This window comes from Tasmannia lanceolata, unplaced genomic scaffold (assembly GCF_043159265.1).
Source record: "Tasmannia lanceolata isolate RefF3 unplaced genomic scaffold, GAP_Taslan_0.1 ptg000015l, whole genome shotgun sequence".
In the NCBI taxonomy this organism is placed as follows: domain Eukaryota; kingdom Viridiplantae; phylum Streptophyta; class Magnoliopsida; order Canellales; family Winteraceae; genus Tasmannia; species Tasmannia lanceolata.
In genome coordinates, this window is record NW_027518692.1 from 14,487,223 (window position 1) to 14,613,628 (window position 126,406).

The following is a 126,406-nucleotide window of genomic DNA, read 5'->3' on the forward strand; positions in this document are numbered from 1 at the left end:
TTCTATGGACAGAAGAATAAGTCTTCCAAAAATGCCATAAATGAAACCACTTTTGAGAAGAGAGAGCAACATCCAATCAAACCCTTTTGCTGTTTTGAATAGGCTAAGGTAATGATACCTATTCCATCTTCAATGTAGAGAATAATGTAGAAGCGGCAACGATGGGAATGAATACCAACTATAAAGATCTAAGATGGGAATGAATGAAAAGAACACAGAGAAATAAGAGAGAAAAATGGCTCGGCGGATGGCTAGATTGGCCGCCCACCAAGGACAAAAGCTTCTTGTGTTGTGCTCAGGCTAGGTCCAATCGACCTGCTCTGATACCATGTCAAAATGAGACTTTCTATTATTCTTGGATGAATTACAATGAGACTAAAGAGTGTTCAAATAAAACACTCAAATGATAAACATGGAAAGTTTAAGATAATAAAGGAAAGAGATATTCTCAATCTAACTAGTTGCCTAATCAAGTGTACCTATCTCAATTTACCCCCAAATCAAATCAAATCTAATTTCTTGATTTATGTAGATTGTCCCATCTAATCTAATTACCTAATCCATCACAGAGGATGATCCAGTGGTACACCCAATCCAACGGTTGTATCTCTCATATTCTAACATCCACGTGAAAGCAAAGTTCCCACGTCGGAAAAGTGAATGGATGCAGAAGGATTATGAGGACATGGGCACTCTCCCCATAATGGCTAGTTTTGAAGGGTGAGTTCTACCTGAATCCCTACAGTTTTGACGAGATGTTTTCTCCAATTATGAAAATGACCTCGATTTGAGTGGTTTTGGTTTTGAGTGCCAGCTTAGCATTGAGCTATGTATAGACATGGCCAGTGTGGACTCCGAGTGAGGGGTCAATGCTGGTGTTCCCTCATGGGCTTGAAGGGGTTCCCTAAACCTCCACCAAGATTGTTGGGGGTTCTACGCGAAAGCAAATATTCCACATTGGAAAAGTGAATGGATGTGGAAGTGCTTATAAGGACTTGGGCACCCTCCCCTTAACGACCAGCTTTCAAGGGTGAGCTCTACTGGGTCCCAACAAGTGGTATCCCTAGTGTACCCTCGAGGACGTGAAAAAAATCCCTCAAGGAAGATCTTGGTAACCTTTGGTGTACCTTCGAGGTCCAAAAGAATCCCTCGGGGAATATCTCGTACTTCCCACGTTGCTCCTGCGTGGAGGGGGAGATTTTTGGGGGTTCCGCATGAAAACATAGATCCCACATTGGAAAAGTGAATGGATATGGAAGTGTTTATAAGGACTTGGGCAACCTCCAATTAACGGCTAGTTAGGGGTGAGTTCTACTTGGGTCCCAATAAGTTTTATCAGAGCGGCGCGTAGTAACCCCGTGTACCCTCGGGGACGGAGAAAAACCCTCGGGGAAGATCTCGTTAACCCTTGTGTACCCTCGAGGATGGAGAAAATTCCTCAGGGATGGTCTCGTAGTTCCAAGTTCCAACATTGCTTCTGCGTGGAGGAGGAAACTTGTTGGGGGTTCCACCCGAAAGCAAAGATCCCATATTGGAAAAGTGAAAGAGACGTGGATGGGCTTATGTGGGCTTGGGAACTCTCCCCTTAACATCAGCTTTTAAGGGTGAATTCTACCTGGGTCCCAACATTGTGGCCCACCATTTTTCAACCATGCCTAGCATGGGTCCGGGATATTGGTATTAAAACATGTTAAAAACAACGATGGTAATTCTCCTTTTGAGTTTCTTCTCGTTTTCCTCCCTTAATGCATGGTTATCTCTGGTAGAGTAGTAGGGAGAGCAGTCAGCACAGAGGAGACAGGAATTGGGAACCCCTAGAACTTACTCGAGGTTTCCCCTATTTAGTTAAAATGTAAATAGGGGATGAGATGAATTAAAAAAAACAAGAAAAAACATAAGGTTTCCAATCAAGAATTGGGCCGGATTTCCCAATCACTAACCAAGATGCTTTTCTCTCATACCTTTCCTCATTGATGGTTCGATATTCTAGTGTCGTGGGCATGACCGGAAGGGACAACAAAGGCCTCTGCCCTTCCATCACTTGGATACATAGAGAGGGATGGCAGAGCTTTTGGTTTTCATGCTGTCAACGAGTTCAACAATTGAAATACAAAGAAAATTTTAATGACATCCTTGTACACTTATCTTCCTTATGATATGCTACGGTAGCCCTTCACATACTCTCTCTCTCTCTCTCTCTCTCTCTCTCTCTCTCTGTGTCTCTGGGTTGGGGGCGGGCGGGGGGGTTGTCCTGCAATGCAAGGAGTTTCGACAATGTAAAAAAATCCGGCAATGATGCAAGGGTTTTCGACGATGATGCAAGGGCTAGAGCATAACTCGGACTTCAGCGTACGAGTCCATTAGGAGAATCACCTCCCCAAGTGCATGCATCATCTGAGAGAGAGAGAGAGAGAGAGAGAGAGAGAGAGAGAGAGAGAGAGAGAGAGAGAGAGAGAGAGAGAGAGAGAGAGAGAGATGCCAGCTGGGCTGACAAAGCCCCGACATCACCAGTAGTCTCTCTGGTGCCCATCAAAGGAAAAAAAAAGTGGTCTCTCTGGCTTTGTATCTGTAAATGGCAACCAAACATAGCAATCTGATGGTGTGGCGCTCCCAAACCAAACAAAATCACGGAAAAAGCCAGGATTTGTGGCAACCAAATAGATCCAATGAGTCCCATGGATTTTAATGCTATATTGGCAGCTAAACAAAGAATTTGGTGATGTAGCAACCCAAATGCCAAGCAAAACACCTAAGCCGTCCTGGCTTTTGTGCAACCAAAGACTTCATTTGCCAACTTACAAAGTGCTACACTTTGAAGGAAGGAGTTTTTATATGATGAAAAGCCTTATAGTCCAAAAATCTAGAGGGACCGCACATTAGAGGGTTGATCTAACCCTTCGGATGGTTAGGATCAACCTATGGAAATGATTTTTGGGTCCCATCTTATGGACGGTTTGGATCATCGTACGGTGTAGGCCGTACAGTACTTTTTTTTAAAAAATAATGGACTATAAAGCCTTTCATTATATATATATATATATATATATTTTAGGGCGTTGATATCCCCCCACCACCTTGACGGCTGGCTAACGTTAAACGTTAGGATTTAACCTATATGTCACTTTCCCACCATTTGACCGGTCTCTCTCTCTCTCCACACACACACACAACATGAACAGTTGGTGGGCCCAACAGAGAAACCGTTGGTGGAATGGTGGGCCCATCTTTGAACAACATAGGCCCCGCCAATACCACACCATAGGATAATCCAAACCGTCCATTTGATGGGCCATAAACGTAAATAGGTTGCGTCCCAAAATATCATTTCCAGAGGCTGATCCTAGCCCTCCGATCTAAATAGAAACTACATCTTATGCAACCTCTATAGATTGTAGGGTTGTGATCATCCTATGGAAAAGATTTTTGGGGCACAACCTATTTACATTATGGCCCATCAAATGAATGGTTTGGATCATTCTATGGAGTTGGTCGTAAAGTAACATTAAGGCCCGTCCACAACATAGGACGATCCAAGCCGTCCATGGTTTGGATAATCCTATGGAGTTGGTCGTACAGTAACATTAGGGCCCAATCGTAGGCCCCACCGATATTTTTTTCAAATTGAAGAGTATCGTCCACAACATAGGATGCTCCAAGCCGTCCATGGTTTGGATCATCTTATGGTGTGGTTCGTACAGTAACATTAAGGCCCAATTTAGGCCCCACCCATATTTTTGAAAATGAAGTGTACCGTCCAGACCATAGGATGATCCGAGCCGTCCATTTGATGGGCCATAACGTAAATGGGTTGTGCCCCCCAGAAGGGTTGGCCCATCAAATGAATGGTTTGGATCATCCTGTGGTCGCACAGTAACATTAAAGCCCGTCCACAACATAGGATGATCCAAGCCGTCCATGGTTTGGATAATCCTATGGAGTTGGTCGTACACTAACATTAAGGCCCAACTGTAGGCCCCACCGATATTTTTCAAATTGAAGCGTACCGTCCACAACATAGGATGATCGAAGCCGTCCATTTGATGGGCCACAATGTAAATAGGTTGTGCCCCAAAAATCATTTCCGTAGGATGATCACAACCCTACAATCTATAGAGGTTGCATAAGATGTAGTTTCTATTAAGATCGGAGGGCTAGGATCAGCCTATGAAAATAATATTTTGGGACGCAACCTATTTACGTTTATGGCCCATCAAATGGACGGTTTGGATTATCCTATGGTGTGGTATGGGCGGGGCCTACGTTGTTCAAAGATGGGCCCACCATTCCACCAACGGTTTCTGTTGGGCCCAGCAACTGTTCCTGCTTCGGCTGCTACCACTTCATTTAACGTGGATCATGTGATGGCCTTGGAATCTCTAGTCCTTAGAATCTCACATGCCACGAGGCCAAATAATACGTTGACACGTGGCACTAAATATAACCTTGCTGGAAAAAGACAAGAAAGAATCCAAAATGAAGCGGAGTTCGAGCCGAGGGTTTGGGAGGTGAGATTTGGACCGCAGAAATTGTTTGGCAAGGGTTGAAACAATCAAACCCTCTTCCATACCAACCCTAGAAAAGTGGAAAATAAACCCTCCCCTTTTTTGCGTCTATGTTCAAACCCTCTATTCATGAATCTTGGATTTTAACCATCGATCCTTGATTCCCTCTCAAACCCACCATTTTCTCCCCTTTTCATTGGTGGGTTTCTCTTCTTTGGGTCTGAATTTCTGTGTGAAGGGAGAAATCTAGGGTTTTGAAAGGTTTTCTTCTGCTGAGTGAGGATGGTTGGAGCTGTTTCAATAGTGGCATCTGTGGTAGATTCACACATATCTCCCTGCCTATGTGTGGATGCTCTTTCATTCTCTAATCTCAATTTCAGGAGTAGTGGTGATTTGGGGTTGTGTAGAAATTTAGCAGGTAGAAAGCAATTTAGGCGGCCCGCCGCATTGGAATTGAGCAGTTCATTCATTGATGCCTGGTATGAATGGCGTCTGTCCACCAAAGTCCTTTCGGGGATTGTTCGCGGTTACAGAAAGAAGAACAAGTTCCAGAAACATGTGATCTTCAATGAACTTGCGGGCCAGTACGAGGACACTTTCGATGATGTTAAAGGGGTAATCTAATTGCTCTGGTTTAATTATAATCTTTGTTGTTCTCTTTAACTATATTTGAGTTATGTCAATGTTCATATTTGAATCAACTTATCATTTTCTATTGTTTTGGATTCATGAATCTGTACTATTGAACTGAAGCATCTTTTATGGAATAGCGATTGTTCTTGGTCCTAACAGAAGAAAAATGTTTGTTCATGGTAGGAATAGGGTGTGAAACTACCAATTGCTCAAAAAGCTTAAGCTTTTAGAGGTGGTGTTATTTAATCATTCATATTTTAACACTCCCCCTCACATGTGGCCCCTCTTTTTTGGGTTGGCCATACACGTGGATTTTTAATATCAAGGAGTTGTTGGGTTTTGAACCCAAGACCTGCCGTGAGGCACTAGCTCTGATACCATGAGAAACTACCAGTTACTTCAACTTTGGGTGCTAGAGTGGAACAGGAAAATAAAATGAAATGCATCTTCAAACAAAACCTACATAATAAAACTGGTTCATGCATCAATGAATTAATCAGTACACTATGTGTGATGTGAATTGCGAACCAATCCTCAAACCATGCACCGATTTTGTAGATGGGTCATTGCCTGACTTTCTTAAATTTGTGCTCATATTTATCGGATAACAGTAAAGTGGGTTGGGAGAAGGCATGTTCTCTTCTTCTTAGAGGTTTTTCTTTTAGTTGGTAAGCTGGGATTGAACCTATGACCTCAATGTTTACAGATCCATCTTCTTAAATCTTGTCAACTATGATTTTTGTAATTTTTCTTTATGGATTACATTTTAAACCAATTGATGTAATTTGTTGTTATTGGTTCAAGACTTGCCATTTCTTGAATCTCATCCATGATTCAAAATTATGTCTTGTAAGTTTGCATAAATACATTTAATGAAGAATCCGTAATTCTTCTAAGACTAGTAATAAGTGTAAATCTCAAATTACTATTATCATGCTGAAAGTTTTGAGACTAGTACTGTAAGTCAACCGTATCATCCCACTCTTGAATAGATTCCAGTTCAGGTGTCTTTCTCAGGAATCAGCCACTTGATTGGAGAGGAAATTTGAAGAAGACAGGTTAGGGTTGTCATTTTCGCAATGGGCAAGTTAAGGCATGGGTCCGGATGGTTTTACCACGCCTTATTTAGGAAAACTGGAAGGTCATTAAGAAAGATTTTATGGGGGTGATGAAAGAGTTAGGTGAGAGAGGTCTTATTAATAAAGAAGGTAAGGAGACTTTTGTTGCCCTCATACCCAAAAAGAACAGCGAGGATTAGGGAATATAGATCTTTTAGTCTTATTGGAAGTTTGTATAAGGTTATATCGAAGACCTTGGCTTTAGATTAAGAAAGGTGATGGGAAAGATTATATCCTATATTTCAAGGAGTTTTTGTAGTGGGCTTGCAAAATTTAGACGGTGTGCTAATTGCTAATGAATGCATGGACACATGGAAAAAGGAGGAAGAGGCGGGTGGGGGTCTCTTTTGTAAAATTGACATTGAGAAAGCATATGGTCATGTAGATTAAGACTCTCCTATATATTTTTTTTGGTAAGGATGAACTTTGACGAAAGGTGGAGGAGATGGATGTTAGGATAAACCCTAATTGGTGGTGGCCTAAGAGATCTGTGGATGGGATCAAACCAAGTGGGGCCCATTTACGTGAGAAAAGTGGCGTCAAATAAGTTGACGTTTTATTGTGGACAGTTTTGGTTGAAGAAACCTATTAGAGTGCAAACTCTAAAAAGAAGGGATAGATTGGGATGGAGAGAGGTGTGATAGGGACTCTCTCAACCCTCTCCCAAGTCTATAAATAATTGACCCTGGATCCCTGCTCACGCACGTAATAACACAGAAAGTTTAGAGTTCGTCTCTCATCCACGAAGAGAAGAATTCACGGTTCCCATCGCCGGATTGTGTTGGTGAAGTGAGGAGATACGAATCAAAGATTCTTGCGCAGCGCAAGCGTTCAACGGCATCAGACAGATCAGATTCAATGGCTTCGGGTACGGTTGTTAATTTTTAATTCAAATAAATATAATCTATGATTTTCTCAATGTTGGATCGTCAAAGATCCATTAATGAGTGTTCAGAAGGTTATAGAACACTCACAATGGATTCGTAACTGTATCCCAGAGCCGTCTTTCTCCTTTTTGGTCAATGCGAAGCCGGTTGGGTTCTTCTCATGTTTGAGGCAATTTAGACAAGGGCACCCTCTCTCCCCCGTTATGTTCTCCATAGTGGGAGAAGCATTCAGTAGGTTTTTGGGCAAGGCGGAAGAAAATGATTTGATTGAGGGAATTGGAGTGGAATTAGGAAAATGACATTAGGGTGCCTCTATTTCCCACCTCCAATTCGGCAATGATACTATTATATTTTGTAAGAATTCAGAGGATCAGATTCACACTTTGAAACACATTATAAAATGGTTCTTGGCGATATTGGGTTTAAGGATAAACATCAGAAAGAGTTTGTTAGCATGGTTTAATTTGCCCATGTAGTGGGCTGTGAACCTTGCGGGCATTATTTGTTCCAAAGCCTGGCATTGGGATCGAGTGTTCTGCTATATCCCCCTTGGCATTGGGACCCCGTCAAAATATTTGTGTGCACCAGCAGTGGAAAGGATGGAGAAAGAAACTTGCAGGGTGGAAGAAAAACTGTTTATTGCCTAGAGGTAGAATTACCGTTACTAAGGTTGCTCTGTCCAGCTTGCTGACATTTTTATGTCCCTATTCCGGATTCCTAAGTAGGTGGCTAAAAAATTGGAGAAGTTACAAAGGGACTTTTTATGGTTAACGAAGGAAGGAAGACCAAATATTTGGCTAACTCGACGATCGTTTGTAATCGAAAGGAGGAAGGGTGCTTAAAGTCAAGAAACGCAACTCTTAAAAAAGGGTAGTATTGGGGAAGTGGTTGTGGACAATGGGGGGTGATTATAGTTAGGTGGTATTCTATTGTGCCGTGCTTTCCCAGATCTTTTTAATCTTGTTAGGATGAGTGATCAAGAGGTAGAGGTATCCAACTGTTATAACCGGGTGGGAGGAACGGTAGTTTAGGGGTGGGTTCTTCGTAGATGCCCAAAATAGGATGTCTTCCAGTGTGCTCCATTTTGTGTAGATTTTTGCGGCCTTTCCTGGTTTAGAAGATGATGATAGTCGGATATGGGTTGTAGGGCCTAGGGGTGTCTTCTAGGTGAAATCTTTCATCTCATCCCTCGGGAATGCAAAGCAAAGATCCGCCCTGGAGGAGGATGTGGAAGTCTGACGTTCCCTTTAGAGTTCAGTGCTTCGCTTGGACTGCTATAGTTAAAGAAATATAGACGTCAAATGTGCTTAAGTCTAAAAGATTCGGTTGGTGAATAGATGCATTTTTTGCAATAATGATGAGGACTCTTTTGATCATATTTTTCTGCATTGTCCATTACCTTCACAGGTTTAGTTCCCCATCCTTCACTGGTTTGGAGTGCAATGGGTCTTCCCACAGTCCTTGAAAAGGAGCTTTTTCCAAGTTGTTGTTGGTCTTTGCTCGCTGAGGGAGGAGCTTTTCTCTCATCTGTGACCCGTGCACTTTGATTTGGAAATTGTGGGAAGAGAGAAATGAAAGAAATTTTGACGATAATCACTTATCGCTTAGCTAAATCTAGTGGGATGTAAAATTTTTGCTTGTGAACTGGGTGGTTGGCATGGCTGAATTCTTGGGAGTTTACATTCTCCATTTTTTAGTGTTAGGGGTCTTTGCAGGTCGGATGGTAAAAAACCGAGAACTGCTTCCTATACCTAACCCCCCCGCCCCCTGACCCCCCACGCACCCACCCACCCACCCACACACACACACACACACACATCCCACCAGATGAAATTTATACTAAACCTATGAATTGAAGAGTTGATGGGTAGCTCTTAAATTATATATCTATAGTCTAATTCCAATCTGCACTCAAATATAAGGAATAAATCACTGCAGAAAAATTCACAGACTGACCTTTGGTAGAAAAAAAATACCAAAAGATGAAACTTGCAGAAAAAACAAACCTGATCTAGATTGACTACAACTGTAGATCAAAATCCTTGAAGAAATCTCCAAAAAGTTTACAGCAGAAATCCCTAAGGTTGGGATTTTCTTAATCAAGAAAGTCCACAAACAGAAAAACCCACAGAAAAAATCCTGTGCGAATATTCTTTCTTCTCTTATTCCAAAAGTCCCAGCCACAATTACTTATACATAACCCACTGTAGTGTCATCCACTTAAGAGTTCATATAGGATTTGAAGTTGCAAAAAAAAAAAAAAAATCCCACAACTTTTAGAACTAAAGTCCTGCTAAAAATAAAACATAAAACTTAACAGCAAAGAGCTAAAAAGAAAACTAAAAATAAACGAAAGCCACAGAACTTGAAAGTGGGTCCCAATTGTGTCAAATAACCATCTAACTCATTGCAGATTCGAAGTGGGCCCCATCAACATGAGAATCCTTCTCACAGAATGCTGCTTCTGTTCTCTTCCTTGGCTCATGTATGGGCCCCAATTCTGGTTCAGGATTCCGGAACAGTCCCTTCAGTTCTTCTTGTGGATGTTTTAATAAATTTTTAGTGTTCTAACTATTGCACATACTGCTCTGATTCCTCCTCAATCCCAATTAAGGTTGTACTTCATTACTCCCATCTCCTCTTACCACGGGCACCATGAAGCTAACTTTTACAGGTGCTCACTCAGTAACCCAGGGCCAGCTAGAATTGGTATTGTCTGTGGGAACAGCAATGGTGAAACCTTTTGTGATATTTCTAGGCCAGTTGGTAATACAGATGCCAATGAAGCTGAAGCTATGTCTCTTCTAACCGGGGTGCGTCTGTTTGTCGCTAAATTTAGTGGTACCTTACAGATTGAAGGGGATTCAAAGAATCACGATCAGTTGGGGATCTGGAAAATGAAGAGGACCATGGCGATTGGATGCATTATTAATGAGATCCATAATTTATCAAGAGGGAGAGATTTTATTTTCAGCCACACATTTAGAGAGGCTTATGAGAGGGCCGATTGTCTAGCCAAAGGTGGGGCTTTGTGATGCAGGACAATACCTAATTTAGGGAAAATCCTATACTCCTAGTGGGATTAAGACTTTAGGATAATTTAGGGCTTACGCGGAAAGCTAAAAGAACACTTAACAACTTACCTAGGGCCGAATTAACGCCTAATTAATCTATGGGCAGTAGCAATAATGAGACTTCAATAGCATAAATAATTGTAAAGATTGTAATTAAGCATAAACTAAACCGTATACAAATCAATCAAAACGATAAGGATTAGTTAGATGAATTGATAATAGAAAGATTAGTCCGGAACTAGACCTACGAATGTGCAACCAATTAAAAGAACTAAAAGCTAATGCAAGTACCAATGAAATAGATGTCACACAAGCATGAAAATAATAATATCCAATGAAGAAAAACAAAAAAAATGTCCAGCAGCAGTAAAAGGCTCAAAATGGTCCAATTTTGGGTTGTAGGGGTATGTTAGTAATTTGGCAGATTTGGGATTTTGGTTTAATACTGCTGTCCAAATCTTAGCTTAAGGTTTAGAAGGTAAAAGAAAGGTTAATCTAGGGTTTAGACGCTTATTTGATGGTAGGTTTAGGCTGGGGATTTTTAAAAAGGGTTTCCGGGCTTGAAAAGGGTGCGAATTTTCAATTGGCTGCAAAATGGGTTTAAAGTTAGGGTTCTTGGGTATTTAGGCTGAGGTTTAATCATAAAAACAATCCCTCAAAATCTCATAACAAGATCTTAGAGAAAAATGAAGATCTATGGATTTTGGGTTTTCTAGTTTTAGGGTTCAAGAACAAAGAAAATAGAAAATCTGATTTACTAACCTTGTTTGTGTTGATTTGATTGAAGAAATAGAAGATAATAGATGAGAGGAGATGAGAGGAGAATGGCTCCAAGCCACCAAGAGGAGAAGAGAAAGAGAAGTCCAAGCCACAATAGCTCTTACAAAAATTCTCAATTTTATTCAATATTCCAAAATCTTTTTACATTGCTTTCATAAGATGTATTTATAAGAAAATAAACCCTAGAAGATAACCTAAAGTTAAAAACTAATCTCAACCATTCATCTAATCCAAAGCAAAGCTAAATAAAGATAAAAACTTACCTAAAATAGTAATCCCGTAATAGACCTATATTACTTTCTAAAACACTCATAACTTGCTTAAAACACATCCAAATCATGTGATCTTGGGCCCGTTAGATGAGTAATTGAAAAACCTTTCTAATAATACCAAAAAACACGACAAACAGATGAGATTTGATGTATAAAAAGTAGGCTACAAATAAAATGACGAAAATAGAAAGTAAATAATAAAAAAAAGACGCCAATGTCTGTGATCCATGGTAGACTCCATGGTAGACTCCCTGCCATCAGTCTCGTCCACGTCTACGCTTGTAAACCTTGAATCCACGCCCATTGTTGATATCATCATCAGTTTGTAGGCATTATTTTAGTGAGGGGCAGAGCAAGGTTTTAAATTTCGGTTTCGGTACCGATTTCGGACCCCACCGAAATCCGAAATTTCGGTCCGAAATTTGGTAAAATTTAGGAAAAATCATTTAAATGAGGCTGAAATTTTGAACCGAAACTATCACTGCCACATGTATAAAGCTACACCAAAGATGGTTTCCCAATTAATTATCTGTCAGTCACTTCCAAAAAAACAAGGTAAGTGATATATGCAGCCCTTGTTTTACTTGGAATAGCCCCCTCTAGTGTATTTATGGCTACTCGTATACACTATATGGAGCTGTCCCAGGTAAAAACAGGGGCACATATATTCCAATTTTCAGGGCAATTTCGTGCTATCACTCATGTCTTGAATCATAAAGTGAATTCTAAACATAAAGTAAAGAAATACAATGTAACAGAGCATAATGTAAACACAGTAGAATCGGCAACCACCCATCTAAGGAGTCCAACTCGATGTCAATACCACATTGAGTTACGAGGCGGTTCGAATCCATCATCCCTTTCTCGAACTTGGTCATGATGGGCACGATGCATCTGCTGGCGAATCTGGTTTTCAATGAATAAGTAGTACTCTTGCCAGGACATGTGAAGGACGTATGACTGTTGGTATTGCTGGACATAATACTGATAGACATATGGCTCAACTTGCATCAACAATCCCACACGTGGGTACGCCATAGTAGGGACAAGCGCTATCGGTGCTGCTTCGAACGAAGATGATGCCTCGCCATGTGCATGTGCATGTGAATCATATGACATCCCATACCCATACTCATGGCCATAGTCATACCCATAAGAAGCAGTCGAACCCCATCCACTCTCGAAAGATGCATCGATCGGTCCATAACCATAACTCTGTGGAATCCCACCTTCAACGCTCAAACTCTCGAATGTGTCTGTCAAACTATCAACTCCATAACAAGAATGCGCATGTAAGGAGTCATCTTCTTCATCAGTGGGATGATACTTCCGTCGTCGTTGGAATACTTGTCTTTGCCTTGGTTGGGGTCGTGCACCGTGATCCTCATCTTGTGTAACGTGGTCAAACCTCAGCTCCGCTGTGAATGGGCTAAGTGGCCTATAAGCCTCATCACCTCCCACACTACCCCCACCACCAGAAGTTCTAGCACCTCCCACACTGCCCCCACCACCAGCGGCATTACCACCTGTATCATCATCCGATGGAGAGTCTATGGACAAATCATCGTCACTAGTACCCTGTATTGGAACGGCAATGGGTTGAGCGAGGCCCTCTGTATCCGGCGGCAATGTATCATCATCGTCTTGCATCTGTTCAGCGATTATAGGATTCGGTCTACCACCCGGTGCATCCAGCACTGGCTCTCCAACCTCCTTCACCCACTCATAGAGAGGGTCATCCTCATCATTTTCACAGAAGATGTCTGTGAGATCAATTGGATCGGTGTAGTCCTCCAGGTTTTCTTTTATAGAAGTGTGTTTCATCCTCAATCGTGTGTTATAGTGGACATATACGAGCTTCTGCAAGTTTTCATGTCCAAGCCTGTTCCTCCTTTTAGAGTGGATGAGGTTGAAAGTGCTCCAATTTCTCTCACAACCTGAAGAAGACGCTGTCTGAGATAACACTTTTATGGCTATCTTTCTCAGATTCGGAGCATCTCCCCCATATAACACCCACCACTCAGCTGCAAAATAACAACAGATTAATTAATTGGTTGCTCAATCAACAACTAATAACTTAACTAGCTTTAGCTTATACCTGGTAGTGTCTTATGTCGTCCAGCTATGCCAGCTGGACGTCCAAAGGATCCAAGTGCATCCCTAAACATCTTGATCTACAATAGAATTAACAATAATAGCTATTAGTTAAAAATTACAATATATACTCATCTATTTATAGTGAAATAATGCAATGTTTACCTCTCCTAAAGCAGTGGCTTCTGCACTCGCATCCGGTTCCAACTTGGCGACTACAATCTGTAAATCTTCAATGAGATCGGCGCGAGTAGCAAGTTGCTGGGTGTATTGGTACTTTGGATTGAGATAATATGCTAATAAGAAATAATTCATTACTATATCATAAATCACGACATAAGAGATAATAAGACTATGTTGGTGTTGTCTGTTTTGATCATACCAGCCGAATGAAGTGGATGGAGGAGCATATTTGTCCATCTATTATCGATGATGGTATGATAGCCTTGATAGGATCGAGGAGCAACTGCTTTTATTGCCTCCTTCATCAATCTAATGGCGTGATACAAAGAACCCATAGTAGGTTTTTTGTCCCCATCAACCATCCTCAATACCTTTACAATGGGCTCCAATATACCAACTACAGTTCTGCACTGATCCCAAAAGCTTGGTTTACCGACGATCTCCTCAGCCCTCTTTCCAGCTACACTCCTGCTCTCCTTGTACTCATTCCACTCATTGGATGAGAATAACTGCTTTAACCCAACCTTCTTATCTAGCATACTCTGGAGAGCAATGTAGTTTGTGGCAAACCTAGTAAGCCCAGGGCGTACCAAATCTCCTCCACACATGTTCCTCATGATGGACAATATATACCCGTGGTTGTATAAGAAATTAGTCACTGATCTAGCCTCATCAACTACCTTCTTCACCGTCTTCTTTTTTCCAATGTCTTTCAACATAAGGTCTATACAGTGCGCTACACACGGAGTCCAGAATATTTTATACTTCGACATAATCTTCTGTCCAGCTTTCTTGTAGTTGCTCCCATTGTCAGTGACAATTTGAACAACATTCTCCTTCCCAACCACTTTTATTACATCGGCCATATGCTTGTAGATGAACTTATAATCTTTCACAACGTCAGATGCCTCAATACTCTTTAGGAAGACGGTCTTACCGTCACAGTATACCATAAAATTGATGATCGACTATCTCGTGGGACCAGTCCAACCATCAGACATTATTGTTACTCCATATTCGGGCCACTGGTTCTTCAACCCATTGATGTACTCCTTCAGTTCTTTAACCTCCATGGGCAAATATTTGTTCATAATTTCATATGAGGTGGGGGCTTTCACACCTGTCCCATACTGACCAGCTACGTCTACAAAGTGCTGCAAATATGGGCTATTGCAGAATTTGCTGGGATGGCGTTGTGGAAGGCGAATTTTGCATATGCCCGCCCTACAACTTCCTTTGCATTCCCCCACATGTTTTTAATACTTCTCTGTTTTCCTTTTCTATATAGAGCCGGGTCCATGCTTGCTGGATCCCTTAAGCTAACCCCACGTGTCAAGGTCGTCTGCTTCGGCCTTTCTCCCTTTGAACTACCGCCACCCCCCTCATGTATGGATGGGCCAAATTTCGGCCTGGTAGAGGCAAGATGGCTCATCTGCCTCCTCTCGTCCTCATCATTCCTGGACTCTCTCAATGCACGCTTATACTGCATCTTTTGTATGTCTGTCTCTATATCAGATGGGTATGCAATATCGTCGTCGTCGCTGTCATTTCCACCGTAGTCTCCCGCCACAGCATCAATGAACTCTGCTCTTCTCTTCTCTCTGTTTTGTTTATCCATTTTGGACTCCTGTACGGACTTTGAAATGATCTCCTTGGCCTCTCTAGGGCAAGATAGGCATGCTGTCACATCTCCCCCTTTACATATCAAGTGATGTTTCAATCTTGTGATACCTCTACCGCTATTTTCTTCCCACAAAAATTGCATATAACCTTTTGTGTGCTGCCGCCATCAAGCCGCCCATATTGCCAACCAATGTCTGCAACTTCATCCTCATCTTGACCATGACGTGGCATGGTGAATTAGTTACAGGCTTACAGCTTGAAAAAATCTGCCAAAGAGTATGTTGTTTAGAATGTTCCTACTTTTTTACACGTGAAAGATGCTAACTTGATATTATCGTTTTAAATTTTTAAAAAAAAAACTAACTTTGACAGCACTTTACATACTAAAATACAAGATGGGTTAGTGAAATTATCAACATATGGTTGTGGGATATGTTAACAGCATAACCATGCTTTGATATTTGCACAAACTCATCTGTCCTTTTATCATTAATTGGACAACATTTTGGCTGTGACCCATGTAATGAACGGTTTGGATCACCATACCGTACTTTTAAGTTTTAATTAAGTGAGGAGTCCCCTCATCAAAATACAGTAGTGCTGATAACATTTCCCAAACAAAGGGTTTTCATTTCCTGGTCCTCTTTTTTACTTGGCACAGCCTCCTCTAGTGTAAAAGATAAGTGAAAAATACACGCCAACAGTGGTGCTAATGTGTACCGCAGGGGGGGTGAACATATCATTTCCTGCAAAATATTTATTTTGACTTTTTTTCCCGTAATTATCATATGTTAGAACAGCCTTTAGGTATTTTTTTCATAATTTTCCTACTTTCCTTCCTTTTTTTCGTAATTTTCCATTTAAAACTTACTACTTCTGTCAAATCTTTGCAAAAATCGGTAATGATTACTATTTCTTTTCATATTATTTTTTTGCTAGCCACCTTTGCACAAATCTACTTCTGCCAAATCTTTGCACAAAAGGATGTGCTACAAGCGGAAAAGTGGCCTAGAGAAGGTGGCTAGCAAATTCCTAAACAAAAACAAAATCTTAAAAAAATAAGGGGTTACAGAAAGCCTCCGATCTACAGGGGTTAGGGAAACCCTCTAACATTCAGATCGGAGGGTCAGGATCAACCAATGGAAATGATTTTTGGGACGCAACCTATTTTGGCTGTGACCCATGTAATGAACGGTTTGGATCACCATACCGTACTTTTAAGTGTTAATTAAGTGAGGAGTCCCCTCATCAAAATACAGTAGTGCTGATAACATTTCCCAAACAAAAATGGGTTTTCATTTCCTGGTCCTCTTTTTTACTTGGCACAGCCCCCTCTAGTGTAAAAGATAAGTGAAAAATACACGTTAGGGTCCTCTTTTTTACTTGGCACAGCCCCCTCTAGTGTAAAATATAAGTGATAATTACAGGTTAGGGGACTGTCCCATGTAAAAATGAGGCCACTTTATAAATTTTAACTTCTCATCAAAAGTCAATACAGAGAATCTGTCTTCCTTTTTTTTAACTTGCAATGGTTTGAAACCAGAGAGAAGAAAAAAAACCCTAAAAACTTACCTTTCTTGAAAGTTGAAATCGGAAGAGGAGAGGAAGCAAGCGGCTACAAATTGAAGAAATTTTGCATGATGGAAAAGAAGATGACAACCTTGTTTCTTATAGGGAAGATTATTCCTGTAAGATTCCATTCAATCTCATTTTTTGAGCTTTTTTTGGCTTTGCACATGGCTTTGCACATGGCTTTGCACATGGGCTTCAAACCCCTTTTTCTGCCTTTCTCAGAGAAACCATGTGGGTGCACTGCACGGAATTTGCAGGAAATTTCCCCAAATTTCGATGCAATTCCAATTTCCCACCAAAATTTCGGAAATTTCGGCAATTTCGGAAATTTCGGTAATTTCGGCCGAAATTTCGGCGACATAAAGTATTTTTCCGATTCAATGTTCTTTCGGTTTCGGTGTCCACCGAAACCGAAACATTTCGGCCGAAATTTCGGATTTCGGCCGAAATTTAAAACCATGGGGCAGAGAGCCCCTTGCTTAATTGTTATATGCTTTGTTTCTTGTTTTTTATTATAAAGTTATCATTCTAAAAAAAGTGTCAGATGCTGTATTTTATAGTATCGTATTACAATTATGAAATAAGCAATATATAATTATTTAACCTTAAATGGTCTTATCACAATATTTATAGGAAAGAACACAACAGCTCTTACAAAAATTCTCAATTCTATTCAATATTCCAAAATCTTTTTACATTGCTTTCATAAGATGTATTTATAAGAAAATAAACCCTAGAAGATAACCTAAAGTTAAAAACTAATCTCAATCATTCATCTAATCCAAAGCAAAGCTAAATAAAGATAAAAACTTACCTAAAATAGTAATCCCGTAATAGACCTATATTACTTTCTAAAACACTCATAACTTGCTCAAAGCACATCCAAATCATGTGATCTTGGGCCCGTTAGATGGGTAATTGAAAAACCTTTCTAATAATACCAAAAACACGACAAACGGATGAGATTTGATGCATAAAAAGTAGGCTACAAATAAAATGACGAAAATAGAAAGTAAATAATAAAAAAAAGACGCCAATGTCTGTGATCCATGGTAGACTCCCTGCCGTCAGTCTCGTCCACGTCTACGTAGTAAACCTTGAATCCACGCCCATTGTTGATGTCCCCATCAGTTTGTAGGCATTATTTTAGTGAGGGGCAGAGAGCCCCTTGCTTAATTGTTATATGCTTTGTTTTTTTTTTTTTTTTTTATAAAGTTATCATTCTAAAAAAAGTGTCAAATGCTGTATTTTATAGTATCGTATTACAATTATGAAATAAGCAATATATAATTGTTTAACCTTAAATGGTCTTGTCACAATATTTATAGGAAAGAATACAATTTTAGCTAAAAACAGAATTATCTGCTACAGTTTTCTTATTTTTTTTGAAAAGTTTAACAATGACTAATTATCATATTCTTCTTATTATTATATACCAACATTCAGATCAAGAACAACTGAACAATTATGTATTTACATGAAGTATGGTCTATAAAACATTGTTTTCCAGTTAAAAATACATATTATATAAAATAGCGATATTGGCCCGTGGAGGTGGTAATTGCCTTCTTAGCAAATGTCCACCCCGTTAAATTCACCTGAGCCAGTGTTGCCGCCTAGACTAATGTCATTGTTGAGATCATTGGAGTGGTGTCTCTGTCTCTGTACTGCTGTCTGCTGTTAAAGTATAAAAGATAAATAACGCCTTTCTCCAACAGCTTAAGCTTTTGGAGAAGTTGGTAAGTTAACATGGTATCAGAGCCAAAGGTCTCGAGTTCAAACCTCTCGGATAGTAAAAAATCCACATGCGATGGTCGGCCCAAAGTGGGACCACATGTGCCACATGTTTGCCAAGTGGGCCACACGTTAGAGGGAGTGGTATAAAAGATAAATAACGCCTTTCTCCAACAGCTTAAGCTTTTGGAGAAGTTGGTAAGTTAACAACTGCTATTATCTATGTTTCTAGTACACTCAGCTTACTTCAACCTGTCCTGTGTGGGTTCTTCATACAGAATTTCATCAGCCAAAGGTCTAGCTTTTCTGATAATCATAAACATTGTACTATATCCTGAAGTCTAGACAAATTTGTGAGAATATTTCATGCTGTTGTTACAATTTATTCCTAGACAATCTTACACTGTCTCGTGTATCATTAAGATCATTTTGTTGACACTGCATGTCATCTGTTTTTTCACTATTCCTATACAATCTTAGTCTGGCTCTTGTATCATTAAGATTGTTTTGTATATGCTCCATGTCATCTTTATTTTCACTATCCAAAGAATGTAAATCCCTTTAATACAATGACTCCAACTTTGGGTTGATGTTGATTCATATTGCTACTGTTTCTGAGTAAATTTGGAATTATTGTAATCTTGTAGCACCCCATGTGGGCTTCAGATGGTTGATGTATCTGCGGGCTTGGGGACAGCTTGTCCCCAGACTGCTCTCTATTTTTATTAATAAAGTCATCTTTCAGGAAAAAAAAAAAAAAATTTTGGGCTGATGTCATTTTATTGTTTATTTCTTTTTTTTATACGTCTCTTGATTTCCTCCTCTTTTTCCAAACCAGGCTAAAATACTCACCTTTAAAAATACGGGGATGTTTAATCCCACTTCATTCCCCTTTAGCCAACTTTAGGCAGTTCATCAGTCCAGGATTTGGAGGGCAAAGGGTAGAGACGGGTGGTTTTGAAGTCATGTTACAACCTAAGCCTTGGCCACTCAAACCCTATGTCCTTGAAAAACTCCAACTTGAGCCAAACAATGATTTTCTGTTCTGTTTGCAATAATTCAACATGTGCTTTACCATCTTGTGATTTTTTTCCTCCCCAAGAACTCTCATTTTTCTGGGTTTTGAGAATACCAAGTTTTACGAATTACGAAGTAATTAACTTGATTCTCTAATAAGCTATTTTTACTTGGCGGTGTTTTGGGTTGATTCCTTGAGTTCTTAAACAGTTAAACCTTAAAGCTTCTGTGCTTAATTATTATTTTGTATGTATGCAATCATTATTACATGTAAACATGAAGGGCTGTATTAACCATAATTGAGTGCCAATGGACAAAAGTTTCAATCATTGCTCTTCTTTGTCTCCATAGCCGTGTGTTTTTCATGTTTGTTTGTATGAATCTCAAAAAGTGGTTTCATCACTCAAACCTGCTCCCTAGGACCTTAAGGATCTATTGTTGTACTTTCCTCTACCTTAAGTAGTTCTAAACTTCTAATTCTGAAGACCTTTGTCATAAAACTCATCTCCATGTACAGAATCACATATGAACGAAAACAAATGCGAGAGCAACTGAGCCATCGTTTGAGTCTATGATCTCAGCACTGGTACATATTTGTGTACACACAATTTTTATAAGGGACTGATAAATCGGCCCCCATATATCTAAAATCGGCCCCTTTTAACGTAAAACGTTAGGGCGTGTGAGTTGTACACTTGTACGGTGTTTAACGGCAGGGGGGCAACTTTATTCAATGCCCTAACGTTTTACGTTAAAAAAGGGGTCGATTTAAGATATATGGGGGTCGATTTATGACTGCCCTTTTTATATCATTGTATGGATATGCTTTTTTCTAAAAGCTTTCTGGTTTCAAATAGCCTGTCTTGAATAATCACATAGAAGGATTTGTTGCCTTCTTCCATACCGACGCTTCGTGAACTAATCTTTCATATAAGAACATTAATAGCCAGGTCTAGCATCACGTCCCTACATTTGTCTGATATTCTGTGATTCTCACTTTCCTGTGAGTTTCTCATCCTAGATTGACCAGGGTTCAAATCACACCGATTAGATGATCCTAACCTCGTTAACTCCCAGGAATGTCCCATTAATATGATTTTTGGACCAGATACAAGCTCTTTTGAACGTTTAATGTTCACTATTATTTTTATTCTCACTGAGAACCTCTTGGATTGCAGCAACTAGTCAACTATTTTACATACAAAGCTGTAAGGACTGTTCTTAATCAGCTCTATGAGATGAATCCAACACAATACAGGTGGTTTTACAAGTAAGTTAATCAACATCTTTGATAACTCTCTTGAGAAGGCTATGCTGGATAATAGTTTTTCTCCTACTCGTATTTATCCCCTAAACATGTGGATTACAGTAACTTTTCTACTAAGTTCTGGTTGATTCACCGTATATGACAGTTTCATAGTAACAAACCCGCCTGGAGATGGGAAACGTTTCCTTCGTACTCTTGGGAAGGTAGTGTTTAGAAGCTCAATTAAATGAATTGTGTAAGCATAGTACATGGCTGGGAACAATGTAACTAATTTATGACTGCCTTGTTATTCCAGGAGAAGCATGAGCTGGCTGAAAGAGTGATGATAACACGCCTTCATCTGTATGGTAAATGGATTAAGGTACGTTGTAGACTTGTAGAATGCTATTTTGTCATTAATTTTGACCTTTCATGGTGCAACTAGCATCATATGCACAGAATTAGCTTGAAACATAACCTACCTTTTTCTATTCAGAAATGTGATCATGCAAAAATATATCAAGAAATCTCTGATCAGAACTTGCTGTTGATGAGGGAACGGCTTATGGAAACCGTCATATGGCCATCTGATGATTCGAACACAGAGAAGATCGGTTAATGAATCACACTTCCAAGTTTAGTAACGGTGCGATAAGCTCTCTGTTCATGTCATTGACTTGCTGTATGTATGCTGGCGGGCATCAGGTCAATCTGTTATTTAATTTAAAGATATTTAGCTTATATTATTTTCCTCAGTCTTACAAGAAAATGTCGCATGTTGCATATTACACGATTTTGTGTGTGCCTAATGCATATTCTCGTACACCTCTATCATTCCAGAATCTGTTTAAGATCATGGCATACCAACAATCAATCTTGGATGGATTTAATTCAATGAATTGCTTTGCTGTACGATTTAGTCATGGTGTGAGTCACTATTTACTTTACTAATTTGGCAGATACAATTTCTAAATGCTACCATCCTTGCAGAGTACAGACACTTGCACTTCAAGTTTCCCAACAAGAGTGGCCAGGCTGCCTTGGCTTTATATTCTCTTGGGATATTGACATAGCATATTGGCATTGAAGCTATGAGATGCAAGGGCTTGTTAGTCATGCATACTATATCCCTGTATGATTAATCCAATTTAGAAAATCTTGAATTGGGGTCACTTGAACAGAAAAAAGTCACTCTTCCTAGCATATATACTGAATCAATAGAGAAATTAAGGTGCAACTCGGGTCGGGTTGAGGCCAACCCGAACCCGAGGAACCATTTACTGAACCCAAAGCCTACCCAACCTGAGTTCCAACCGGATGAAGTTCAACCCGACCCAGCCCGAGGAACGCTTTTTTCCAACCTGAACCCAACCCTAACCGAATTTTTAAGCTTTAAATGTACAAACTAAAAACTAAAAAAAAATGATAAAAAATGTCGGGTTTTACTCGGGTTGCCCAAGCCCTCAACCCGACCCTGACCTGATCACGACCCGAACTCAACCCAGGTTAAGAAAACTCAACCGGTCCGAAAGATTCCCAACCCGGCCCGTCTTTTTTTTTTTTTTTTCCCGGGTTGAGTCCAACTCAAGTTGACACCTAAGAAATTTTGATTTCACACCATAATTGTTCAGGCCCGAAAGATTCCCAACCAGACCTGTCTTCTTTTCTTTTCTTTTTTTTTTTCCCGGGTAGAATCCTTCCCAAGTTGACCCCTAAGAAATTTTGATTTCACACAATAATTTAGTGGCATCTGCTGAGACAGTCATACTCTCTATCATAGTTGGAGTTTTACAGTAAAAAAAAAACGGAGTTTTGAGGAAAACGTTGTAGCGAAATAAAAGACAAGTTTTTTCATTTAGGATTTTTTTTTTTCAAATGTGTTTTAATGTATTATACACATTGTTTTGCCAACTTTTCAACTTTACCCCACTATATTTTTTAAATGACAAAATTTTAAACACATTTTTCTGTATTTACATTTTTTACTATGTTTTTTTTTACCAATAGCATAATAAACTCGAATTTTTCCGATACCGTTTTTTTTTTTTTTATTTGCTTTTATAAAATCACATTTTGCTAACTATGATCTCTAGTTCCTTGAACTAATTTCAGCTAGCTCTTATTTGGCCCCAATTGCGTCTTTTGATGATGCGGATGTTAATGACTATGGCGAACCTTCATGGCTCAGTATCCTCATTATCCTTGGTTTTTGAAGCTTAACTTTGATGGCTTGAGCTTGAGTAATCCTGACTCCCCTACAATTAAATGTCTTCTTATGGATTTGGATAATGACGTACTCTGGGCTTTCTTTGGTCCAATTGGGGGGATTCTAACGAAGCAGAGGTGCATCCTTTTCTCATAGTGGGGGTTTTTTCAAACATAATGTTAAAGTATAAAAAGATAAATAACGCCTTTCTCCAATAGCTTTTGGAGAAGTTAGTAGCCAAAGCTCTCGAGTTCAAACTTCCCGGATAGCAACAATCCACAAGCGATTGTTGGCCCAAAGTGAGACCACAGGTGCCACGTGTTTGCCAAGTGGGCCACACGTGCGGGGGAGTGTTAAAATATAAAAGATAAGTAACACCTTTCTCCAACAGCTTAAGCTTTTGGAGAAGTTGGTAAGTTAACATATTAGAGGCGAGGCAGAGGCAGTTACTCCATATTATTATTGAAGGGGATTTATTTTGCCTAGTTTGGATTGGATTGCAAGAAAAAAATTTCTGATAGGAAATTTTTTCCTGAGATTTTGTTTCCTTTTCACAATTTAGAGGGAAATGATATAAATATGGTTAGTTTGGAGGGATATCATCATAAACTGAAGGTAACTCTAAGTAAAAATTGACTAGGGGTAAGGTTAGTTGATGTTATCTTTCTTTTTTTTTCCTTTTTTTTTTTTTTTTTTAGCGTGTAAAATAAGTAAGAAAATTTAGAAATATTTTTCCATTCCAAACTATTACAAAAAATCCCTACAATCAAAACAAGGTGATAAGATGAACACAAGATGGGCTCCATCTTACTTTCCTTCCAATTCATTTAACTTTCCTTCTACTTCCAAACTATTCCAAACTATGTGCATCCAAACGGCCCTAGGTAAGTTGAGACTTGAAAAGGCTAAAAAGAAAGTTACCTTTAACTCTTTAAGCTCCTTCCTAAAAGGCGCCTCATTTGAGTGATTAGATCCAAATGATCCTAGCTAGGCTCTTGATCCATAAAGCCTCGTTGATGGGTTCCACCAAGAAAGCCTAACCGTGGATCTTTGAGCCCTTAATCTTATGCATGGGGTGTCTGTTCCGGATGGGATCTAAACCATGCGGGTCACCACATGATGTTAGATCAACGGTCTCGATTTCATGTACATTTTATCATGATAACAAACTTGACTCTGTGTAGTTGGATGATTACTAATCACAATTAACCACAATCAACCCATTGTGATTAATTACTAATCACCTTATACACAATTAACCTGTGGTAAGTGATTAGAATTTAGAAATAAAAGTGGTCAAGCATCCATACTGAGTAGGCAAAAGGCTATTATCTTGACGGCTAGGATTCTCCAACTACTACAAATTTTGAATAAGCTTACCCAAAGTTGGCCCCACCTGAATAGGATTGTCCAATGATAAGCCATGAGTAGTGATTAACTTAATATTAGAAAAGGGTGGGCCCCATATCTGATGAATACAAACAGCCCATCTACATGGGCCCACATTAGATCAGGTAGTTGAGATTGTAATCCCAATGAGATTTTAAAGCCATGTGAGATCCAAATTGGGCCCATTAGGCCCTGTTTGGATTGCCGGAATTTCGTAGAAAAGTTTTAAAATGGAAATGTTTCTAAAATTTCTCTTTTTAGAAACAATGAGAAAAAATCGGACTTTGATCAGATATCGACTAGGATTGGACTCGGAGAAAGTTAACTTTCAAAGTACGTAAAACCCACTTTAAAATTTTGAGTGCAAAAAAATAGGGAGAAAACCTTATGATAGTCAAACTCAAAAAGCTAAAAGCTTATATACATGCAATAAAATTACAAGAGAGCCATGTGAAAGCAATCTCTAATCAAAACAAGGATTTAGAGTTCTCTTCTCTCTCGTTTCATCAATCCCAAGTTTGTAGCCATGGAAAGTGGAGACTTCTTACCTGTTGTTCAAGGAGACATTACAAACGTTCCTCTTCTGTTAACTAATCATCTTACAAGTATGTACTTCCTCTTCTTTGCAACTTAAAAAAAAAAAAATAGAACATAGTTTTTTGATTCAATACAATTTTTCCCAGTCTTCTTTATTGATTCAATACAATTTTTGTTGATTAACAGAGGAGGACAGTCCAAGCGAAGGTGGCGACGAAGATGTACACATTCCTCCTTGTTATAGGTTTTGTCCTGAAGATCATGAACTATTATCAGAATATCTTATAAACAAGATTCTTGAACGCCCTCTTCCTTACAATAAGATCAACAATGTAAATCTTTACGATCACAACCCTGATGAACTTACACGTATGTACTTCCCTTTCTCTCTTCTTTGTTTTTTTTTTCTTTAGTATATACTTTTGATTGTTTTTTTCTTTTAAAAAAAAAGGGATTAAGATTATTCATGATATTTTTTTCTTCATTAGAGTACGAGGCTTGGGAAGAGAATGAATGGTATTTCTTCACGCCGAGAGATCGGAAGTATCCGAATGGGAGACGTCCAGATCGAGCAGCGAAAGATGGGTTCTGGCGAGCTAGTACAGGAAGAGAAGTTATACATAAGAGGGAGAAACTTGGGGATAGGATGACACTGGAATTCCATCAAGGAGAGCAACGCAATCGAAAAAAGACAAAGACAAAGACGAAGACAGATTGGCGTATGCACGAGTATGTTGTAGATGAGACTATTTTAAAAAATCATCCAAGGACTGAGAATCCTCTTAGAAATGAAGGCAGCAAGAGGGTAAGTGAAATTTTTTTTTTAAAGAATAAGAATATATTTATGTGTAATTATCTTATACATGAGATTTTCTTTATTTTATTTTTCTACTGACTATAAAAAAATTTTCTCTTTTCTAGCTGGACGATTTCGTTTTATGTAGGGTTTATATGAATGGAGGAGGTAGAGATAAATCGGCAAAAACCCTCAAAGATAAATCTACCAAAAAAGGAAAGAGAGATAAATCTTCAAGAACTAAAACAAGTGAAGTTGTGGAGCATGTATCTGTCAATGATAATCTCGAGCAGGTGGGATTCACAAGTGGGACTACAAGGATTGCAGAGACACCCGTAGCAAGTGAACCGAGACATTCACCAAGTGAACAGAGAGATGAACCAATTATGGGTTTAAACAACACATCAAGTGATCATACAACTGATGCTCTCCATTATAATTTTGAAGAGGAGTTTTCCCTGAATTCTAATTTCTACATGGACTATGATGAATATATGAAAATCTTAAATGAAGAAATGATTTCTTCCCGGTCGCCAAGCGGAACATTCAACCAAGGAGACAATGTTGTGGCCATCCAAGAAAATTACAACGGAACGTGCATCAAGGAAGACTATCTTGAAGAGATATCAAGTGATTATACAGGTGCCTCAATAACATTTGCACCGAGTACACCATCACTTGAACCAATTGTGGGTTTCAGTATCACACCAAGTGATTATACAAAACTCTTAAATGAGGAACCCCATTATACATTTGATGCTCTTCTGAATGCCAACCCAATTTCTTTCCAGCCACCAAACAGAATATGCATGCAGCAAGATTATACTATGTGGCCACAGGAAAATTACAACAGAATGTGCATCCAAGAAGACTATACTATGGCGAACGAAGGAGATGGCACTCTGCTTGATATTCTCAATTGGATTGAAAAGATAAAAGCCCAGCAAGCCGTTCAAGGTGAATTAAATGGCAATGCAGATAACAGCGATCTGGTTCTTGAAACTAGTATTGGCCATAACCCTCTAGCTGAAGTCCATCCGGCGCCACAACTTCACTCGGTGCCAACCAAACGTCAACGTATGAATTGAGTTACATAGATCCAAGGGTGTTGTTGGTGTACAGCCAGTAGAACATCTAGAAAGCTTTGTTTTGGTTTCTTGCTTTAGGATTGGTTTATAGGGAGTTGTAGTTTTTCTTCTTGATGCCCATGATCTTGTTTTTTTAGTAACTCTTGATTGTATTGGGCTTCTTTGAAGAAGCAGTTTCTTTTATGCAGTTCATTTGAATGAGAAGTTGGTAATTGCATCCCTTTTTATCTTGTTTGTAATTAGTTCTCTGTAATATAAATTTTATGGAAGTGATGTTTCATATCATTGCTTTGATGAGTTGGGTTTTCTTGTTTGATCAGTTTCCTTATTTGAATTTTTTTATCTTTGATAGTTTGTTTATGATATGGTGAAATCTAATTAAGGTTTATAAAGAAAAGAGTTAAAAAAATATGAAGATGCATGCAGATATCAATATCCTATAATAGATAGAGAAACATTGAGAAATATACGTTGCTTCAAGTTGGAGTTTCTTTTTGGCTAATGATATTGGCATTAGCATGTAATAATAATTGCAAAAACTCTGCTTGTCTTTTCTTTTTAATGGACTTTGGAGACCTAACATTTGACAGCTATTTAAATCATAAAAAGACAAGACGAGTTTGTGCAGTTATAGAAAACATTGTAGTGCCAATATCATCATCCTTCCTTTTTCTTGTTTTCCTAGGGCTTTTTATGCTCCCTTCACTCCCACCCTCTAAAGTCCTCTCCGCCCATTTCTCAGTAATATTCCTTGGAATACTTATTTCATGCTTGCCAAACATGCCTTTAATTTATAAGGGGGGCGCATGCCTACTGCAGGGGGGGTTGAAAAAAATGCTTCTTTAGATGATATAATTAAGGGCTTTCAAAGTGATCCTAATTTTCTACTGGCAAATATGATTAACTTAAAATTAGGGGGGTGATAAATCGACTCCTCATATGTCTTTCTCTCTCCTCTAGGTTAGAGAGAGAGAGAGAGATAGACAGATGGGGAGTCGATTTATCCATTTGGGGAGTCAATTTATCACTGCCCTAAAATTATTATTATTATTGTTTTGCAAATATGACTATTTTGGAGCTGTCCGAAGAGACCCACTGGCAAATATGCAATATCAAATGCTACATTCATTCTTTAGAAGTAACGATTTGCAAGGATTTTCTCATGTTTTTTAGTTGGAACATCATGACAAAACAGGGATTGAAACAGAGGAAAATAGTCTGAAATAATGATAATGAAGGATTTTGAAATTGAAAGGAACACTTTTCTGTACTCACTTTTGGTTAGGTAGCTTATCCCGTGGGGCCCATTTTAGATGGCCAATAGCTAAGGGCACTAACTGCATGATCCTAACCATTCAATCGTAGGACTGACAGTAGATCAATGGTCATTATTTATTTGATTTTCAACGTGTCAAGTTTCAACATCTATTCGTCATCTCATTAAATAATGATTTTCTAAAACCTCTCAAAAGAAGAAAGCAACATTGATACAAGTCTACTACTCTCAATGGACTAAGACGGTCCAATGGATTCAAAGGATCCTAACATGAATGGACAAGAGTTTGAGCACAACAATTGAATCCGATGGATTCAAAGGATCTGATTATCAATAAACGAGTGTTTGAGCACAACATTTGAATCCGACGGTCCGATGGATTCAAAGGATCCAAATGTAAATAGACAGAATTCTAGCACAACAATTGAATCCACAACTGTGTCCCCTAAATCCACATCCTATGGTCTGAAATTATTTCGGATACTGACCCAGACCCAATAGTAACCACAAAATCCAATGGAGCGCATCAGACCCAGTAGTAGCCACAAAACCCTAATGAAAATCCGATATCCTCAGAGAAAGACATGCATAAAGAGGGATATATGAATGAATCGGAGAGGGGGTGCCCTAGCAAAGCAGGTTTTGGGGTGGCTGAATCTGAGGCATCAAAAACTCCAGTGGAGATGCCCAAAGGAGATGAGGATGCTGCGACGGTTCCCGCTCGTCTACCACTGTTAACTTAACCAACTTCTCCAAAAGCTTAAGCTGTTCTGCTGGAGAAAGGCGTTACTTATCTTTTATACTTTAACACTTCCCCGCACGTGTGGCCCACTTGGCAAACACGTGGGACATGTGGTCTCAGTTTGGGCCGACCATCGTATGTGAATTTTTTTGCTATCCGGGAGGTTTGAACTCAAAACCTTTCGCTCTTATACCATGTTAACTTGCCAACTTCTCCAAAAGCTTAAGCTGTTGGAGAATGGCGTTATTTATCTTTTATACTTTAACAACCACCATCTTCAACGGAAGAAATGGACAGGGAAGTCTCTCCAGACGAGGGAAAGGTGATGTATCCTGATTGTCTACCATCAAGTCCTACGGAAATTGTGGGCGAGGAGAACTCTGTAGAAAACATCGTGGGTGATCGTGGTGGGGAGTTGAAGGTTAACAAGCTTGGGGACGATATGGATCTCCGCCTCCAATCCGAGAAACTTAGCAACAATGCGGGTGCAGTTTTGATTCCGCATGAATCATTACTGGGTGTGGATTCATTGGAAATTGAGCTACAGAACAAAATCAAAGCGTGTTTAAATGATGAAGAGGACAGGGTCTCATCCGAGTCAGCAAGCCATATGACTAACTCTGATGCTCTTATGGACAAGGGCCGTGATTTCGGAATTCAATTTGAGGAGAATTTGTCTATGACGAAGGAGATGGCAGAGGAAATTGATAACAGGGGTGGGAAGCACAAAGCCTAGGCCATGAAAGGAGGTCGGGGATCAAGGGAACTAAGGCGTCTTCAATGAGGCCTTATGGGGTAAAGGAGCTTGGGATTACAAGTCGTTACAGAAGAAGGTTATTTTCTGGAACATAAAGGGGCTGGGGTCGGATAGGGAGAAAATGGTTGTAAAAGATCTCTCTGTCTTGTACGAAAGCCAGACATTGTGGCTATTGTGGAATCCAAAATTGAGGGGGTAACAGAGGGGCTGATCGATGATATTTGGGGAAGATCTAATCGTAGGTGGGAGGCGAAGGATGCTAGGGGGACTTCGGGAGGAATAATTATAATCTGGCGGGATAACATCCTTGAAAGAATGGACTGTGTTACCAATGACCACTCTATTTCGATCAGATTTAGGTGTCGAGTAAGGGGATGCCAATGGCTGATGACCGCGGTGTATGAGCCATCTAGAGCTCGAAAGAGGAGGCTATTGTGGCCGGAAATAAATAGCATCCGAGAACAGTGGCAGGGGGCATGGCTCATTGGAGGGGATTTTAACACTGTCAGATACCAACAGGGGTAGCTCCATTACTACTAGCATGCGCATTTTTCCAACTTTATACAACCGAGCGAGTTGGTTGATATTCCTCTCGAAGGAGCCAAGTTTTCATGGACAAACAAATAGGAATCGCCGGTATTAAGCAGATTGGACCGCATTCTAATATCAAAGGAATGGGAAGAGGTTTTCCAACGAATCTGCCAATCTGCTCTTCCAAGGCCAATCTCAGATCACAACCCTGTGATGATTCAACTGTCGGATTTTAATGGTGGACCAAAACCCTTCCGTTTTGATATGGGCTTATGTGATGTGGAGGCGGTGAATTCCAAAATTCCTGAATGGTGGAACTCCTTTCAGGAGAGGGGTTGGAAAGTGTATGTTGTCTGTCAAAGGTTGAAAGTTATTAAGGCAAAAATCAAAGAGTGGGTGAAACACGCAAGCGAGGTGAAAGCCTTTAGGAAGGAAGAGGTTCTGTCAAAATTGGGCCTGCTTGAGAACAAGGAGTCAGAATCTACATTTGGCGATGAGGATAGACAACTACGGGTGGAGCTGATGGCAGAATACGAGGAAATCATTCGTAGGGAGGAGATCAGTTGGAGGCAGAAATCCAAAATTTCCTTGCGAATGGAAGGGGACAAAAATACCAAGTTTTTCCACCGGATGGCGTCTGTGTGTAGAAAGGTCAATGCGATAAATTGTTTATCGGTGAATGGACTCTTCTGGAGGAGAAGGAGGTTATTCGAAATCACATTGTGAGTTACCACCAGAATCTATACTCCTCTCAAGTTTGGCGTCCGAAGTTCACGAGCCTTCATTTTCAAAGGTTATCAGAGGATAGGGGAAGATGGATGGAGAGACCTTTTCCTCTCAAGGAGATTGCATCGGCTATGAAATCCTTGAGGAAAGATAAAGCTCCGGGCCCGGACGGTTTCCCCATGGCCTTCTATGATCAACAATGGGAGACCTTCAAATTGGACATTCTGGCTTTCTTCACTGAGTTTCATGATAGAGGGATTCTGAACCGAGCCATGAACGCAACTTTCATCTCATTAATCCCGAAAATTGATGGAGCCGTGGAGATCAATGATTTCCGACCAATCAGCTTGGTCCATGGGATCAACAAGATCCTTGCAAAAGTCCTAGCTGGTAGGCTTAAAATGGTGATGGGTGAGGTCATCTCAAAATTCCAAAGGGCTTTTGTGAACAAGAGGCAGATCCTGGATGGGGTACTTATAGCAAATGAAATCCTTGATTCAACAAAAGAGCGAAGGGGTTAGTGGGTTTATCTTCAAGGTGGATATTGAAAAGGCGTATGATCATGTGGATTGGGGCGTTCTTGACTACATCATGAATCGCATGGGGTTTGGTGTAAAACGGAGGAAATGGATGACTGCTTGTCTGTCTTCAGCCACGTTCTCTTTACTTATCAACGGAACGCCGGAAGGCTTTTTCAGCTCGTTCATCATAATAGCAGAAGCGTTGAATAGCCTGTTTGCCAAGGCGGTCAAAAAGTGGGATACCTGCAGGTCAAAAAGATATGGTGGGATTGGGATTGGGAAGCTGAGGCTAAGGAATAAATCATTGGTGGGAAAGTGGCTATGGCGTTTTGGTTCAGAAAAAGATGCACTGTGGCGGAAGGTAATAGGGAACAAGTACGGTAGGGGATGGGGTGATTGGGTATGTAGGGATCCACCGCGGGGCAAAGGATCGGGAGCCTGGAAATCAATTATTTCTGTGAAAGATCAATTCTTGCCTCTGATCCGTTTTAAAGTGGGTCAGGGGGCGAACGTGCAATTCTGGCAAGATCTATGGATCGGGAATCAAGCCCTCATGAATAGATTTCCGGACTTATTCACGGTCGCTAGTAACTACCAAGCTTCTGTGGCAGATAACCTGGACTCTAGGGGTGGGACCGAAAGTTTGGTGTGGGATATAAAGCTAAGAAGGAACTTAAAAGAAGACGAGATTAATAACTTCACTTCTCTTCTGCAATTGTTGGAGGACTGTTATTTTTCAAGGTATTTTGAGGACTCGATTTTGTGGCAGCCGGAGTCGGAGGGCGAATTCACAGTTCGCTCGTTCTTCCATCAGTTGAATAATGATGACGGGTCTGAACCTCAATACCAAACCTTTTGGCGTCAATCAATTCGGCCGAGGATCTTGGCTTTTGCTTGGACAAAAACCCATAGGTGTATCAACACCTCTGATCAATTGAAACGGCGTGGTTTTCACCTTGCCAGTGGATGTGCTTTATGTGGCATTGAGGAGGAGGATATCGATCACATATTCATTCACTGCTCTTTCTCGACTCGAATATGGAATGCTTTTTTCCCGGGCCTTCGGAATTCAATGGGTTGCGCAGGGGCAAATATCAGAAGTGGTCCTAAATTGGAGGGGGGCGTTTCATCATTGTATAGGTGAGGGATTATGGAAACCCCTTCCGTTTGCTATTACATGGTTCATCTGGAAGGAACGGAACAACCGCATATTCTATGACAAGGCATGGAACTGGAGATACATTGTACTGGAAATAAGACTTGCTCCTATTACCTGGGCAAAGGCGAACGGTACGATTCCATATTCTACCAGTCGGTTCTGAAATTCTGGCACGTGGTGGTGCGCGAAAGGACACCTCATAGGGATATAAGACCATTATGGGCTGCACCTAGAGAGGGATGGCTGAAACTTTACTTCGATGGAAGCTCACTAGGTAACCCCGGACCCGCAGGTTTTGGGGGTACTCGGGGAGAGTTATAATGTCATATTCTCGTCCTGCAGGTATTTGTGAAGCGAATGAAGCCGAAGCAAGGGGACTTCTGTTTGGCCTCCGGTGGTATGCCTCCCATAATATGGGGCCATTAGTGGTGGAAGAGGATTCCTCTAATGTTATAGCCCGGGCGTCTAATTATGGGCGAGGGCCATGGAGATTACATAACATCCTAGATGAAATCCGGGATCTTGTTGGGAACTTGGGACCATCCATCCTCTACTTACTCATTGGAGGAGAACTGCAAACTCCTCGGCAGACACCTTGGCAAAAGAGGGCGCTAATTTACTGTCAACTACTGTAATCTTCTCTGATTCTTCGGCCTCTTAGCAGGCATAACTTCGGTGTATAGCTTTTCTCTCACCTGTTAGGTGTATAGCTTTTCTCTCACCTGTTATGGGACATCTTGTCCCCCCTTTTATGATCAATAAAATTATTGTTAACTTTCAAAAAAAATACTACTATGCCATTTGAAGCTTTGTCCACATCTTACCTACGAGATCTTAGAATCATTTCCGGCAAGGTCATCTGTTTGGTTGGGTGATGGCCTTATCTGAAGTGATACAAAAGCCTTTTTGGAATTCAGGGAAAACATTTCTCACAGGAATTTTTTTTGTTCCCACGGTTTACAGGGAAATGATATGGATATGACTTATTTAGAGGGATTTAATTATATAGTGAAGGTTCCTCTAAATAAAACTTGAACTACGGTGGTTCAAATTACCTATTTTCATGTGCAATCAAACAATGAAAAAGCAGGAAATTCTGGAAAAGTTTTTCTTTTCTAAACTCTTTCAAAAAATAAAAATAAATTCCTGCAATCCAAACAGGGATGAAGTACATTTCAATGTGACATGTATTTTGTAGTTTGGTTGTCCATAAGAAAGTGTAGAAAAAAGAATGTGAACTTCGTAACATTTAAATCGAACTCCTTACTTTGGGCCATTAGCCAACAAGAGAAAGCATACCTTTAGCAGCCAAAAGTCCTTCCAAATCCAGAAAAACAGCTCTAAATTTCATTGATTCCACAAAAGAATAATAATTTATGGGACAATACACAAAAAACATTTTATATCTAGATATACTTCACAACGTGATATGAAGAAAGAGCCCAAAAGTCCAAAACATGTTTAATTTTAAAGCTCATACCTTCAAGTTGATGACCACAACCTAACCTTAGTCTCCAGACACCTCTTTCAGATTGTAGCTTTTCTTTCTAGCAGTTGATTCCACATTGTTGAACGTCCGGACCCGTCACTCGAGTCGTAAACGGATCGATCCGAACCCATAACAAGGAGAAGATGGAGGCAAGGAGAATTGACCAAACAACTACAATGGTGGGCGTCCTGTTCTGGCGTCCCATCAACCCCTTAAGGAAGGGGTAAAGGTGAACAATCACCCAAAAGGCAAAGAAGAGCTTCCCAAAGAGAGGACCCCATGATTGATACCCACTGTTAATAGCATAGGAGATTCCGGCAACGACCCCAACCAGGTTGATTATGAGTAGAGTGGTTGGGGCTATCAGAAGGGTTGTCCATTTGAACATGTAAAGCTCTGCAAAATCACCACCTTCATCTGATGCCTTGGAGGTGACTGTGAAGTTGGTGTCAATACCAGCAAGGACTTTCAGCAGGCCTTGGACCACAGCAAAGAGATGGGCCGACACGCCTCCAATAACCCAAAATTGTTCATTTCTCCACCACTCGTCAATCCCAACACCGCTCCATCTCATCTCCAATATGCCAGTGGCAAAGATGGAAAGGAAGAGAGAGATAAACCATATACTGGCAAAGTTACTAATCTGTAGCAGTAAGAAGCCAGGAAACAAAGTTCAGCCCCAAATCCATACATGTATGGTGTAAGTTGTGTAAAGAGGTAAAGCCAGAGAAAAGTAGCAAGTACAGAGGGGATGGATTATTTAGACATCACTAAAGCTACAAAGAATTTCAGGACAAAGGCATAGTTGAGTTGAGTAAAGCTGAAAAGAATTTCCATCAAATTTTAATCATGATATTTCCTAATCCTCTTTGTTTTTTGGATTTTGAGAACCGATTGTGAGTCCAAAGCTGCTTAATTTTTAGTCTTATCAGTTAAAAAAAAACTGGTTAATTTTTAATCCAATAATTAGTTTTGGACTCACTATCAGTTCTCAAAATCCAAAACAAACAATACCTAAATGAATAAAGTATTGGATTCGCAATCGGTTCTCAAAATCGAAAACAAAAAAGGGTCTAAATAAATCAAGATTTTGACGGATTTTTTTATAACGATATAGCATACAACCAAAAGTAGATTTTCAGGATGAGAGTATAAATACCTGTGGGATAATGAACTTTCCAGTGAGTAGACAGACAGCTGGTAGTGTACAATATGCAAGAAGAGGAATTGCTGTGATTGGGTAAATGGTGGTGTTAATGTAGGCAAATCTTTCCAGCCATTTCAACCGTCCGCCATAACCATACCATATAGGGCAATGCCGACTGAGGAGAATTTCAACAGAACCCAAAGCCCATCGAAGCACTTGGTTCAGACGATCTGACAGGTTAATAGGAGCAGATCCTTTGAATGCTGGACGCTGGGGCATGCAGTAGATTGACCGCCAACCACGAGCATGCATCTTGAATCCAGTAAGAATATCTTCTGTAACAGAGCCATAGATCCATCCTATCTGCAGAAAGGGAAATGCATTTGTTAGTCACCAAAAAAAAAGAGAGAGAAAAGAAATGCATTTGTTAAAAACATGAGATAAGAAAACCAACTAAAGATGCATTATAATTCCCGACCAACTAACCTAGTTATATTTAGGTAATAGTAGCATTCGTAGGAAACAAGGCAACACCCAACAGTAGGTAAGTATTACCAATAGTAAACAAGACTTTACTACTGATTAGAATTACAAGTTACAAGTTTTTGGGATTTATATTTTCACATATTTTATTCATATAGGTTTATGTTAAGTTGTTTAAAAAGATCCAGATAAGTTTCATTTGAAACTTAAGATTAGTTTTTAAGTTTTAACTATACTCTTTTTTAAATATGCTCGTTCCGCATTAGCAAAAGGGTAAACACTCTTTCAAGAAAATATAATCACTTTTACGATAGATGAGCATCATGTGACAAATACATGCAAAGTGGAACCACAGTTTCTTAATGATAGTGTGGAGGGACATTACCAAGCATTAGGACCCCTTTAATAAAGGAGTTCGATTCAGAACCTACAGGGACAGAATTCTGTTCTGGAGACATCCATGTTGTAGAGAAGTCCCGCTTAAAAATCTGTTTCCCAGCCTTTTTGCAGTAGCTTGCATTAAAGATGCTCTTATCCTTGACATCGTGGTTCTCTTTGAAGGGAAGGTTTCTTGGGACTTACTCTTCCGCCACAACCTTTTCAATTGGGAGATTGAAAGGGTAACCGAGTTATGGGAGATATTGGAGTCAACTTTCGTAAGTGTTAAGGAGGACAAAAGAATTTGGAAATAGAACTCTACTGGGTTTTCAGGGTGAATCTTTCTACCAAAATCTGCAATTGGCTTTGCCAGACGTTCCAATGAACAGGATAACGAGGATTCTAGCCCCATCTAAAGTTTACGCTTTTGGTTGGACTGCAATCTTCAACAGTATTCTGATAGGGGATCACCTTTGAAGCAAGGAAATTCTTATAGTTGATCATTGTGCCCTTTGCATAGAAGAGATGGAAATTATGGATCATATTTTTATTCATTCAGGATTTGCTAGAGAGATATGGAACCGCAGCCTCTCTCGCTTCACTCTTTAGTATCTCCTGAGTCTTCCCCGCCCATATAGATGCTTTTTCGAAGAGTGGTTGTTAGGAATAGATTTTCCTATTTAGATGCTTTCCTTATTTATGTTATTGCTGTCTTATATTAGCTTTCCTTATTTCCTGTTTTCTATTCTGCTGATTTCTATTTCCATATTTTGCTTTCCCTAATTTCTATATAATGTAGATGCCGTATGGCTTTTGAGGGAGGAATAATCAAATTAAGCGCAGTTTGCATCTTTGAGGTCGAGTTTCCTCGAATTAACTCATTGGAGGCTTGAGTTTCCTCGAATTAACTCATTATTTTCCCTTTCCCCATCATCTTCTTCCCTAATTTCTCTTCTGATAGAACGGTGTTCTATCAACTTGGTATCAGAGCACTTCCTGGTGGATGCCTCTGACGCGCCTTCAAAAGAACAAGCTCGGTATCAGAGATTTGAAGGCTTATTCCATTGCTGCCGGGAACAAGAATGGTTCGTCATCAGACGAACAAGCCTAGGAAGCGAAGTTGAAAGTTGAAATCATAAAAGAACACGATGCGGTTTATCAGGCACGATTCAACAACATTGAGACACAGTTACAAAAGATCACGAATCTTCTTCTCCAAACCCATCCGTCACCTGAGCCAACCATTACTCATGACAATTCGGGTGCAGGGCTTAGATCTGTCAACACACCGGATCGACGGGACGAGGATCATGTTCGTCAGGAAGGTGGCTCTGGCGTTGAACGAGAGCAATATTGTCCCCGTATGAAGATAGACTTCTCACGATGGGATGGTAGTGATCCAGAGGGATGGATGACACGAGCGGAACCTTTTTTCCGATTCTATCAAACTCTCATCGACCAACGGGTTACCATCGGCTCCATTAATTTAGAAGGTGATGCCATCCAATGGTTCAAGTGGTTTGAGGAGATCTATCACGGATCACCAAACTGGAGAGAGTTTGTAGATGGATTGTTAGTACGTTTTGGCCCCTCCCTGTATGAGAACGTTCACGGCGAGTTAGCAAAGATACGACAAAGTACGACAGTCTTAGAGTATCAAAGCCGTTTCGAACGACTCGCCAATCGTGCACAAGATTGGTTGAAACCTCAGTTAGTGGGAACATTTATTGAAGGACTTCGCTCGAAAATTCGGAGGGAAGTCAAGATGTATTGTCCTGGCACGATGACGGCAGCTATCTCTTATGCGCGATTGCAGGAGGAAAGACTACATGAAGATAGTCGACGTTCGTATGATGGCTTTACTGGCCGACCCCCTGATCTTCTTTGAGAAGGTCCCATAGAATCCACGGGTCGTAACATGCATGCGAAGCGATTGACGGAAGAGGAACTCAAGGACCGAACGACTAAGGGGCTATGTTGGCACTGTGATGAGAAATGGCATAACGGTCATCGTTGCAGACAAAAATGGTTGTTGATGATCGAGCCAGCTAGTTATTCTGACGACGATGATGAGGATAATCAACCTTGAGGACAAGGTTGAAATTAAGGGCGGGGGAATGTTAGGAATAGATTTTCCTATTTAGATGTTTTCCTTATATATGTTATTGCTATCTTATATTAGCTTTCCTTATTTCCTGTTTTCTATTCTGCTGATTTCTATTTCTATATTTTGCTTTCCCTAATTTCTATATAATGTAGATGTCGTATGGTTTTTGAGGGAGGAATAATCAAATTAAGTGCAGTTTGCATCTTTGAGGTCGAGTTTCCTCGAATTAACTCATTGGAGGCCTGAGTTTCCTCAAATTAACTCATTATTTTCCCTTTCCGTATCATCTTCTTCCCTCATTTCGTTTCTGACAGAACAGTGTTCTATCAGTGGTACTCCGACCCATGGCCTCAGAGAGGTCAAATTCTATGGACATTAGTGTTTTTGGCTAACATTAAAGGTATCTAGAAAGAAAGGAATAACCATATCTTTAATAGCAAGACCAAAGCGGCTCGATAGATTTTTACGTTGGATTGCAATCTTCAACAGTATTCTAACGGGCAATCACCTTCAAAGCAAGGAAGTCCTTATAGTTGACCATTGTGCCCTTTGCATAGAAGTGGGGGAAACTATGGATCATATTTTTATTCATTGCGGATTTGCTACAGAGATATAGAACTGCAACCTCTATTGCTTCAGTATCTCTTGAGTCTTCCTTGCTCATATAGATGCTTTTTCGAAGAGTGGAACTCCAACCTGTGGCCTCAGAGAAGTCAAATTCTATGGAGATTAGTCTTTGTGGCTAACATTCGAGCTATCTGTAAAGAAAGGAATAACCATATCTTTAATAGCAAGACCAAAGAGGCTCAATACATTTTTACCAAGGCTCTTCTAGCCTTGACGATATCCTGGGCGGGAGTGAATCCCCGCTTTAGGGGTGTTTCATCCCGTGCATTATGATAAGAGAGTTTCGTTATAGCCAGGAGGTGAAGGATTCTCCTGTTTCGCGTTGGAACACTCCCTCCTCCCCCCCCTAAAAGTTACCTTTGATGATTCTAGCTTAAGCTACCTGAGTCCAGTGGGAGTAGGAGGAATTCTTAGGAAAGATGCCAATGCTAACATTTGGGCTTTTTTAGGACTGTTAGAAGAGGAATCAAACGAAGGGTAGGTGGAGGCAATATTGTACAAAGACATCGTTGTAGAGGGGGATTATCAAAATTGTTATCAGATGGCTATCCAATCAATCATAGCCGTGGAGATTTGCTGATGCGATAGAAGAAGTTTTGGAACAGAAGGTCACACTGTGCGGTTATCACATGTTTGGAGATCGACCAATAGAGATGTTGATCAGCTAACACAATCAGGAGTGGCTATGCCGCATTTGGAGCTTTTTATTTCCTTCCTCCTTAAGTCCGAGTTTTATCTCTATAGTTGTACTTAGATTGGGTTCCTTATATTTGTTGCTTTTTTGTTGTTACTTCATGGTCATCTAGGTCTTGAGCTTTGTATTTTTCCTTCTGTTTTTTTCTAGCAAATTTTACTTGCCATTCGAAAATAAAAAATAATCGCCTAAATAGGAAGCAGTCTTAATTAAGAAGAAATGCAAAGGAAGCGTGTAAAAAGTGTGCTTCTCCTAAATTTGGGAAGAACCAACTAATCCTTTTCCTCATATATATATATATATATATATATATATATATATATATATATATATATATATATATATCTGTGTGTGTGTGTGTCTATCCCCTTGGTCACTTCTTGAATTTTGCATGGTGCCTTTGCATGTAGAAACCACCAAGTCACAATGACTGGTAGAGTTGCAAACCTTTCAGACAAAGGGGTGGTTTTCTACTTTTGTTCTATCCCCTTGCTCACTTCTTGAATTTTGCAGTAGAAACTACAGCATCACAATGACCACAAGAGTTGCAAACTTTTTACGCAATGGGGCGGTTTTCTTAGGAAAAGCACCCTCTGATGTCCCAGCAATAGAGATCTAAACTGAAATGTCCTTGAAAAAATGGAAACCAGAAAACTAGATATCGCATGGTTCTGGGTTGACAGACTCCAATTCCCTCGGCATCCCTACCCACAACCAGTTCTAAGAATTTGGATATCTGCCACAGAATCATTGAAATCAGAGAATTTAAAACCACCTCTAATGATTTGATCGATATAGCGTTTTCAGTTATCAGAGAATTTATTTCAAAAAATTTACTCAAGGTTTCAGTTACTAGCATAAATTAGCAATTTATTTGGTCCTATATAGTGGTGGAAAGGTTTATTTATATTGGTAAAAAAGGTTCCTCATAATCCAAAAATCTGTGTAAAACACAGAAAAAGCTAAACAAAGTTTCGGCTATTAACATATAACTAATTTTAATGTTTCAATGTAAAGGCATCTAACAAAACTTTATGATCGATGGACAGAGTCTTGTACTCATCATTAGTGTAAAATCACATTACATATCACAATCAAGTAAAAGCACTTCTCAATAGCATCCTCGAAATAGTTTACCACGTTGTTTTTCGCATGGCAATATGATTTACCCCTTCATAACTGACAACTTCTTACAAAATTTTATGATTTCTAGACAATCTTACACTCATCGTTAATGTCTGGAAAATTAGTACATTACCTATCACAATCATGTAAATGTACTTCTCATTAGCATCCTTGATATATTTTACCAGCTTTTTTGGTATAACTATGATTCACCCCTTACAATCAATAATTGAACAAAAAAAAATGTATCCACTACCATAACTTATTGTGTTCAATACGATCATACTAGTATTAGTACACTCGATATAGTTCATCTCTTCTTCATTATGGCAATATGATATACATTACTCGATTAAAAGTACTCAAAGTGACCTTTTATTTCACTTGTTTCTTGGTTCATATGTGCCTCTGAGAACTCACCCTGTCAACTAGTCCTGTAACAAGGGTCTTAGAAAATTATGCAGTGTACATATCCTGACAGCCCAGTAGTTCCATGAAATACCAGAGGTGTTTTGGTAGTTTATGATGTTATACTAGCAAAATAAACATGATACAACATAACCAAACCATGGAACAAGATCGATCACTACCTCATTTCCCCAGTCCGTCTTGTCCTCATATCCACAGCTGATAACATGGATGGCTTCTTTCAGAAGAGACTCCGGAGTTGCTGACTGAGGAACGCCGCCATGTTCCATAAGTGTAGAGTCAACAAAGATAGTTGACTGGCCAAACCTTTTCTCCAAGCTCATTTGTGACATGAGCAGTGACTTCTCATCATCAAATCCGGCAACTGCTTTTTGAAAGTGTAAAGTAAAATCAGTGACACAGATAGACAATAGTTACCTGAATCAATTGATATCACATAGATGCATGAACCAAGAGAATGATAGCTTTCCTAAAGATAAGATATGTCAGGTGAATCATTTAGGTAACTAGATGGACACACCAAAACAGAGAGGGTAGTCAGATAAACAAGAAATTTACTGAATCGATTGATATCAACTAGGCACAGAAGTGTGAACCTAAAGAAGCATAGCTTTTCTACAGACATATCATATGTGCAGAATCATATATGTAACCAGATGTGCACACCAAAACAGAAAGGGTAGACAGATAAGCAGAAGACTTCACATCATCAAATCTTGCACCTGATTTTTTTGAAGTATAATGTAAAATCAGTCCCACTGATTAACAAGAGTTTACTGAATCAATCGATATCACTTGGGCATAGAAGCGTGAATCCAGAGAAACATAGCTCCCACAGATGAGGTATATCATAAGTGAAATATATATGTATATATATATATATATATATATATATATATATATATATATATATATATATATGAGGAAAGTGTTGGTGAGCTTAAGCGCCCAATCACATTGGGGCCTACTTTGTTAGGATGATCCAAAGCATTCATTTGAAAGGCCCTTACATAGATGGGGTGTGTACCAAAAATCAGCTCCATAGGATCATCCTAACCCATCCATTTGTGGAGGTCAAAATGGACAGACATTATTTGTCCACAAATCTGCCCATTTTTGTCCTCCACAAATGGAGGGGTTAGGATGATCCTATGGAGCTGATTTTTGGTACACACCCTATCTATGATAGGGCCTTGCAAATGAATGGTTTGGATCACCACAGAAAATGTGGGACCCATGTGATTGAGGCGCTTAAGCTCACCATAAGTTTGGTGAGCTTAAGCTCACCAACACTTTCCTCTATATATATATATATATATATGAGAAAATGGTTTCTACACACAAGTGTAGATAAGTTATCTACACAGTAGCTTATAATACAGTGGAGGGCATATTGTTTGGGTGATCCAAATCATTCATTTGATTGGCCCTCACATAGATAGGGTGTCCACAAAAAATCAACTCCATAGGTTCATCTCAACCCTATGATTTGTGGAGGTAAAATGGACGTGTATAAACCTTCACAAATCTGTCCATTTTTTGCCTCCACGGTTCGAAGGGTTAGCATGATCCTATGAAGCTAATTTTTTGGGCACACCCTATCTATGCGAGGGCCCATCAAATGAATGGTTTGGATCACCCAAACAATGTGGGCCCCCACTATATTTTAAGCTACTGTGTAGATAACTTATCTACACTAGTGTGTAGAAACCGTTCTCTCTCTCTCTCTCTCTCTCTCTCTCTCTCTCTCTCTATATATATATATATATATATATATATATATGTGTGTGTGTGTGTAGATACCGTTCTCTCTCTCTCTCTCTCTCTCTCTCTCTCTCTCTCTCTCTATATATATATATATATATATATATATATATATATATATATATAGAGAGAGAGAGAGAGAGAGAGAACGGTTTCTACACACTAGTGTAGATAAGTTATCTACACACTAGCTTAAAATACAGTGGAGGGCATATTGTTTGGGTGATCCAAACCGTTCATTTGATTGGCCCTCACATAGATAGGGTGTCCACAAAAAATCAGCTCCATAGGATCATCCCAACCCTACGATTTGTGGAGGTAAAATGGACGTGTATAAACCTTCACAAATCTGTCCATTTTTTGCCTCCACGGTTCGAAGGGTTAGGATGATCCTATGGAGCTGATTTTTTGTGGACACCCTATCTATGTGAGGGCCAATCAAATGAATGGTTTGGATCACCCAAACAATGTGGGTCTCTACTGTATTTTAAGCTAGTGTGTAGATAACTTATCTACACTTGTGTGTAGAAACCGTTTTCTCATATATATATATATATATATATATATATATATATATATATGGGAAAGATGTGCGTACTCGGTCGAGTAGATAAGCTTATCTACTCGGTCAGGTTAAAAACAGTGGGGGCCCACATTTTTGGGGTGATCCAAACCATTCATTTGAAAGGCCCTTACCTAGATAGGGTGTCCACCAAAAATCAGCCCCATAGGATCATCCTAACCCATGCAACAGTGGAGGGAAAAATGGGAAAAAATGGACAAACACAGCTTGTCCACAAATCTGCCCATTTTTCCCTCCACTGTTGGATGGGTTAGGATGATCCTATGGGGCTGATTTTTCGTGGACACCTTATCTAGGTAAGGGCCTTTCAAATGAATGATTTGGATCACCCCAAAAATGTGGGCCCCCACTGTTTTTAACCCGACCGAGTAGATAAGCTTATCTACTCGACCGAGTACGCACACCTTTCCCTATATATATATATATATATATATATTTCACATATGATATACCTGCGCTCAAGAATAGAGTTCCTGCGCTCGAGCGCAGGAACTCTCTCTCTCTCTCTCTCTCTCTCTCTCTCTATATATATATATATATATATATATATATATATATATATATAGAGAGAGAGAGAGAGAGAGAGAGAAGACAGTTTCTACACACAAGTGTAGATAAGTTATCTACACACTAGCTTAAAATACAGTGGAGGGCATATTGTTTGGGTGATCCAAACCATTCATTTGATTTGCCCTCACATAGATAGGGTGTCCACAAAAAAGCAGCTCCATAGGATCATCCCAACCCTACGACTTGTGGAGGTAAAATGGACGTGTATAAACCTTCACAAATCTGTCCATTTTTTGCCTCCACGGTTCGAAGGGTTAGGATGATCCTCTGAAGCTGATTTTTTGGGCACACCCTATCTATGTGAGGGCCAGTCAAATGAATGCTTTCGATCACCAAAACAATGTATTTTAAGCTAGTGTGTAGATAACTTATCTACACTAGTGTGTAGAAACCGTTTTCTCATATACATATATATATATATATATAGAGAGAGAGAGAGAGAAAGAGAGAGAAAACGGTTCCTACACATATGTGTAGAGAGTTCTCTACACACTAGCTTAAAATACAGTGGGGGCCCACATTGTTTGGGTGATCCAAGCCATCCATTTTAAAGGCCCTCACATAGATAGGGTGTCTACAAAAAATCAGATCCATAGGATCATCCCAACCCTACGATTTGTAGAGGTAAAATGGATGTCTTTAAACCTTCACAAATTAGTCCATTTTTTGCCTCCACAGTTCGAATGGTTAGGATGATCCTATGGATCTGATTTTTTGTGGACGCCCTATCTATGTGAGGGCCTTAAAAATGAATGGTTTGGATCACCGGCCCCCACTGTATTTTAAGCTAGTGTGTAGATAACTTATCTACACATGTGTGTAGGAACCTTTTTCTCATATATATATATATATATATATATATATATATATATATATATATATATATAGAGAGAGAGAGAGAGAGAGAGAGAGAGACTAAAGGGTTCCTGCGCTCGGGCAAAGATAAGCTTATCTGCGCTGGAGTGCAGAAACAAGGGTGGGGCCACATTGTTGGGGGGATGCAAAGCATTCATTTGGAAGCCCTTTCATGGATAGGGTGTCCACCAAAATCCAGCTCCATTGGATCATCTTAGGGTGTCCATTTGTGGGGTGAAAAAGTGGGCAGATTAGTGGACAAACAGTATCTGTTCATTTTCACCCCCTCAAATGGACACCCTATGATGATCCAATGAAGTTGATTTTTGGTAAACGGGTACCCATCCATTATGGGGCCTTTCAAATGTATGCTTAGGCCTTGTTTTCTGCACTCGAGCACAGATAAGCTATCTGCGCTCGAACAAGATTAGAGTTGACTAGAGCGAGTCAATGATTGACACAGTCAACTTTTCATTAACTCGGATGCATCAAAAAGAGTTTTAACCATGGTTTTAAATTTCAGTTTCGGTACCGGTTTCAGACCTCACCGAAATTTCGAAATTTCGACCGAAATTGCAAAATTTCGGCCGAAATCCGGCGAAACAATGAAAACATTATTTTATTCAATAAGAAATTTCTGAAATTTTGGTCGAAATTTTAACTAGTTAAAAAAAATAGGTTTTTGTACAGAGAGAGACAAATAGAGAGAGAGAGAGAGAGAGAGAGAGGAGGGGCACGCCTCTTTGAGAGGGATGGGAAAAGGCACACGTATTAAATACAGATTTTAAGAAGAAAAGAAAAAAAATGCAAGGCTTTCTCTTCTCGACTTCGCTGGCTCAAGGAGACGACCAAACTGGATCTCTGAAAAGTGTACTACAGCTGCATAGAGAGGGTGGGGAAGAAAGATCTATTAGATAGAGATGAGTTCAAAAATATCTCTAACGTATTAGAGAGAGAGAGGACACGTACTAGAGAGAGTCCATGCAAGTGTCAGTGCTACAGATTAGAGGACGCTTTTACCCTTCATATATGCATAGATAGGGATAGCAACTATGGGGTAAATCGTAAAAAGAGAGGGAGAGAAAAAGAGACGTGTTAAATAAAAAATATACAGCTGGAGCGTAAGAGGAGGCTAGTACAAGGAAATTTTGGAAAAAACGAAATTCTGAAATTTCGGACGAAATAAAATACTGTTTCGGGTATGATACCATTCGGTGTCGGTCCCAACCGAAACCCGAAATTTCGGATTTCGGTCGAAATTTAAAACCATGGTTTTAACTTGAGAGGTCAAAACATGGACTCGGACGAGAACTAGGCCAAGGTAAAATGTAGTGGACTTGGGCGAGAGGTTTTAAACAGTTGTATATATGCAACCAAATGGACACTGCAAAACATAAAGGATACACAAGCAAGTTTGAGTACTAAGAAAATTAGAAAGTATTAGAATCGCAGTGCTGGTTAACCTTCAGTTTTCTTTGTGCATTTTTTCAAGCCCTGTTTCAGATACATAAATATACCTGGAAACAACGGAAACTATCTAATCCTTAAATATGCCTCTATGAGATTTTGCAAAACCAGCTTTTTCCTTCCTTTTTTTTCTGAAAGATTGACAGTAACCTGGATACAACCATGGGGACAAGGCATCCCCCCAGTCTATATTGATTACAGCAGACATATCCCAACAGAACAAAAAAAGGACCCCATTTGAGCCCTTCTCAAGACCTCTCAACAGAACTGCAGAAAAATACCAAAAACCCCAGCACTGGACTTGAAACCAGCTTATTCCTCAATAGAACAGGAAAATATTCTGGTATTGAAGAATCCAAGAACTGAGCAATCAACATGTGATAAAGTTGCAAGTAAACAACACTCCAAGACAATCACTGAATCATGCAGGAACTTAATTCTATGTAAAAAAAAAAAGAGTTTTATGGAGGAAAGCTCTTCTCACCCATTTCTCTTCAAACCTAAACAAACTCTATTGGTCGTAATGATTAAATCGGAGAACAAGAAAACCATTATATGTGATTGAAGTTGAACAACATAGAGCATGGACTGGAACATGAATCAATGAAATAGATTCTACATCAACAAACCATTTTTTAATATTTTTCTCTTGTGGCGGCACATGAATCAATGAAGTAGATTCTTCATCAGCAAAACATTTTTGAATATTTTCCTCTTGTGGTGTTTTTTCAGATGAATAAGTATACACCAAAAAATTGAGCTAGATTTCTGACAGTAGAGAAAGTCATGTATCTAATTCTGCCATTAAAAAAAGAGAATATTGTACTTAATGGTAGATTATTGACAGATTAGTAATAGCATAATAATTTCTTGATTTTTTTTGTGATGACATATAAGAATGTCATAGCACTGAGTTGGAACTTGGAACTAGATCCGTGCATCTATCATGAAGCTTTAGTAATATTTTATTTTATTTTTTAAACCTTTTTTTAGCTGCTAATTTTTAGATAATATTCAAGAACTTATAAGATGCATGGATTTGTACAATTTATCAATGACATTCATGAGTAATTTTTTTAATTATTCACTGTTTACTGTTTTTTATTAATATGTATAGCATTGTGGACACATGTATTTAGACACTAGATCCATGCCTTGGTGATGCTGAGTGTACACAGGGAATTCATGGCAGAGTGATCGACTAATAGTCTATTTTATTTTATTTTTGTATGGTATAGTCTACTAGTCAATGGAAGATTAGATTAAGAATATTAAATAGAATATTTTTCAAGTTTAAGTTTACATAACATAAACTACCTTTTTCTATTTCCTCTCTAATTTTGGTATTTTTTGCTTCTTTCGTTTTCAAACCCCCCCCCCCCCCCCCCCCCCCTCAAAAAAAAAAAAAAAAAAAACACTCACAAAAAGGTACGCCCCAAAACCAAGTTCTTCATCCATCGACTTAACATGAAAAGTTTTAGATGTAGCAGAAGCTCATACATGCCAACATTACACAATTACATGATATACTGGGTTGGTAATAAAGCTGACAGTCCAACAAAAGAAAGAGACAAATATCAATAATCATACCTTCGACCCCTTCTTCAATATCTTCTAGATTGAATATCAGCACCTTAGAGTCCATGTGCCTGCTTGATTTCTTCTTATCTGAGTTCTTTCCACTTGACTTTGAACTTTTCTTTCGCGATCCGCCACAAAATGTAGAGAGGAAGCCTGGTTTTTTATGCTTCTTCTTGAGAGGAGGTTCATAACCATATAAAGCAGTTCTGTTGAAGACACATCCTGTACCCACGTAAACAGGGCCCTGAATGCCATCAAGACCTCTTAAATTGATCTGCAAAACACAGGAAAAAAGTAGAAGATCAGAAAAGCTTGGCAGAAAAAGATAGTTCTTGGCCAATTTGGCAAAGCAACAAGCCGCAGGCCCGCAGCCAGTTCAGGTTTGAGTCTTTTCAGGCCAAGTGCCACCAGGTTGCAGTTGACTCAGCTATAAATTAATCTACAGGCTCATAAATGTGGCATCTGCGAGTATCATGCCTAAGGATTTTTCAACCATTAGTTTTATTATTTATCGTATTCCCTAGAAGAGGACTAAAATGACCATAAGGGAGAAAAGACAGAAATCATACCAAAACAAAAGGATAAGAAATATTGATTTCGAAAAAGATAAGGATGACTTACATCAAAGAACACAGTATTGCGGTTGGCATACCGATCATTCCTATCAATACCATCAAATCTCTGTGGAAACTGAACATAGCAAACTGATTTCCCGAGATTTGGGTCCATCAAAAAACACATTGCTTCCCGCAATGCCTTGCTGTTGTTTATGTAGTGATCACAGTCAAGATTTAACAAGTAGGGTCCATTGGTAAGGACTGCGGATACACGGACCTGCCAAACGAGGGATTATATCAATTACTAGAGTGGAGATATGTCTACACATGGAGTTACAAAATGTCATTTTTTTTAATTACTTACAAGTGCATTCATTGCACCAGCCTTCTTGTGATGTTGGAAGCCTGGACGTTTCTCACGAGATACGTAGACTAACCGTGGCAGCTCATTACCCTCACTGTCAAGCCCTCCACTATGGCCTAAGAAAACCTGTAATAAAAAAGAGAAAATATTCAATATTAATCAGAAAACGGTGCCGACAGAAGTGATGCACGGACAAACAGTCTATGCTCTGATATTACAGCAGTCGCAGTCAGAAAATTAAGCACTATCTTACAAAACAAGAAAGCACAAGCACCAATGGAAAAATAAACATGAAAAAACCAAATATCAAGTACTTTTAGCTTTTGCTTCTGGTGCAGGGCCATCTTTCCACAATATTAAGTAATTTTCAGTTTTCATATTAAGAGTATTATTTATCGAGAATTTATATGATGCCCGACCGTCAAAATCAGACGGTCTAGGTGGCAAACTACCTGGCCGTCTGATTTTGACGGTCGGGCACCATATAAAAACTCTTATTTATCATCAAAAGAAAAAAAAAATAAAGAAAAAAGATGGACCAACCTGGATCATTCCTGGATGATCTCTGGTGTTATTTCCAGGCCACGGTGTACCATCTTCCATGATCCATCCCTCATCAGAAACTTTCTGTGCTTTCGCAACAAGTCCGTTGATACGGACTTTAAACTCTTCATATTCCCTCTGTAGCATTAAAAATGGCACTCAGATAGTTGAACATCCATAAAAAATGGAACCCCGCCTAAGATGAAAATATGTAAATCCCAATTAATATGGCAAATAAGTAAACTCCAACCTTCATGGCTCTGCGGTCTTTGACAAATGAAGGACGGACTTTATCTTTCAAGTAGTCGATCTTCTGTGAGAAGTACCATTCAGGAGCTCGGGGTTCAATGTTGTACTTCTTGCTGAAAGGAACCCATTTCCTTGCAAATTCTGAAGTTTCGGACAGGGCTTCAAATGTCAACATAGAAGCTCCATCATCAGAGACATAGCAAGAAACCTTGTCAACTGGGTAATCCACAGAAAGAATTGATAGCACAGTATTGGCCGTGACAAGAGGAGGCTCCTTCAGAGGGTCCACAGTGCTGACAAAAATGTCAACAGCAGCCAGCTGAGATGGTTCTCCTTCTCGGTCATATCTGTCATTCAAAAGAAGTCACAATCAGAACTACTAAAATGATTAAGGGGCTCATTTGAGACTCTACATGGCATTTGGACTCTACATGGCATTTGGAGATCTATCAGAGGTAGAAATGTTAAACCATCCAGTGGAAGTGAGAAAAGCTAGAAGAAGGCTTCACCTCAGAGAAAGCCTGTCAAGATATGTCTCACGGTTTACTGGAAGCCATTTTGGGAACTGATCCAATATCCAAGATATCGCAAACCATATCTCACATATCACAGAAATCAACCACAGCACAAATGCATTGGGAACAGGGTTTGTTATACGATAGTGCAAAAAAATGCTGAGGATAACAAGCCGAAGAACAATGACCATCCTATATGGGTTTATCCTGGATGAAGGAACAGATACTTTTCTTGAAAGAGGCTGACGAGCCTCATCGTTCCTACATTACAAACAAAGCAGATTAATAGATGATGGAAGACAATCCATTGCACTAAATCGAAAAACATCTCAACGACTATGTTTTTAAGAGAACTCAGCATGGCAAAGAGACAGATCTTACAACAGCACCCATTTACCTGTAAGGCTGTAAGTACACAAGCAACCAGATCAAAGATACACAGAGCACTCCATTAATATAGTTATTCAATAACTAAAATCAAGAATCTAAACCTTTTGGTGAAGTTCAAATTATACTAGAGCTCACCTATCAACTTCCCCCAGGAAAGGTTCAGGGTTTTGAGACTTACCGCCATTTGAGAAAGACTATCCTACCATGGAAGGCTAAAAATTAGAATTTCCGTTGCAAGAAAAGAATTAAAGTCTAAAGACGAACCCATGTGTACTCTTCAAACCAGCCAAATCTTACAATAATACTAATGTACTTACGAAAGGCTAGTGTCACGGGGAAACCTAGCCGTCGCAGCATACTCCGCGTCACGGGTACGCAGTTGGCATTTCAGGCCATCAATGTCGTGGAAATTTCCAGGGGCACGTAGCTAACATCACTTTTAGTGGGCACTCCTGGTTGAGAGGTTTGGTTGGCCAAACACTATAGGAGAAGTTGACCTGTGACATGCTGACTCCTCCCCCCGTTAGGCCTAACAGGTGTAGGCCAGAACCTTGGTGGTTTGCTTATGGGTTGCAAGAGGATTTGCTTGTGCATGTGACGCACACATCAGGAAATCATACTACAACTCGTGGGCGTGCCCTAAGGGAGCTTTGGGTGCGGACTGCGAGTTATCCACAGGGATGCTCAAGTTTCTTTGGTCGAGGATGGGGGCCAAAGACAGTGCATGTTGGGTTGGGTTCCCAAATGCATTGCGCGTACGGACCGGTACAGGGGGCTTGCTATACTATTCACCTTCTGTATCGCGGTACGTCTTATGGGTTGGCCAATCTCTAGGTCTTTCATGAGTTCGTGCTGAGGCGACCTCGATTGCCCTCGCGAGGTACATACCTTGCGGATCAATCCATGGGGCATCTTGCTCCTTGGATGACCAAGTCCCAGTGCTTGGCGGATTGGTGCGTGGCACCGTCATGCCTCGTACTCGATGGAGTTTACATTGGGCTCCAAGGCCTGATGTTCGATGTACTCGTGATGCAGGCTGATCATGAGAGTGGGTATCTAGAAGTGCATGTCAAGATCTGAGCCAAGTAACCTATTGAACAGCTTAAAGATTGTGTGTACATGTTAAGCATCAAGGGGTGTTGGCATGTAGGACCTTCAGAGCCTTTCACAGTTGAAGGCTTGCCCTAGCATTCACGCATGTTGGGGCGCCGCACGGCTTATTCCACTGCTCAAACAATAGGCCCTTGACACTAGCCTGTATTATCTCAAAACAATCCAGAGAAGGAATCTGAATAGCATTTGGCTTTTTATCTTGAGAAACATGCAGGGACTTTAGTTGGACTGCTAAAGAATTTTATTACCAGTATTCATGTCATTTCTACATACAAGTTTGTAATTGGAGGAGTTTTTTTTTTTTTTTTTGAAAATTGACAGAGATATATTAAAATTCATACGACGATTACATGAGAAAGGGACCAGGAGTCACCCTATGAATTACATCGTATGGAGGCCTAGGAGATAACTCCCCGGCCTTAAAAAAGAAAAAAACCCAAAACTATTCCCCCTTTCCTTTCTCCTGTACGCCACCATTCCAAACCAAAAATCTCAATTTCTGAAACCTTCCTAGAAGGTCATTCGTCATCATTTTTCAAATTTTTACTCCTGTACGCCCACCCTTGTTAGATCTTTCTTGAAGATCTTGAAACAAACTACTACTATCACTTCTCAAAACTTCCCATCAACCAGTCTAGACAGACTCCCCTTCAAGATGTACACTTTCCCAATTCCCTCGAGAGAAACTCAATCTCAAATCTCAATACCAAACACTTCTTCATTCGACACGAGGACAGAGGGATCCTGAGGCTCCGGTTCCATGCCTTCAGAGAGACCTTTTTTGCAGCAATCATGTCTTCCAATTTTCTAATCCCCACCCCTTTGTCAGCCTCCCATCGAAGACACCTCAAACTCCTCTCATCAGTCAAAGATTTGTTGAAGAACAGGTGTTTGTACAAAGGCGCATGAGTTTCCTTTACATTGTAAGTTCCAGACTGAAAAAAAACCTCTGCTTTCCGGTTAGCCTCCTCCTTAAAGAACTTCCATTGCCTTTTGAGAAAATCCTTAATAATTTCCTTGGGGGTCAGCGCAAACCTAGAGGCCCTATCTTCATTGTAAGTCATGGCCTTCATCTTGTGGAGGGCCTCCTCCATTTCCAAGAGATCCATGGACCGCTTCCTTTTCAGGCTAATGGCTGGACTGTTCAAGGAAGAGGATGGGAGGGAGAAGTTATCATTCTGTTGTTCCATTTTTTAGCCTTTCAGGGAGAAAACGAAAGCTGCTCTTTCAAATCTCCTGAATAATCCCAAAAGACACCTTTTTAAGAGAGCAACCGCCTACGATGACCAATAACCGACCCCCACACCTCCCACGATAGCGTGTGAAAGAAGATTTCCCATACTTCGATAGTAAGACATTTATGGGGCCATATACAATCGATTGTTCCTGACAGATATCCAATATTTGTCAGGAACTCGATATAAAAAGATGAACTTCCTCATAAAATGTTAAGGATAAGATAATATAGCACAACAACTTAAGGATACCAAAGGTACATCACCATCTTGTCCTTAATATACAAGACAGCAGAAGAACATTATGGAATTGAGAAAGATTAAAATTGATACTAAGGCAGCATTTCGTTTTTTATTTTCCTTCTCTTTTCTTTTTCTTTTCGTAGAGGATATGAAGGAAGCATTTCTTAATAAAACACTATTGAGAAAATATATGTTGAAAAGGGCTCAAGGACTTCAAAGGTCCATCTCATACTCAATATGTGCATAATCCGAACAACACTATGCAGTGGAGATTGATAAAAATGATATAGAAGCCTCATTTCTTCATAAAATCTTTCCAAGAGAATATTACGCATTAAGAACTTAATGAAAAAACATATTTTTGAGAATCACATCAGGACACCCAATGCATCTCCAAGATGGACGGAATGGAGAAAATTTCAATATCTCAAATTATATTTGGAGTTGGGCTTGGGAGCAAAGAACCATCATTGACTATGTTCAGTCCAATGATTCTCACATTTTAAGGATATCACACAATGACCAGCAACTTCAATGATTCAAATCACAACTTAAACTCATGGAAATAAAAGACCAAGGGATGCAGAATGAATTGCATGCACACATATCCTAAAAATAACTCCTCACATGGTAAAAAACCAATCTGCTAGTCAACAGTTTATGCTGCCCTTATTTACATAAAAGGAAAGACAACTGACAGAATCATTCCATCAAGAGGGAACTCACAGTAACGAGTCATCCATATTCACATCAATACTACCATCGATATCTCCAGCTCCCCTCTCTTCTGAAGCGCCATTAGGCCCATGACCACCATTGCTCATGTGCACTACATTCTTATCCTGCTTCACCTTCCAGCCATCAACGCTCTCTTTCCAGGCAACATTGCCAAATCCTTGTGAACCAAATTCTCTCGCTGGATCAACAACCCTAATATTAGCTGCAGAAAAAAAAATGCATTCCCCGAATGTTGCAATCAATACTTAACCAAAATGCATGTCACAAATCAAAATGCCAAATGTGAAAGGTCTACTAAAGCCACATCTCGAGAGCATAAGAAACTTACGTGATTGACTGACATCCGTGTAAGGGAGTGGATGCACACGCTTCCCTCCACCAACACCTCCAGGAGATGGCATTGTAAGACGATCAGGAGAGGCATCAGGTAATTCTCTCGAAAACTGAAATCAAAGCACGGCCCAAAAAACTCATTCCACTGCAAAAATCCATAAAAATGAAACAAGAGAGAAAACCCCTGCAGAATAACGTACTGTCTGGCCACTTGTGAGCAAGGGAATGTGATTATGAGAAACCTCTTTATCATAGTTGGGAGCCCCGACATCTTCCCCTTGCCCATAGCTCATTTGCCAGCTCAGAATGCGCTCAGCAATCCTCTGCTTCTGATTTTGATTACCAGATGAATAATTGAAATTGCTGGGCACATCAACAGCATCACCACCACCCCCTTCATCACCACTGATAGGAGGACTTCCTGAAAGTATGAAAAAAGGCTATATATATAACACTTGATATTCATCCCCAGAAATGACCAATACAATACGGGTCAGATGCATCAAACCTTTATGCCTCTTGTATCTGGTTTTGCATTGAGGACACGACTGATTCCCATCTTTCCTTTCGTACTCGTAGCATGCTCTGCAGACGGGAAAAGAACAAACATCACAAGCAACAAATAGTTTACCTTCTGATGTAGTGCCAACATCGTCACTGCAGATCTGGCAATCCTGGTGCTTCAAAGGTTTCGGCTAGAGAAAAGAATAAACAAATAACTCAATTCAGAAGAAACAGAAAAAAAAAATGATTCTAAAGAACATGAAGTAAAGAAATCAAGTAAACAAAGAGAGCAATATAAGCTAGATGATGCATGCAGGATTCACCCTTGGATACCTCAAGTTTTTGCATTTGGATTTGGATTTGAGTTTTGGATACAAAATTAATCAATCGTCATCATGCTCATGTTGTATGGGAGGGAGAGAGGGAGAAAGGGAGCGAGGGAGAGACGTCTCGCTGCTGCTGCAGCAAGGGTGAAGGTAATTGCCACAAATATTGATTTCCAAATAATGTCTTGCAGAACAGATTTGAAAATCGTATTTATTTTCACTGTTGCTGCTGATTTGAAAATCTAAGGATCTTATCAGTTCCAAATCTCAACTGCAAACGTGAGAAATCCAAATCTAAATCTTGTGGGTATCCAAACGTGGCCTAAACGAAGATGAAGAAACAATTTATGTGTCTTCTAAAGACTCAATTCAGTTCAAATAAATACAAACTGAACAAATAAAAAGTATTACAGATGAAATTTGCTTCGTAAAGTACAGTGACAAACATCAAAATCTAAACTAAATAATCAGATTTTTGTACAAGCTAAATGATGAACGGAGAATTCACCCTAAATGAAGATGAAGGAACAATTTCTGTGTGTTCTAAAGTTTCCCTCATCATGGGAAGTCGAAAAGATTTCCTCGAGTTGGGATGGACGTCAATGAGTAAAACGGCGCCATTAGTGTACATTTATGGCAAGAAGAGTTTTTTGTACACAAAGAGGAGTATGTGTACGGACACCTGCCCCTTGGTCAGAGGTCCCTTCGTGGTGGTGATATACATAATAAGGAATTATCATCTTTTCGATTTCATTGAGAACAGAGGAAAAGAAAACACTCGAGACAATCAAATGGAAAACTTGAACGATACCGCCTTACCCCGGTCCTCTTCCTCCATGGCGGGCCGGAAGAGAAAGCGCATTATGGAGTTACCGGAGATAGAGGAAACATTAAGAAGGATAAAGGCAATGGTTTAAACAGAAGAGTTAGCTTCTAAAGTAGTGCCAACACCGAGAGAAGTCATCAGAGACTTCTTGAAAAGACAGTGGAATCTTTTCAAAGAGGAGGCTAATAGGAGGCCGGATTTATTCTTTATTGTATCTGGGTCACATAATGTTAAAGAAACCCACTCACCGATGCATAAGCATCCCTTCTTCATCAAGGTCTTGGAGGAGGAAAAGACCTTGAGGCAGTTAAGATAGGAAGAAGACAAGGAATCGGGAATTAAGAAACTGGAGGCTATGATTAAACAGAAAAGAGCACCTGAGGTAACGGACCCGAATGCCGAGGAAGCCCCGGCCACTAACCTTGACGAAGAGGTTTTTACATCTGAGATGGAAGGACTTCTGTCGGACTTAAAGAAATGCTCACCATAGGGAGAGCATTATGAAGTTCGATGGTAGGATGTCCAGGTCTAGGAAAGTACATACCAGGATGCTGGAAGATTTGTCTTAAGGAACCTGTACTGGAGGTTTTTTGTTAAAGGCACTAGGTAAGCCTACAGTTGAGAAGGGGGGCCATTTTGAGGATAGGAAAAGAAGAAGTTCCCTAAAGGAATAATGTCCCCAATGGTTTTCAAGATCTTCGGTGGAAGATGGCAACGGTTTTAGTAATATTTTTGAAAATTTTCAGGGGTGACTAGATTTCCTAATGCTTGGATATGGGAAGAATTTTTTGGAAGATGGCTGGGTCGTGATGAATTCAGAACTGTTTTTGGTGGACATGGAAGACGGTTGAGAGGGCCAATCGTTGGTTTTATATTTCTTCTTTTTTTGTTTTCTTCGACCTGGATTGATCCAGGTTTTCATACATTGTAATATTTGGGGGACTACTGGTCCCCCATGCATGTATTCTTCGTATGATCTTAATATATTTTCGTCATCTTTCAAAAAAAATTTATGTGTGCTCTAAAGATTCAATTCAGTTCAAATAAATACAAACTGAACAAATAAAAAATATTACAGATGGAATTTGCTTTGTAAAATATAGTGACAAACATCAAAATCTAGGCTAAAGATTCAAATTTTCACACAAATTCGAACAGAAATTCAATACTAACCCCAGCCTCTCCTTCCACCTCCATTGCAATCTATAAACCCCAGTCCGGCAGGCGAAATCCTTAAATCTGAGCCAGATCTACAGCCAATGCACTTGACAAAAAAATTTAAATCCTCATTTAGAGTGCCACCACATGCACAAAAGGTCTGGAATCTGCTTTTCTCTTTCCCTTTAAGACGGAATTCTCAGTAAATTTCTCAAATGACAATTAGATTGACATGGATTTTCTTCGCAAAGTGATCAACCCTCAGCTCAACCTACTTTTTCGAAAATGCACCTTCCTAGGGCTCCGATTTCAGTTAAATCTCCTCAATTCACAACAAAAACCCTAAAAAAAACAACCTTTCTGCCCAAAGTCCTTCAGATCTCTTCCAAATCGAACACGAAATCCTTAAATAAGATAACGAAACCAAACCGATTGCCTTTTGATCCAATTAAAAAAATCGAAGGACTGCAATCATATCGCTCTTTTTGTTTTTTTGTTTTTCACCAACACGATAAAATTCTAGATTCTAGAAGTACGCGATTTCTATCAGAAGAAAATCAAAATGCTTTTGAATTTGAACAGATTAGGAAATAGAGAGATCTTTTATCAGTTTTTCCTAGAGAAAGATTAGAAAATGGACAGATCTTTTATCAGTTTTAGGACTTACCAAACCCTAGCTAACTAGCTTACCTTTTGCAGTTATAACTGTGAAGAAGATAAAAGGCCAAAAGGGTGGGATTTTCCGGAACTACCCCTATACCAAAGTACAGCTGTTCGGCTACTGACACTAGTGAGGTGAGGTTAGAATGGTCTTTTATGTATTTTTAAAATGAACCGTCAAGTAACAGGGCCCATCATAATGGACAGTCCAGATCATCTGGCCATAACGGTCACGTGTTTTCTCTCTGTAAATCGATGATTAAAGTTGGATTTAATGCAATTTTAATCCTCCAATTTTCACTCCTCGTAATCAAAGAGACAGCCCACATTTCTCATCCATAATAACACTAATGCCACTACTGTGGTTTTTTTGGATGTCTAAGGTGTGGCCCAACTGATAGACGGTTGCGATCAACCAAAGTAGGGTCCATTATATAATAGTGAGCAGACTCATCATATTAAAATCTTAGCAGTAGACCTGGCAAACATGACCCGTGCCCGCGGGTCGACCCGACCCACCCGCAAATTTGCAGGCACGGGTTTGAGTTTTAGTGACCCGTCAAAACTGACCCGCGGGTGACCCAACCTGCAAAAAACGGGTCGGATCGGGTCAATCCGCGGGTCATTTGGCTTTTTTAAGGGTTTTGATTTTGTCATGCTAATCTAGTTAGATGGTTTTTTTTTCTAATACAAAGGATGGTGATTTTGTCATGCTAATCTATTTTTTAAGGGTTTGATGCCTGAATAGATTATGGCAAGCACCATAGAATATAAATTGGTTGTGGCTGGCACCATAGGTTGATCCCAACCCTCCGATCTGAATGTTAGAGGGTTGATCACTTGATCCTAACCCTCTATAGATCGGAGGGTTTGGATCAACCTATTGAAATGATTTTTGGGGCACAACCTATTTAGGCTGTGGGCCATCTAAAGGATGGTTTGGATCATCCCACGGTGTCGGCCATACCGCCCTCATCAAAATCCAGTGATAACATTTCCCAAAATAAACGACTGTTTGAATTTGCGGGTGACCTGCGGGTTGACCCGGCCCACCCGCGGGCCGCGCAGTCACCTGAAATGACCCGACCCGTGTGACCCGAACCCGCATCACCCGCAGGTTGACCCGGCCCAACCCACCCGTTTACCAGGTCTAGTTAGCAGTGATAAATCCACCTCATAATATCTTAGATCGACCCCATCTCTCTCTCTCTCTCTCACTCTCAGCTCTCTTTAAGCACTGCCCTGTATGGGGTCAATTTAAGATATAAGGGGTCGATTTATCACCGCACTAGAATGTGGCTAACCAATCTTCTTCTCTTTTTCACAACACTAAAAAACTTCATTTTCAAGAAAAATAAACAAAGGGGGTGGAAAAACCAAATAATGAGGGTAAAAATACCATTTCCAGGACAGGAAGAAACTGATAAAATTTTCTGCTGGTAATGATCTCTCCACCACCTCTTTCCACAGAGATTCCCATACAACCATAATCATTACGAAAACGAAGAAAGTCAACCAGAGTACACCCCCATAATTACAGGCCTAACCACTGATTTACCCATGGATATAATTAACAAGGGCAGAAATTCATTTCTTCGGGCGTTTGGAGGAACAAGTAGGTTTCTTTCTCGGAATGCATTTTCCCTTCAAACACTTGTCTTCCTCTCGCTTTTCCAATTCTTCCACAATTCCAGCTTTGGAACTCCTGATCAAATAAAAAACAAATCAAATGGGCCCACTTCTTATCATCGTCAGATCATTTGATAGAACATACAATACAGGTTGGATTTCAGATTCAGATTTAGATACATCCAACACAAAGGTCGAAGGTGGGGCCCACAATAGATTTTCATTATGAGTGTGTGAATCTTGTCACCTTTCAATTAAAGATTAGACGGTGATGGGAAATATGCCCCAAAAATGTCAATAAATGGGATTCACGATGATCATGATCAAGCTGCTGGTATGCTGTCCTGGCAGCTTTTCTTGAATTTTAAGTAAGAAAATCAGGTTTTAGAAATCTATCCCGCATGCTGCGATTTCTAAAACCTGGAAACATGGGACGATCGCCAGCTCTCTTGCTGTCAGAAAGAAGGGCTAGAAATCAGAAAACGACAGCTACTCTCTTTCTTCTCTTGTCTCCCATCTATAATTTTGAGGAAATCCAGGATTCTAAATATACGCGTATCCAAACGGCCCCTAACTCTTCTTTTCTATTCAATTTTTGTTTAATATATCAGTGTGAATAGTTGGGGATTAAAAAGAGAGTTGAGCTGTTAATGATTGTAATCTTTGCTTTTCCTTATTTTTTCAGGATTTGCTAGCGTCCATCCCAAAGGGCATTTCGCGTATGTGCTATTGCATGTGAGAGCAGACACTTAGGCTCACTTTTCAGCAGATTCTGTCTTCATTCATGAGGGGCTGCTCTCACATGCAGCAGCCCATCGGCGAAATGCCTTCAATGATGAACGCTAGCAATTCCTTTTTTTTTATCTATTCATTTTTGTTATAGTAAATTATTCAATACTTTCCAATTCTAATATATTAAATAATCCTCCTCTTAATTTTTTAATGGGGGTTATGAACTTTTAGTTGCCACCAGTCGAGGCATCAATCCGTACTTTTTTGTCTCTTCTCACCCTTTTTATTTTTCTTGGGGCATATGAAGGGGAAGAGAATGAGAGCATGTGCATGAAAGATTATTGTAAGAAAAAAAAACAGAAAATGAGATTATCATAACATGGATCACCTTATCATTGTTTAAGGAAAATAAGTTGTACATTATTAAAGGAATAAGGTAGAGGTGGGGACCACTTTCTCAATGACCCACATCACTTATGTGTTACTCCCACTGTTAGATAGGCCATGAGGCCAAAAACTTCTCTATTGGACAATCCTGACCATTTATTGAACGAATGGTTTTGGATGTAAATATATATTAGTACAAAAATCTCAAAAAAAGAAAAGAAAAAGGAGGGTAAGAATTTTTGTACAAAATATAAGGTTTCTTATTCATATCGGCAGAAAATACAACCGCCCTAATCCAATCGAATCACATGCAAAAACAACAAGAAAATAGCAAGCACAAATCTAGCTAACATGAGTATTTTACATGGTTTGGCAATGGTGCTTGTGGTCAATAATTGAGGAGAAGATGAGAGAGCACCTGCTTAAGATGGTTTGGGCATTTCCAAACCTTTGGATGCTCCAGTGAGAAGAAGTGACTTGTGCCATGTTGATGGAGTAACAAGAGGTAGGGGCAGACCGAAAACAACTTGGGTCGAAACAGTGAGGAAAGACTTGATGGCTAGGAACATAACAGAGAACATGACCTGATAGGAGAGAATAGAAGAAAATGATCCATGTAGACAAACCAAGCTAGTGTCAGGGTTAGACTCAGTCAATTTGAGCCGGGTAGATCCTTTCACCTTCTTCATGTAAATTTTCTAAGGGATTCATTAGCCAACCCCAACTAATTTGGGACAAAGGCTCAGTCAAGTTGAGTGTAACTTTATTGGGATATTCCACCCATAGTCACGGAAACTTCGTTTAAACGGCATTTTTTCCACAAAGTATTCAGCGTTTAATACTTTGTTTAAAACTTTTTTCAATGGCTTCGTTTAAAACTTTTTACGGCAACAAAAACTTTGGTTTTTTAGGAAAATGTTGAAACACATTTTTGGACCAACTTTCCAATTTTACCGCAACTTAATTTTATAAATCGCAAAATTTTAACCCTATTAAACATGTTTTTTTCGTGTTTTCATTTATCTGACCACTTTTTTACTACGTTTCTTGAGCCAATACCTAGTAACTCAAAATTTTCCCTTTTTTTTGTCGTATCACGTTTTGCAAACTATGGGTCATCCAAATTGCAATTTGAGTGTACGATCAAACTACACACTTGAGAAAGCTGTATATGACTTGAAACAATAGTCTAGTGCGAGATTTAAACAATTAGATGTATCTATCAATGGACTTGGATTCCAAAAGAGAAACACTAATGATAACTTATTTTATTGAAGATTAGTTGCAAGTGTCACTATTATGCTTATCTGTATTACATTACCAAGTACAAACTGTATAAAAGGGGTTAAATAATTGAAAGAACAAGATCTTGAAGAACTTCAAGTCTTTTCTAGACATTGAGATTAATTTTATAAATAAAGGGATCTACCATTCACCATCCACCTCTTTACTTTAAGCTGAATTAATAATAAAAGAAACAATGGCAAGAAAGCTGAAATAACACATTATCCTAAGTACAATACCTCCCCTTTCTAGATTTTGTTTCTAAACTCATCCATCCTCTCAGCGAAGATGAAGTTACCTGGCTTTTAGCCACGCATTATATATTTTTTCGAACATGTTAGCAAATATATATATATATATGAGAGAACGGTTTCTACACACATGTGTAGATAAGTTATCTACACACTAGTTTAAAATACAGTGGAGGCCCACATTGTTTGGGTGATCCAAACCATTCATTTGATTGGCCCTCACATAGATAGGGTGTCCACAAAAAATCAGCTCCATAGGATCATCCTAACCCTTCGAACCGTGGAGGCAAAAAATGGACAGATTTGTGAAGGTTTATACATGTCCATTTTACGTCCACAAATCGTAGGGTTGGGATGATCATATGGAGCTGATTTTTTATGGACACCCTATCTATGTGAGGGCCAATCAAATGAATGGTTTGGATCACCCAAATAATATGCCCTCCACTGTATTTTAAGCTAGTGTGTAGAGAACTCTCTACACATATGTGTAGGAACCGTTTTCTCTCTCTCTCTATCTCTCTCTCTCTCTCTCTATATATATATATATATATATATATATATATATATAGAGAGAGAGAGAGAGAGAGAACGGTTCCTACACATATGTGTAGAGAGTTCTCTACACACTAGCTTAAAATACAGTGGGGGCCCACATTGTTTAGGTGATCCAAGCCATCCATTTTAAAGGCCCTCACATAGATAAGCTGTCTACAAAAAATCAGATCCATAGGATCATCCCAACCCTACGATTTGTGGAGGTAAAATGGATGTCTTTAAACCTTCACAAATTAGTCCATTTTTTGCCTCCACAGTTTGAATGGTTAGGATGATCCTATGGATCTGATTTTTTGTGGACACCCTATCTATGTGAGGGCCTTAAAAATGAATGGTTTGGATCACCCAAATAATGTGGCCCCCACTGTATTTTAAGCTAGTGTGTAGATAACTTATCTACACATATGTGTAGGAACCGTTCTCTCTCATATATATATATATATATATATATATATATATATATATATATATATATAGTGGGGGCCCACATTGTTTGGGTGATCAAAGAAGACTGAGATGGTCAATAATGAAAGGGGGAAAATAAAGAAAAAACAACACTCAGAATATATAACTTACCCACCCATTAAGACACAATGATCTTCCAATAAGAATATTTCTTCATGAGATTACACAGACTATCACTCCAAGATGTCGGGGTTAAGTGGTCACGATTTTCTAGTCAAATCCAATTTTAGATATAATGGAAAGGAAAACACTTCTAAAATATGACTCTTTTTTGGGAAATAAAAACTATGATGGTTAATGACTTGAACACCCTTGTTTAAGATTTACATTCCCTTATAGCCCAGCCCCATCCCCATCACTTTTCCAATGTGGGACTATTTGCTTTTGCATGGAACCCCAACAATCTCCCCCTCCACGCGGAAGCAACGTGGACCATCTCGCCCCTCCACGCAGCGGCAGCGTGGGAACTACGAGATCTTCTCCGAGGGAATTCCACCGTCCTTGGAGGCACACACCGGGGTTACCGAGATCTTCCCGGGAGTTACCACGCCCCAGCTCTTTTACCATTTGTAGGGAAAACCGAGTAGAACTCACCCCTAAAAGCTAGCTATCAAAGGGAGGTTGCCCATTCCCTTATAACCAAGCCCCATCCCCATCACTTTTCCAATGTGGGACTATTTGCTTTTGCGTGGAACCCCAACAATTTAATATCTAGATTAGGGTGGGCCCAAAAAATCAGCTCCATCGGATCATCCTAACCCTTCAATCTATGGACGAACCTTCAGCTGAGGGGGCAAACCTTAAACAAATTGAAACTACAGGGGTGTATTTGTCACGTATTAAACTATAGGGGTGGAAGTGGATGTGTCAGAAACTAGAGGGGGTGTAAATGTAATTATCCCTTTTTATTTATGGCACAGAATTTTTAATTACCATATAATAATAAGTGTCTTAGTGACAACCCTTTAAGAATAAATTTCTAAAGAAAAACAAGAATTACAGGTTTGCCACGAGGAAAAATAAAGCTACATACAAACAACAACAACACCACCTACAATTATAGCTAAGACCCATGCAAAAAATGCAAGGCCTCACTTGTGACAAATACGAGCCGTGGGCATGGTCACACACACCGGGGCATACGCCTTCTTCGCCTCCAGAGTCCCGCGCTTCGCATCCAAATCCCCCGCAGTTGCAACACCATGACCCGACGCCACCGAGCATATGGCAGCCGTGGCCGCCGCAAATATCATATCCCTCCTGCCATTAATGTTAGTGTTCTTATTGCTAGTCTCTTTTGCTCCGGCTTCCACGGCCTTGGCCATGACGAGCCAGCGGCGACTGACCGGAGACCGGCCGGAAATGTTTACTCCACCGGAAAAAGGGGTTGTCATGGTAATGGAGGCCATTCTCACACAATGCTTAGCTCTCACGTACTCACACTAGAATGAAAAGAGGTGGGTGTAGGAATATGAAGTGAAAAAAATAATAAAAAGAGAGGTTCACAAGAATGACATTATCTTTCTTATCTCAATCTCAAGGCATTTTTCTAACCAATTGTGGCGTCCACGTGTCAGTCTATCTTTGGTGGGAACGAATGAGTGGTCATGTACGTTGCAAATGTTGCAAAAAGGGATAAAAGTATGTATAAATTTGATGGTTAGATGATGGATGGGTATAAAATATAAGTGGGTAGAATTACATGTGGGCCCACTTGTTCTATTGATCCAAACCATTCATCTTATTATGTCTTGCTATGGGATGGGCACTCCAACTGGACCATCTAGAGCAAGACCTAACAGATGAATGGTTTGGATCATTGAATACGTAGGCCCCACTTGTACATCGGCCCACTAATATTTTTCTCAGGAAAAAATTTGCATTCATAGTAGAAGAACCCAAATTTGGCTGCACAAGTGGCAGAGTGATGATCTCAACCCGCTCATCTTGTGGTCCACCGTCAGATCATCGTCCTACCTATAATGTCCCACACCAAACGGGTGATCTTAGCCCTTTGATGAAAAAGAAGGGATTTTAGCCATTTTCAATAGAATTTCAGCCATGGATCTTTGTAAGACTTGGCCGAGTGGATTCACATGGACCCACATAGGTGGGCCAATCTCATGGCCGAGTGGATTCACTTGGTTCAGGTTCGGGGTAGTGGCTCATGATTTACAGCATAAATATGAAGAGTGAGCCTCTTTTGTTCAATTTTATTTGCTAGTTTAGGAAATTCTTACATCATTGGTTATATGAAGAATTTGATTTCCACTAATGCAAGGGGGGGCCAGAGAAGGGCCCCTGAATAGATAAGTGCAACCGAATTCAGTTTCTCAACCGACTTTAAAAATGATGTGGATCTATTCAAGGGCCCTTCTCCGGCCCTTGCTTGCATAAAGAGGACCCCTGCATCTATCATTCCTCTTATATAGAACACTCAAAGAGATAAGTTGATTAGGATAAACATAGAAGGTGATTCCTAGTCCGACCTAACTACTCATTTAGCCCTAGTTTCAAGTAGGACAGATTGCCTCAGTGGGATTCTGCTGCTCAGGTCTGAATTTTCACTATTAATTCTCCAAGAGTAAGAGTGCAAATAATCGATTGATCTACTTGAGCACAAATGAAAGAAATTTACAAGAACTCACAGATCAATTGATTTGTAGTAAAAATGAAATGGAAAATGTGATAAATCTCACATTGAACTTGAGCAAGTGATGCAGGAAATCTCGGATTAGTCGATGATAGGGAAGTAATCTTACATTAAACAAGATGAAAAGATAGGTAGCAAATCACTACCTTGGATCATATATAGGAGAAAATCAGCATATGTTAGATTATAATGTAATTTCCCAATTAATATAATTACAATATGTAAATTTGATGCACACTGTAAAAAGATGAAGAGGAATGATGCTGAAGATGGTAACCTGTTGCACAAGAACGCGTCTCTTGGAAGATTAGCTGCAAAGTGGGCTTTCAAACCTCAACGAAAGATTGCCTCAATGGGATGGATGTGCATCGAACCATGGATTGTGAAGTCTTTGTGGATCGGTTTTAGATATTGATCCTCATGGAAATTAGTCACTATGGATCATTGACTCAGTGGGCAAATGTGGGCTTCATTTTGTTTTTTGAAAGATGACAAATTTATTGATGCACGAGGAAGACTATACAAGCACAGTAATCTGCATTATAAGGTTAAAGAAGCAGCAAAGATATTGATATAAAAGCACAAGTATCTAAGAAGCACTAAAGCCGCTGCATTGCACCAATCCCATGTAATTTTATCAGTGATGATAACTATAGAAAGTGATAAGAATAGAATAATCCAAATCTAACCTAACATAGTTACTTCTAATATTAGATGATCCAATGGCTAGATATCTGATCTGTATATTAAAACACAGTTGAAAATACGAAAATTAGGTGTCGAAGAGAATATCTTTCATACTGGTTCCTCCTTAGAGATAATAAGGGCGTGTCCTACAACGCTTCTCATTCTATGGTTCAATGAGCAGTCGAAATATGTGCAATGCAATTCTCATGTTTCATCAATATTCTTAAAATTTCTGCAATGAAAAATGTGCAAAGGTACAGCCAACAAGGGCAAGAAGAGTCAAATAACACAACCTAAATCACAATTGCATTGTTCTTTTGATGGACGTCCATCAATATCTGCCAATTTAAACATAAATTTGAGTCTAATAATTAGTTCTGGACTCAAAATCGATTCCCAAATCCAAAACAACAAGGCCTAAGTAGATCCTCCCAGTGATTGGTTCAGATTACTTGAACAAGAACTTACTCTGCTCTCAAAACCAATAGATATTTTAGCAAGAACAAACATCTATAATAAATTGGGCCACATAGAAAGCTTTTCTCATATACATCAGGGGAGATGGTAGAGAGACATGCTTAACGGCGCAGTGCCTTCTGATTTGCTCCTTTAGTCAATAAATAAATACATACAAAAAAGGAGATTTTATATGGTGAAAGGGCTTACAACAATACGGTAGGGGTACCACCCTTGATATTTGATCCAACAACAGCTCACATTTTGAGGAGCTGCTGCTGGATCAGATATCAAGGATGGTACTTCCACCGTACAAAGGCCTTATTGTTGTAAGCCCTTACACCATATAATTTCTCGCAAAAAAGAATACTTGCAATGGCTTCAGAATATCCGTCATCTTTACAAAGAGAAGCAACAAACTCCGAGACAAAAAGAAATACAAGCATAAAAATGGCACTTGTTAGAGTATTCACAGTTATAAGTTATAACAAGTTAACAAACCAAACCCATCCTCAAAAGCAAAACTCAAACCTGGCATTATAGGCAGCACCCCTCTGGACATGCCCTCTCCACAATTAGCTACATATTCATGTCCTCCGAAAAAACGACATACAAGCCCCAAAGACTAAGATATGCTTCTCATCTAAGGTGAGCTTTCAATGTTTTCCAACTCCAATTCTGAATGTATTTCCTCTGGTGGCCTCCGGCAAGTAAATGGGAATGGTGGTGGGTCCACAGGCAGTGTACCCTCCAACACTTTCACCACCTCCCCCATTGGAGGCCTTAGCCATTCGTCAACTTGCACACACCAAAATGCAAGTCTCAACATTCGCTCCAACTCTTCTGGATCCACACCCCCTTCAATCCGCACATCCAGCACTCTCTCGGACTGCCCCACAACCCACTCCTCATAAGCCCACCGACAAGCGTCCCCACCACCTTGGCATCCACTCACCACCAAAACTATCATCTCTCCAAACCTTGCAACATCCTCTTCGGCGTCCCCACCATTGTGGAGGGACCCAGAACCAATTCTCCCTAGCCCAAATTCAGTCACCTTGGTCTCCAAATCCTCGTCCAAAACCACATTCTCCCATTTCAAATTCCCATGGCTTACAAATTCCCTGCAACCCATATGTAAGTATGCCATTGCCCTTGCCACCCCTAGACACAACTCAATTCTCTTTCTCCATGTTAGCCTCTTGCTGAGTTTAGTTTCCTCTATCCATTTATCAACTGAGCCATTCTTTGCATACTCGTAGACCAAAAACCTGTGGTCTGACTCACAACAGTAGCCTTCCAGTTTCAGCAAATTTTTATGGTGAATACTACCTATGACTGAAATTTTACCCCTGAACTGCCTCTCCTCTATGGTGCGTACTCTCCTTTCTATACCCTTCAGGTCTTTGATTGCAACTGTACGGTCGTTTGGGAGCACACCTTTAAATACCTTTGGCCCAAGCTGGTGCTTGAAATTACTGGTCAGATCCTTTATTTCGGAGTAGGATAATGCAATCAAGTCTCTTGAATTAGGATCCATGGCAGCCAGAGATCCTCTTCTCGGAATGGCTTTTCTTCTTTTGAAGAGGCAGAGGCCAATTCCGATCTGAATTAGAATGAAGGCGATGAGTGTGCCTGTGGCTGCTCCAATGAGACAAGGTAAGCAGAACCCACGTGATCGCTTGTTTAGAGAAGGTGGTGGGGAGGAGGGGGAAGATGCAGGGAGTGTTTTGGGCAACACAGCAATTGGATCCAAACAAACTTTTATCAATGAGATCGAAGTAATGGAGGGATGTTCATAACCAGTGATGAAATGGGTTTGTTTTTTCCGACATTGGCCCGTACCATCGTTGGTTACAGTAACCGAGGTGCAGAGGGGGTCTTGCAGGCATGAATTCCTACACTGTTCTAGACTGCTTTGGGTGATTAAGTCATTCGGAGGATAAAGTCCATATAAGAACGTGTGCTCAAGTGCAACCATGGTGGAACCAGAACTACATTTCTGTGTATATGGTGCCAAGCATTTTGAATTTGAATCGGCAACAAAGCCATAAGGGCACTTACAAAGCGTGGACGCTGTTGGTGTGAAGACACAGACCCCACAACGACCACATGTGGCGAAGACATTGCATTGGTTCTCAACAGCTTGCCACACTGACTTCCACGATTTGGATGCTTCATCCCATGAATGCATCCGAAGATTCCCATCAACGTCTAGCCTGAGAAACCGGAACTTAACCGAAGAATCATTGTGATCTTCACCAAATTTTGACCAGATAGGTCTGAACCTTTGGTCTACAAGTTGCAGAGCTCCATCTTTTGTGAATGTAGCTCCCCTGATCTGGGAAGAAGACGATTCACTTTTCCAGTAACAGATATTGGTCTCCCAACAAAGTTTTAACTGGCCCAATGTATCCATGGCCAGACTGTAGTAACTAGAGACGTCGTTTCTACTTGCAGCTCGGAGGGTTTGAAAGACAGATAGATTCTGACCTGGAAGAAGGGTATCAGATGGAGTCCGAAAGCTTTCCCATACAACAGCTTGGTTTCGGTTTAGGAGGACAAGATTGCCATTATCGAGAAGAGCAGCTGAAGTGACGGAGAAATGGCTGGTGTTGCTGGTCCAGGCAGCAACTCCCTTCGACGAATCAAAGAGAACCATATCTCCAGACATGGTAAGATGAAGAAAGGAACCACAGCCAACCGAAACATCAGCACCTGCAACCCAAACCATAGCTTGTTTATCGAATGGGATTGCAATCGAATTGAAACGGATCCCCACACTGTAAAGGTTAGGCTGATCGGAGTGGTTGAAGAACCCAAAAGCAAAATTACCGTTCGAGGAGATCCAATAATTGTTTTCTTCAATGGAGAGCTTAGAACCTAAGGGAATCCGTGAAGTGGCAATAGATGTGATGGGGAAGAAGAGGAAGCCAAAAAACAGACAGAGAAGGAGAGCCGAATGAAGGAGAACAACCTTCTGTTCAAGCATCTCTGGAGATAATTCGATACAAAGAAACTAAACGTGAGGACAAATATCTTACTTCTAAGCTCCGTAGATCATTTAGGAGAGTCAAATTCCAAAAGCCCACTTCAATTGTTATGTATAGGTGAGCCGCCAAAGAGAACAGAGAAAGAAAATGATTGCAGGTCTCATGGCTTTTGAGATGAATTCAAAACAAATCTTCAACATAAGACGCAAGTGATTAGGCCAAATTGGGGGAATTCGGGTTTGTGCTTTTTACAGTAAAAAAGAAGGAAAAAAAATGCAGTCAAAGATGGAGAACTTCAATTAGCATCCAGAAATATTCTAAGTCATCTCAGGGCCCATATGAAAATTGGGTATTGAAGCAACAGATTTTCCATCAATCATTTGACAAATAACAATTGGAGAAAGAAATCTCCGCACCTAAACCAATCGATTGGTGGATAAGAACTTTCCAAGAAAACTTTTTAGATTCAAATAAAGAACAGAGGCAGAATGTAGATTTTGACTGCGTTAGTTTGCGAAAAGAAAACAACCAAACATGTATTGAAAATCTAGTTCAAATGCCACTCAATTTCCACGACCTAAAACAAAGACCTGGAAGGAGAAAGAAGCTTAATAACGAAATTTAAACTTCCATACACTAAAAGCAAGCCCTAGAAACCAGTCGGAAAAAAAAAAGAAAAAAGCAAGCCCTAGAAGGTGGTTTTTGAACAAGAAAAAGGTTAATTTTTCAGGACGAAAGAGATAAGCTGCACGAAACGGATAAATGTGGAAAGCTCAACCGTTCTACAGTCACAGGGATAAAAAAAGATAACCTTTAGATCGAATAAATACTATGGAAAATGCCACAAAAAGGGTTAAAGATCAGAATAACATCTCTTCTAGGGCTACAATAGCAAAACAATGGATATTTGGGAGATGAATACGAAACCCTAGGTAGAAGAAACACTGCCAAAAAGCACATTTTCGGAGCAAAATCGACTAAAAAAATATCTCAAATCCATGAATGAAAAGTTCTGCTGGTTCACAAACCAAATCAGTCCTTCGAACGCGATCAAAACCAGAAACCCTACGTAGAACAAACGCTGCCAGAAAGTCACATTTTCGGAGCAAAATCGACTAAAAAATATCTCAAATCCATGAATACACAGTTCTGCTGGTACACAAACGAAATCAGAGTCCTCCTCCAAATGCTATCAAAACCAGAAACCCTAGGTAGAACAAACATTAGCAAAAAGACACATTTTTCGGAGCAAAATCGAGTAAAATATATCTCAAATCCACGAATGAACAGTTCTGCAGGTACACAAACCTAATCAGAGTCTTCCAAATGTAATCAAAACAAGAGATCTGAATGCAGAACAGTAAAAAAAAAAAAGGAATTAGAAAAACATAACCTACAGATAAAAATCAGAGTACAAGACCCATTTCTCAGCCAGAAAACAAGTACTAGATGTGAAAAATCAAGTCGAAAAGCAGAGCTCTACGAAACGTACCTCGATTCTTTGAAAAATACGAGAAATTTTAGTAGCCGAAGTACGGAAAAATTTGCTATCCAACGGAGGAAGAAGGAAAATGTTCAAAGGAAAGAACTTGAGAAAGAAAATTGGAAGGATGTGTGAGAAAGAGTGAAGAAAAAGATGGATTTCTAGGGTTCCGGCGATCTTCGAGCTAAAAAAGGCAAAAATTTTGCCGGAGATCGGTGATTATGCCGCCGGCAAAACTGGGAGAAGAAAAAAGAGCTAAACGGAATACTCCCGGTTATGGTTTTTTTTTAGGTCGAGTGGGGTTCTAGAATTAGAATTCCCAAATATTCTCCTATGGACATATATACCCCTGTTTTTAGAAGATAATGACAGAAGTACCATTGTTATTGTATTAATGTCAGATGGGAAATGTTATCAGCATTACTGTATTTTCACTATTCTGACGATGGCACTCTTCACCTTATTAAAAGTACGGTATGGCCCGCACCATAGGATGATCCAAACTGTCCATTAGATGGGCCACATCCTAAATAGATTGTGCCCCAGAAGTCATTTCCATAGGTTGATCCTAACTCTCCGATCTGAATGTTAGAGGGTTGATCTTAACCCTCTATAGATCGGAGGGTGAGGAACAACCTATGCAAATGACTTTTGGGGCACAACCTATTTAGGATGTGGCCCATCTAATGGACAGTTTGGATCATCCTATGGTGCGGGCCATACCGTACTTTTAATAAAGTGAGGAGTGCCCTCATCAAAATACAGTAGTGCTGATAACATTTCCCATGTCAGATAAAGAAAGGGAAAATGATTTCAGCACTCAAATGTTTTGATAAACATGTGCTCACTTGTTTGTCGTGTAGTATTTAAAGGGTTGTAAGATAAAGTTGATGGTGCAGGTGAAGTGTAAAATGCGAAATTAATTTGAAAATATCTACCCAAGAAAAAGACATCTTGAAATAATTGTGTTAAATTTTTGGGGAACAACCTATTTAAGTTGTGTTACATCTTATGGACAGTTTGGATCATCTTATGACGTGATCCGTACAATACTTTCTAAAAAATAAGGGCTTACACCATATAAAATCTCCAGTTGGAGAAACGGAAATGATTTCAGGCGCTCGAATGTTTTGATAAACACGCGCTCACTTGTTTGTCGTGTAGTATTTAAAGGGTTTTAAGATACAGTTGATGGTGCCGGTGAGAATGTGAAATGCGAAATTAATTTGAAAATATCTATCCAAGAAAAAGACATCTTGAAATAATTGTGTTAAAATGTAAAGTTTCCCTTTGACCATTATCAAGCGAAAAGGCACACAATTTGCGAAATAATAAAGAGAAAAAATATCTAACAATGCGCAAAAGTTTAAAAAAGAAAATACAATACATATCAATCGCTCTTTTAGCGTTTCACTTTCTTATTAAATTTAATTTTATAATTTTGATTTTTCACTCCTTTCTATTTTGGAATGAGTTTTAAAGTAACATACACAAAAAGGTGAAAAACAGTCTCACCTTTTTTTACTTGGACTTATGACATTTTTCCAGGGCAGTGATAAATCGACCCCCAAATATCTTAAATCGACCCCGTATGTGTCTCTGAGATATTTGGGGTCGATTTATCACTCCCTTTTTTCTGTTGGCAGTAGAGAGAGACACATAGGAGGTCGATTTAAGATATTTGGGGGTCGATTTATCACTCCCTTTTTTCTATTGGCAGTAATGTTGGCACTACCATGTTTTAATTACACAAACTCACCCTGTCTTTTCTCATCTAAATGGTTGTCAAAGGTTATTATAGTCCCCAAAAAGCTCTCAGGAGCCAAGTAAAAATGTAAAGACAAGTTGAGTTTGTACAATTATTAAAACATACCGGTGCCATTGCCAATATCAATAGCCTTCCTGTTTTATTTGAATAAAATCTTAAAATCTAAAAAAATCACTTATTTTTAATTCCAATGTACATAACACACAAAAAGACAAAAAAAAAAAATTATTGGGATTTCCATGAGTTAGAAGTTTGTGCCCAATTTTAAAGAGAAAGAAGGGGTGTAAATCAAAAGGGTTTTTATTTTTACTTCGGCTTCAATTTATATATGGGATAAATAAATACCTTATAAATGTAAATTTCTTCACACCTATTAAATATCTTATTCATGTAAAGTTTCCAATAAAATTTGTATGGTTGGTAAGCAGGAGTTTGGCAGGACTCTACTTTACCTTGTAAAAATTTAGTACTATAAGTATGCAATTTTTTACAGGGAAATGACACATTCGCACCTTCTTTTGACTTGGAGCAGCAGCCTCCACGGTAGTCGTAAATACACGCCTAGAGGGGGATGTCTCAAGTAAACTGTCAAATTGAGGTTGGTGAGAACTTTTGAGAAATGTAATACCCTTTCACAGCTGGTTCAAACATATAAAACAAGGAAAGTTAAAAGAGGTAGAAAGGCTCTCCCATTAGTCTAATGGGAGAGCCCTTTTACCCTAATAGGAGAGCCCTTCTACTATTTTCTTGCAAGGGCTTCTATGAGTTTAGCATTCCTCAACTATTTCAAATATCTCCTAAATTTAAATCTCTTTATAAATATTAAATACTTGTAAATTTCTCTAACGACCCGTTTGGATGCCGAGAAGATTTTGATTTGGATTTCTCACATTTGCAGCCCTTTTTGCAATTTGGATCGGATCAAATTCTTGGATTTCTAATTCAACAGCTTAAAGTGAAAAAAAAAATCAGATTTCTAAATTTGCTGTGGAAATAAGAAATTAAAAATCCACAGATCTGGCAGTTTCCTTCACCATCTTTGCTCCTCAACCTCTCCCCTCCACTAGGAAATAACCCCTTCCCTCTCTGTCACCCTCAATTCCAAATCCAAATACAAAATGAGAGGTATCCAAATGGGCCCTAAAATAATTGAGTGCCTTAAATTTCTTTATAGCCATTGAGTACCTAACATTTTTCAGTTCAGTTCTATTTTTACCTCATAATATGTGTTATTATATGATACATGCAATTATTTTTTACAAGAAAAATAAGATCCGATGGGGCCCACTTTTTCAATGATCCAAGCCATTCATTAGTGGGCCATGATAAGGATGGACCATGCACCAAAATCCAGTTCACCAATCACGTGACCTCAAGGCATCTTCTTTACAACTTGGAACCCTAGTATCCCACTAACGAATGTGGGAAAAGGAGGAGACATATGAAATGATGATCAAATTTAAAAAGGGAATTGCAATAATAATACTAAAAAGTTAGTCACCAGCTTTAAAATAATTGTATTTTAGGGTATGTGACATTCATTCCGCCCATGTGACCGCAATACTAAAAAGTTAGTCACTTAGCTTTAAAATAAGAGTTTTGCTAACCCTTAGGGCGATTAACTGATGCTTAAGGGCACTAGTTAGCAAAACCCTTAAAATAATTACATTTTATAGAACCATGTGACCAACTCAACTCAATTCAACTCAGCTAAGCCTTTGTCACAAACTAGTTGGGGTCGGCTAATGAATCCTTTAGAAAATGTTCATGAAGTTGAAAGAATCTACTGGGCTCAAATTGACTAAGCCTAATCCTGACACTTATAGAGCCATATGACCGGAATACTCAGAAAGTTACTCACCAGCTTTAAAATAAGGTTTTTGCTAACCCTTAGGGCACTTAATTGATGATCAACAAGTGCCCTTATCGTTACATTTTTAGGGCTTGTAACATTCTGTAGAGAGCCATGTGACCTCAATGCTAAAAAGTTAGTGACTAGCTTAAAATAATTACATTTTTAGGGTATGTGACATTCTATAGAGCCATGTGACCTAACTGAGCCCACTTTTCTAGCTTTCTATCTATAAAATAATTAAAATAGAAGACAGGGTGTGTATAGAGATGGGAAAGAGAGAGAAGGAAGAAAAGGTTTCGCATGGTTAGGATTGCACACAACCAATTCATAAAATTTTAGAAAAAAAAAAACACACACACACATACACACTTAACGTCTAACCTAGTGTTTGACTATTTCAAAGCCTTCACGGGCATCAAATCTCCACCATACATCTAATGGGCCTACATTGATCCAACACATCTAGTGGGCCCTACCACAGATGGATCAAAGTCCATCCTAACAATCCAATCAACAGAGTTGTGTACGTTTTAAAAGCATAATTAGACAATAGTTCACATGGGGCCCAATTAAATCAACCCATCGTTTTCAAATTAGCTCTTATCCTATAAAAAAGTAGGAAATACCTTTTATTTTTGGAATTTGCTAGCGTCCATGGCAGAAGGAATTTCGCTGTTGCATCTGACAGCGGCCACCTCATGAATGAAGACAAAATCTGCACTGCAGTGAGCCTGTGTGGCTGCTGTTAGATGCAACAGACCATCCCCGAAATGCCTTACGCGATGGAAGCTAGCAAATCCCTTTATTTTTACGCACCATTACATAATAAACTGACGTTGATTAAACAGGGGGACAAGTTTCACCACACCCCACTCCGTTTCTAGAACTTTTATACCTAGTGTCATCAAATTTACGGCCGTTGATTTTTTGTAGTCCTATTGGATGACTGTTCTGCATGGGACCAGCAAGATCACATGACTCATGGTTAACAAGATCAATGGCATAGATTACACATACATTTTCCTGTGGGACCCAAAAACTGATTTTTAGCAGGAAATGTTATCAACACTACCGTATTTTGATGAGGGCACTCCTCACTTTATTAAAAGTACGGTATAGGATGATCCAAACCGTCCATTAGATGGGCCACAGCAAAAAATAGGTTGTTAAAGTATAAAAGATAAATAACGCCTTTCTCCAACAGCTTAAGCTTTTGGAGAAGTTGGTAAGTTAACATGGTATCAGAGCCAAAGGTCTCGAGTTCCAACCTCCCGGATAGCAAAAATCCACATGCGATGGTCGGCCCACCAAAGTGAGACCACATGTGTCACGTGTTTGCCAAGTGGGCCACACGTGCGGAGGAGTGTTAAAGTATAAAAGATAAATAACGCCTTTCTCCAACAGCTTAAGCTTTCGGAGAAGTTGGTAAGTTAACATAGGTTGTGCCTTGAAAATCATTTCAAGTAGGTTGATCCCAACCCTCCGATCTGAATGTTAGAGGGTTGACCCTAACCCTCTATCGATCGGAGGGTTAGGATCAACCTATGGAAATAATTTTTGGGGCACAGCCGCTTTAGGCTGTGGCCTATCTAATGGACGGTTTGTATCATCCTATGGTGAGGGCCATATTGTACTTTTAATAAGGTGAGAGTGCCCTCATACAAAATGCAGTAGTGCTGATAACATTTCCTTCAATTTATTTACTATTTTGCCTCGTTTGTGCATCGAAGTAAAAACAGCTGGCACCCGTATATAACACTGCAGAAAGGCAAATCTTCATGGGTGATGATATTTTCACCCCCTGCAGTACTTGCACACCCCCCTTATAACGTGATTGGACATAAAGACAAGATCTTTTGAAAAGTTAGCCTATGTGGCTACCACGAAATGCCTTCTACGATGGTCCCTAGCAAATCCCAGTTTTGGCTACTGTTAATTGGCACTACGATGGTTTAATAATGGGCCAAAATTACCTTGTCTTTAATGTTCATTTCAGATTATGACAACCGATTGTCAGCCCTTAACCTAATCATGGACCCAAATTTGAATGTAATTTTGAGTCCAATAATCGGTTTTGGACTTACAATCGGTTGTCATAATCTGAGATGAACGGGCCTTCATGGTTGCCAAATTGGCCTAAGGCTCCCTTTCTTTCCACGTGAAATGGGCGTAAAATAGATCTAAACCGTTAATCCACAACGTGGATTCCAAAACAACATTCCACATTCAGAATAAAATTGGAGGGTCATGATGGTTTGATAGGGAAGGTATTTTGGGGTGCAACTTGGTTCAGATTGAATCGGGTTGGGTTCAACCTGAAACTCCCATTTTTTGAAGTCTTTTTCCTCCAACTTAACCCAAAGCTAAAGTGGGAACTCCCATTTTTAGAAGTCTTTTAATTTCTCCACCAACTTAAACCACAGCTAAAGTGGGAACCGGTAAGGGTGATTTTTAGGCTCAATCGCCCCTAAAATCTGGTGGCTGTTGTAGCTGAAAAAAGAAAAGATGGAAGACTAGCTGAGAGTAGGTGAGTTTGAAAGGCAAGATCACTAAGACTATCTCAATAGAATAAAAAAATTTCTTGAGTCAATTAGTTAGAGATATGGATGCATCACTAGCAGACATACTTCAGAAATTGGAGGATCCCAACTGCTGGATTGGGTTTTTCTTTATTTTTGAATGTAGACCTGGCAAATGCGACCCTTGCCCGCGGGTCGACCCGACCCACCCGCAAATTTGCGGGCACGGGTCTGAGTTTTAGTGACCCGTCAAAACTAACCGGCGGGTGACCCAACCCTCAAAAACATGGGTCGGGTCAAGTCACCCCGCGGGCACCCGCGGGTCACTTGGCTTTTTTAAGCATGGTGATTTTGTTATGCTAATCTAGTTAGATGGCTTTTTTTTCTAGTGCAAAGGATGGTGATTTTGTCATGCTAATCTATTTTTTAAGGATTTGATGCCTGAATAGGTTATGGCTAGCACCATAGGTTGATCCCAACCCTCCGGTTTGAATGTTAGAGGGTTGATCACTTGATCCTAACCCTCTATAGATCGGAGGGTTAGGATCAACCTATTGAAATGATTTTTGGGGCAACACCTATTTAGCTTGTGGGCCATCTAATGGACGGTTTGGATCATCCCACGGTGTCGGCCATACCGCCCTCATCAAAATCCAGTCATAACATTTCCCAAAATAAACAACTGTTTGAATTTACGGGTGACCCGCGGGTTGACCCGGCCCACCTACAGGCGCGGGTCACCTAAATTCTGACCCGCAAAAATGCGGGTCATTTCCTGACCCGCACCCGCGGGTTGACCCGGCCCGACCCACCCGTTTGCCAGGTCTATTTGAATGTCAACTGTTGCTCATTTTTATTTTTTTTCAATTCAGGCCTTCTCCGTTTTAATTGATCTGGTGACTGTTGATGACCGTTGATTGAATGTGTTAAGATATTCCTGTTGAGAAAATCTACCGAGCAAATCCGATCTGATCGTGCACAAATTAACGGAAAAGTGAAAAAAAACAAGAAGCAACCCACAAGATGAACACCGAGATTTGGTGTGGTTCGGGCGAGAACATGATCTTCAACAAAATTACAACGATAACAATGGATTGATCCGAAACCCATAAATCCAAACCTTTTTCCTTGCCGTCTCAACCAAGACCGTACACAGAGTAACCCGAGAAGAAACCCGAGAAGAAAACTCTTTTTCTCTCCCTTCTCCCTTCATGTAGCCGCCACTAGAGAAATTAATTTCAGTTTCCCACAAGGAATGGGAAACAAGACAACTTTCCTATCAATTCCGATGAGAGATTTTTGGTAGGACAACCCATCTCAAAGGCACAGTTTGGAACTCAGGGTGGAAGAGATGAAAATAAGGTGATTTCATAACGAATCTAAGGCACATTCTGTCAAACATGGAGTCTACATACTTGTATTGGCAGTCAAGCGTCACACTAATTTAAGTTTCCAGTAAAAGCTAAATGAGTCTACATACATAGCAAATGAGCTACTAGATGTCAATATTTGAAACACTTAAGAGACAAAAGTACAAACAGCCCTGTACATTCTAATCACAGCCAACTAACAATGAACTCCATTAAAAAAAAAAAAAAAACAATGAACAGTGTGTCCATACATTCAATATAAGAAAGATGTATTAACCTTATTTGTAAATAGGACACATTAAGACCTCTTTGGAAGCGACTAACTGTATTATAACCATTATTTGCAAATAATCATTTTAACTTCAAAAGCATTTGCAATTTGTTTTTGAAGGTATACAATGAAGCCCTAAGTACCCTATTGGTGTTCCTATTAAAATGAAAAATTATCAACATTAAATGAAAATAGTATCCTGGAACCCATTTAACAGTAAACAACAGATGACAATGAAGAGGTGACTCATGTACAATGCTACCAACTAATTTCATTAGAACTTACACTTCGTAAAGCTTCGGGTAATTCTTTCATGGCATCTAAAGCACTATGTTACCTAATTGTCTAAGAAAGTTGAGAAAAGGCTACACTAACTAATCATGGAAAATGTCAACACCACCAGCCTGTTTAGGACCACAACTTATCACTTCGAGGAGCTCAAAGAAAAAAAATTTAAAAAGGATAGACATAATGCCTAATCAGAAATAGAAAGATATATGGTGAGATCCTAATGAGCACGCCAGGCGCCCACCCCTTTGAATGGCCTCATCACTATCCCTACTAGATCAACAGCCAAAATGTACAGCTAGCCTGAATAGTTTTTGAGACGAATGTGACCACATAAAACCCAGATTGGGTAAAAGAACCCAAAGAGCCACACCCATGAGTATTCTATTCCTTTTTTTTTTTAAAGTTGACATATTTCATTAATATTAAGATAGCAATCGGGACCAGTAGTCCATCCTGCATTACAAAATATTAAGGTGGACTAGGGCTACATGCCGGCACCAATCCAAGAAAAAGATAACATTGACATTGGATTAAAAAAGCTGTGATCTTTACAGTATCGTTCAACCGCAAAATATTTACCGACTAATCAAAAGTAGGTCACCCGACAAGCACACACTGCTTGGCCACACCTTGGAACCTAAAAACTTCATCTTACGAGAATGGGAATTAGGTGATTTTACCCCTTTGACCTCTTCATTTCGAAACTCCTTCATCTCCCAGGCAGGACCCAAATAAAAATGATCAGACAGAACGAAGCGAAAGAATGAATCTCTCAAGCTACTACTTTTAAGAGAATTCTGGCTATTTATCAACCAGCGAGTAGTCCACAATTCCTAGGTTTGAGCGTACGTCATATTCTTAAACCGGAATATCTAAACTTTGGCTCACATGTCCAACCCAGAGACCCTTAAAACCAACTTAGACTATCCTAATATCAAACTCCTTATCTCTTAGAACTGAACATATTGCTCCTATTGTCTTCTCCTAATCCTTTTATCCTTTTCTTACTTTCCTTTCTACTCCCTTACTCTAATCCTCCTTTATTTCACTGATTTTCTTTTTCCTCTCCTTTCTTCTTTTGTTTTGCTTCCTCGAACCGGAAGACATATCATTCAGGGTTAGTCCCCTCAGCCCTCTCAAACTCCTTCTCCCTACCAGCTTCTCTGTGCTCCTTCAAGGCCCTAATAGCCATATCACGAAACAGATTTTTTGTTGCTTCCAAATTGCTTCCAATAGCCATATTCTATTCCTGCCAATAGAGATAACAATACATGAGGCACATGCACCTTTACAAGTAGGTCCCCTTAATGCCAACTACAAATATGCCTTCAAGAAGACCACAGAAAGATCTTATGGAGGCAACACTACTAATGATTCCAGAGCCAAGACAACCATGTCATGTTCTACATGTCAAAAAACATAAAACTCACTTCCAACAAAGCAAGCCAGACTAGTGTATCTTCCAATTAAAGTAGACATGTAGGCATTGGACGAGAAGTCCAAACAGACCTATCAAAACAATTGCTAGACAATAGCATGCTTAGCAATAGTTTCACAATCTAGTAGAAAAACACATGCCTTCAATCCCTCAAACCCAGTCTTTAAAATACAGATGCGGGTCAAAATAAGGCCAAGAAAAATCCTTATCGACTCAATGCGGACGCGGCCAAGAATGCGGTTGAGGCAGTTGAGTACTTGATTAAAGCGGTCATGACTCGGGAGAGTCAAAGGAGTTTCTATTGACTTTGTAGGGCAAAATGAAGAACACGGCAGTAAAATGCGGAACGCAGCCCCGGGAAAAAAAGGGAATCGACTCGGGGGAGTCCACGATGAGACGGGGGAGTTTTGAAACTATGCTCACAACAGAATGATCACCAATAAGAAAGAAGGGAAGGAAAGGAGACCCTTGCAAGTGGGAACCTTCTCCCAAAAATACCGCTCTCATGGTAACTCCAAAATAGTCTATGTATTTTTTTAATACGAACGTTTCTCAATTTCTGTATTTGAAAAGCAATGATTCCCTGTCACCAAACCAGGATCCGCTCTGTCCGAACCAAAAGACAATGTAACTTCTAAAAAATTTGAGCACCGGTGCTCAATGTTAGTAAGACCTAAAGAAAGCCTATTCCACATATATAGAAAAGCAGATATCCCTACCAAGGACAAGGAACAGCTACTGGTGTTTATCGTTCCACTAAAAAAGGTTTACATGAATCATCAATATAAACTCATTGCCAGGGTAATCAAACCCTAAAATTGGCATATAATAAATCACCAGATGGCATGGGATACCTTAAGTCTCTGCTCCTAAATCTGTAACTAAACAGCTTGACACTGTAGCGGAAATCATTCTGATATTTTATTCTTCCTTATATGACAAAAGGAGCAACAAAGTTGGGGCATATTTCTCCCACACCGACACCACCAATTTTGTGTTTCCAGAACACTGGAATTTGAAAGGAATGCCTAGACCAAAAAATCACACAATGAAGCCCGATGAGCACAGCCCCAGAACCCCCAGCCACATCATTCTGAATAGCATAAGTACATATACAAGTAGCAAGTAGCTACATACAAGTATTCAACTCTAGTACAACATCCATTTCTATATCAGTTCCATTCAAACTTATGCCCGTTATTCCTGAAACATTGCGCCCACCTGAGTGTATATAATGACTTAATTTTGTCTAAGCATATGATAATATGAAACATCCCTTTTGTCTGATGTTGTGTTGAGAGAATTTTTTAGGTATTTCAGCTTCAATTCTGATTACACACAGGAGAAATCACATGCAAGGGACGTAACTCGAGCACCCTAAAAAATAGGAAGTGTTCTACATGTTGTACTAAAAACACTATTCATTTCTTCATCACATAGGCCCACCAAAACCTACTAAAACCTTCCCCAAAAATAATACAAAATCTACATAAACCATAAAAAGACTGCTTACCAATATTTTTGATGAATTGACCTAAGTGGGGCCCACTATTGATGTTAGCATGATGTTTATATTCCTACCTGGCCTACTTTTGGATCCCGATCGATTTTCTTCTTCTCTTGAATCGTCTTAGATTAATTACGGGCTTGTTCATGAACTTTTCTTGCATTAATATGTCAATCCAATAGTCTACAAAAGAGGAGGAAACTGGGGTGAGAGAGAGAGAGAGAGTGACTTTCATTAAGCCAAAAACACACATTATATAATGACTTTAAGTGTGGTAATAAGATTAAACTATCCCTAATAATGGGTAGTAGCATTATATATCTAACACTCGCTCAGGCTGATCTGTTCCTCTGAAAACGAACTCATCAATCAGATGTGTATGGTAATCATTGGTAAAAAATAGAGGAAGGATCTCATCATGCCCCACTTTTTCCCTAACATTGGCATGAAACATTGGATTATGTTATAGCTTGATGGTGCTTCGATTATCACAATAGAGGGTAGCATCGGACTCGGTGCACATGTGAATCTCATGCAGAAGGTGCCAAGTTAACCCCATGTCAGTGGAGGGATTGGAGGCCATAATTCGGTATTTGGCTTGGATATCGCAATAATATGATAGTACCCTATAATGCATCTTCTGATGTCTGGGTCTCTGGCCCAACGTGCAACTGAAAACCCACCAACTTTGACCCCCTTGTAATAGAAATGTCCATAAAATAGGCAATGATCCAAATCCTTCTAATGTAACCTCTTTGATATAAATATAGAGAGGGTGGCTCGGTTTTTGGAATTACTGTATTCATGCTACGTCAAAGAGGAATGGAAATGACAAAAGGCTTTGGATCTAGTGTTCCTCTGGGGGTGTTTACTTGCCCCACTGTCTCAAATCTAGCCAAAATATGGAGCATACAGGCTCCTCCTAGAGTCTGTGCATTTAGATGGAAGGCCTTTCTTGATAAGATCCTCACGGCGAACCACCTAAAAAGTTGTAGAATCTTAATAGTTGATCATTGTGCGCTATGCTTGGAGGTAGGGGAGTCAGTACACCACCTATTCAAACATTGCAATACACCACCTATTCAAACATTGCAGGACAGTGGGGGAGATTTGGGGTCACATCCTATCAAGATTCGGTATTTCATGGGTTTTCCCAATGAAAGTGGAGGACCTCCTACCATTAAAAAAAAATGTGGAGGATCCTACAGTGTTGGCTCTTTTCTCCCTGCAAAAGGGGAAGACTCTTATGGAGAGTGATCCTTTTAGCGACAATGTGGGTGATTTGGAAGGAAAGAATCGCCATAATTTTCAGAAACATGGCAAAAAGTCTCATCTTCATGTATATCAAGGTGATCGTGATAACTATTTCATGGGGATTCACATCACACTCTGATCGTTGGTGATGCTGGAGAGAGATTAGCGTGAAGGAAGGAGATAGAGACACACACTCCTGGCCTGGGTGGGCTGCCCCTGACCTTGGAAAGCTAGAGCTAAACTTGAAGGATCCAGTTTAGGTAATCCAAGACCGACATGTGTTGGAGGGCTACTAAGGGGCGAAAGGGGAAGACAAAATGGGCCTTTTCGGGTCCAATAGGAATCACATATCCCAAAGAAGCAAAAGTGAGTTGTACTCTAGGGATTCAAACTAATTGAGAGTAGTGATTTGGATAGCCTAATAGTTGAGGGTGATTCCCTTAACGTCATAAGGTGGCTACACCCCACCCCTAGAGGTTCACGCAATTCATTGAGGAGATTATGGATCAAGTAGCAGATCACAAATATCTCCTTTCATCACGATAGAAGATCCGCAAACAGCGAGGTGAATAAACTTGCTAGCTTGAGAGCATAGAGACAGATCTTGGCAATTTTCGACTTTCTTCCTCCTTGATTGGATTCTTACATTCATAGTTGTCAAACTCTTATGAGTCGTCCTGTGACTCTTACAAGCCGCTATGAGTCGAGTCGAAAAAATAAGACTCTTACGAGTCAAGTCGAGTTGCTCGGCTCAAGCTATCTTGTTTTGATGGTTATAAACTCAGAAGTTGGAACTTAGAACTTAATTATTATTTTTTTTTAATGTTAGGCAATTTCTTTAAATGCAAAAAAAGACCAGGGGGGTCTATACAAATAAAGAGAGAGAAAAAGAAAAAGAAAGACACGAACAGCCCCACTGCAAGGGTGGATGAACGAAGTCAAATAGTTCAACTCTCTCCCTAGAGACACCATCTCAAGCAAAACTATCCGCCACACCATTAGCTGACCGCCTAACATGATGGAAAGAAATTGATGCATCTCCCGCCCTATCTTGGATCTCATCGAAGAAGGAGGCAAATCTCCAAGAGAAGGAATGAGAAGCACTATGCCACCTTATGACACTGAGCGAGTCTCTTCTACCACTACCTTATTCAAATCTTCATTCTCTAGATACCTTATTTGTTAGTAGATAGCACGCACTTCAACTTCATTAGCGTCTATGACTCCAATGGGATCCGCAAAAGCCCATTTCATAGCTCCAAATTCATCCCTCAAAATTCCCCTAATTCTGGTAGGACCATGGTTCCCCATGCTAGACTAGTAGATCCGTCAATGTCTAGCTTCAGAAAACCATGTCCCGGAGGCTCCCAGTCTCGGACAATCTTGGGTTCTTGGCCCGAACCACCACAAATTTCCTTCCAACCATCCCATAAATCATGGGCGGATACAAATCTACAACAAGGAAAGGTTTTCACCCACGATAATTATTTGTGTGCTTGCAAATTACAAGCATATATTTATTTATGTTCTTTTAGCTTAGTGCTTTATCTATGTGCTATTGGGTTATATTTTTTGCATGCTTCACCTTTTGATATATAATTATATTTTTTTCAACGAAATTTCTGTTCTTGTAAAAAACTCTTACGAGTCACGAGTCATAAAATTAAGAAATCAAGTCACGAGTCGAGTCACGGGTTGACAACTATGCTTACATTGTATTTTGATTTTCCTTTTTTTGCTGTGTACTGACCATCTCGGTCGGTTGTTACCTTTCGTATAGGGGTGTCAATTTTAGCTCGGGCTCGGAAGCTTGCTCGAGCTCTGCTCGAAAAAAGCTCGGCTCGAATCCTTAACGAGCCGAGCCGAGCCGGCTGGCCAGGCTCATTAAGCTTAACGAGCCGAGCCCGAGTTAGGCCAGGCTCGGCTCGGCTTCTTAAGGCTCGTTAAGAAAACCCGTATAAAAGAATAGTCCTAAATATAATATAAATATAATACAGTAGGAAACAACTGGAGGCATAATCATCATGAGGTTGGTGTTGTCAACATCATGAGGTTTTGTCTTTCTCGGAATGCATGAGGTATTGTCTTTCTCGGAATCCAGTGCGTATCAAAAGGTTAATTCTCGTGAGAAATTAATTTTTTCCGTAATTGTCATAACTTTGTACCTTTTGTTGTTATTTTTTTGGTAATTGTCATAACTTTCTACCTTTTGTTGGTAATTTTTCATTTAAAACTTTATACCTTCAGCTATTTTACTTTTTTCTTAATGATTACTTTTTTTTCTTATTTTTACTTTTACTAGCCACCTTTGCCATGTGCGAATCTTTGCACCAAGGATGGTCACATGCCGAGAAGTGGCATAGGAGAAGTTTGCTAGCAAATTCCTATAAAAAAAAATGTTATCTACTACTGTTTTCTTACGAGGTCACTCTCACTAGGATAATCCTAACCGTCCATTTGATAGGTCACGTATAGTGCAGAATTTTTCCAAAAATGTTGTACTGAATTTAGTATAACCCAAGCTCGATAAGGCTCGTGAGCCGCTAGCGAGCCTAGCCGAGCTTGACCGAGCCGAGCCGAGCCTGGTTCGAGCCCGAGCCGAGCCTTTGAGCTTAACGAGCCGAGCAGAGCCGAGCCTGGCCAAGCTCGGCTCGGCTCGGCTCGTTTACACCCCTACTTTCGTATCCATTAAGGTATTCATTTATCGTTCAAATAATTAAGAAAGGAAATACATCATATTTACAATACTAGTAAAAGATTTACAATTCTAGCAAAAGATATAAGAAATGTTTTCAAAACATGATTGTTCTAGGTTAACTAAGCATGTCACTATTTTATATATTATTTCTTGTGTACTAAGACACCAAGATTAGGCAAACCAACAAAGCAAATGCGAGAGCATAAACTATCCAATTGGCCAAAAAATTAACATCTTATTTATAGGGTTAAAAGGAACATTAATCAAAGGCTTCATGGGCATACTATTTGAAAATAAGAAATAATCAAAAGAGATACAAGAGAATGACAATATAATAAAAATGTACATAAGAAGAAAGACATGAGACAAAATCAAATGTAAGTGTGCATAAAGGCACCCTCTTAATTCACTTTTAAACATGAAAAAAGACACAATATTAAAAGTTAATAACCTAGTTTGCATCCAGTATCAATCCAATCAGGACAACTGAAAAGTATCAAAATGAAACTAGAAAAGCATAAACTCAATACTACAATTAAATCTCAGACTGTATGTAACATGACAGCAACCAAAGGTAACCCTAATATTGCAGATACAGGCTTCATCGACCTCTCGAGACTGCTTCATCCAACTCCTCAATTGACGAAGGGAATAGCTCTATGTAACGACTTCCAAGCATCATTCTGTCTTTCACCATTGCAGCCTTTGAATCCTCTGCGCTTGAAAACTCCACAAAGGCTTCCCCTACTGGCCTTCCATCCGAATTAATCACAATATGAACAGAGTCCTCAGACAGCTCGAAATCATTAAAAAAATCCAACACATCATCTTTTCCGGCTGAAAATGGCAATCCCCTCAAACGCAAAACCCCCGTATGTGCAGCCACATCCTTTCCATCATCACTAGACCTTGCCCGTGGGATGCTTTTGCGTGGTGGACTACTCCTCACTTCAGAAACTTCATTGGCAACAGTATGATAATATTCATGCCTTTTACTTCCAAAAACCTCGATATATCGCCTACCCATGTTTTGGCGATTCCTAGTAAGGGCAAAATCTACTTGGAGAGGATAACTCAAAACACAAAATGCTTCCCCACTGAACCGGCCTTTTCTGTGGACGAAAAGGACATCCACAATGTTGAGACCATGTAAGAACTCGGACACATCAGATTCTGAGCAATCAAAAGAAAGGCCATGAAGCCAAACAACTGGGAATTGTGAGGGTTGATCCGTGTATGCATAAGAAGACGCATTGTACATGAGACTCGACCAAAGAGAACCACCATAAAGTGGACTCGGATCGGTTAATTGCTGCCGTTTTGAGCCCATTTCACGCCTGTCACCGCCATCAATGTACTTCCTTTGGTCCCCAAAAACCCAGAAAAAGCAAGAGACATGACAACCCACCCGTTGATACTACTACTTGCAGACTACCCACCCATTTAAATGCAGAGAAAATTAGATTTGATTCTTGGGTTCTTTTATTCAGTTTCAACATTACTGAATGAAAAGAAAGAAAACCCAAAAACAAGAAGCAAAAAATTGGTATGGAAGATTGCAATTAGAGTTGTAATAAACAGTTTTGCAGAGATGATACTGAAAGTCTCATCTTTCAAAAAACAGAGTAAAGTGAAAAGGACATGGAAAAAAACAATTCCTTAGCAATCCAGACAAGTTACAACAGAGGAAATACAAAAAGCAGAATTAAGGGAAATTTGTTGAGATAAAAAAAAAATTAGTTTGCAATTAAGCATAATGATAATGATTTCATCATCAAAGAAAATAAAACACAAAAGGCACATAAAGAGTAGTTTTTTTTTTTTTTGAAGGTCTGAAATCAAATTTTCCAACAAAACGATTAAAACAAAACAAATTCTTTAACAGGCCAGAAATCACAGATTCTTTAACAAGGAAAGGGTTTTGAGTGTTGGAATTTAACTTGTGATTTGTAGTTTCTTCAATATGTATTTAATATGGAAGTAGAAAATTTGCATATTGAATTAAACAAACAAACAGATTATCTCTCGAAATCGAAATCTAGAAAGAGATTGAAATTGAATGAAGAAACCCTCTTACACTCTTGAGAACATTTTCCCCGAACAGTCCCGACCCCCTTTCCCTCCAAATAAACAAACAAACAGATTATCTCTAAATTTGCTAACATATCCCATCTCTTTTATCTCATCATTCAATTCATCCAATTTCATGTGGATTTCTCTAATCTCTTTATGATCGTTCCCACTGGCTACAAATCGATGAACCTGGTTATCAATCTCAATCCAACTACAACCTGTTTCCTTCTTCATCTTCCCATCATTCATCATCACTCTTACGTTCGCCGACTCTTCCATCAGTCCATTTCTTGCATACATGTTAGACACAAGGACGTGCGAAGCTGCATCATCTGATGCCAGATCAAGCAAGTGTTTTGAAGCAATCTTGCCAAAATTCAAATCACCATTGATCTTACATACATTGACTAGAGTTCTCCATAATAGAACCGAGTCCGCAAATGGGCTTCCTTTAACAAAATCCATAGCTTCGGATAGAAGTCCCGCTCGACCCAAAAGATCAACCATGCAAGCTTGGTGCTCAATTACTGGCTTAATCCCATATATTCTCTCCATTGTGTTGAATAAGCGGAACCCATCTTCGAATAAGCCTGAATAGCTACATGCTTGAAGAACAGCCACTAATGTGATCTCATCTGGCGTAAATCCTTTGCCTTCCATTTTCTCTAAGAGAAACAAAGCTTCTTTTCCTTGTCCATGGAGTGCATGTGCAGAAACCATGGCATTCCAAGTGATAGAGTCAAGGCCGACCATGTTACCGAACATTCGACAAGCATCTTCAATGCTCCCACACTTTGCATACATGGTAATAATAGCATTACCGATGGTAATATCACCTTCAAATCCCAATTTAATGGTGTAAGCATGTAGGTTCCTCCCTTTAACCATGGAGGCTTGACCAGCAGCTAAACTAAGGAGTTGGGCAAAAGTTACAAAATCTGGTTCAATTCCATTTAATCTCAATTGATTAAACAAGACCATGCTATCATCTTCCTCATCTCCCTCTCTCTCTGCATATCCAGAAAGAATTGCATTAAAATAAGCAATATTTTGATCGGAGAGACCACTAAAAATTTGCCTAGCAGACTTAAGATTTCCACATTTGGCATAAGTATCAATTAGAGCAGTTGCCACAAAGACATCTAAAAGATAACCAAGCTTTATCACAAGGCCATGAATTTGAAATGCTGAATTCAAATTCTTACACTCAGAACAACCATCAAGGACAGTTGCCAAACATGAAGAATCGAACCCATTTTCCAAATTAAGCATATTTGTAAACCCATCAATCGCCTTTTCAGCATATCCATTCTTAACATATCCTGACAAAATTGCTGTCCATGAAACCAAATTTCTCCCACTCATTCCACAGAACACTTTCTCTGCCTCTTCCACCAAACCATGCTTTCCATACATTGTAATAACAGAATTCCCAACAGAAACTTCACACAAAAAACCACATTTAACGGCGAGTCCATGTAACTGCCTGCCTCCACATAGACCAAGAGATCCATTACAAGCGCTAATTAGATTGGTAAATGTATAATCATTTGGTTCCAAACCAAAATCTCTCAAATCACAAAATACTTGAAGAGCTTTCTGACAATCCCCTATTTTTCCATATCCAAAAATCATCGAATTTAAACAGCGAATGTCTACATCAACCAAGTCCTTAAACACCAAATCTGCATTATTCATGGAGTCACTTTTCGAATACATGGAGACCAAAGAGGTACCAACAAAAACATCCTTGTCAAGCCCACTTTTAACAGCCAAAGCATGGACTTGTTCCCCTCCCATTTGGTCTTTTGGACATCCACAGGACCGTAAAACTGTGGTGCAAGTGTGCCCACTAAATTTCTCACCAGACCGGTGCATTTCACGTGCGATTCTAAATACCGAAATGGTGTCATCCATCTGAGAATAACCATTTATCAAAGAAGTCCATGTGATTGTGTTCCTTATCGGCATTTCATCGAGTACTTTGCGTGCATCATTTAATCTGTTGAATTTCGCGTACATGTTTATCAGGTTATTTCCCATAAAGATGTCATCTTGAACACCTGATTTTAGCAGAAATCCATGAATTGTCAAAGCCAACAGAAAATCTCTAGACCCAATTGAGATTTGAAGGAGCCGAGGCCAATCATCAAGGAGAAGGGGGTTTTCATGAGGTGAGATGTTTGAGCCGAGAGATGATTTGAGTGGTTTGGGATGTGGGTTTTGTAGATAGACTGTAGAGGAGTTAAAGAAGAGAGGTTGTTGAGGCTTCGTAGGGAAGGGGAGAAGGGGGAATAGAGAGAGGACAGACATGAAATTGTTTCAGGTCTGAAATTAAATTTTCCGACAAAACGATTAAAACAAAACAAATTCTTTAACAGGCCAGAGATCACAGATTCTTTAACAAGGAAAGAGTTTATAGTGTTGGAATTTAACTTGTGATTTGTAGTTTCTTCAATATGTAATTAATATGGAAGTAGAAAATTGCATATTGAATTGAACAAACAAACAGATTATCTCTGGAGAAAGAGATTGAAATTGAATGAATAAACCCTAAAAGAAGAAACCCTCTTACCCGGACCCCTTTCCCTCCCTCTTGCCCCTTCTCTCTCAACAGTCGATACCATTGCAATGAAAATCAATGAAAGCGTATAAAGTGCTTCTACCAATACTAGTCATTCATGTGTTTCTGAAGCGGAAGGAAGGACACTTACAACCGCCAACGGTGATCAATCAACGTTTATCTGACCGGCTGGCCCCGCTTTTACTTTGGACAGTCCCATGTAGTGTATTTATGACAACTCTTTTACGCAGGTTGGGGCTGTCCCAAGTAAAAAAGCTGTGTATATTTTTTGGTGTTTTTGCAAAAGAAGTCTTCAACTATGCTTTATTCGGCAAAAGAGTCCTCTAGTTTCACATTTTGCAAATAGAGTCACTAGGTTTGAGTGACTTTTGCAAATCACGTCAAGCCAACGGTTTGTGACCAAAATACCCACGGCAGAATTTTTTAAACTCCCTGAAAAAGACCAAAATGTCCTTATACGTGGAACAGGCAAAAATTTATGGAAATATCCACGACACAGATCTTATATGATTGGTGGCCATATAAACCCGTATTTTTCTAAATGTACGGTACGGCCCACTCCATAGGATGATCCAATTGGTCCATCTGTTGGGCCACCAGGTAATTAGGTTGTGCGCAAAAAATCAATTTCATAGGATGATCCTATAAAAGCTTCCATAATGTGGGGTCCCTCTATGGATCGGAGGGTTAGAATCATCATATTAAAATGATTTTTTGGCCACAACTTAATTACGTTGGGGCCCAACAATTGGAGGGATTCGATCATCCTATGGAGTGGGCAGTACAGTACTTTTTGAAAAATACGGGTTTATACTGCCGCCCATCATATAAAATCTCTCCATGACGATCAATAATAAGTTTTCAATCCAGTGTGTGGGAATTTCATTTCTACATATACCAGCTTTTTATGCATGGGTGTAAAAAGATGGGCCCACTCCAACAAAACGTGACATGTAAAATTGTGGACCCACGATGCACATGGGCTTGGTGGAAATTGTGGGACCTACCCATCAAAATATGAGGCAAAATGGCAGGCCCCACCCTTTGCATGGGTTTGAATTGAGCTGGTGGGACCCATCCTATCAAAACACATCACTGACGTAATTTTCACATTTTCACCTATAAGGACATTTTGGTCTTTTGCGAGTCAAAAAAATCTGCCATGGGTATTTTGGTCACAAATTGATGGAATGACCTGATTTGCAAAATTCACCCAAACCTTGTGACTCTATTCGCAAACTGTGAAACTAGAAGACTCTTTTGGCAAATAAAGCAAAGTAGAAGACTTATTTTGCAAAAACCCCATATTTTTTTGAGCAGGTGGGTTTTGGCAGGACCCCTACAGATCTATTATAATATAGTAGGATCGGGGTTTCACTGTTCACGCCCACGTATAAAATAGGGGTCCATCGCAAAAGGCATTTCCCGGCTGGTCTGTCGCATGTCACACCAGCCACCTCGTGAATAATGAATTGCTATTCACGAGGTGGCTGGTGTGACATGCGACAAACCATCAATTCACAAGGTGGTTGGTGTGACATGCAACAAACCAGCCGCGAAATGCCTTTTGCGATTGTAGAGACTTCCTTTTCTACTTACAGAGTCTAGAGATTGTAGAGACTTCCTTTTTAACACGTGTAAAGCATCCATCTGTCTCTGGTTATTTCCGACGGCCAAGATAGAAAAGAATCCAAGCTTCTATCGGTTCAAATACGCATTTAGAAGAACAAAAAAAAGCCTCGTGCAGTGCGCCAACGTAAATGGGGTGAGATGCATTAAATACAGGGTAATTTTCTCTACAAAGAAAATACTAAATTAATGAAAAGGTGAATCATGAAGGACCAACATACGAGGACTCCATCCTGGTTCTGATAATGTCTGAACGGTATTTGGGTCTTTTTTCCACATGATTTTGAAGAATCACCCGTGTTTGATGATTGTTTTAAAAGTACTCAAAATCAATAATTTCTCAAAACTATTACCTGCATTCCGTACTTTTGTCTAAAAAGAAAGATGTATCACATTTAAGTATGCTAAACACTAGCCCTATAAACACGAGAATAGATAGCGAAGAGAAAATGACTCAAATGAACCGAAAGATGAACTATGAGGATACCAATGACATAGACTCCAATCTTATGCCCATCAAAATTATGTACCTAGTATCAAATTTGCTCAAATATTGAAATTCTTGCTAGCCTTTCTTGATATTTATGTGACCTTACTAGCGTGTTTCTGGAGTTACTATACATGCAAAGTGGGCTCACAATTTTTGGACGGTTTGGATTGACGTATACATGGGCATGTCTCTGTATAATAATAATGCACCAACCATAGATCTCTCTCCTTTCTAAAATCATGCCTTTCTGGCCCACATAGATTGTGACCTACCCACATGGAAGGGTTCACATTGGATTGGCCATAGCCCATTAATTTTAAGTGTACATTCAAAGAAAAAGAGCTTTATAGAAGTTTGGTCATAAATAGGCCCTCTTTCTTTGGAAAAGTTTGCAAAATTTCCTACTTTTTTATGGGATAACTTGAATAAACCCTATTTAATTTTTATTTAGAGAAGTAGGAGAGTAGACTATGGATCTCACTTGCATTTAATTTGATTCTAACTTTGTAATATAGTCTAGAGATAGAGACTTCTAAAATGTGTTCTCCTTTTGAAAATATGGCCGATCGATCTCAACTTTTTAATGTTTTTTCTGAATTTGTCCACATACCACCTTTCATTTTTTGTTTCATGTACACATGTTACAATAGAGGAAGCACGGCCTCCCGTTCAACCCTCTAGTATACAAGTTTCAAATAATGAAATGTAACCTATTTGGGAACCGAGAGTGTAACTAGACAAATAGCCTCCACATTAGAAAAATTTCCCTTGATTTCTGGCTTTTTTCTCCATGAACTTGGCAAAACTACCTCTCCCATGTCATGTGGCATACACTCATTTATTTTTCCGGATTTTTCAGGCTATTCTTGATTTCTCCTCCCCCTCTCAAATTCCAAAAAATCACCTTTCATGGTAGCCAAAACGTGCCCTTAACAGCTTCAATTTACCAACTTACCTTAATAACTAATTCTTAGGGCCCACTATAGATCATGGTTTTAAACTTCGGCTGAAATCCAAAATTTCAGATTTCGGTTGAGACTGAAACCGAAATTTCCAAATATCAGTCATTTCGGCCTAAATTTTGAGAATTCATTTTTTAAAAAATAATATGGTATTTTTCCAAAATTTCGGCCGAAAGTTTGTAACATATAAAATATCGTTTTTTTACTGTGTACCGAATTTCGACAGAAATTTTAGTTTTGGCTTGGGCCGAAATACATACCGAAACTGAAATTTAAAACCATGCTGTAGATGGATGGTTTTAAATTTCGACCGAAATCCGGACCGACACCGAAACCGCTAAAAACCGAAACGGACATTTATTTCGGCCGAAATTTCAGAATTTTGGTCGAAATTTCGGCTTTTCTGAAATTTGACCAAAAATCTGTTTTTTTTTTTAAATTAATTTAATATTTTACAGAAATTTCAACCCAAATTTAATATTGAATAAAATATTTATTTCAACTTTTGTACCAGATTTCGATCGAAATTTCAGTGTTAGAAACCGGTACCGAAACCGAAATTTTAAACCTTGTGTAGATGAACGATCCTAAGAGTTTAAGGTGGGTAATACGAACGGTAGGGTAGAGATCAGGGCGGCTCACAGTTTTATTTACGCTCCCAAGTCACCTAAACCGGTTTGTCTCAACTCCCAAGTAAAACACAAGAGGCTGCAGTGCCCGTGACCAAGAAAACTGCCTGAGGATTCTAAACTAACCGGTACGAGTACCCCTTCTCTCCTGCCCGCGGGTAGGAGCCAAATCTCTCTCTCTCTCTCTCTCTCTCTCACGTGCGCAGACACGCACACACTTCTGGGTAGGCCTATAAACCGTCTATCAGTACCCAGATATAAAACGAAGGGAAAAAAAGGAGACCAGATATCTCTGACAGGTTTTTATTGAAGAGCTTTTTTTTGGGCTTTCTCGAGTCTCCAATCTCTTGGTTTTCTAGGGTTTAGCTGGGTTTTTCAAGCTCCATAAACAGTAACAGAGGTTTGTTCAACTGATCATTCTTCTTCCACATAGAAAAGGATTTCTTATCTGTTTCTTCTGCATTTTTCCAAGTGTGTCTTTCGTCATTAGGAGTTTGTCTGTCTTGGCTTATCTTTAGCTGAGATTTTAGCTGAAACAGTTAAATCTCCAAACAGCTTTGTTTCTGCCAAAAATTTTCAGTGGTTTTAGGAGAATTTTCTAAGCATTTTGTTTCTCGAGACCCAATTCTAGTTTCATAATAATTCCTTCAGACCAACCTATTCTCATTATCATTTGGCTAACCTGGTCAAACAAAAAACCACTAGTTTTTTAGTTCCAACACTTAGAAGACCACTGATCTCTCAATGGCTCCGGCGGGGCGAAAAAGAAGAAGAAATCAATACAAACGAAGGCTCGTCCGATCGAACAAGATAGAAGATTCAGAAAAAGATTTCCAGTGTAATTCCAATACTACTAGCCCTGTTAGAGTATCTTCTCATTTGGAGTTAGATAGCGAAAATGGCGGTGAAATTTCTAATAATGGATTTTCAACCCCTAAAGCGCAGAGATTTCGAATACCAGAGATCATTTCATGCCCCCCTGCTCCGAAAAAGCGCCGGGTGCCCATCCACTGTTCTTCCCAAAAGCCCCCAATTTCCTTTTTTGCACCTCCAGAATTAGAGATCTTCTTCTTCTTTGCTCTTCGCGGCATCTCAGCTTGAAATGTGTGTTGTGTTTGTAGTGTACACTAATCAGTTAGTTTCAGTTGTGGTTGAAAGGTTTCATTTGAGAGTGTTTTTTTTTTTTTCTAAGTTGGGTTTGTGCTTTTAGGATATACTAATCAGCTACTTCTTTCTGATTTCCATTTATTAGATTTGGAGATGGCTGTAATGTGAGGATTTGAAGATTTGGGTCCTGAAGAGTGTGAGAGATTGAGTTTTTTTAACTACCTTTTTCTTGGTTTGTATTTGTAGGAGATACTAATCAAATTTAGAGAACATGTAGGGATTTTTAGTGTGTTTTACTATATTTGAAGATGGAATGTAATGTGAGGATTTGATGGTTTTGTGATAGCAATTTGCTCTGCACAAGAAGCAGCTTTTCTCTGTTTAAGTCAACTTTTCAAAGGCCTTTTGCTTCCTCATCTTCTTTACTTTTGCTTGGAATGGTGACATGGGATGATCTGGGATTGATGTATTGGATTTGTTTTGTAATATAGTATGTTATTTTAACATTGATAGGAGATTGTTTTATGTATTTATTTTGCTTTTACTTTTGGGTGTGAATGTGGTATTAGGTTTGAACTTTTTAATTAAAGGAGGGATTTGATTTGGATTATTTTAATTTTGGGTGATATCATGGTATCAGGTGTGGGTGTTTGTCTGTCTGGGTTTAGCCAACATCAATAAGAGAATCCAATGAAGGGTCTCGTGTGGGTTTTGAACTTATGATGATGGCTTATGATGACGGTATCTATCATTTTCTTTCGAGAAAAGTACGGGGATGCTGGGTGATGTTCAGTGAAAATATGGATTGCGGGCTCCTTTTAAAACAAGAAGAAAAAAAGAAAAAGCTAAACTTCAAAATTGGATGGTCAAAAGACCCTGATACCCTTCTAACATCGAGAGAGTCCTCCTTTTTCATTACTGCCTCTTAAATTGGCCCGATTCACGAGGCTTCTTTTGGTTCATTTAAATGTGTATTGGAACCGAGAGAACCTTGGGTTCGTTTCTATCTTGGCTGTCGGAAATAACTACAGACGGATGGATCTTGACACCTGTTGGAAAACTTTTTAGAACTCCGACGTTATTGTACTTTTTGGAACACTGACGTTATCTTTTGGCTTAGAACGGTAGATGTTGTCTTTTCTCACTTATCTTTTGAACACGTGTCAGGTATCCATCCGTCTATAGGTATTTCCGACGGCCAAGATAGAAATAATGGGTACGCCGGTGGAAAATAATGGGTACGACAATGGAAATAATAGTTACGGAGAGGGGAATAGGAATAATGAGTATGCTGGCGGAAATAATGGGTATGCCGATGGAAATAATGGTTACAGAGAAGGGAATAATGGTTACAGAGAGGGGTATTATTAGAAGACGCCACCATTTTATATTGATGCCTACGTGTCATGGATCCGACTGTCTATTCATATTGGCGACGACCAAGATTTAAAGGAACCCAAGGACTCTGGGTTTACAGAAAGATTTCAATCCAAACCAAACCAACTATGTATAGAGCCGCTAGCATTCTAAAAAGTTTTTCAACACGTGTCAGGCATCCATTCGTCTCTAGATAGTTCCGACGGCCAAGATAGAAACGAACCCAAGGTTCTGTGACTTCTGTCGGTTCAAATACCAGACGAACCAAAAGAACCTCGTGAAACACACCAGTAATGAAAAAAGGATGTTGAATGACATTTCTGTTGACGTCAAAAGGGTATCAGGGTCTTTTACCATCCCGATTTTGAAGATTAGCCCCTTTTTTGTTCTTGTTTTAAAAGGTGCATGCAATCCGCATTTTCATTAAACATGGGGCCCTCATTCCGGACTTTTCTCTTTTCTTTCCAATCTCTCTTGTAGGGAGAAATTCAATCATCATCCCACAAAATGGGGATATATCATTTATCATAAAATTACACTCATTGGATGATCCTAACTACCTGAATGGGAGATCTTCAAGCTAGAAATTGCCTAATTTTTTTTTTTTTTTTTTTTTGTGTCACGATGTTTTTGAATCTTAACTCTGATGAGTCCTGGTCGTTTGGATATTCGGATCCTACTTTTATTGTCAATGTCGTGGTCCCATTTGGAGGAAGTTTGTTATGTCCTATTACTGTCTTGCACAGTTGAAATTTTGTACAGAAGATAAATTTAATGGAAACACTTCTAAAATGGGATCGTGTGGAAAATAAAGAAGGGGGTGAAAATGACCATTGGATCTAGTTATTTTAATATTTTTTATTGCATTTCTGCACGGGATCCCGTTTTGCTTGCAACTCTGAAATCTAATTATGTGTTTTCAGTGGAGAGAGAGAGAGTCTTTTGAAATGAGATTTTTTTTGGGAAATGTTATCTTGATGAGGGCACTCCTCACTTTATTAAACGTGAGGTATACCCCACACCATAAGATGATTCAAACCGTTCATTAGATGGGCCACAGCCTAAATAGGTTGTTCCTCAAAAGTCATTTCCAAAGGTTCATCCTAACCCTCCGATCTAAATGTTAGAGGGTTGATCCTAACCCTCTATAGATCGGATGATAACATAGAATTTTTCATCAATGTCTGCAATGTGTAGATCCCATCCGAATAAATAAGGATTGTGTCTTTGCCCGACATGGGACGCTCTAACGGACCCAGATCATCTGTCTATGTCTCACCCATTCAGAGTCGGATCCAAAGGACAATCTTGGTCCACTGACAGGCCTATTGGTACGCTATGAAAATTTTGTTATGGGTCCGGTCCCATCAGATGAACTTCCCATTGGGGTGCCATCATTTGTTAGGTACACCTTATTCCATCATTTCCCCAAAATTGATACACTGCTTTTAGTTTTTGTGAAAAATATCACGAGGTGAGAATCTTGAGAGGAATGTCAAAAAATCTCCAAAATCTTTCTATAAAATAAAGGGCCATCTTGTTCAATTATGGCCTTTTTTTATCCCTCCAAGCTTTTTTGGTTTGTTTGTGGGGCTGTGGTGCTCATGTTAGGGTAAGGAAAATTTTCTTGTTTGCTTGGCAAAAGTATGCCCACATGACTGAAATGCCCATTTTCAAATGTTTGCATGAGTTTTTACATGAACTTATGGCAAAAATAAAATAAAAAATACAATGGGATTCACATTATTGGGTGATCGAAACCATTCAATTGTTGACCCCCGATGTAGATAGGCTGTGACCCAAAAAATTTCTCCATAAGATGATCCTAGCCCTTCGTTTTGTGTAGGCTTCTGTAATGTGCCATCCATTTTAGACCTCCGCAGATCTGAGGGTTAGGATTAGATTGAATGTGATTAATTAATTTTTAATTATAAATAAAAAAAATTAGAGAGAGAGAGAGAGAGAGAGAGCTTGGTTTCGGGGTAAAACAAGAAGGAAGATGAAATGAGAGAGGTTGATGTTTAACTTACTCTGAACTTTTAGAGAATATAAAACTTATAATATTTCAGTTATTTTAATTAATTTCTAACTTGGAAATTTAGGAGAAAACCAAGAAATTAAGTAATAATTTAGATTATGTTATTAATTGATAAGTTAACTTGATACATTGTAGCTGTTAAATTGAACTTTTTACCAGTCTTTAAAAGAGTTGAGAGCCAGGGAGTGTCTTGTTTGGGGTGGGATGCTTTGGATGACTAGTCTGATATTACAACTTGCCTTGATATATACAACCCTTTCTATCTTGTTTAATGTAAGGGCTTTTTGATAAAGGGGATGATTTTACCTGGGTTTTGATAGACATGACTCTTTTTTTCATTTCTCCTAGGTTGTTAGTTCTCACAATTCCCAAAAGCCAAAGTAGGAAGTGTAAAATAAAGAGATGGATATATCCATCAAAGCAATCAAGAGGTGTAGGATTAGTTTTCCATATGAATAATGTCACCAACTTGTGCGACACAGCGGTGTTATACATAGCACATACATAGAGCAAGTGGGCTGGTTTTGCAAGTTATAAATTGAGGCACTTCAACCCATGTTTATCATAGATGCTTTTTCTTTTTAACAAAGGGGATAATGAGAGAGAGAGAGAGAGAGAGTGAGAGAGAGAGAGAGAGCTTTTTGGGGATCTTGAGATGGGGTTCACTTAGATTGTAGAGACTTCCTTTTCTACTTACAGAGTCTATAGATTGATTGCTTTTTGCCTTAAGTGGACCTCCTTTGATCTTTCTCTTTCTCTCTTGCAGGGACAAGGCAAGTGAAATTGGAAACAAGGTCGTTTTCCTTTTCTTCCCTCCCCTCTTGATTGAATGAATATAGCTTTAATTTTCTAATCCTTATCTTTTCTAGAATCCGAGGTTGCACCCACACTTCTTTCCTAAAGGTGACTCCTTTTTCTTTTTACGGTCAACATCCCATGCATTCAAGGAACACAAATTTGCAAAAACATGGCCAGCCCGTGGGCATGTCTTCCTGCCTCCTCATTTATTGTTCTCATTTTTGTAAAATCGATTTTAAACATGTCGGAAAATCTTTGGTTTGGGATGTTTTAGTTGTTTCTCTTGGGCAAGAAATAGTACAGGTAGTATCAGGGCTTAGGGTGTTAGGATGCATAGTTGTCCGTGTGGATTGAAATATGGAGTTCTACAGGAACCATAATCAAGCTTACTAGATCGAATTAGATGATTTGAAAACCCAAAATGGAGGATATCATTTCCCGCAAGGATTTGTGTGAACCCATTGAAGGTGATGAGGTCAAGCCGATTAACATTTCTGATAGGGTTGGAAAAACCCAAATAGAAAGGCTACCCAGACATGTTAGACAATGGTTGGATAAGTGTGTGTTCCATCACATATCTAATGAAACATCTATGTATCCTCTTTTGATGAAGCTAGAGACTCGTTATGAGAGAAAGACAGCTGGGAACAAAGCTTTTCTAATTAGAAAGCCTGTGAAACTAAAGTTCAAAGAATGTGGTTTGATTGTAGAACATTTGAATTAAGTTCAAGACATAGTGAACAAGTTGTCCTCAATGAAGATGGTTGTAGATGATAAGTTGCAGGCGCTACTATTTTTGAGCTCTTTACCTAACAGTCGGAAAACTTTGGTCGTATCACTTAATAACCTTGCTCTTGATGGTGTACTCACTATGAGTCAAGCCACTAGTAGCTTGTTCAATGAAGAGACTATAAGGAAATCAACAGGTACATATCATATGCATGCTCTTGTCACAGAGAACATGGGTAGAAGTAAAAGCAGGAGGCCACAAAATCAAGACATATCTAAAGGAAGGTCAAAGTTAAGAGAGAAAGTTAAATGCTACCATTGTGTTAAAGAGGGTCACATAAAGAGGAATTGTTGGGTTTGGAAAATAAAATAGAAAAAGGTAAAAATTAGAAGAAAATTTACGATAAGAACACTACAAATATCATATCGAATGAAGAGGTAGTGACACTGTCTTTTCGAGAAGAAGAGTACTTGCATAATGCAGATTAGGGTGTAGAGTGGGTTATTGCTACAACTGCATCCTGGCATGCTAATCCCGACACAGAGTTCTTCACTTCAAATAAAGTAAGACACTTTGGTATGGTGAAGATGGGCAACAATAGCCTGTCAAAGATTATAGAAACTTGGTGATGTGTGCATAGAAACCAATGTTGGGTAAACTTTAACGTGAGGGATGTGAAATATATTCCTGATTTACACCTTAATCTGATTTGTGGGATAACCATGGATTGGTAATCAATGAAAGCTACTTTGAAATTTGAACTTAGAAGCTTACCAAATGGTCACTCATTGTTGCAAACGGGAAGACATGCTGCACCCTATACAAGACTCATACAAAAGTGTGCAAGAATATGATAAATGTTACTAAAGATAATTCTTCTTACTTGCAGCACAAGAGGGTTGCTCATATTAGTTAGATAGGGCTGCAAATTTTGGCAAAGAAGGCACTTATTCCTTTCGCCAAAGGTACCTGTTTGACCCTTGTGATTATTGTTTATTTGGTAAACAGCATACGGTTTGTTTTCGTATATCATCGGAAAGGAAATTCAATGTTTTAGACATGATTTACTCTGATGTATGTGATCCTATTGAGGTGAAATCCCTTGGTGGCGGTCGTTATTCAGTCACTTTTATTTACGATATATCTAGGAAAGAGTGGGCTTATTTTTTTTAGAACAAAAGATCAAGTATTTCAATGTTCTCAGCAATTTTATGCTGTGGTGGAGAGAGAGAGAGAGAGAGAGAGAGAGAGAGAGAGAGAGAGAGAGAGAGAGAGAGAGAGGAAAACCTTTAAAATGTCTACGCACTAATAATGGGAGAAAGTACACACCGAATGAGTTTAGTGGTTATTGTTCTAAATATGGCATAAGGCATAAAAAGACAGTTCCCGGTACTCTACAACATAATGAAGACATAGAGAGGATGAACCACACTATTATTGAGAGAGTCACACGCATGACGAGGATGACTAAGTTGCCGAAGTCATTTTGGGGTGAAGCAGTTCGCACTGCTTGCCACTTAATTATTTAATCACCCTCAACTGTTTTAGATTTTGATATTCCAAAAAGTATATGGACAAGAAAAGAAGTTTCCTACTCTCCTCTAAAAGAATTCATGTATAAAAGCCTTTGCTCATGTGGCTAAAGAGCAAAGGTTAAAACTTGATCACAAAGCTACACCATGCATATTTGTGGGGTATGGAAATGAAGAATTCGGCTACAGATATCAGATCCTGAAACGAAGATAGTAAGAAGCAGAGATGCTATGTTACCATGAGGACCAAACTTTTGAAAAATTTGAGAGCGTTGAGAAACCTAATCGTGTGGTTTATGATATTCCTGATTGTACAACTATTTGTTCTCCATCACAACATGTTACATATGGGAGAGAAGTGCAATGAGATGATAATAATCATCATGGATCAGAAGCAGGTGCCATGATGATATCATAAAACATGAAGTTGTTGAGTAGGGGGAGCAGTGATGCTATATGGATCCTTCTTGGAAAGCATGCCGTTTTCCTCCGTTATCCTAGCAGATGAAGCAACACTGTCGGAGTTATTCCAGTTTTGGCCAAAGAAAGATGAAGGAGAACAGCCCCAGGGGACATCGAGGCTTACATTTGCGACAGTGGCAGTGCTGGCCATATTGTTGCTTAGGCACCATGCCCTCGACGAGGCTGCTAGAGCCAGGTCAGTCTGCAATACTAGTTTGGCTGTCACATATATTTCTTAGAAGTAAACCTGTGTTTCATGAATATGGCATCCATCAGGGATCAGCAACAGTCAATCAAACTTCTTTTCAGGGTTTTTACTAGTAAATGAGACCAACAAAGAAACTTCTACTTGAGCACATAGAGCTGGAAATTAATGTTTTTCTTGGCTTAATAAAGCAGTTGATTTCAATCACCCCCCTTCTTCATTTGCTTTCAAAGAGATTTAGATGCACTTATCTAAGAGTACTCCTTGGGATACAGCGTGTGGGCCTAAATACTGTTTTTTTTTATTATTGAGATACAACTTATCTAAGAGTTCTCCTTAAGATTTTAACTAATGCTAATTAAATAAGTACAAAGTAAAAAGTGGACAGCATCCATTAAAACTCTAAATTTGCTTTGCATCCAAATCCTGTATTGTCCAAGTTTTTATAAATCCTGCAATAAAAGGTCATATGTAGGAACATATCCCATCTCTTTTATCTCATCATTCAATTCATCCAATTTCATGTGGATTTCTCTAATCTCTTTATGATAGTTCCCACTGGCTACAAATCGATGAACCCGGTTATCAATCTCAATCCAACTACAACCTGTTTCCTTCTTCATCTTCCCATCATTCATCATCACTCTTACGTTCGCCGACTCTTCCATCAGTCCATTTCTCGCATACATGTTAGACACAAGGACGTGCGAAGCTGCATCATCGGATGCCAGAACAAGCAAGTGTTTTGAAGCAATCTTCCCAAAATTCAACTCACCATTGATCTTGCAGACATTGACTAGAGTTCTCCATAATAGAGCCGAGTCCGCAAATGGGCTTCCTTTAACAAAATCCATAGCTTCGGATAGAAGTCCCACTTGACCCAAAAGATCAACCATGCAAGCTTGGTGCTCAATTACTGGCTCAATCCCATATCTTCTCTCCATTGTGTTGAGTAGGCGGAACCCATCTTCGAATAAGCCTGAATAGCTACATGCTTGAAGAACAGCCACTCATGTGATCTCATCTGGCGTAAATCCTTTGCCTTCCATTTTCTCTAAGAGAAACAAAGCTTCTTTTCCTAGTCCATGGAGTGCATGTGAAGAAACCATGGCATTTCAAGTGATAGAGTCAAGGCCGACCATGTTACCGAACATTCGACAAGCATCTTCAATGCTCCCACACTTTGCATACATGGTAATAATAGCATTACCGATGGTAACAAATCCCAATTTAATGGTGTAAGCATGTAGGTTCCTCCCTTTAACCATGGAGGCTTGACCAGCAGCTAAACTAAGGAGTTGGGCAAAAGTTACTAAATCTGTTTCAATTCCATTTAATCTCAATTGATTAAACAAGACCATGCTATCATCTTCCTCATCTCCCTCTCTCTCTGAGTATCCAGAAAGAATTGCATTAAAAGAAGCAATATTTTGATCGGAGAGACCACTAAAAATTTGCCTAGCAGACTTGAGATTTCCACATTTGGCATAAGTATCAATTAAAGCAGTTGCCACAAAGACATCTGAAAGATAACCAAGCTTTATCACAAGGCCATGAATTTGAAATGCTGAATTCAAATTCATACACTCAGAACAACCATCAAGGACAGTTGCCAAACATGAAGAATCGAACCCATTTTCCAAATTAAGCATATTTGTAAACCCATCAATCGCCTTTTCAGCATATCCATTCTTAACATATCCTGACAAAATTGCTGTCCATGAAACCAAATTTCTCCCACTCATTCCACAGAACACTTTCTCTGCCTCTTCCACCAAACCATGCTTTCCATACATTGTAATAACAGAATTCTCAACAGAAACTTCACACAAAAAATGAAATTTAACGGCAAGTCCATGTAACTGCCTGCCTCCACATAGACCAAGAGATCCATTACAAGCGCTAATTCGATTGGTAAATGTATAATCATTTGGTTCCAAACCAAAATCTCTCAAATCACAAAATACTTGAAGAGCTTTCTGACCATCCCCTATTTTTCCATATCCGAAAATCATCGAATTTAAACAGCCAATGTCTACATCAACCAATTCCTTAAACACCAAATCTGCATTATTCATGGAGCCGCTTTTTGAATACATGGAGACAAAGAGGTACCAATAAAAACATCCTTGTCAAGCCCACTTTTAAAAGCCAAAGCATGGACTTGTTCCCCTCCCATTTGGTCTTTTGGACATCCGCATGAACGTAAAACCGTGGTGCAAGTGTGCCTACTAAATTTCTCACCAGACCGATGCATTTCACGTGCGATTCTAAATACCGAAATGGTGTCATCCATCTGAGAATAGCCATTTATCAAAGAAGTCCATGTGATTGTGTTCCTTATCGGCATTTCATCGAGTACTTGGCGTGCATCATTTAATCTGTTGAATTTCACGTACATGTTTATCAGGTTATTTCCCACAAAGATGTCATCTTGAACACCTGATTTTAGCAGAAATCCATGAATCGTCAAAGCCAACAGAAAATCTCTAGACCCAATTGAGATTTGAAGGAGCCGAGGCCAGTCATCAAGGAGAAGGGGGTTTTCAGGAGGTGAGATGTTTGAGCAGAGAGATGATTTGAGTGGTTTGGGATGTGGGTTTTGTAGATAGACTGTAGAGGAGTTAAAGAAGAGAGGTTGTTGAGGCTTCGTAGGAAAGGGGAGAAGGGGGAATACAGAGAGGACAGACATGGAATTTTTTCAAATGTTTGAAATCGTGAGCTTGCCGAGTAACGTTCCTATTGTAAGTTAGCGCCAAAATCTATAACGCGCTGTTACGTTTTCAAAGAAAATATTTTTTAGGTCCTACAAGGGGGCCATATGGGGCATGTCAAGACCGTTAATAATGTAGAACACCATGTGACGACCCACTTGGTCCTGGTCCCATCTCGAGCAGACATCCTATGCCTTAGATAATAGGATTATAAAAATCAACGGTTTAACTGTATTTTTTTGTGTGGGTAAGCTAGGAACTCCGCTAGTGTTTTCACAGCCAATCCCAAACCAGTATAAATGAGGAGGGTAGGCGTCAGGTTGGCAGCCGGCTGTAAACTTTGCCACTTTTCTATGAAATGAATCCTATAGAAAGCTAGGGACATAACAGAGAACATGACCTTAGATAGAAAAGAATAGAAGACAATGATCCATGTAGACGAACCCAACTAGTGTCAGGATTAGACTTAGTCAATTTGAGCTGGGTACATTCTCACCTTCTACATGAAAATTTTCTGAAGGATTCATTAGCCGACCCCAACTAGTTTGGGACAAAGGCTTAGTTGAGTTAAGTTGAGTTGAGTAAGCAGGAGCAGGAACCCTACCAACGTATGTTTAGCAATATTTGGCAAAACCCTTAACGACACTTATTCAATCACTACCCTAGAATCATCGGATCAAGGTGTTCTCAAAAGGCATTTGTCCGCCCATAGGATCTATGAATCTGGTTGCATAAACAAGGCTGAAAAAAGAGTCACATAAATGTCTTTCAAGGAGGGTAAAGTGATCGACTTTCTTGTAAGCATTTCCTTTATTATTATTTAAGGAATGCTAAAAGGAAGGGCCATATATCAAAAAAAAACCAAACACAAGGGCATCCCATTAGATTCAAGTCGCTAGCCTGCAGCCGTGATAAATGCAAAGTCAAATGCGATGAGAACAACTCCCACATATAATAATACTACTAAGCCATCAACTTACATCATTCCTGTGGGGTTGAAAACTTGGCACAATCCCATGGTTTTTTTTTCCCTTTCTTTGGACTCTTCTCAATCTTCTAATTGCTTTGATCCTAATTTGTCAAACAAGGAATAAAATAACATAGAGCAGGAAATCAAGCTCTGGAATTTTTTTTCTTTACTCTCTCTTTTTTTCTCTCTTTTAGATCTTAGACTTGAAATGGTCAGCTCATAGCTTACGATAACATTTATGTGTTAGATATAAGGTTTAATATGTTATATGATGGATGCTCACGCAGATATAATAGTTGGGGCCAGTTAGTGAACGACCCAAACCATTTATCTGTTAACCCTAGTTATGTATGGACCATGCATTGAAATTCTTCTCCCTCATGTTTTTAGATTTTTTTTTTTGGTATGGAAAATGTATTTTCCAGTGTTTGGTAAACACATTTCTATGATTTTTTTTTAAAAGATAGAATTTTTTCCTTCGTTTTCAAGGAAAATTGCAAACCTACTACACCGTGGAATTTATTTCCTATGAAATATTTTTTCTTCATTATTTTCTTTTCCCTTCATCAAATCACCTTTAGTTTGTGGTGTTTAAATGCCTAGTTAGATAATTAAAAATAATCTTCATGATAGTTTGATTGATGGGGGCAAAATTTTTGTGCACTGACTCCCTATAACAAGGCCCTATTAAACAAGTAGTCTAGATCATTGAATAAGTGCCGGTCAATTAATTCATCTACCCACTTGATTATTTTCTACTTTTTTGCTAGACTGAGTTGGGATTAAACCTCCGGCCTCCAGGTTGAAGAACAAAGCCTTGACCATCTCAAAGTAAGCCTTCCCAGAGGCGATGGCACTTGAAAGGGAAGGGAGACAATTGCCCCCCTTAATTTTTGGGAAAAAAAATATATACCTTCATTTTTTAATATTTTTTTGTACTTACTCCCTTTTTATAAAAATATGCCCCCTTTCCGATCATCCTTAAGATAGAAAATAAGTTTAAAATTTTAATTTTACCATTTTTATACTTAACCCCTTTTTGGAAACTATAATATTGCTTTCATTTGTTTGGAGAAAAAATAATTACTATAATTTTTGACCTTCTTGTGCAAAATTTCTGGCATCGCCCCTGCCTCCCCCTGTGTAATTGTTTTTCATTATAAGCTCTGTTTCTTTGGACATGAAAGATAGGCGTAAACAAATTTTACACCCGTTTAAATGGGGCTGAAAAATTGTTTATGAGGGTAATTTTTTTCACGTCTATTTTATGTCGAAAGAAACAGAGCCTAAGAGTGATAGTTTATTGTATGAGAATGACTACACAAAACCTTACTTTTACTATCAAAGGTGTTACAAGATAGATAGCATCTTCCACACGTTGTTGCGGCACTAGTTATTTTGAATTTTGAAAACTCCACGTCTCCACGTTTTGCCCATGTAACAAACAGTTGCAACAGCAGTTACCATTCACAGAAGCCTCTTTCCACATGTTTGCACTCTGTGCATTCACGTTTCTTACCCTTCAGTTATTCAGTTTTGTAAACTACCTTTTACCATTTGTATTCTTTGGATTTATGAATAGATGACATGGGCTACCGAGGATGGTAAGCCACACTACTGTACTAATTTACTTTCTTGTGTTTATCCCTTTTTTATGATATCAGAGCCTTCTTCCTACTAAACCTCATCATAGTCCGATTCTCACTATGGCTTCACCACTAGGGGTGCAAGTTTGGCCCTGTCCGCCCTGACCCTGTTCAGGGTCAGGGCTGGATTTTCCAACCCTGAGGGCGGGTCAGGGTTCATTTTTTGAGACCCTGACTCAGGTCGGATCGGGTTCTGGGTTAATGCCTCGGGTACCCTGATCCGACCCGACCCGACCCTAAGTTTTCTATTATAGAATTGAACCATCTGTGCAGGTTTCTTTTGCTAATGTTTTCTATTATCTTGGATTGATGTTTATTTAGATTATTATTATTAATTGTCTCTGTTGCCCGTCATATTGTCTTATTTTGTTCTCTTTCTCTGTTTATTGATCATTTTGTTCTATATGATAAGTGGTTGTTTTATTTTTGGCACTCTTAACAAGTATTTGCACTAGGGTCAATTAGGGCCGGCCAGGCCCGGCCCTGCCCAATCAGGGCCAATCAGGGCGGGCCAGGGCTAGCACTGAGCCCTGTAGGGCGGGCAATGGGTTGAGGTTTTTTGGCCCTGACTCAGGGTCAGGACGGGTCAGGGCTGAGATAATGGGTTCCAGGGTTGGGCTAGGGTTTTGAAAAACCCGACCCAACCCGACCCTGTTGCAGCCCTACTCACCACTCTCTGATTCTACTATCATTACTTCATCTTCGGTACTTCCCCAATCTTCTCTCCAAAACATTACTAACCTTGTCTCAATCAAACTCTCTCGGACAAATTATCTTCTTTGGCGTAGTCTTCTTGTTCCAATACTCTGTGCTCAAGACCGTCTCAAATGTGTTGACGGTACTAGCCCTAAGCCACCATCTACTATATCCACAACCAATGCCAATGGTACTCTCAAAACCATTCCTAATCCCGACTACGTCATGTGGCTTCGTGTTGATCAAATGCTTTCGAGTTAGCTCAATGCCACACTAACCGAAGACATCTTTGCACAAGTAGTTGGCCGTCAAACTTCGGTTGCACTCGAATCTTTGTTCTCTGCCCCATCAAAGGGCTGTATTCTTAATCTCCGATATCAACTACAATCCATCAAGAAAGGATCCACTTCCATGTCTGATTATCTCCAAAAAATAAAGAGTCTTGCCGATGCTCTTGCTGCGGTAAACCAACCTATCTCTGATGGTGATCTAGTTCTCCATACACCCACCCGAATTTGAACCTTTTTGTACTGCGATTGTTGTTCGAGAGCATCCTATTTCTTTTCAGGACTTACAGTCTCTTCTTTATAGTCAAGCACTCCGGCTTGAACATGTGCACATGGCTAACCAGTACGTAGTGCATTCCACAGCCTGTACCGCGACCCAAACTCGTGATTCTTCTCGTCCTTGTGGTCGTGGCAGAGGTCGAGGGAAAGGCCATTTCTCAGCCCCACGATCAGAATTACGCTCTCAATCTCACTCATCACACTTTGGCATTCTTGGTGCGCCACCATCTAACCAATCTGGTTCTACCTCGATTCATTGTCAGATTTGTGGAAAACGTGGCCACAGTTCACTTCGATGCTACAACCGGTTTAATCAAGCATATCAAGATGATGATTTACCCTCTGCTTTTGCTGCCATGTGCTTTTCATCAAATGATCAACAATGGTTTCGTGACACGGGTGCAACAAACCATATGACTCCTACTTTGCCAACTTCAGCCACAAAACAAGAGTATCAAGGTTCTGACTCTATCCTTGTTGGCAATGGTGCTCTTCTACCTATCTCACACACCGGTAACCTTGCTCTCTCTACTTCTCCCTCTTCAATTCCTCTTCAAAATGTTCTTCAAGTTCCCAATCTCAAGTGTAATTTTCTATCTGTTTCCCAATTAACGCGTGATCTTAAATGTGTTTTCATTTTTTTCTCTAATGGTTTCTTAATCAAGGACCGTTCAACGGTGAAACTTCTTCATCACGACAAAATTAAAGGCGGTCTCTACTAGGGGTGGACATGGTTCTGGTTTAACCTGAAGAACCAATCCGAACCGGCCTATTTGGTTCGATTCGGTTCTAGGATTTGGTGGTTCGGTTAAAGTTCCGGGTTCCTGGAACCCTGAGAATGTTCGGTTCTGGGTTTGGGAACCGAGAACCGAGTAGGATCATAACACCCCCCCCCCCCCTCAATTGGATAAAATCACCCCTCTAAAACGGTTTCCATGAGAAAAAATGCTTTAGACTTTACACTTTCTGCTTGAGGATAAATTCACCCCCCTTTGGCGTTTTGCTTTGCCTTTTAAAGTTTTAATTGTAAGTTATTAAAAATGAATAAAATCTCAGTCGTTATGTGAAAAAAAATTATAAAATAAAGGTTGGGTAAACCCAGAACCAAACCAAACCGGTCAAGTTCGGTTCTGGTTCTGGTTCGGTTTCAAAGATATATGGTTCGGTTCTGGTTCCAAATTCTGGGAACTGATTGCATATGGTTCGGTTCTGGGTATACCCCGGAACCGAACCGAACCATGTCCACCCCTAGTCTCTACCCAATAACGTGCCTCTCTTCACCGCCTTCTCATCTAGTCTTCTTCGGTGCTAAATTCGGTGGTAATGTGTGACACATGCGTCTTGGTCATCCATCATCAAGCACGCTTCGTCGTCTTTGTTTGCACGAATGTTTGCCTTTGTCTAGTTCTTTTTCGCCTAAAAATGTATGTAGTAGTTGTATGGCTGGTAAAATGTCTCGTTTACCTTTTGGTTTATCATCTCGTGTATCAAGCTCTTCTCTTAATTTAGTGCACTCGGACTTGTGGGCTCCATCTCCTGTAACTCTATACGTGGTTATCGCTACTATTTGTTATTCATAGATGATTTTCCCCCATTTTGTTGGCTTTATCCTTTGTTTAGTAAGAGTGACACATTATCTTGCTTCATTCATTTCAAGCGAATGGTTGAACCTGCTTTAAATTCAAAAATTCTAGCCTTTCAAAGTGACGGTGGAGGTGAATTTACTAGCATTTCCAGTGAATCCTTTCTAGAATCAAATGGTATTACGCATCACCTGTCTTGTCCCCACACACCCCAACAAAATGGGGCAGCCGAACGTATCGGCATTTAGTTGAAATGGGACTTGCTCTCCTTCATCAAACCAATCTTCCTAAAGAGTATTGGGTAGAAGCCCTCCAAACGAGTGCTTATATAATTAACCATCTCCCTTCTCCTTCCTTGGGGAACAAATCTCCCTATGAACTTCTATTTAAATCCAAACCCGATTATAGTTTCCTCCGAGTGTTTGGTTGCGCATGCTATCCCTACTTGGTACCATACAATCGAAAAAAATTTGAATTTTGAACTCATCAGTGCATCTTTATTGGTTATGGGGTACATCAAAAAGGTTACAAATGCCTTGACCCTACCACCGGTCGGACTTATATTTCTCGGCACGTCGTTTTTTATGAAACATTATTCCCGGTTGCTAGTGCCACGCAATCACCTCTTCCCTCTTCGAACCCAATTTTTCTCCAATGGTGGTACCCTGAAGGTTTACCCATTTCATCCCTTAGTTCTTCCTCTCCACCTCATATATTCTCTGACATGTCCTCCTTGTCTGATTCTTCATCATCCCCACCACAAGAATCAACCCAAACCTTACCACCCGAACCTATTCTTTACTCCATTATTAAATTCTCCATCTGATCCAACTACCACATCACATGATCCAAATCCCACTTCACCTAATCCATCACCAATTCCACCTACAGTTTCATCTGTCACCTCCATTCACCCAATGATAACCCTACTCGAATTGGTATTCGCAAGCCCAAAGCTCTTCTTGCAACCAATCATCCCATTCCAGTTTGCCTTTCATCAATTCTTACATCCCACCTACCACCTGTACCGAAGCCTCTCGGCATTCACATTGGCGAGATGCTATGCTAGAAGAGTTTAATGCTCTCTTAAAAACTGGCACTTGGTCACTCACACGACCAAAACCTCAAATGAAAATTATTGGTTGCAAATGGGTCTTTCGTACAAAGTGGAACTACGATGGATCTATTGATTGTTACAAAGCACGATTAGTTGCAAAAGGTTTTCGTCAACTTCTTCGACATGACTTCGATGAAACCTTTAGTCCAGTTGTGAAATCTCCTACGATTCGTGTATTACTTTCCCTTGCCATCACCTTTGATTGGCCTTTTCGGCAACTTGGCATACGAAATGCGTTCTTGCATGGCACGCTATTTGAAGATGTCTACATGAAATAGCCTCCTGGATTTGTAGACCCTGCGAGACCTGACTTTGTTTGCAAGCTTCACAGATCCCTTTATGGGCTAAAACAAGCACCAAGAGCTTGTACACCCGTTTTAAAGAAGTTCTAATGGAATTAGGATTTCACACTTGTGCTTCTGATATCTCACTTTTCATTGGGCACTCATCCGCAGGCTCAATATTTTTACTTGTGTACGTTGATGATATAGTCATTACTGGCAGTGATTCATATGGTATTTCCCAACTTATACCATCCATCTCTTTGAGGTTTGACCTCAAAGATCCTGGTCCTTTGAATTATTTTCTTGGTATGGAGGTCACACGAACTAAAGACTATATTTACATGACTCAACGAAAATTTTCCATGGATCTTTTGGAACGTACTTCTATGTTGGGCGCTAAGCCTCTTGGCACCCCTGCTTCTATTGGGTCAAAACTGTCAAAATTGGATGGATCCTCTCTTGTAGATCGTAGTGTTGTCGGCGCATTACAATATCTTACCCATACCAGGCCAGACCTATCTTATGCAGTAAATCAAGCTTCACTTTTTATGCATGCTCCTACCAATACCCATTTTGAGGCCGTGAAGCGGATCCTACGGTATGTTAAGGGAACAATATCTCATGGTTTATGTTTCCGTCCAATTTGTAATTTTAGTCTCACGGCATATTTTGATGCCGATTGGGCCAGTTCACGAGATGATCGTTGTTCCACTACCGGAAGCTGTGTATCTTTTGGTCCTAATATAATTTCATGGTGCTAAAAAAGGCAACCCACAGTTTCTCGTTCGAGCACAGAAGCAGAGTATCGCGCTTTGGCAATTACCACCACAGTTGTTTCTTGGTTACAACATCATCTCCTGGATCTCAATGCTTTTCTTCGACAACCACCGCTACTTCTTTGTGATAATATCAGTGCCACGTATCTAGTCGCCAATCCCGTCTTACATGCCCGTACCAAACATATTGAAGTTGATTATCATTTTGTTCGGGATGTTTGCTTGTGGTGCTCTTCGAGTTCAATATATCTCCACAAAAGATCAACTTGCGGATCCATTCACTAAAGGACTACTACCATCTCCATCTCCGAGGTTTCAAGATCTACGATCTAAACTCATTGTGGTTAACGCCCCCTTGAGTTTGCGGGAGGGTGTTCCAAGATAGCATTTTCCACACGTTGTTGCAGCACTAGATATTTTGAATTTTGAAAACTGTTAGTGATTTTGGATTTTCAAAATCATGTATTTTGCATATTTTAGTGTTTTGGAAAATATTTTATCAAAAGCGTTTGGGAAAAAGAAAATGTTTTATTGGAAAGATTTGCTTTTACAAAAGGATATAGAAGTGTAATTGAAAAGATAGTCCCGTACCGGATGAGAGAAAGGAAAGAGAAGGGCTTATAAAGCACTACACTTTTCTAATACTTGTTTAATTGCACATTGGGTTGAACCCATGGTTGGACCCGCGGGACGGTGCAACGCACCGTTCGCACACGTGCGCGCGCGGCGTGGGCAATGGGCTATAGGGCGCATAGTGGCGCTTTTTTAGGCGCACTTTGCATTTCGCACCTCTAGGATCGATCAGGACCGTCCAATATCAATGGGTGTGATCTAACGGTCAGATTTCAAACATTCTGGAAGGTTAAAGAGTGTGATCAAATGGGTTGTGTCCCTTCCCCCAACGGTCAAGTGCCAAGGGGGTGCGATCCACACCATAGATGGTTGATCTAACGATGACTGGGTTGGAGAGAGTTTTTATTCAAACCAACAGTCACCTCTAGGATCGATCAAGACCGTTCAATATCAATGGGTGCGATCTAACAGTCATATTTCAAACATTCTGGATAGGTGCCCTGTAGAGGTGTTTTTCACACTGAAAAGACACCAGGTGGTCTACAAAATGTGCAGAATTCGGTCATTTCAAATAGAAAAGGATTAGACTTAGTCAATTTGAGCCGGGTACATTCTCACCTTCTTCATGAAAATTTTCTGAAGGATTCATTAGCCGACCCCAATTAGTTTGGGACAAAGGCTTAGTTGAGTTAAGTTGAGTTGAGTAAGCTATTATTTGGAGCATGAACCCTACCAGCGGATGTTTAGCAATATTTGGCAAAACCCTTAACGACACTTATTCAATCACTACCCTAGAATCATCGGATCAAGGTGTTCTCAAAAGGCATTTGTCCGCCCATAGGATCTACTAATGTGGTTGCATAAACAAGGCAGAAAAAAGAGTCACATAAATGTCTTTCAAGGAGGGTAAAGTGATCGACTTTCCTGTAAGCATTTCCTTTATTATTATTTAAGGAATGCTAAAAGGAAGGGCCATATATCAAAAAAACCAAACACAAGGGCATCCCATTAGATTCAAGTCGCTAGCCTGCAGCCGTGATAAATGCAAAGTCAAATGCAGATGAGAACAACTCCCACATATAATAATACTACTAAGCCATCAACTTACATCATTCCTGTGGGGTTGAAAACTTGGCACAATCCCATGGTTTTTTTTTTCCTTTCTTTGGAGTCTTCTCAATCTTCTAATTGCTTTGATCCTAATTTGTCAAACAAGGAATAAAATAACATAGAGCAGGAAATCAAGCTCCGGAATTTTTTTTCTTTACTCTCTCTTTTCTCTCTCTTTTAGATCTTAGACTTGAAATGGTCAGCTCATAGCTTACGATTATATGATGGATGCTCACGCAGATATATTAGTTGGGGCCAGTTAGTGAACGACCCAAACCATTTATCTGTTAACCCTAGTTATGTATGGACCATGCATTGAAATTCTTCTCCCTCATGTTTTTAGATTTATTTTTTTTTGGTATGGAAAATGTATTTTCCAGTGTTTGGTAAACACATTTCTATGATTTTCTTTTAAAAAGATAGAATTTTTTCCTTCTTTTTCAAGGAAAATTGCAAACCTACTACACCGTGGAATTTATTTCCTATGAAATATTTTATCTTCATAATTTTCTTTTCCCTTCATCAGATCACCTTTAAGTTTGTGGTGTTTAAATGCCCAGTTAGAAAGTTAAAAATAATCTTCATGATAGTTTGATTGATGGGGGCAAAAATTTTGTGCACTGACTCCCTATAACAAGGCCCTATTAAACAAGTAGTCTAGATCATTGAATAAGTGCCGGTCAATTAATTCATCTACCCACTTGATTATTTTCTACTTTTTTGGTAGACTGAGTTGGGATTAAACCTCCGGCCCTCTGGGTTGAAGAACAAAGCCTTGACCATCTCAAAGTAAGCCTCCCCAGAGGCGATGGCACTTGAAAGGGAAGGGAGACAATTGCCTCCCTTAATTTTTGGGAAAAAAAATATATACCTTCATTTTTTAATACTTACCCCCTTTTTATAAAAATATGAATCCCTTTCCGATCATCCCTAAAATAGAAAATAAGTTTAAAATTTTAATTTTACCATTTTTATACTTAATCCCTTTTTGGAAACTATAATATTGCTTTCATTTGTTTGGAGAAAAAATAATTACTATAATTTTTGCCCTTCGCGCCTGCTTCCCCTGTGTTATTGTTTTTCATTATAAGCTCTGTTTCTTTGGACATGAAAGATAGGCGTAAACAAATTTTACACCCGTTTAAATGGGGCTGAAAAATTGTTTATGAGGGTAATTTTTTTCACGTCTATTTTATGTCGAAAGAAACAGAGCCTAAGATTGATAGTTTACTGTATGAGAATGACTACACAAAACGTTACTTTTACTATCAAAGGTGTTACAAGATAGCATCTTCCACACGTTGTTGCAGCACTAGTTATTTTGAATTTTGAAAACTCCAAGTCTCCACGTTTTGCCCATGTAACAAACAGTTGCAACAGCAGTTACCATTCACAGAAGCCTCTTTCCACATGTTTGCACTCTGTGCATTCACGTTTCTTACCCTTCAGTTATTCAGTTTTGTAAACTACCTTTTACCATTTGTATTCTTTGGATTTATGAATAGATGACATGGGCTACCGAGGATGGTAAGCCACACTACTGTACTAATTTACTTTCTTGTGTTTATCCCTTTTTATGATATCAGAGCCTTCTTCCTACTAAACCTCATCATAGTCCGATTCTCACTATGGCTTCACCACTAGGGGTGCAAGTTTGGCCCTGTCCGCCCTGACTCTGTTCAGGGTCAGGGCTGGATTTTCCAACCCTGAGGGCGGGTCAGGGTTCATTTTTTGAGACCCTGACTCAGGTCGGGTCGGGTTCTGGGTTAATGTCTCGGGTACCCTGATCCGACCCGACCCTAAGTTTTCTATTATAGAATTGAACCATCTGTGCAGGTTTCTTTTGCTAATGTTTTCTATTATCTTGGATTGATGTTTATTTAGATTATTATTATTAATTGTCTCTGTTGCCCGTCATATTGTTGAATTCATATTGTCTTATTTTGTTCCCTTTCTCTGTTTATTGATCATTTTGTTCTATATGATAAGTGGTTGCTTTATTTTTGGCACTCTTAACAAGTATTTGCACTAGGGTCAATTAGGGCCGGCCAGGCCCGGCCCTGCCCAATCAGGGCCAATCAAGGCGGGCCAGGGCTAGCACTGAGCCCTGTAGGGCGGGCAATGGGTTGAGGTTTTTCGGCCCTGACTCAGGGTCAGGGCGGGTCAGGGCTGAGATAATGGGTTCTAGGGTTGGGCTAGGGTTTTGAAAAACCCGACCCTGTTGCAGCCCTACTCACCACTCTCTGATTCTGCTATCATTACTTCATCTTCGGTACTTCCCCAATCTTCTCTCCAAAACATTACTAACCTTGTCTCAATCAAACTCTCTCGCACAAATTATCTTCTTTGGCAGTCTTCTTGTTCCAATACTCTGCGCTCAAGACCGTCTCAAATGTGTTGACGGTACTAGCCCTAAGCCACCATCTACTATATCCACAACCAATGCCAATGGTACTCTCAAAACCATTCCTAATCCCGACTACGTCATGTGGCTTCGTGTTGATCAAATGCTTTCGAGTTAGCTCAATGCCAATCAAATGCTTTCGAGTTAGCTCAATGCCACACTAACCGAAGACATCCTTGCACAAGTAGTTGGCCGTCAAACTTCGGTTGCACTCGAATCTTTGTTCTCTGCCCCATCAAAGGGCCATATTCTTAATCTCCGATATCAACTACAATCCATCAAGAAAGGATCCACTTCAATGTCTGATTATCTCCAAAAAATAAAGAGTATTGCCGATGCTCTTGCTGCGGTAAACCAACCTATCTCTGATGGTGATCTAGTTCTCCATACACCCACCCGAATTTGAACCTTTTTGTACTGCGATTGTTGTTCGAGAGCATCCTATTTCTTTTCAGGACTTACAGTCTCTTCTTTATAGTCAAGCACTCCGGCTTGAACATGTGCGCATGGCTAACCAGTACGTAGTGCATTCCACAGCCTGTACCGCGACCCAAACTCGTGATTCTTCTCGTCCTCGTGGTCGTGGCAGAGGTCGAGGGAAAGGCCATTTCTCAGCCCCACGATCAGAATTACGCTCTCAATCTCACTCATCACACTTGGCATTCTTGGTGCGCCACCATCTAACCAATCTGGCTCTACCTCGATTCATTGTCAGATTTGTGGAAAACGTGGCCACAGTTCACTTCGATGCTACAACCGGTTTAATCAAGCATATCAAGATGATGATTTACCCTCTGCTTTTGCTGCCATGTGCTTTTCATCAAATGATCAACAATGGTTTCCTGACACGGGTGCAACAAACCATATGACTCCTACTTTGCCAACTTCAGCCACAAAACAAGAGTTTCAAGGTTCTGACTCTATCCTTGTTGGCAATGGTGCTCTTCTACCTATCTCACACACCGGTAACCTTGCTCTCGCTCTTCAATTCCTCTTCAAAATGTTCTTCAAGTTCCCAATCTCAAGTGTAATCTTCTATCGGTTTCTCAATTAACGAGTGATGTTAATTGTGTTTTCATTTTTTTCTCAGATGGTTTCTTAATCAAGGACCGTTCAACGGCGAAACTTCTTCATCGCGACAAAATTAAAAGCGGTCTCTACTAGGGGTGGACATGGTTCCGGTTCAACCCGAAGAACCAATCCGAACCGGCCTATTTGGTTCGATGCGGTTCTAGGATTTGGTGGTTCGGTTCAGGTTCCGGGTTCTTGGAACCATGAGAATGTTCGGTTCTGGGTTTGGGAATAAATTCACCCCCCTTTAACATTTTGCTTTGCCTCATAAAGTTTTAATCGTAAGTTATTAAAAACGAATAAAATCTCAGTCGTTATGTGGAAAAAAATTATAAAATAAAGGTTGAGTAAACCCAGAACCAAACCGAATCGATCAAGTTCGGTTCGGTTCGGTTCCAATGATATATGGTTCAGTTCTGGTTCCAAATTCTGGGAACTGATTGCATATGGTTCGGTTCTGGGTATACCCCGGAACCGAACCGAACAGAACCATGTCCACCCCTAGTCTCTACCCAATAACATGCCTCTCTTCACCGCCTTCTCATCTAGTCTCCTTCGGTGCTAAATTCGGTGGTAATGTGTGACACATGCGTCTTGGTCATCCGTCATCAAGCACGGTTCGTCGTCTTTGTTTGCACGAATGTTTGCCTTTGTCTAGTTCTTTTTCGCCTAAAAATGTATGTAGTAGTTGATGGCTGGTAAAATGTCTTGTTTACCTTTTGGTTTATCATCTCGTGTATCAAGTTCTTCTCTTAATTTAGTGCGCTCGGACTTGTGCGCTCCATCTCCTGTAACTCTATACATGGTTATCGCTACTATTTGTTATTAATAGATGATTTTTCCCCATTTTGTTGGCTTTATCCTTTTTTTAGTAAGAGTGACACATTATCTTGCTTCATACATTTCAAGCAAATGGTTGAACCTGCTTTAAATTCAAAAATTCTAGCCTTTCAAAGTGACGGTGGAGGTGAATTTACTAGCATTTCCTTTGAATCCTTTCTAGAATCAAATGGTATTACGCATCACCTCTTTTGTACCCACACACCCCAACAAAATGGGATAGCCGAACGTAAACATCGGCATTTCGTTGAAATGGGACTTGCTCTCCGTCATCAAGCCAATCTTCCTAAAGAGTAATTGGTAGAAGCCCTCCAAACGAGTGCTTATATAATTAACCGTCTCCCTTCTCCTTCCTTGGGGAACAAATCTCCCTATGAACTTCTATTTAAATCCAAACCCGATTATAGTTTCCTTCGAGTGTTTGGTTGTGCATGCTATCCCTACTTGGTACCGTACAATCGAAAAAAATTTGAATTTTGAACTCATCAGTGCATCTTTATTGGTTATGGGTAGGGCTGCAACTCGGGTCGGGCGGGTCGGGTTTTGGAGAACCCAACCCTACCCGAGAAATATCTCGGGTCGGGTTGGGTCGGGTTTTTTTTTCAGAAAACCCACGATTCCCAAACCCGGCCCTACCCATGATAAATCTCGGGTCGGTTCGGGTCGGGTCGGGTTTTTTCACGTTGACGCAAATTTTTAAGGAAAATTCTTGTTTGGCAAGGCAACTCAACTAATAGAAGCAGAAATTACACTCACATTACACTTGAATCAAACAATGATGTAATTACACTCACATCACACTTGAATCAAACAATGCTGTAATCAAACAATGTTGTAATTACAATCAAACAATGCTGAATCAAACACTTGAATCAACTCAACTCATAGAAGCAGAAATTACACTCACATACAGTAACAGTGGGTGCGTGGGTTTTCACTTTTAACTTTGGGATAATTACATTTACACCCCCTCTAGTTTCTGACAGATCCACTTCCACCCCTATAGTTTAAAACGTGACAAATACACCCTTTTAGTTTCAATTTGTTTAAGGTTTGCCCCCTCAGCTGAAGGTTTGTCCATAGATTGAAGGGTTTGGATGATCCGATGGAGCTGATTTTTTGGGCACACCATATCTATGTCAGGACCCATCAAATGAACGCTTTGGATCATCCAAATAATGTGGGCCCCTACCCGAATCCAAACACTACCAAAAAATCATCCAAATAATGTGGGCGCACATTGTTTGGATGATCCAAAGCGTTCATTTGATGGGTCCTGACATAGTTAGGGTGTTCCCAAAAAATCAGCTCCATCGGATCATCCTAACCCTTCAATCTATGGACGAACCTTCCGTTGAGGGGGCCTACCTTAAACAAATTGAAACTACAAGGGTGTATTTGTCACGTTTTAAACTATAGGGGTGGAAGTGGATGTGTCAGAAACTAGAGGGGGTGTAAATGTAATTATCCCTTTAACTTTTAACTAACAATAGAAAAAAATATACATACTATAACTTATGTAACTCGGGTCGGGTCGGGTCGGGCCCCTTCAAACCCGGCTCAACCCGAGATTCATGCGGGCTTTTGAATGCTGAACCCGGCTCGACCCGAAACCCATGAAACCTGAACCCGACCCAGGCTATTTTCGGGTCGGGTTTTACCCGGCTCGAGTTGCAGCCCTAGTTATGGGGTACATCAAAAAGGTTACAAATGCCTTGACCCTACCACCGGTCTGACTTATATTTCTCGGCACGTCGTTTTTTTATGAAACATTATTCCCGGTTGCTACTGCCACGCCATCACCTCTTCCCTCTTCGAACCCAATTCTTCTCCAATGGTTGTACCCGGAAGGTTTACCCATTTCATCCCTTAGTTCTTCCTCTCCACCTCATATATTCTCTGACATGTCCTCCTTGTCTGATTCTTCATCATCCCCACCACAAGAATCAACCCAAACCTTACCACCCGAACCTATTCTTTACTCCATTATTAAATTCTCCATCTGATCCAACTACCACATCACATGATCCAAATCCCACTTCACCTAATCCATCACCAATTCCACCTACAGTTTCATCTGTCACCTCCATTCACCCAATGATAACCCTACTCGAATTGGTATTCGCAAGCCCAAAGCTCTTCTTGCACCAATCATCCCATTCCAGTTTGCCTTTCATCAATCCTTACATCCCACCTACCACCTGATCCTACCACCTATACCGAAGCCTCTCGGCATTCACATTGGCGAGATGCTATGCTAGAAGAGTTTAATGCTCTCTTAAAAACTGGCACTTGGTCACTCACACGACCAAAACCTCAAATGAATATTATTGGTTGCAAATGGGTCTTTCGTACAAAGTGGAACTACGATGGATCTATTGATTGTTACAAAGCACGATTAGTTGCAAAAGGTTTTCATCAACTTCTTCGACATGACTTCGATGAAACCTTTAGTCTAGTTGTGAAATCTCCTACGATTCGTGTATTACTTTCCCTTGCCATCACCTTTGATTGGCCTTTTCGGCAACTTGGCATACGAAATGCGTTCTTGCATGGCACGCTATTTGAAGATGTCTACATGAAATAGCCTCCTGGATTTGTAGACCCTGCGAGACCTGACTTTGTTTGCAAGCTTCACAGATCCCTTTATGGGCTAAAACAAGCACCAAGAGCTTGTACACCCGTTTTAAAGAAGTTCTAATGGAATTAGGATTTCACACTTGTGCTTCTGATATCTCACTTTTCATTGGGCACTCATCCGCAGGCTCAATATTTTTACTTGTGTACGTTGATGATATAGTCATTACTGGCAGTGATTCATATGGTATTTCCCAACTTATACCATCCATCTCTTTGAGGTTTGACCTCAAAGATCCTGGTCCTTTGAATTATTTTCTTGGTATGGAGGTCACACGAACTAAAGACTATATTTACATGACTCAACGAAAATTTTCCATGGATCTTTTGGAACGTACTTCTATGTTGGGCGCTAAGCCTCTTGGCACCCCTGCTTCTATTGGGTCAAAACTGTCAAAATTGGATGGATCCTCTCTTGTAGATCGTAGTGTTGTCGGCGCATTACAATATCTTACCCATACCAGGCCAGACCTATCTTATGCAGTAAATCAAGCTTCACTTTTTATGCATGCTCCTACCAATACCCATTTTGAGGCCGTGAAGCGGATCCTACGGTATGTTAAGGGAACAATATCTCATGGTTTATGTTTCCGTCCAATTTGTAATTTTAGTCTCACGGCATATTTTGATGCCGATTGGGCCAGTTCACGAGATGATCGTTGTTCCACTACCGGAAGCTGTGTATCTTTTGGTCCTAATATAATTTCATGGTGCTAAAAAAGGCAACCCACAATTTCTCGTTCGAGCACAGAAGCAGAGTATCGCGCTTTGGCAATTACCACCACAGTTGTTTCTTGGTTACAACATCATCTCCGGGATCTCAATGCTTTTCTTCGACAACCACCGCTACTTCTTTGTGATAATATCAGTGCCACGTATCTAGTCGCCAATCCCGTCTTACATGCCCGTACCAAACATATTGAAGTTGATTATCATTTTGTTCGGGAACTGTTTGCTTGTGGTACTCTTCGAGTTCAATATATCTCCACAAAAGATCAACTTGCGGATCCATTCACTAAAGGACTACTACCATCTCCATCTCCGAGGTTTCAAGATCTACGATCCAAACTCATTGTGGTTGACGCCCCCTTGAGTTTGCGGGAGGGTATTACAAGATAGCATTTTCCACACGTTGTTGCAGCACTAGATATTTTGAATTTTGAAAACTGTTAGTGATTTTGGATTTTGAAAATCATGTATTTTGCATATTTTAGTGTTTTGGAAAATGTTTTATCAAAAGCGTTTGGGAAAAAGAAAATGTTTTCTTGGAAAGATTTGCTTTTACAAAAGGATATAGAAGTGTAATTGAAAAGATAGTCTCATACCGGATGAGAGAAAGGAAAGAGAAGGGCTTATAAAGCACTACACTTTTCTAATACTTGTTTAATTGCACATTGGGTTGAACTCATGGTTGGACCCGCAGGACGGTGCAACGCACCGTTCGCACACGTGCGCGCGCGGCGTGGGCAATGGGCAATGGGCTATAGGGCGCATAGTGGCGCTTTTTTAGGCGCACTTTGCATTTCACACCTCTAGGATCGATCAGGACCGTCCAATATCAATGGGTGTGATCTAACGGTCAGATTTCAAACATTCTGGAAGGTCAAAGAGTGTGATCAAATGGGTTGTGTCCCTTCCCCCAACGGTCAAGTGCTAAGGGGGTGCGATCCACACCATAGATGGTTGATCTAACGATGACTGGGTTGGAGAGAGTTTTTATTCAAACCAACAGTCACCTCTAGGATCGATCAAGACCATTTAATATCAATGGGTGCGATCTAACAGTCAGATTTCAAATATTCTGGATAGGTGCCCTGTAGAGGTGTTTTTCACACTGAAAAGACACCAGGTGATCTACAAAATTTGCAGAATTCGGTCATTTCAAATAGAAAAACGAATTGGCAATTCTGACAGACTTTACACTCTCTTTTACATTCCTACAAAATCCCCAAGTATTTCTACATACTGTTTTTCTTTTGTTTACTGTTCTAGATACTGTTTTTCTGCAGAAACATTATCTAGAAATTTCTCTAAGGCTTGAAACTTCGGAAGGGCATTTCGGGTTTGATTCCGCTAGTGCTACGCGTCATCAAACATTAGTAGGGCTTCCCTACTAGGCTTCATTGTATCTTGGAGGCAATTCGCGGATCCCCTTTGCACACTACTAGTGGGGGCGAATCTTGTCTTAAGGAAAGTGATATCACGCCTTGAAGCAACACGTTTCTGTTTTCTATCAACAACAGTACCCTAAACAATTTTTTCCAACAAACTACACGTACTGGCCATGTAACAAACAGTTGCAACAGCAGTTACCATTCATAGAAGCCTCTTTCCTCATGTTTGCACTCTGTGCATTCAAGTTTCTTACTCTTCAGTTATTCAGTTTTGTAAACTACCTTTTACCATTTGTATTCTTTGGATTTATAAATAGATGATATGGGCTACCGATGATGGTAAGCCACACTACTGTACTAATTTACTTTCTTGTGTTCACCCCTTTTTAAACGGTAAAAGACAACTTTGGGTCCTAGAGGAGGCAAGCATGGGCTGATCTTGTACCACTTCATGAGACAACCCACATGCTCTTAGTCCCATCTCCAAAAAAAATAAAAAAAATCAGTGGTTTTGATTTTTTCGGAGGAACCCCTAAGCTAGGCTTGATCAATTGCAGGAATAGAATAATCTGAACTATGTATTCCAAAAACATCTGCCCGATCTAATGACTTAGATAAGACCCAAATAGGGTCCAATAAAGTGTCTTCCAGGAAGGATTGTAAAAGTGACTTTCTTGTTGGCATTCTCCTCGTTGTATAATTGTTTTGCTTACAAGTAATGCTAAGGGCACTTTTGCTACCATGATTTTTTTTTTCTTTGAATATTAGCTTACCCAATGGTGAGGGAGGCTGGGAGAGGGATACACATGAGGCAGAATTTCGGCTGAAATTTCGGGATGATATTAAATAATAAATAAAATCGATTTTGGGTGAAATTCTTTAAATTTTGGACGAAATTTTGACCCAAATTGCAAATTTTGTAACGTTTCGGGTATACCTGACTTCGATTTCGAAATCCATCGAAACCCGAAATTTTGGATTTCAGTTGAAAGTTAAAAGTATGGATAAGTGAAGAGAGCGTAAGAGGGACCTGAAAAACAAGGAAACAAAAAACTCTAGCCAAAATATGATGACGTTTTCCTTGTTTTTTAGCCACTTCTCATTCTTGCTCTTTCAAGTGTGAAACAACCAGTTACTCCAAAAGCTTAAGCTGATGGAGATGGCCTTATTTAACCTTTTATACTTTAAAACCCTCCCTTCAAACGGGCCCTACCCAAACTCTTAGTCAGGGGCATGTCTTAGTGGCGCCGTACGCTCTGCAATTCACACATCATTCAAGTCGGTAGGAAAGTTGGCATATTCCCACGCATATCTTCTTTTCTTTCTATTGACTCTTCCCAATCTTTTAATTTCTCTGACCCTGTTTGGTTGGGCATTGCTTTCAAACAATATGGAATACCCCATCAAAGAAAGTTTTGGAAAGTGATTTATTTTTTCTTTTCTTCTACATCTTTGAAATTACATAGTCAACAAATAGCTCAAGACAAAATTCATGTATAAGATATGAAGTTTGAGTTGTTGTGTAATGGACTCTCACTCATACATAGAAGTGGGGGCCACTTGGTGATGGGGTCATAGATTCGAAATTCTCCTCTCTCAGATATGAATCTAGTCTCTAAGGCCCTGTTTGGATTGAAAGAACCGTCAAATAATATTCCATGGAAAAATTTTCATTTCCCCAATTTAGAACATGTTTGGAAATCATAATTTTGTTTGTTAGGACATGGTGCACCCAATTGAGAACTGCATATTGTGGAAACCTCTATAGATCGGAGGGCTAAGATTATCCTATAGTAATGATTTTTGGGAAACAACCTATTTACGTTGTGTTCCATCTTATGGACGGTTTGGATCATCCTAACCTTTCGATCTGTGGATGTTTAAAATGGACATCACAGTATAAAAACCTCCCCAGATCAAAGGGTTAGGATCATCCTTGGAAAGGATTTTCTGGGCACACCCTATCTACGTCAGGTCCCAACAAATGAATGGTTTGGATCGCCCAAAAAAAATGTGGGCCCACTGTTTCAAGTGCATGCACGGCTGTCCACTAAATTCATATTCTATGATTGTGTCGGTGGTTCCATACAAAACAAAGTGTTAATATCGTGGGGTTGCTTCCAGTTGTAGTAGGAAAAGATAATTCTCAGACCCTGTTTGGATTGCAGGAAAAATATTTCTTGGTTGGTTTTCTATTTTTAGAAATAACCTAGTTTGTTATTTTCTCTATTTCTTTTTATTCACCTTAGCTCTAGTTTTCTCAACCGCTGTTTGGATAGCATGAAAAGCATTTCCTATAGAATTTTTTCTTTTGGAAAATTTCTCATCTTATTTAGTGGGATAACAGAATGTATTGAAAGTCCCAGCCCCTGAAGGAACTCTTTTCATGTGCAATTAAACAATGGAAAATCATGAAATTTTAGAAAAAAAAAAAAATTCTTTTCCAAATACATGATCTGACCGTCCGATTGAAAAAAGGAGATTTCTTGATTGATCACATTGGGTCTCTTATCTCTACTACAGATGAGACGGCCTAATCTGGTTCATCTGCCACAGTCATGATCCATTCAAATTCCTTATCGGTCGGATCGGATTTATAGTGTCATTCGGTCAAATCGGAGTGT

The 126,406-nt window shown here is 39.6% G+C and overlaps 6 protein-coding genes and 1 pseudogene across 8 annotated transcripts; 2 read left to right on the plus strand and 5 right to left on the minus strand.

Moving 5' to 3' along the window:
- Nucleotides 1–4,494: 4,494 nt before the first annotated feature.
- RBCX2 (Chaperonin-like RbcX protein) lies at nucleotides 4,495–21,647 on the plus strand. Its single transcript, XM_077354590.1, has 5 exons — nucleotides 4,495–5,117; nucleotides 20,668–20,759; nucleotides 20,902–20,959; nucleotides 21,052–21,117; nucleotides 21,232–21,647. The coding sequence occupies exons 1-5, from the start codon at nucleotides 4,785–4,787 to the stop codon at nucleotides 21,352–21,354; spliced, it is 672 nt and encodes a 223-aa protein (XP_077210705.1). The 5' UTR covers nucleotides 4,495–4,784; the 3' UTR covers nucleotides 21,355–21,647.
- A 3,209-nt stretch (nucleotides 21,648–24,856) lies between these two features.
- Nucleotides 24,857–26,947, plus strand: LOC143891752 (uncharacterized). Its single transcript, XM_077396287.1, has 4 exons — nucleotides 24,857–24,935; nucleotides 25,054–25,236; nucleotides 25,356–25,672; nucleotides 25,789–26,947. Exons 1-4 carry the CDS (start codon nucleotides 24,857–24,859, stop codon nucleotides 26,749–26,751), a joined length of 1,542 nt encoding a protein of 513 aa, XP_077252402.1. The 3' UTR covers nucleotides 26,752–26,947.
- Nucleotides 26,948–33,788: 6,841 nt separating this feature from the next.
- Nucleotides 33,789–57,547, minus strand: LOC143846917 (cellulose synthase A catalytic subunit 3 [UDP-forming]-like). 2 transcript variants are annotated; one of them, XM_077355530.1, is made up of 14 exons: nucleotides 56,872–57,547; nucleotides 54,551–54,737; nucleotides 54,243–54,463; nucleotides 54,038–54,152; nucleotides 53,698–53,887; nucleotides 49,985–50,251; nucleotides 49,477–49,822; nucleotides 49,227–49,364; nucleotides 48,684–48,809; nucleotides 48,384–48,596; nucleotides 47,772–48,036; nucleotides 41,104–41,306; nucleotides 35,112–35,462; nucleotides 33,789–34,595 (listed from the first exon to the last, which is right to left on the minus strand). In XM_077355530.1, exons 1-14 carry the CDS (start codon nucleotides 56,893–56,895, stop codon nucleotides 34,011–34,013), a joined length of 3,231 nt encoding a protein of 1,076 aa, XP_077211645.1. In that variant the 5' UTR covers nucleotides 56,896–57,547; the 3' UTR covers nucleotides 33,789–34,010. The 2 variants fall into 2 exon arrangements, with proteins under 2 accessions (XP_077211645.1, XP_077211644.1); XM_077355529.1 differs by having other exon boundaries at nucleotides 53,698–53,911.
- Nucleotides 57,548–63,913: 6,366 nt separating this feature from the next.
- Nucleotides 63,914–64,216, minus strand: LOC143891753 (photosystem II 5 kDa protein, chloroplastic-like). Its single transcript, XM_077396288.1, has one exon. The coding sequence runs from the start codon at nucleotides 64,214–64,216 to the stop codon at nucleotides 63,914–63,916; it is 303 nt and encodes a 100-aa protein (XP_077252403.1).
- A 2,769-nt stretch (nucleotides 64,217–66,985) lies between these two features.
- LOC143845371 (curculin-like (mannose-binding) lectin family protein / PAN domain-containing protein) lies at nucleotides 66,986–71,386 on the minus strand. 2 transcript variants are annotated; one of them, XM_077353685.1, is made up of 2 exons: nucleotides 71,104–71,386; nucleotides 66,986–69,336 (listed from the first exon to the last, which is right to left on the minus strand). In XM_077353685.1, exon 2 carries the CDS (start codon nucleotides 69,290–69,292, stop codon nucleotides 67,262–67,264), a length of 2,031 nt encoding a protein of 676 aa, XP_077209800.1. In that variant the 5' UTR covers nucleotides 69,293–69,336; nucleotides 71,104–71,386; the 3' UTR covers nucleotides 66,986–67,261. The 2 variants fall into 2 exon arrangements, with proteins under 2 accessions (XP_077209800.1, XP_077209799.1); XM_077353684.1 differs by having other exon boundaries at nucleotides 66,986–70,957.
- A 15,040-nt stretch (nucleotides 71,387–86,426) lies between these two features.
- LOC143893103 (uncharacterized) lies at nucleotides 86,427–87,403 on the minus strand. Its single transcript, XM_077398065.1, has one exon. It carries the CDS (start codon nucleotides 87,393–87,395, stop codon nucleotides 86,667–86,669), a length of 729 nt encoding a protein of 242 aa, XP_077254180.1. The 5' UTR covers nucleotides 87,396–87,403; the 3' UTR covers nucleotides 86,427–86,666.
- A 732-nt stretch (nucleotides 87,404–88,135) lies between these two features.
- Nucleotides 88,136–105,446, minus strand: LOC143891754 (uncharacterized; annotated as a pseudogene).
- Nucleotides 105,447–126,406: the final 20,960 nt, after the last annotated feature.

What these genes read in the sequence shown, in the direction of transcription:
- LOC143891752 (XM_077396287.1), top strand. Translation starts at nt 24,857, where the DNA reads ATGGAAAGTGGAGACTTCTTACCTGTTGTTCAAGGAGACATTACAAAC. An exon ending in GTTAACTAATCATCTTACAA is followed by an intron (nt 24,936 to 25,053) that starts GTATGTACTTCC and finishes GTTGATTAACAG; the next exon opens with AGGAGGACAGTCCAAGCGAA. An exon ending in CAACCCTGATGAACTTACAC is followed by an intron (nt 25,237 to 25,355) that starts GTATGTACTTCC and finishes TTTCTTCATTAG; the next exon opens with AGTACGAGGCTTGGGAAGAG.
- LOC143891753 (XM_077396288.1), bottom strand. Translation starts at nt 64,216, where the DNA reads ATGACAACCCCTTTTTCCGGTGGAGTAAACATTTCCGGCCGGTCTCCG.
- LOC143893103 (XM_077398065.1), bottom strand. Translation starts at nt 87,395, where the DNA reads ATGGGCTCAAAACGGCAGCAATTAACCGATCCGAGTCCACTTTATGGT.
- LOC143846917 (XM_077355529.1), bottom strand. Translation starts at nt 56,895, where the DNA reads ATGGAGGTGGAAGGAGAGGCTGGG. An exon ending in ATCATCCAGGAATGATCCAG is followed by an intron (nt 48,810 to 49,226) that starts GTTGGTCCATCT and finishes TTTTTATTACAG; the next exon opens with GTTTTCTTAGGCCATAGTGG. An exon ending in GCAATACTGTGTTCTTTGAT is followed by an intron (nt 48,037 to 48,383) that starts GTAAGTCATCCT and finishes TGTGTTTTGCAG; the next exon opens with ATCAATTTAAGAGGTCTTGA.
- LOC143845371 (XM_077353684.1), bottom strand. Translation starts at nt 69,610, where the DNA reads ATGCTTGAACAGAAGGTTGTTCTCCTTCATTCGGCTCTCCTTCTCTGT.
- RBCX2 (XM_077354590.1), top strand. Translation starts at nt 4,785, where the DNA reads ATGGTTGGAGCTGTTTCAATAGTGGCATCTGTGGTAGATTCACACATA. An exon ending in CTTTCGATGATGTTAAAGGG is followed by an intron (nt 5,118 to 20,667) that starts GTAATCTAATTG and finishes CTTGGATTGCAG; the next exon opens with CAACTAGTCAACTATTTTAC. An exon ending in TGTATGGTAAATGGATTAAG is followed by an intron (nt 21,118 to 21,231) that starts GTACGTTGTAGA and finishes TTTTCTATTCAG; the next exon opens with AAATGTGATCATGCAAAAAT.